The following is a 111,103-nucleotide window of genomic DNA, read 5'->3' on the forward strand; positions in this document are numbered from 1 at the left end:
TGATTCATAATGAAGAACAAATCAGCAGGTGTTAGTCACACTTTGGTATCTCAATTACATGAGACTATGCAGTGAAAAACAGCAAATTATTTCACCATGGAGGCCTAACTCTTGCAAGCATGTAATCCAAAGGCACACTTCAGTGAAGTTTAATCACAGGGCTAGAAAGTTAAGCGGTTTCTTTTCCTTTTTGCCCCAGACATGCTGAAGCCAAATGTAATCAGGCCTGCATGTCTCAACGCTGAGCGGAGAGTCAATTAGACAAGCTCCGCATTTAGCTGTATTTACAGCACAAATTCAACATTGAATTTAAACAACAAATTTTGTTTTGTTTCTGCATTTGACAAGATTGCCTAATAAGTAGCCAAAACACTGCTCTCCACTGTATGGAGGTCAATGATTCAACAAGATATGTTACGTGAACGTCAGTGACGCAGAAGAAGCCACGAAAGCAAAAAACATTATTCCACATGAAGAAATGTACACCCTAAGTAGCTTTAGCATAGTGCAATGCATGGATACAATTGTGGTGCTTAGCTACACAAAATTGGGAAGTGCCAAACTCAATTCTGTTGTTCTTTTCTATGATGCTCTACACTACGTTAACTGGTGTAAACTGGGGCAGCAAAGAAAGACAGCATAATTGTTCTCTATGATTTCCCCATTTTTAGAGACAAAGCTGGGAATCAATAACGTTGTGCATCTTAGTCTTTAACCAATAACACTTACAATAATCTGCGCATGTGGGCACAAGAATGTGAATATATTGACATTGGAAGGGGACATGAGCAAGGTCGAATTTAAAACCTTATATGATCAAATAAGTTGCTAGCAGTAACTGCCATAGCTCATATAAATCAGAATTAAACACTGCAAATTATAGCTTCTACCAGAAGCTGCAAGAGAACACAAGACTAGATCCTTGAACAAGCCACCACATTCAGAAGAAATGCAACTGAGGAGGAAAAATATAACATTGAATACTTGTCAGACTGTAAGGAGCCTTAGGATTTAATATATTGAAATCACCAACTACTTTATCATTCACTCTTTCATAATACTACATGAGATGAATAGACAATTACATTACAATAATTATTATTTGAAACCACTCCTATGTAAAATCTGTCCGACTTGTACACCAAGGAAGCACCAGAGATTTGCAACTTACACACAAAATAGAGGATTCATGATAACTTCAAAAATAGAATTTCATCACTAGTGGGGTAACCAGATAACTCTCAGCACCATTAATGTAATATTACAATAACCTGTTTTTATATAGTGCTTCCTACATTCAGAAAGATGTCTCATTTTATTTGACAATAAAGGAGCATAGTGAAAGAAATGAAGGTGGTGCAATGGGGAACTGGTAATGTGTGCACAGCGAAGAATTTTGCTCAGATTCTTGAAAGCAAGAAGGGTGGTGACAATGCAGAGAGAAATGGATAAATCATTTTAAAGGCCATTGTGCATTGCATTTAAACAATGCCTTGAAAAAATAATTAAAATAGTAAAGATAATATGTACAAATTACATTAGTGTACTGGCAGCAAAGTGTGATAGCACTGAGGCTTTCACCTTTCAATGCAGTCAATTCAGAACGTTAGTTCCATGCCAAATTATGTTGTGTGGAAATAGCATCTGTGGTACTGAACATTACAGGTGATGTTATTTAACAGGAGACTGACAGGAGTCTTTTTTTATATAGCAAATGTAAACAGCTTCAACTTCAGGGTGTAATGTGAAACTTTACAGTAGAAATGTAACTTTCTTTGACAGGTCTATTAATTATTTTGAACCAGCCAACTATCCGTTTTAAATATTGTTTTGAAACTTAAGTGTTAATAACAAATCTAACAGTAACAACCTTAACTGATACTGTGACATAACCATTCAAAAACACTTCAACTTTATAGCAATTCTCTTCAAAAATCAAGAGTTGTCAAATCTAGGTTTCTATCAATATTTCTTTCACCCAGTAGTTCCTCCACCAAAAAGTGGACTTTGGAGTCCCAACAGTTGACACAAGTTAAACTCAAAATATAGCCATTTTTGGCTGCTGGTTTTTAAAGTTAAATTTTGCTTTTACAAGCCTGAGCTACAAAAGATAAGTTAATATTTAATGTAACATTTTGTATTAGAACTATTGTTTAACATAGTGAAAAAATAAAACTGACTTTACAGCTTAGATTAGAACTTTCAAAAGAGAACAGAATTCATTCTAACTGGGATAGCAATTATCTCCAGAATTCTGCATCAGCTCTGCACTTTTTGAAACAAGTATCTCTTTTTCAGATTTACACTTACTAAATATTGATTTCAGGTTACTTTATATTAGAAAGCTGAAGATTTGGTTTAATGCCTTGTAATTTAAATGCTACAGTTAGAAACACCATAACTGAGCTTTCAGAACATACCGAAAAAAGCACAACCTTTCTGGTTCACGTTAAAATGTGTGCAACAATGCATTGCCCTTGCAGGGTACGTTTTAACCGTTACTAATCTGTAACGAAGACAAGATATCAGACTTTGCAAGATTATCCCTCATTTTGCAATATATAATGTTTGGTTCAGAATTGGGATCACCACTGACCATTTGCATTATGGTCCACTTGGACCTACAGAGGGAATGCGTATGCGAAAAAGACCTTGTTGTAACTGTAGCCTGAAAAGCTTGCAATTTGCAATACGCAAAGCTGCGCAGCCCGTTCGCCGGAGGTCTGAAGGGAGTAATGGCTTGGTATGATGCCAGGTTCCTGTGCTCCTGCGAAATTCTCTGACAAAGTCATACTGTGTGCCTAGAAGTAATGAAAAAGAATGTCAACTGCTGCTTTTACAGGCACCATTCAAGAGGGTTCATTGACTTCATGGTGAGGCAAACGTTCTCCAAAAATAACTACAGTCAAAATCTATTAAAGCAAAAACCGAAAGTCTTGCCACTTAAAACATCAGAGAGAACTTTTACGATGGAGGTTCTTTTGTGGTAAGAACCCAACAGATGGTCAGTCTTCATAAAGCGTACTACTGTACACATTCTTATTTTCCATGCTAATTACTTTAAAGTAACCTTTATTGACAGCCAATTTACATTTACATTAAAAGTATAAAACCTAAAATTTAATTTGTGGATGATTTAAATAAGCAATGGTACTTTTTAAGTGTGGCTATCAACTTCTTTCAAACCTTTCCCTGAGTTGCTGGGAGGTGAATAAAGTAACTGAAGTTTTCTTTATTCCTTTCCCCAGAAGGACTTACCTTCTGCATTGTGGTTCTCCAATAACTTAGTCAAATTTAGAATGCATGCTGTATACCACTAAATGTGAAAAGAATCCCAGTTTAGAAGTCACCACGCAATATCTTGTAATACAGGATGTTGCTGCAGCAAAGTACTATTCTGAATTTTGAAAAATAGGTTGAACCCTAACTTTCAATCGCCAGAAACTCACCTGTGTCCAAATCGCCAATAACATAAATGCTGGCACCAATGGGCACAGCACCATACACAAAAGAGGAGCTTGTTGGGATGCACAATGATTGATCATTCAAATATATCCATCTGTAAAACAAGACTAGAGTCACTAAAGGTGTGATTAGGGCTGCAAGAGGTTGTTTTGGTCAACTTAGTATGAAACATGATATTTGCAACATCTGACATTTTCTTTAGTGAAGCATTCATAGCTTGTTTTAGTGCAGAAATACAATAAAACAATAGATCAAATAATCAAGAAAGTTCCTTTTTGCAGGTTATGCAACGATTCAATTTGCAGCAACTAACTGATGTTGGATAAATTTATGAGGGTGTACGAAAACATAACAAGAAAGTGGAACAGGTGTAGGCCATTTGGCACTTTTAGTCTGTTCTGCCATTCAATAAAATTATGGCCCAACTGCAATTCCACCTTCCCTCACTATCTCCATATACCTTATTCTTGATTTGTACCATTACTTATAAAGAAACATACTTCTGCATTTTTCCAATGATTCCCATTAACAAAAGAAAATTAATGGTAAGAACACTTCTGCATTCCATTAGCATGACACTTCAGTACATTTTTACGATGGATTTTTAAGTTATTCCCTCCCTATCCACCTCCACACTGCCTGCCATATTTTAACTACTTACACAGCTAATTTAGCACTGGAGAATCGGAAGGCACAACATGTCAAATACTGCCATTGTAATAAATACCAGTCTGCATATTGTCAACTGCTCCATTCCTGTGGGAAATGTCAGTTTGAATGCTGTCTATCTACTTAAATCTAGTTATGACGAATAACATTTTAACCTCATTTGTTCAGAGATAACTTCAAAAAAGTTTGAAGCTACATACAAAAGACAAGTTTGTATACAAAAGACAAGTCAGAGGAAATGGTGAGGTCTTTGATGCTATAGTAGTACAAATGTACATATACAGCCAATGATAACATTTCAAGGATTTGTTTAAATGTGAATTGGTAGCACAGTAAAAGATTATTTGTTGTTTCTGGCATTTCAAAGAAATCATTATTGTTTGCAAGCACTCCGAATAAGTTGCTTGTTTATTTACCTGTTTGGTGTTTATTAAATTTACCCAGTGTTTATAACCACTGATATGGGTTGTCATGATTCCAGCTGATGTTACTACTGGACAAGTCAGATCCCAGAGCAAAATCTGGCTTGTTAAATCCTAACTTTGTTTCTTTAAACTGTGGAGGTCAGTTACTGAACACATTTACACGAGCTAGCCAATGTACTTTTAACACAAAGAACAAAATGTTTATTAAACAAGAAAAACATGCACTATACTAGACTAAGTGAAAGATTGGAAAGTATTTAAATTCATAGTTATCTTTTATGAGCGGGATAAGTTTCTTCTTATCTAGTCTATCAATTTGCTCACAATTTTGAAAATCTCTATCAAATCTCCACTCAGCCTCCTTCTTTCCAAGGACAGCAATCAAAGAACAAAGAAACTTACAGCCCAGGAACAGGCCCTTCGGCCCTTGTGCCAATCCAGATCCCCCATCTAAACCTGTTGCCTATTTCCTAAGGATCTGCAACCCTCTACTCCCTGTCCATTCATGTATCTGTCTCGATAAATCTTAAATGACACTATATTATGCCCGCCTCTGCCACCTCCACTGGCAACGCGTTCCAGGCACCCACCACCCTCTGAGTAAAGAACTTTCCACGCATATCTCCCTTAAACTTTTCCTCTCTCACCTTGAACTCGTGATCCCTAGTAATTGAGTCCTTCACTCTAGGGCAATAGCTTCTTGCTTTCCACTGTGTCCATACCTCTCATGATTTTGTAGGCCTCAATCAGGTAACCACCCCCCCCAAACCTGTGTCTTTCTAATGAAAATAATACTAATCTACTCAATCTCTCTACATAGCTAGTGCCCTCCATATCAGGCAACATCCTGATGAACCTCCTCGCACCCTCTCCAAAGCATCCACATCCTTTTGGTAATGTGGCGATCAGAACTGTACGCAGTATTCCAAATGTGGCCGAACCAAAGTCCTATACAAATGTAACATTACCTGCCAACTCTTGTACTCAATACCCTGTCCAATGAAGGAAAGCATGCCAAATGCCTTCTTGACCACTCTATCGCCCTGTATTGCCACCTTCAGGGCACAATGGACCTGAACACCCAGCTCTCTCTGTACATCAACCTTCCTCAGGATTTTTCCATTTACTATATAGTTTGCTCTTGAATTGGATCTTCCAAATGTATCACCTCACATCTGCCATTTCACTGCCCAACTCTCTAATCTGTTGATATTCTGCTGTATTCTCTGATTGTCTCCTTCAGTATCTGCTACTCTGTCAGTCTTGGTGTCAGTTGCAAACTTGCTAATCAGACCACCTATACCTTCCTCCAGATCATTTATGCAAATCACAAATAACAGTGATTCCAACATGAATCCCTCTGGAACACCACTGGTCACAGTTCTCCATTTTGAGAAACTCCCTTCCACTACCATCTGTCTCCTGCTGCCCAGCCAGTTGTCTATCCATCCAGCTAATACACGCTGCATCTTATGCTACTTCACTTTCCTTCACAGTCCTAACTTATTCAATCTATCCTCATAGCTGAAGATTTTCATTTCTGGAACCATTCTTATAAATTGCTTCTGCACTCCCTCCTATACATTCACATCTCTCTTGCAATGTGGCACCTACAACTGTACACAATACATAAACAGATGTCTAACAAGGATTTTGTATTCATCCTACTATTTTCAAATACTTGCCAGAATTCTGAAATTTATTATGTTTTTCTTACTTGTCTTTCCAAACCTTGCACTCCTCTGGGCTGAATTTAATTTTCTGTCCACTTAACCAGTTTGTTGATATCGCCTTGCAGTATATGTCCTTCCTGCTATCAATGACATGGCCAAATTCTATGCAAACTTAATCATGTCCCACATGCAAGAACAGACCATTCATGCATACAATGAACAGCAAGAAGCCACTGCAGAATTTCCTTGAAAAGAACCATGCAGTCATAAAACTACCTAGCAACTACAAACTTTTGCTTCCCACTACTGAGCTAATTTTGGATCCAGTTGAGCATTTTCCCTTGGATCCCAGAAGTTTTTAAACTTCCTGACTAGTCCATGGGACCCCAGTACTAACGCAGCTAATACATTTAAACAAACTATTCAGGAACGAGACAATGACTACTTAGCTAGTTCAAAACTGACCATAGTTCATGCAGGAATAAAAGACAAAAAAAATTTCCTCTATTATAATGAACCCATTCTCTCCAATTCACACTTTTATTTTACAACTTTTTCTTTTTCGCTACCATTAACAAATCCCTTTGTCTCTTGCACTGGGCCACTGTGCTAACTGCCGCCTCATTATGCCTCCACTTTGGGCAAAAGCATATTAAGAAAATGTTTTCTAACTCCTTTCAGCTCTGAAAAATCATCCCAATTCAAAATGTTAATTGCTTTCCCTCTCCACAGATGCTGCCAACCTTAGTTTCTCCAGCATTCAGAGTTTGTTCTCAACAACCTTCTCGCCCCTTAACAAATCTGTGATGCCTATCTCTGTTTAATCTGTTTCTGGATTAGTGGTGCTGGAAGAGCACAGCAGTTCAGGCAGCATCCGAGGAGCAGTAAAATCAACGTTTCGACTTCTCTTGAAAGATTCTGCGACAGTATCACAAATTCTTTCTCCATAATACACTCGTCACAATGTTAGGCAGACTGAACTGTAATGACTTGGGCCATCCTTTCTAAACAACATTAGCAGCCCTCTGGCACCAGACTTTTAGCCAGAGGGGAGTGGATTTGTGAAATTTGCAAAAAATGTTTTGAATATTAAACGAAAATGTTATGAGTGAAAAAAATAGGTGGAAAGGTAAATGGTTTAGATAGATACTGATAGGTTAAGTAAGTGGGCAACAAGTTGGCAAATGGAGTATAATGTAGGAAAACGTGAAGTTGTTCATTTTAGAAGGGAGAACAAAAGTACAGTATTATTTAAGTAGAGAAAAACTACAGAGAACTACAACACAAAGGGTGGTTCTTGTGCACAAAACACAGAAAACTAGCATACAGGTAGTAGGTAATCAGGAAGATAAACAGACTGTTCGCTCTCATTTCAAGGGAGTTGGAGTACAAAGTGCTAGTGAGACCTCATTTGAAGTATTGTGGGAAGTTTTGGTCCCCTTAGCTAAGGCATGGCAGCACTTCACTGGAGGCAGTTCAGAGAAGGCTCACTGGGATGATTCCTCGTGTGGAGAGATTATGTGGGGTGATTCCTCATGTGGAGAGAGGTTAAACAGGTTGGGGATTTTACTCACTGGAGTTAAGAAGAATGAAAAGTGGTCTCAGTAAACTTGTAGGAGCTTGATAAGGTAAATGCTAAGAGGATGTTTCCTTTCACGGGAGAGTCTAGAATCAGAAAGCATAGTCTCAGAATGAAGGGATGCTAATTTAAGTCAGAGATGAGGAGAAATTTTTTGTGTCAGAGGGTTGAGTGTCTTTGGAATATCTTCTCACAGGGACTCGTGGGGGCAGAATCATAAGGTATATTTTAGACAGATTCTTGACCAGCAGAGCATTCAATGGTTACAGAAAAAAGATAGGAAAGGGGACGTGAAGAACATTGCACCAGCCATGACCATATTAATTCCAGATCTTCTTAAAGGGAGAAATGGTCGATTCCCATTCCTATTTCTTACAGTCTTACAATTAGACAAGAAAGTAATATCTCCAATCTAAATTGCATTGCATATTTTTGTCCTACATGTAAATATTCTAATTATCACGCTGCTTTAGATAATGGCATGTGAATCTAAAAGTCAAATACATAATTTCACCATTACCACCAACTAACTACTTCAAAAGCTACAAAAAGCTACCAGTGTATAAAATGATCAAGAATTCATAATAGGCAAGACTTAATGATAGTTGACAAGCTGGAAAAGCACACTAGATCAGGCAGCATCGGAGCAGCAAAAGAATTGATGTTTCAGACATAAGCCCTTCATCAGGAATGAGCAGGGACAGGCTGAGAGATAAATAGGAGGGTGGGGGGTGGGGTTGAGGTAGCTGAGAAGGTAGATGCAAATGAGGTGTGTTGGTGATATGTCAGAGAGGAGAGTGGAGCAAATAGGTGGGAAGAAAAATGGACAGGTGGGACAGTTCAAAAGGGAGGTGCCGAGTTGGAGGATTGGTTCTTAATGAAGATTTCTTTCTACATACTCCCAAGCTTTCCTACAGTTTTGGGGGTAAGAATTTCACATTGAACTCAAAGTCGCATTATTCCAGGCATTTAATATCATTTGCAGGAATCAGAATGAGGGGAATTACAGAAGTAGCCAGTAAGAATAGAAAGAAATCCAAAGTGCTCCTTAACATGGCATACAACACACAAATTGGAAAATTCGCATCTGTTATCCAAGGCAAACCTCATACTGATTTATTAAATCTGGCTATAATCTTTCCAGAAGAATCAACCAGACGAATCAACAATTTCACTACAAACTTACAAACTGTTATGGCAAAAGTGTACTGACATTTTTATTATGTAAAATATTAAACGGAATCATTTTTAATGTACCAGATAATATTAACTGCATCCCATGCCTGCTGAGATCCATGAAGGAAGGGACAAAAGCTTCAGCAATTTACATTTTACTTATTTTGACAAAATTTATGCAATTTTACATTAATCTTTTTTTCAGTAATAAAGCCATGAGCCATTCAGATACGCACCGATTACATTGTAATACAACAAGCACATCATTATGTATCAATTGCCTGGAATGTCCTAACTAGACAAACAATTGTCCTTATTAATGGTAACCTTTAACAAGTCACAAGAAAATGCGATTACAGCATACAGAGGAATAAGAATTCATATTACTACTGTTCAATTAGAAAGGAACACTGGATGATATCTCAATATTTGACAAAGTCAAATAAATTAACCCTTATTGTCTGGATTTTGCATTGTTGACTCTACAAATATTTTGTCTATAATCAGGAAATTTATCAAGTTAGTTAACAGTTAAAGAAATCCTATGTTGTTTTGGTAATATCTTGAGTTCTTAATTGAACATTAACTACTGACATTAAATTGATTTTCATTTATAATTCTCACGTGGTCCAGTTTCTTTAACAATACAATTTTATTATTTTGTTTGCAAGGTCATGGCAAAGGGCTTGGAGTCCTTCAGAAATGAACAAGTGAACCAAACATCTTCCAAATGACATATCATCCTCAAAGTAACAGCAAATCCCTTTAAAATTTGGAACCAGAAATGCCCATTTTGGTTTATTTCATCAGAATCTTGGAGGGATAGGTAGTCGTGTTGAAGGCAAGTGGGAGTCCCAACACTGGGGAGTTTCTCAGGTGATCAGCACACTAGGGCAGGGGTTAGATCATCCCTCAGGATATTGCCAGGAGGAGAAAATCAAGAGCAAGCAGGTAGGGAAATGGCTGCTTATGGATGGCAAGTAAACATTCTACATGGCTGGCCCAATCAGACAACCAGCAGCTCTGCAGCACCAGTAAAATATGTGACAACTCCTGAAGTAGCAAGGGCAAAGTTAGCACTTCTCAAAACAATGCGGTTGACCCTAAACTGCCCTCTCAAACGGACTAAAAAAATTGCTCTTGTTCAAGGGCAATTAAGGATGGGCAACAAATGTTGGTTTTACCAGTGAGGCCCACATCTCATGAAAGAATAAAAACAAGTTCCTCTCAGCTGTCAGGTCATGATGATCAGACATAAATCCCCGTAGCAGCAGGCTGAGCATGTATTGATGTCCTTTGCTACTGCGGCACTCTGTAAATCATAGAAAATCCAGACATGTTGGCTGCCCCAAGGAACCTCAAAAAGGCTTCAAAACTTGCAACTAAAAGCCTCCCAACCTGCAGCATGCAGTTCTTCACTGACAAAATGATGATCCTGGGAAAATGCCCCTTGAATGGGCCTTCAATTGTTAAAACTCCAATGGTCACACTGCATCAGTTAATTGTCTCAATGTAGTTCCCCATCACTTTACTGTCTCCACACTCCTGTCTCCCAGATGCCTATAAAATGTCTAGTCAGTAACATTTTCCCCGAAAAATAGTATTAAAAACTATCAGAACCTAATTAACATAAAGTGGAGTAAACGCTGACTTTAATAAAGAGGCAAAAACTAATCCAAAGCATACTTTAGGTCAGAAACATTTTAGAAGGAACAGAATGGGTTGGATTTTCATTTTTATTATCTGACAAAAGTGGATTTGGCAATAGTAGTTTCACAGACCATCTGATTCTCATTTCTATTCTAGAAACAATAATCAAACAGGACATAAAACAGATGGCCACTTGTTACTATATGCCAGTAAAAGGAAAATTCACTTGAATGTACGTGTGCGTGTTTTGTGAACTGTTACAATGCCCTCCCCAAGGCAAAATGAAAAGAAACCAAACCAGAACTCTGTGTTGACCAAGGTTTCAGTGATTAAGGAACAATGCTGGTAAATCACCATTCTTTCTTCACGGTCGAAAATGTCATTGTCGTCTTCATTCAGCTGACTGGCCAAGCAGGTCACACACGCTAAAACACTCATTGTATTTAAATTATTCACTGAATTCTTGATTTTAGACCCTTTTTTTGAGGAAGCAGTATGTAATGTGCTTTGATAGAATATGTAGATTTTTTCAAAATCCATTATTTCTAAGCTTGAAATCTAAATGTAAAACGCCCATTAAACATCGACCTTGATGACTTGATAAAGAATGTTTTGATGCAGAGCAAAATTCCTAACAATCTAAAGAAATTATTTTTCAGCAATAAAACATGGATGTGATCATCAGGTGGCATATAAAATATGAGAAGGGTATCACAATGTTGAACACATCTATGAAAAGATCACAACTTATTATAGTGTTTACATAACTCGGAATTAATATCTAATTTTAACATCATTTCACCTTTTAGAAGCAACAAAATCACAAACTTTATAACTGAAAAGTAACAAAACGTGCATGGAAAATGTCAAAATTACATTTTTAAAATGAATAACGAAGTTCCACAAGTACTGTAAAATACCTAAAATATAAAAATACACAAAGAACTGCAGATGCTGGAAATCAGAAACAAATACAGGAATCGCTGAAAGAAGTCAGCAGCTCTGGAAGTACCTATGGAGAGAGAGCATTTCAGGTCCAGTGATCCTTCTTCAGAACTGATTTTAGCTGGATAAAAGGTTGGCATGAATGCTGAAGATGGGGAGTTGTAACAATGGATGGAGATAGAGCCCAGAGAGGAAAAACAGTTGGGTAGACAAAGGAATGGGTAAAGGTTAGCCTGAGAGAAATAATAACAGATGCTAATGGGGTCTATTGGTGGCAGCCCATGTGATGACAAGGCATGATGCATGGAGACTGAGAAAAGGACATGGGAAAAGGTGCACAGGCCATAAAATTATTGAACTTGACAGAATTGTGAAGGCTGCAGGATCCAAAGTGGAAAAGAAGGGTGGCATGGTGACATAGTGGTTAGCACTGCTGTTTCAAAGCACCAAGGACCCAGATTAGATTCCATCCTTGGGTGACTCTGCGTGCAATGTTTGCCTGTCCTTCCAATGACTACATGGGTCTCCTCTGGGTGTTCTAGTTTTCTCCAACAGTCTGGAGATGTGCATGTTAGGTGGATTGGCCAGGCTAAATTGCCTTGTAGTGTGTAGGGATGCGTATGGTGGACCTGGGCTTACAGAGATAAGATAGAGGGCAAGGTCTAGGTGGGATAGTGCAGAGTTGGTGGATCGAATGGCCACTTTCTGCACTGTAGGGATTCTATGATTTTTCAAGCTTGTGCTGAGCTTTGCTGGAGCACTGCAGCAAGCCCGAGATTGGGAAGTTGGGAACTTTGCAGTGTGTTTATGTGGCAGTCAAATCCGGACCATTTTTGTGGATAGAACTTAGGTGTTGTGCAAAGCAGTGACCCAGTCTGCGTTTTGTCTCCCCAAAGTAAACCAGACCTGTAATACTGTGAGCAGTGAATACAGTAGATCAGGTTGAGTGAAGTGCAGGTAAATGGCTGCTTTACCTGCAAAGTGTCTGGGGCCTTGGATAGTGAGGGAGGATTAAATAAATGGTCAGGTATTACAGTGTCTGTGATTGTTTGGGAAGGAGCCATGGGGTGTAGAAAAATGTTGGGAATGGAGGAGGAGTGGATCAGGATGTCCCAAAGGCAATGATCCCTGCAAAATGCTGACAAGGGAGGGGTGGAAAACATGTCTGGTGGTGGCATCCTGATGAAAGTGGCAGAAATGGCAGTTTATGATCCTTTGAATGTAGATGAGATCGTAAGTGAGGATTGGGGTACTCTGTCAGTGTCACGGGAGGGAAGAAAAGGAGTGAGGTCAAAGTGTGGGAGGTATGTTGGATCTGAGTGAGGGCCGATCAAGAGCAGTAATGGTGAATCCTCGGTTGAGCAAGAAGGTGGCATCATTGGAACTAATGCGACAGAGATAGAAGAACCCGGAGAATGGAACAAAGCATTTCCAGAAAGCAAAGTGATAGGAAACATACCATATATACTCATGTATAGGTTGACCTCATGAATAAGTTGAACTCTTATTTTGGCCAAAAAATCTTGTATTTTTCATGTACTGCGTGTATAAGTCAACACTAGTTTTTCAGGGCTCTCTTCCTGACCATATAGGTCATGATTTGCACATTTTTGATTCAAACGCAATACCGGTTTGATCACATTACAGCAGCAGCATTTAATTATGCAACGTGATTTTCAAATTGTTAAATTGAACATTGATAAATATATTTTATATATATATATATGTTATGTAGTAATTACCATACATGCTATGTAGTAATTACCATACATATATCTGACCTGTGCATGCAAATATATATACATTATGGCAGCCCTTGACCTTGTCTTCCTGCTGTGCGCCAATTTCTTAGAAGTGTCACGTACAGTTGTGCTCTGAACTTACTGTAAAACTCACCCAAATTTTTCAGACAAAATGCCATCACAAAGAAAATGTTTACAGCGCAGTTTAAACCAAAAGTTATTTAAGTTGCAGAGAATAACAACAATAGTGTAGCTGCGAGGGAGTTCGGTGTTTCTGAGAAACTTGTCCAAGATTGGAGGAAAACAGCCACATAGTTAAACGTCAACCTAATCCAAAACAGAAGTACGCCAGCTAAGGAAAGCTAAACAAGCGGCCACAACTAGAACAAAAGATTGCTGACTGGGTAATTCAGTGTCATCAGAATGGAACCATAGAGACTTAATGTATCAGAATATGCAGCAAAAACAAAGCGATAAAAGATGGATTCAGTGATTTCAAAGCCAGTGCTGGATAGTGCAGTAGGTTTATGAAAAGGTACAATTTAATGCTTAGACAGAAAACCAACATTGTCCAACATCTACCAGCAGAACTTAATGATAAGTTAATGGAGTTCCATCACTTTGTAATCAGAAGTCGGACGAAAAACTGGTACAGTCTGACATGCATCGGCAATATGGACAAAACCCCCATGAACATTGATATGCCAGGGAACAGAACTGTCGACCAGACAGGAGCAAAAACAGATTTGGTTATGACTACTGGCCATGAAAGGAGTCAATACAATGTGGTACTTGGTTGTATGGCAGATGGAACAAAGTTAAAGTCTATGGTGATATTTAAGCTGAAAATTCTGCACAAATGGAAATTTCCGAAAGGCATTGCTGTCCTCGTTCATGAAAAAAGATGGATGGATGAAGGTGGCTGCAAGACTTGGATTAGGGAGGTCTGGAATATGTGAGCAAGACTTAGAAAGGAAAAAAGCTTACTGGCTTGGGATATGTTCAGATCACACACAGAGTGAAAAGTGTTATCAGTGAACTTTGAGCTAATAATACTAATGTTGCAATGGTTCCTGGAGACCTTACAAGCATGGTGCAGTCACTGGATATTAGCATCAGTAAACCTTTTAAGGATTTAGTACTTGAATGCAAAAAGGGGAAAAAAAGCTTTATAAAGGGTGGTAACATGCATGTTCCATTACTTGCAACTGTATGTGAGTGGATTGTTGAGTCCTGGAAAGAGATGGAAACTGAAATGATTATGAAAGCCTTCAAAAAATGTGCAATTTCTAATGCTTTAGATGGTACGGAGGATGACTTTTTATGGTCAGATGAAAGTGATGATAAATCAATTGATGGTGCCCTCGAGAGTGCAGATCAAGATGATCCATACGACGATATGCTTGACCCAGACAACTAGAATAAATTATTCAGTGGTGTAAGTGATAAGGAAGTGAATTTGAAGGATTCTAATGGACTTTTGCAAGTAACTTTTGTTTTAAGCAGCTATCCCATAATATTTGTGATATATTTTGAGAAGAGGTTTTTGCTGTGAATATCAGTTTTTTTTAGGTGAAGTATTTACCATCTTTAACAGTTTCATATGGCATTTTCTGAATAAAATATCATCAGTCTTTTTTTGTTTTTCCTGCTCCTCTGTTTTTATTTCATGAATTGTGTTGTACAAATACCCCCAGTACATGTCCTGACCACCTGGTGGTATGCCTGTTAACGTTTGTACATATGTGTAGACCAACATGCGCTTCACGGTACTGCTATCTGGAATATGGTACGACAGTACTGAGGCCCATGTTTGTACCAATATGACCAAGGCTGAACAAAGTGAGTGCAGTTAAGGAAGAAGTTGTTCATAGGGGGGACGAGCTCAGTATGCTGGAGGCTGGTGCATGATGGGGATGGTTTAGGCCTTTTTTTCCAGGAAGACATTTTGCTGCCCTATCTACCGTAGCAGGCAGAATAGAGACCGTTATTTTGCCAATAAATATTCAATAATGGCCATAATTCTTTTTCCTTTTATTTTTTATTATTTGAGAGAGAGATTTGGCTCTCATTTGTCCATTTTATGACTCATACAAAGCATGAATGTCACCTCCTCCAAAACAATCTCATGTATTAGTCGACCCCTTAATTTCAGCTTTAAAAAAGTCTTCAAAATTCAATCTATACATGGGTATATACAGTAATCACGGTAACTGTGGGTGTCAATGGGCTTATAGTGGATATTGGCAGCGAGCCTAACCCAATAAATGGAAACAGAGATGTCGGGGAAGGGAAGGGAAGGGAAGAGTGGAGTAAGAAATGGACCAGGTGAATGAGAGACCATGGTGGAACTGGGAAGCAAAACAGATAAACCTTTCCAGTTCTGGATGAGAGAGGGAAGCAGCACTGATGAGAAAAAGCTGTGGGTGAGGGCCCAAGTAGGACTGGAACAAGGAATATTCCGCATATCCCACAAAGAGACAGATATAATGGAGGCCCATGCTGGTATCAATATGACCACCCCTGAACAAAGTGAGAGCAGTTAAGGAAGAAATTGTTCATAGCGAGGACGAGCTCAGCCAGGCAGAGCAGGCTAGTGCATGATGGGGATGGTTTAGGCCTTTTTTCCAGGAAGGCATCCTTGCTGCCCTATCATAATTGGGCAACAGAATATAGAAGGTGTCAATCACTTCCCCTTCTATGATAACTTCTCCAGCGATGGTGCTGGAGAAATGGAAGTCCATACAAGAATCAGCAGAGCAATATCAGTCTTCCAGTGACTACATGGTCTTGGTATCCTACACCATCCACTTGACCACACAATTTCCATTGTGCTACCAAGTACAATCTATACCAGTGAAACAGGCAAGAGAACCGCAAAGATGTAAGTTTCACATCTTGCATCAATGCTGCCTATGTAAGATACTGGTCTACACTTGGTGAGATGTTAGCCAATCACAATGTGCTTTGTTCAAAAAGGTTCCTCCAACAAATCATGACATAGATGATGGAGGCTAGTAGGATGTCTGTTGAGTTTCCTGGATGTATGCACTGCTAGTTCAATGGCAATTCAATGCACACCACCATATGAGAGGACAAGATGCCAGCAGGAGAAGACATTCTCAGTTGCCTTATTCTTAAAACTTGTACTTTTCTATGTTGTTGTCATTTTTTCTCATGCTGCTTCAAGGTTATGATCTGAGAAGTAATTCATGCTCCATTGATCCTATTCTCAATAAATGATGACAATAAAGGTTTCCTTTCTTTGCTCTCATGTAAACAGAGATTAACAATTGTTCTCTCATCAAGTAATGCATCCCCTTTCTGCCTTTTCATCTACTTCCATTTCTTCTTCAGCAAAATCGGTGAATGCGTCATCTTCCAAATCCATACCACCCATCTTTCCCAGAACTCAATTTCTGAGTCCCTCCAATCAGATTTCCATCTCAGCCACAGTACTGAAATAACTCTTAGCAAATGACAGTCTGTACAATTGTCAGTCAGGTGAACTAGACTTGTTCAATAGTCTCCAATGCACCTCCATTGTCACTAACTAGATGAGATGTGCTTCTCTGGTTCAGCTCTAATCCATCAAATCATAGTCTCAGAATTATCTGCTATGGCTTCTCTTCCTGCATCTTCACTGTTCCTCTGTTGACTCGCAAGGATTGATTTTTGGCCTTCTATTTCTCATCTGCATGTTGACCCTCAGCTAGATTATTCATTAACATGCATTCATTTTCACATGTATGAGATGATATCCAGTTGTATCTTCCTACCATCTTTCCCAAACTTGCTTTTTTTTTGTAGGCAGTCAGATTGCTTTCCTGATAGCTATCTAGATGAATAGAACACTGCTCCAACCACAAATATTAGAAAGAATTAAACTACTGTCTTTGGATCCCCTCTGAGAAAATCCATTCCCCTGCCACCTATTCCATTAATCTAGCTGGCACGTTTGAGGCTGAACCAGAGTATTCATGACCTAGATGCAAGGGAAGCTAGGCATATTATTGGTAATGGGTCGAAAAGTGTGGTGTGCTGGAAAAGCACAACAGATCAGACAGCATCTAAGGAGCAGGAGAATCGACATTGCAGGCATAAGACATTCATCAGGATTATTGGTAATAAGAAATTCAGTACATCATTTGTACAAGGTGCAGTTCTGACAGAAAATGCTATATGCTCATCTCCGTTGTGGAGGTATTACTCTACTTAAACCTTTACCTACATTTTCATTGGTTCACCTTCTCAACTTGGTTTCACTAAGAACGAGAAGGCATAATCTTAAATAGTGTTTAATTAGCAGGGCTTTTCTTGTCTCTCTGAGTACTGCATTTGGAAATTATACATCTGATCAGACACCTGATAAGTTGAAGGCCTGAAAGATAAAAAAAAACCCCAGCAACTTTTTAACAACTACTCGTATGTAGAATCCACAAGTTCATCATTAAGTAGTCTCAGGAAGCTAAGAGACCATTTAATATCTGAATCTGTGTTTGATTGATCGATTGACTGTACTGACAGTGAAAGGTTTTGTGTACAAGTAGAACAGGCAGGTCATAGTAAGCAAGAATGTACAGATCAAAAAGACAGAGGCACATAGGTGACATTACACAGGGTGGGCACTAGATGAGACCAACATTTGCAAGATCAACATTATTCGAGGCTACAGAGTACATTCATTAGTCTAATAATGGCCAGGAAGAAGTTGTTCCTGAACCTGTCAGTGCATGTGTTCAGGCATCTGTATCTTTTGCCTGATGGAAGAGGTTGTAGGAGATCATCACTAGGATGTGATGGGTCTTCGATGATGTTGGCAGCTTTTTCCGTGGCAATGTGCTGTATAAATGGAGCTCATGGATGGAAGGTTGGCTCTCGTGATGGTCTGAGCTATGCTCACAACCTTATGTAGTTCTTTTACGGTTCTGGGCAGCAGTTGTCATACTCGGTTGTTCCGCACCCAGACAGTTTGCTTTCAATGCTGTATCAGTAAAAGTTTGTGAGGGTCCTTATAGACATGCCAAATTTCCTGAGCTGCCCGAGGAAGAGGTGGTGGTTGTTGTGCCTTCTTGACCGTGGCATCTCTGCGGGATGTCCAGGACAGGTTGTAGGTTATCATCGAACGTAACACGCTCAACCTCAGCTCTGTTGATATAGATGGGGGCATGTTCTCCTCCTTTCTTTCTGAAGTCAATGATTAGTTCTTTAGTTTTGCCGATATTGACACAGAGAATGTTCTCACTGCACCACGTCACCAAGCCCTCTATCTCCCGTCTGTATTCTGAATTGTTGTTAGATATCCATCCTACTACGGTGGTGTTGTCAACAAACTTATAGATGGTTATATTTCGGAATTTGGCAATACAGTCGTTGGCGTGTACAGGTAGGGGGCTAAAGACACATCTTGGGCGGGGGGGGGGGGGGGGCTCCAGTGTCGTTGTGTGTTATTTTGGCAGTCGTGCAGTTACTTTCACTGATTGCAGTCTGTGGGTGAGGAAGCTGAAGATCCAGTTGCAGAGGTAGAGCCGAGACAAAGGTCACAGAGTTTTAAGATCAATCTGGAGGGTATAATGGTATTGATGGCAGAGCTGTAGTCAATGAGCAGGTGTCTGATGTAGGTGTACTTGTTGCCCAGATGTTCCATGGATGAGTGCGGGGTTCAGGATGGCTTCTGCTGTGGACCTGTTACATCAGCAGTCTAATTATAGGGGAGTGAGGCAGGCTGGGAGACTGGAGATGATGTGGACTACGACCAGCCTATCGAAGTATTTAAATGGCTGAGTTCAGAGCAACTGGATGGTTGTTATTAAGGGTATGGGGATGATGGTGGTCTTCTTGAAGCGGTCAGGGACTTGGGCTTTTGGTGTAGGGGGGGGAGGGGGAGAAGACGACGTAGAAGATGTTAGTGAATACCTCTGCCAGTCAGTCTGCACAGGATCTGAATGTTGGTTTAAGGCTTACAATTACTTATATTTCTACATCAAAAATAAATTTGATGAGCCTTACATGACAGAACTTTAATTTGTTGCCATTATCTTTCCAGAATATAACTTAGTGCTGAGAGAATAACAAGTTAAAAGAATATCATTTCCGCTGTCAAAAATTTGACAAATTTTTAGTTTTACAATTAAACCTGTCTTATGGCACCTTAGGAATGCTGTTGTTCTTTCAGGTAAACTAACATCGTAAGTGCCAAAAGAATAAGGATGCTGCCCAAAACCACTGTCTGCCAGTATATTACTTCCAAACCAGCTGAAAATTGCAAGACAACCCTAAATGGAAAATGATGAGAGGAAGAGAATCTCTGCAATAGACCTTCAAATTTACTAACCAATTTCAAAGTTTGCAATAAAACACTAGTGATAAAATGCTTTGCTGGAAAATGAAGTGAAGACGTCATGTAGGAGTTCCAATAGATTTTTCTCAGATATATTTAAAAGGCATGCTTGGCAATTAAGTTAAAGTGCTCCTTAGCAACCCCATTCCAAAGAGTTGGCTGATTATTCAATTTTCCATCTCCATCAGCTACATGGCTTTGTAACATTTCTGCACATGCTTCAGTGAATTAATGTACTTGTTTATTTCTGACAGAAAACTCTCAAAATATGGTTACCTATGTGCTTTGTGTAAGGCTCTAAAATTGCCTCGTCAATTCTATCCAATTATAAAAGGGTTCTTGCAATCCTACATTATCATATTAAATTGTAAGCCAGCAGGAGAGGCAAAGATTTAACCTTAACTGAATTTATGCATTGGCCTTTAAGCTGTATGTTTACAATTCTTGGAATCAAATAGTTTACATTGATATGAATAGGAAGGGTTTGGAGGGATATGGGCCGGGTGCTGGCAGATGGGACTAGATTGGATTAGGATATCTGGTCGGCATGGACAGGTTGGACCGAAGGGTCTGTTTCCCTAGCTGTACATCTCTATGACTAAGAGAATGAATGAACATTAAATATAGAATCTAGCCAAAACAAATTACATAGAATCCAGACAGTGTGGAAACAGGCCCTTCAGCCCAACAGCTCCACAATGAACCTCCGAAGAGTAATCCATCCAGACCCATTCCCCTACCCTTCTGCTTTATATTTTCTCCTGACTAATGCAACTATCCTACATATCCCTGAACACTATGGGCAATTTAGCATGGCCAATCCATCCTAACCTGCACCTCTTTAGGAAGGAAACTGGAGACTTGGAGGAAATTCACGCAGACACTGGGAGAATGTTTGTGTGGAGTTTGCACAGTTGCCTGAGGCTGGAATTGAACCCGGGTCCCTGGCGCTTTGAGGCAGCAGTGCTAACCACTGAGCCACTATCCCGCCCCAGCCACCGTGTGGTCTCAGTTAGCAATTCATGTATATTTGAAACACATTGACTTCTAAGAGGAAATCTGATCATTCGTTACTATATTATGAGTTTTTACAATTAAAATTAAGCTTCAAAAGACATTTTAATATAGAAGTGTAACTAACAAATTATTAATGATATGAAAGTGGTGCAAAACAAGTGCAAAAAGGTTAAGTAAAATAGATCTACTAGACAAAACAGCTGCCAACCAATGTTCTCTTTATCATGGTCAGAGCCTACCTTACAATTGCTATTGTTGATTCACAGCCACCTTTACAGAGCGATGTGTGCATATTCAGGTGGCAGCCATATTGGTGTTCACAGCATACATTCTGCACAACATTAAAGATCTCAACCCAAAATGCAGTAAAATACATTTAAAGTTAATACAATTTTAAAATAAATTGTATAAACTGCTCTTTAGCATAGGGAAGCAAAAGCTACTTTTTAACTGTCAGCCATTGTGCTCCAAGAAAGAAACTGCTGTTGGAGAAGAAAATTTTCAATCTTGTCACTCAATGCCAACATCATGTCGCCTCTGACCAAGTGAAGTCGACAAAACTACAAAACAAATGAATCTGTTCCAATCTTAAACTTCTAAACTAAACTTTATATGTGAAGCTAGAAGTTAATAATACAGCAATTTTGATAGAAATATGTATGATCAAACATCGTATTAAAAATAAGCTTTTTTCAAATCCAAAATATTTCTTTAGTTTCATTATGCAAACACTTATTGTGAAGTAAGCTGCTAGCGAGCAGATGATGTAGAAAGAATTCCCCTGTATTCTTGAATAACAGATTTGTGAAGCATTGATGTCGAGGAAAGTTTGCTTCCTGGTAAAAGCAATTTCTAAACTTGCCGACAATGTCTTGGAAAACTGAACGTTTTCTGTAGGGGAATTAGATTTGGTAATATGTACAAAGCATAACTGCTGACAGCTGGTTTTCATCAGGCTTTTTACTTAACTGATAACGTCTTTGCTTGCAAATGAAGTCATTACTTAATTTGAAAAAAAGGGTACTTCTTTCTTTGGGGACTTTGACTGCTGATGATGAATCCAAATGGAAGCAATCAAATAAAGTTTCCAGAAATTGCCAGTTGAAGTATGTAAAACCACTACACCAGCACAAATTTTTGCTTTTTGGGTTTCCATTTTAATGAAAACATCAAGTTTTCCCTGAAGAACAATTAGGGACTAAAGAAGGACATAGTTTAACTGCTTCATAACATTGAAGCATCAAGTGACAATAAGGTAGAGCTGTCTACACCTAAGGACACATTTCTTGTACATAAATGCTGGATTTACTTCTAGTTTAAAAAAAAGTCATCATGACAAAAGTTTCACATTATGTTGATTTCTTTTACCAAGATCAGCTGAAGAGAAATAGCGCATTTTCCTTTTAAAAAAAACAATTTTTGGTTTAACATTTGTACACATGAAGTGCAAGTTATGATGTGAAATGATAACTGAAGATTCCTCTGCTGTTAGTTTATCAATACCATATTCCTGTTTACTCTCTGTCCCTTGACGCCTTTAACATGCAATAAATCTTCCGGAATCTTCTCTCTTTTGAATATCACAACAGGCATATCAAAAATGAGGAGTCAGCCTGGTGAAGCTACCAAGCAGGACTACTTGTGTGCCAAACAGCATAGGCTGCAAGTAAGAGACAGAGCTAAGTGATCCCACAATCAACAAATCAGATTTAAGCTCTACCTCATTCAATCATGAATGGTTCTGGACAATTAAACACTCACTGGAGGAGGAAGTTCCACAAATATCCCCATCCTCAATGATGGAACAGCCCAACATATCAGTGCAAAAGATAAAGCTGCAGCAATTGCAGAAATCTTCAGTCAGTTGTACCAAGTGGATGCTCGATCTCGGCCTTTTCCAGAGATCCCCAATATTACAGATACCAGTCTTCAGCAAATTCGATTCACTCCAGGTGATATCAAGATGTAACTGGAGGTAAACCGACACGCAAAGGCTATGTGCCCTGATAATATTCTGGCAACATTACTGAAGACTTGTGCTCCAGAACTTGCTCCTCCCCTAGTTGAGTTCTTCTTGCATAGTTGCAACAGTGACATCAACTTGACATTGTGGAAAATTGCCCAGGTATATCCTGTACATAAAAAGCAGGACAAATCCAACCTGGCCAAATACCGCCTCATCAGTCCACATTCGATCATCAGCAAAGTGTGATGGAAGAGGTCAGTGCTGTCAAACAGCATCTGCTCAACAATAACCTGCTCAATGACATCCAGTTTTGTTTCCATCAGGAGGGCCACTCAACACCTGACCTTATTACAGTTGGTTCAAACATGGACAAAAGAGCTGAATTCCAGGAGGTGAGGAGAGAGTGATAGCCCCTGACATCACGGTTGCATTCGACCAAGTGTGGCATCAAGGAGCCTGAGGAATACTGGAATCAATGAGTATAGGAGGCAAACTCTCCACTGGTTGGAGTCATACCTGGCATACAGGAAGATGGTTGTGGTTGTTGGAGTTCAGTCAACTCAGCTCCAAAATTTCTCTGCAGGAGTTTCTCAGGATAGTGTCCCAGGTCTAACAATCTTCAGCTGCTTCATCAATGACCTTCCCTCCATCATAAGGACAGAAATGGGGATACTTGCCAATGATTGCAAAACATTCAGCACCAATTGTGACTTCTCAGATACAGAAGTAGTCCATGACCAAATGCAACAAGATCTGGACAAGTGGCAAATAACATGCATGCCACACAAATGCCAGGTCATAACCATCTCCAATAAGAGATTACCTAACCGGCACCCCATGACAGTCAATTTTGTTACCATCACTGCGTTCCCCCATTACCAACACCAGTGGTTATCATTGACCATAAATTCAACTGGACTCACCATATGAATACAGTGGCAGGTCAGAGGCTTAGAACACTGCAGCGAATAAGTCACCATCTTACTCCCCATATCTATCCATCATTTACAAGGCACGAGTCAGGAGTGTGATGGAGTACTTCACATTTGCCTGGATGGATGCAACTCCAACACTTAAGAATCTTGGCATTATTCAGGACAAAGCAGTCCACTTGATTGGGACCACATACACAATCATCCACTCCCTACACCACAGACACTTGGTAGCAACAGTGCGTACCATCTACAAATTGCACAGCAGAAATCCACCAAAGATTCTCAAACAGCATCTTCCCAAAACATGACCACTTCCATCTAGAAGGACAAGGGCAGCAGATACATGGGAACACCATCACCTGAGGTTCCCCTGCAAGCCATTCACTATCCTGACTTCAAATATATCACCATTCCTTCACTGTTGCTGGGTCAAAATCCTGGAATTCCCTCCCTAATAGCATTGTGGGTCAACTACAGCAGGGGGCTGCAGCGGTTCAAGAAGGCAGCTCATCACCACCTTGTCAAGAGGAGTTAGGGATGGCCAATATTTATTAGCCAGCCAATGACACCCACATCCCACAAGCAAATAAGAAAAATAAAAACTATGACTACATGTCATCAATCAACTGTCTTTTCTCTCCGTTGTACTCTCACACAAAGAGAAAGCAATGTGAAATACATTCTGAATTTACCTCCCTGGATTTTTTTCAAATAAGTTTGAAAAAACTGAGCAAAAACAGATCATAAACATAGATATTCCAGCAAACATAACTGACTAAATAACTGAAATAACATCAATGCACACTGATCTGTTACCACTAAACATGTTCATGTAATTCAAATTCAGCTCCCAAGGTCACAATTCTGCCCAACAAAGCTCTGGTACAGCAAAGCTTTTGGTAGAAATTGAAACCTGTCAATAATATATCTTCATAAAGACCTTCTATGATGCAAAAGATTAGTGGATAAATTTAACCATTTTCATAAAGTAAAATGTCATTTTCACCACTTCATTTGAATCAAGAAGATGGATATGGCTTTAGTGAGACAAAACGGTTTCAGACGACAGGAATCATAGAAAAAGAATCATACAAAAGCTGTTCACAAAAGTAAGTTGTGAATCTTTTAGAGTTGTTAATAAGAACTCATAACAGAATACGAAACAAGACGTCTAGATTGTAGAACCTGTATATTGTTGGTGCAATGGAGCTGAAACCTCATTCGAAGATTAATTTTCATCTGTAAAAAAGACAAATGTAGGTGACACAATGAATAAATCAGCTTCATTGAAAAAATCGTTGATTAATAGATCTCGCGCTTTTGACATTTAAAGCAATGTAATTTCTGCTTTCCAAAAGCAGAGCAGAATTGGGAGAGAGGAGTCACAGTCTGAAAAGGAATGTGAAGGGGCCGATTCAATTTGTAGCAGGATACACTGAGCACGCTAGCATGGAATGGGAGAATTCAGAAAATAAAAATTCCCTTTGGAAGGGAAGATTCAAGAGTACTGGATTGCTCAAAGGATCCAATTGCTTAGCAGTGAAGGGAAGTTTTTAAAGAGTTATTGTTTAAAAGAACACTGGGAATGAGATCCCAAGATATGGGAATCATGTAAATGGTATTATGGCATCTGGCAGTCGAGGGAGCGAAGGTCTTGGGATCTAAGACAAAGTGCCATGGAAATAATAGAAGTATATGATGGTATTTTAAGACTATAACTGACAATATAGTTTGATGTTTAGGACTCAGGGGGTCATTGCCTGACAGCAGTGACTGAAGCAATATCAGGGACTCTTGATATTCTCTCCCCACTTGCCGAGAGAGCCATAGAGCCTGAAAAACAGCAGAGTTCTGAACCATCAGCTGCAGTAAACTAAGATTGATTCTTTCAAAATCTGCAGTTATGCAGAGTGCTTTCCATCTTGGCAGCATGTACAGGAAGGGCTACGGTATGCTATCCATGATTGTCCATCAGGGAGAAAGTTTAAAAAGAGCACTGAACCTAGAAGGTTTCCACAACTTTGTGGCAGTTAAGTGGAAAATGAAAGAGTACAAAGAGTACAAAAACAAAAATGCATCACAAAGAAATGTGAAAGTCAAACAAAAAGACAAGTAAATCACAAATTACTTTGAAGGTCTGATGAGGAAAACAAGAGGGGTATAAAGTGACAGAGAGCAGGCAAACAAAGAATTGAAAACTGAGAGACAAATAGTCTGTCAGTGATAGGAAAGAGACAGCGTCCATTCCATCACCATTCCTCCCACTTTGCACCATGGTACGGAAATACACTAGATTACACAATACCAAACTTGCGGTTAAAACATAGAATGTCCAGTTATTATACAGCAGCAAATCATCTAACTCATTAAGACTCGCACCATGGAAAATATCATACAGCAAAAACACCTCAACCAACCCATGCCAGTGTTTTGCTCCACCTGAGCACAAGTGGACATTGCTGGAAAAACATAGAAGGTTTGGTACCATCTGTGGAAAGAAAGCAGATTTAATGTTTCAGGTCCAGTGGCCCTTCTTCAGAATGGATCACTTTATCCAAAACGATAACGTTAGTGAGTTCCACACTCTCACCAGTCTGAGTAAAATGCTTCTTCTGAATTTTCTATTGGATTTGTTGATGATTGCTTAGTTATGTAATTCCTCCCATGGGTGAACATTCTCTCCTTATCCAATTTTGATAATTTTTAAAACCCTCTAATCGGTCACACTTTCAATCTTTTTATTTCCAAGAAAGAGACTCAATCTGTTAAACCTCTTGATATCCATGCATTTATAGTGCCATACTTGTATATCCTCTCCATGCCTTCTCTAGTGCCGAGATATGTATTTTCTAATACTGTGATCAGAACTGCATGACGTCCTCTTAAGCTGATTTAACCCAGGTTCAATTAAGTGCAGCATAACTTCCCTACTTTCCCTTTAGAAAAAAAAGCATGCTTACCTATCGTATCTGTGTGGTTTGTAAACAGAGATCTCTTTGTTTGTTTACTCCACCTGGACTTTCACTACCCAAATAACATAGAACATAGAACATAGAAGGATACAGCGCAGTACAGGCCCTTCGGCCCTCGATGTTGCGCCGACCGAATCCTACCTAACCTATACTAGCCCAATAACTTCCAAATGCCTATCCAATGCCCGCTTAAATGACCATAAAGAAGGAGAGTTCACCACTGATACGGGCAGGGCATTCCATGAACTCACAACCCGCTGTGTGAAGAATCTACCCCTAACATCTGTCCTATACCTACCACCCCTTAATTTAAAGCTATGTCCCCTAGTAACACCTGACTCCATTAGCGGTAAAAGGTTCTTAGTATCTACCCTATCTAAACCCCTAATCATCTTATACACTTCTATCAGATCTCCCCTAAACCTTCTCTTCTCCAATGAGAACAGCCCCAAGTGCCTCAGCCTTTCCTCATAAGATTTTCCTACCATTCCAGGCAACATCCTGGTAAACCTCCTCTGCACTCGTTCTAAAGCTTCCACATCCTTCCTATAGTATGGCGACCAAAACTGCACACAATACTCCAGATGAGGCCTCACCAGAGTCTTATACAACTGCAACATGACCTCAGGACTCCGGAACTCAATTCCTCTGCCAATAAAGCCCAGTACACCATATGCCTTCCTCACAGCACTATTTACCTGGGTGGCAACTTTCAGAGATCTGTGTACATGGACACCAAGATCCCTCTGCTCATCCACACTACCAAGTAGCCTACCATTAGCCCAGTAATCCATCATCTTGTTATTCCTACCAAAGTGAACGACTTCGCACTTAGCTACATTGAATTCCATTTGCCACATTTCCGCCCAGCTCTGCAACTTATCTATATCCCGCTGTAACCTACCACTTCCTTCCTCACTATCCACAACTCCACCGACTTTTGTGTCATCCGCAAACTTGCTTACCCAGCTTTCAAGTCCTTCCTCTAGATCATTTATAAAGATAACAAAAAGCAATGGTCCCAAAACAGATCCTTGTGGTACACTGCTAGTAACTGCGCTCCAAGATGAACATAATCCATCAACTACTACCCTCTGTCTCCTTCCAGCCAGCCAATTCCTAATCCAAACCTCTAATGTATCCTCAATGCCATACCTCCGTAGTTTTAGCATTAGCCTACCATGGGGAACCTTATCGAACACCTTACTAAAATCCATATAACGAGTGACCTCCTAGTTCTAACAACCAAAATCTACCCTCACATTATTCAGTGCTACTCTTAGTTTGACAATTTACACCAGTTTATGAATGTAATCCTGTAACGTGGTTGGTCTGCCTCAGTTTTGACCGGCACTGCCTCACACCCTCCAAACTTTGATGTAATCTCCAAATTTACCCTTTTCAAAATCCAGATAAATTATGTTTGTTCCATTATAATTATCTACTTTTTTTATGCTCCATGATAATTTAGCTAGTTAGTTAAGAAAGACAGTCTCCTTTGAAATCCATGGATGTTTCTAGAGGATCTTCTGTTCTCTCTTTTACCAAGGAATGTTAAGCTAAATAGCCTATGCTCGTTGGTCATGTTCTACCCTCTACCATTACCTGTGGCATTTTGTCTTTCCATTTATCATCTTACTGCCATCTTACAGAACGTATTTTATCTTTGTTGGCCATTTAATTTTATAATGCCTTTAGGCCTTTCTATAGAGTCAGAGATGTACAGCACGGAAACAGAACCTTTGGTCCAACTTGTCCATGCAGACCAGATATCCCAACCTAATATAGTCCCACCTGCCAGCACCTGGGCCATATACCTCCAAACCCTTCTTATTCATATAATGATCCGTGTGCCTTTTAAATATTGCGATTGTACTAGACTCCAGCACTTCCTCTGGCAGCTCATTCCATACATGTAACACCCTCTGCGTGAAAAAGTTGCCCCGTAGGTCCCTTTCATATCTTTCCCCTCTCACCCTAAATCTATGCCCTCTAGTTCTGGACTCCTCACCCCAGGGAAGAGACTTTGTCTATTTATCCTATCCATGGCCCTCATGATTTTATAAACCTCTATAAGGTCACCCCTCAGCCTCTGATGCTCCCATTCTGTTCTTGTGTAAAGCTGTGGTATAAGAAAATTGCATAATAGCGGCACCATTAAACTAATGGGGCCGGAATCATAATTATAATCAATACATGCTTTAAAAGTTTGCATTTCAGAAACAGCATCCCCAATTTGTCATCACATTACAGTGAATTTGCATAAATGAAACGCACACTATAGCAGAACCTGTACTGTTTTGTGTGTTATCCAAACGAATTATATCTTACATAACTACATCAGGGTATCAGAACAGAATGCAGAATATAGTGTTACAGCTACAGAGGAGCCAACAGAGAAGGATCAACTTTATTATATGAGAGGTCTGTTCAAAATTCTGATAACAGTGGGGAAGAAGCTGTTCTTCAATCTGCTGGTACGTTTTCAAATTTTTGTAATTTGTGCCCGATCAAAGAGTGGTGAGTGGGGTCTTTGATGTTTGCTGCAAATTTAGAATTTTCTAAACCATAATAATGGAATCAGCAATTGTGGCGTTGTGAAATTCCTTTCCTCTGAGGTAACAATTGTGACAATGAAGAGCAGAGGCTCAGGTGGAACTGTCCTGTGAGTGGTATGTGGTATAACAAAATAACTTCTGAAGCTCAATTACTCCAATAGCATTGCAAACTTGTATAAGAATATGAGGGGCATGAACAGAGCAGATAAGGAGTAGCTGTTCACCTTAGTTGAAGGGTCAGTCACGAGGCGACACAGGCTCAAGGGCAGGAGATTTGGAGGGGAAATGAAGAAAAACGTTTTACTCAGAGGGTGCTGACATCCTGGAATGCACTGCCTGGTAGAGTGGTAGAGGCAAGCTGCCTCACATCCTTTTAAAAAGATACCTGGATGTGCACCTGGCATGTCATAAAATTCAAGGCAAAGGGCCAAAAGCCAGTCAATGGGATTAGGGTGAAGGTCAGATGTTTCTTATGTGTCGGTGTAGACTTGATGGGCCAAAGGGCCTCTTCTGCACTGATTCCATGAAAACATTATGTGAAAAACTTGACTATTCAACTCTATTTCCCACAGCTCCACACGAACTCCACTTTCAATGCAGTTTAAATGTTCCTATCATTGATACATCTCTCTGTCTGTCAACATTGTTGCCCCTTTTACTTCCCCAAATCCATTCTCGGCCTCTTAAAATCAGACCCTCTCTAATCTATTAATCTGGTTTTAAATCATACATGCGTGCCTCTCAATCATTTCAAAGTACAATATAATATGGTCATTTTTGCCCAGATGCTCCTTTAGTTTAATTGCTCTTAGCTGCTTTAGTTCATTCTCCATTACGAGAATTATAAGTATGACAGTCCGTACTAGGTAAAAACAATGACTGCAGATGCTGGAAACCAGATTCTGGATTAGTGGTGCTGGAAGAGCACAGCAGTTCAGGCAACATCTGCTCCTCGGATGCTGCCTGAACTGTTGTGCTCTTCCAGCACCACTTATCCAGAATGACAGTCCGTATTATCTATCAGGTGTGCATCATCTGTCAGCACGCATACACAAGATACTGACTGTAATTAAGCAAAATAAACAGATACGTGTAAATAAATTATAGTTCAACAGCATAAGGCAGATAAGGCTCATTTCTTTGTAATAAGAATCACCATTTAGAAATTCTGCCAGGATTTGTGCCTAAGCATGAAAATCACTACGCACATGCCACATGTAATGCTCTTGCTTAAACTGTACATGCTGAGTGGCTAAGTACATTCGCATAAGTTAGAAAGATCCTGCCAGTCCATAAAAAGAATACAAAAACAAAAGTGCAAACTACTGCAGTTTGCATTAACCTAAGGAATATCACACTGATTGAACTACAAGTTCAAGGCATCCCAGAACAAGAGACATAATTAGGGATACCAAGAAGGTCTTTTGTAGGTGCCTGTGGAAATCTGCAGAGCAGTATATAGGGAAGTACCATGATTTACAGACAAGTGGCTATAGTCAATACTATCGTTAGCCAAATTTCCTCAAAACATCACTTGCGTTTTACTTGAATGTGGAATAATGAACTTCCTTTAAAACATTTCAGCACTGACATTTCTTTTTGCAGCTGTACAAATAGCTCTTTTTTTATTGAACAGCTGCAAAAATCATTTGATACTTTCTAATGTCTGATTTACAAACTGGCTCTAGTGTGTATGCAGAAGTTCCCAAAAATTCTTGCCAACGTTTTTCAAACTGCAAATATAATGTTTTATTCCAATAAAAAATTACTACCATAATCTGCTACAAGCTCTCTTACATAGCATTATTCCTATACCTTGGGTGGCTTATCTTTCATTAACAAACCGTTCATCTTTTCACTCTTTTTTCCCACTGGTACAATTGCAACGCATTGGTGACTAGGCTGCAAAAATAACAAACAATTCTAGCTATCTGATAACCCATTTAAGAAGAAACAAACATTTCAATACAACTCTTAAATATGTAGTTTCTGTTACATCTTTAAACTATACCTCGCCACTAATTTTGATTTATGTACATCTCTCACCTCCATTCAAGGTTTCTGTTTCACCTGGCAAACACAAGACAGGAATGAGATCTTAAATTTCTAATGGCTTACAAACAGCTTCAGTGCAAATGACAGAGGTCAAAAACATGCATGAGTGACCTAATTGGTGGAGGAAGAAAAAAAATCAAACATTCAAAAGATCTGAGTTTTCTATTGATGAAACTTAAACACAGAGTTTTGAGATCAGGAGACACATATTACTAATGTGCTTGTGAGGCATTATTAATAAACAATAAAATAGGTGCCTCATTCTTTCTTTAATTGTTTCTCTGTACAACATTCAAGACAATTCTGCCAACAGCTGTGTGTTGGTTGTTCGTGAACTAATTTCAATCTTTAGTTTCTTCTCTGTACCTACCATTCAAGGCACTGACCTATATCTGTTCACTGCTTTATTTCTCTTCTGTTCTCAAGTTCTTTAACCTCAGTTTTAGTCTGTACAACTTTTACTTTGTGAACAAAAGCAAAATACCATGAATGCCGGAGATCTGAAATAACACTGAACTGCTGGAGAAATTCAGCAAGTCTGGTAGTATCTCTGAAGAGAAAAAGAGTTAACCTTTCTTTGAATTATTTCCACAGTAACATTCTCACCGGGGGCAGGGAGATGCAAATTTAAACCCCACTATACATTTCATCACACAACCTAAACTGATAGTATGGTAAGAGAAAGTGGTGCACTGTCAGAGACAATGTCATCTTTTGACTGGGAAATTAACAAAGATCACTTCTGCTTGTTCAAGTAGACATAGAGAGATCTTAAAGCATAGCCTACATAAGAGTAAATTTCGGGGTGAAATAATGAGCTTAACTCACATCCTAGCTATCATGCATCACTCAACGAGCATGATAAAAATGAGTTAACAATGTCATTTATCTCGGTCCTTTTTTTTTAAGAAGTTCACTTGTGGGACCTGGCCCTGTCATTTGCCCAGCACTTATTCCCTGTACCTAGCTGTCCTTAAGGCTGCTTCCTCATTATAGAGGCACTAATGGTAGCGGTTTAGCTTGTGGGTCACAAAGCCCCAGGCAAGGGTAGAGGTTGGGAAAGAGTGTCCCTCATGGTTACTTAGGCGGTGTGGGAATTGAATCAATGCTGTTGGCATCACTGCATGTTACAAAGCAGCCATCCAGCCAGCTGGGGCTCCCATGCCCTGACAAGGTGATGGTGGGTTGTCTTCTTGAATTGCTGCAGGCTATGTGCCACAGATAGATCCACAATGACTTGCAGGGGTTGAGTTGTTCCCAATTATCTACTGGCAGTGGTCATAGTTTTGAAACAAGCTGTCGAAGGATCTTCGGCAAATTTCTGTCTTACATCTTTTCGATAGTGATTACTGCTGCTACCGAGCATCAGTAGAGGACTGACTCAACATTTATGGATGTGGTGCCAATCAAGTAGGTCAATATCCTGGATAGCAGCTGAAGCGTCCCGAAACGTCGAATTTCCTGTTCCTTGGATGCTGCTTGACCTGCTGCGCTTTAACCAGCAACACATTTTCAGCAATATCCTGGATAGCATCAAGCTTCGAGTACTGTCGGAGCTGTACTCACTAGGCAAGTGAGGAGTATTCCAGCACACCGGTGACTTCTGCCTAGGAGATGGTGGACAGGCTTTGGGGAGTCAGGAGGTGAGTTATTCACTGCAATATTCCTAGCCTATGACCTGCTCTTGAGGCCAAAGTTCATATAGAGTCATAGAGATGTACAGCATGGAAACAGATCCTTCGATCCATCCCGTCCATGCTGACCAGATATCCCAACCCAATCTAGTCCCACCTGCCAGCACCTGGCCCATATCCCTCCAAAACTCTTCCTATTCATATACTGATCCAAATGCCTATTTAATGTTGAAATTGTACCAGCCTCCACCACTTCCTCTGGCAGCTCATTCCATACAGGTACTATCCTTTGCGTGAATAAGTTGCCCCTTAGGTGCCTTTTATACCTTTTCCCCCCTCACCCTAAACTTATGCCCTCTAGTTCTGGACTCCCCGACCCCAGGGAAAAGACTTTGTCTATTTATCATATCCATGCCCCTCATAATTTTGTAAACATCTCTAAGGTCACCCCTCAACCTCCGACATTCCAGGGAAAACAGCCCCAAAACTTTTCAGCCTCTCCCTATAGCTCAAAACCTCTAGCCCTGGCAACATCCTTGTAAATCTTTTCTGAACCCTTTCAATTTTCACAACATCTTTCCGATAGGAAGGAGACCAGAATTGCATGCAATATTCCAACAGTGGCCTAACCAAAGTCCTGTACAGCCGCAACATGACCTCCCAACTCCTGTACTCAATACTCTGACCCATAAAGGAAAGCATACCAAATTCCTTCTTCACTATTCTATCTACCTGCGACTCCATTTTCAAGGAGCTGTGAACTTGCACTCCAAGGTCTCTTTGTTCAGCAACACGCTGTAGGACCTTACCATTTAGTGTATAAATCCTGCTAAGATTCGCTTTCCCAAAATGCAGCACCTCGCATTTATCTGAATTAAACTCCATCTGCCACTTCTCGGCCCATTGGCCCATCTGATCAAGATCCTGTTGCAATCTAAGATAACCTTCTTCGCTGTCCACTACACCTCCAATTTTGGTGTAATTTGCAAACATACTAACTGTACCTCTTATGCTCACATCCAAATCATTTATGTAAATGACAAAAAGTAGAGGACCTAGTACCGATCGTTGTGGCACCCCACTGGTCACAGGCCTCCAGTCTGAAAAACAACCCTCCACCACAACCACAAAGTCTTCTAACTTTGAGCCAGTTCTGTATCCAAATGGCTAATTCTCCCTGTATTCCGTGAGATTGAACCTTGCTAACCAGTCTCCCATGGGGAACCTTGTTGAACGCCTTACTGAAGTTCATATAGATCGCATCTACTGCTCTGCCCTCATCAATCTTCTTTGTTATTTCTTCAAAAAACTCAATCAAGTTTGTGAGAGGTGATTTCCCATGCACAGCCAAGTTGACTATCCCTAATCAGTCCTTGTCTTTCCAAATACATGTACATCTTGTCCCTCAGTATTCCCTCCAACAACTTGCCCACCACTGACATCAGGCTCACTGGTCTATAGTTCCCTGGCTTGTCCTTACCAACCTTCTTAAACAGTGGCACCATGCTAGCAAACCTCCAGTCTTCTGGCACCTCAACTGTAGCTATCAATGATACAAATATCCCAGCAATCACTTCCCTAGCTTCCCACAGAGTTCTAGGGTACACCTGATCAGGTCCTGGGGATCTATCCACTTTCATGCGTTCCAAGACATCAGACAGTTCCTCCTCTGTAATATGGACATTTTTCAAGATGTTACCATCTATTTCTCTACATTCTATACCTTTTATGTCCTTTTCCTTTTTCATCTGCCCTGCCTTATTTCTCAAGTGTAGGTCAATTTTGCACTCTCTTTAATAGGTACATCCACATTCTGAATCAAAAAAATTTCTTGTACAAACTTAACAAATTCCTCTCCATCTAAACCTTTAACACTGTGGCAGTCCCACTCTATGTTTGGAAAGTTTAAACGCCTTACCATAACAACCCTATTATTCTTACAGATAACGGAGATCTCCTTACAAATTTGTTTCTCAATTTCCCTCTGACCATTAGGGGGTCTATAATACAGTCTTATTAAGGTGATCATCCCATTCTTATTTCTCAGTTCCACCCAAATAACTTCCCTGGATGTATTTCCAGGAATATCCTCCCTCAGCACAGCTGTAATGCTATCCCTTATCAAAAATGCCACTCCTCCTCCTCTCTTGCCTCCCTTTCTATCCTTCCTGTAGCATTTGTATACTGGAACATTAAGCTGCCAGTCCTGCCCATCCCTGAGCCATGTCTCTGTAATTGCTAATGATATCCCAGTCCCACGTTCCTAATCACGCCCGGAGTTAATCTGCCTTCACTGTTAGGCCTCTTGCATTGAAATAAATGCAGTTTAATTTACTAGTCCTACCTTGTCCCTGCGTGCCCTGACTGTTTGACTCACTTCTGTTCTCAGCTGTACCAGTCTCAGCTCCTCCCGAGCAGCTCTAGCAAATCTCCCTGCCAGTATATTAGTCTCCTTCCAATTTAGGTACAATCTGTCCTTCTTGTACAGGTCACTTTTAAACCAAAAGAGATTCCAATGATCCAAAAATGTGAATACTTCTCACATACACCAGCTCCTCAGCCATGCATTCACCTGCTCTGTCCTCCTATTCCTGCCCTGATAGCTCGTAGCACCGGGAGTAATCCAGATATTACTACTCTTGAGGACCTCCTTTTTAAATTCCTGCTTAACTCTCTGTAAACTCCCTTCATAATCTCAACCTTCTCCCTTCCTATGTCGTTGGTTCCAATGTGGACAATGACCTCTTGCCAGCCCCTCTCCCCCTTGAGAACATTCTGCACCCTACCCGAGACATCCTTGGTACTGGCATCAGGAAAGCAACACATCATTCTGATTTTTCGCTGCTGGCTACAGAAATGTCTGTCTGTACCTCGGATTAGAGAATCCTCTCACACAATTGATCTCTCGGAACTTGACGTACCCCTCATTGCATTCGAGCCAGACTCAATATAGAAATTTGGATTTTCGTGCCATGTTCCCCTGAGAATCCATCACCCCCCCTCCATTTTCTAAAACAGCATACTTGTTTGAAATGGGTATATCCACAGAAGGCTCCTGCACTAGCTGCCTACCTCTCTTACCTTTCCTGGAGTTACTCCTAAGTGACTGTATCTGAGACTTCCCCCTTCCTATAACTGCCATCCATCACATACTGTTACTGTTGCAAATTCCTCATTGCTTCTAATTGTCTTTCCAACCGATCCAGTCTATCTGATAAGATTCGCAACCAACAACATTTATTGCAGATATAATCCGCAGTAACCCTTAAACTCTCTTTAAACTCCCACATCTGACAAAAAGCACATATCACTCTGCTAAAGGCCGTTTTTGTTCCTTCACAATCTACAGACCCAGGAAATAACACCATAGTATTCCTCTATAAAACACTGCCCCAGGTTAAATTAATAGCTATGGCTTATATTTTAAGTTTAATCAAGAGACTTATCTCAAAAAACATATAATCAAGAAAGAACCCATTTTACTCACTACTGCAGACTTTCTGCAGGTCATACTTAAAAACAATACACTTATCTGCTTCTGTGCTGTGAACTTCACCCAAACAGTTCCTCCAAGATAAGTTGTGAATTTCACTCTTTGTTAATTTTCCCAGATGCACTCTGATGTCCAGCGATACATGAATTGAAACAGGAAAGGCAGTAACTGTGCAGGTTCACTGTGTCAGTTTCTTTCTCTCTCTCTCTCCTGCACTGACCTCACCATGTGCTTCCTTTGTCTGTTCTTCTCCCTTTTAAAACTGCTGTTGTTTTGACATTTTTTCCAAAGTTCCAAAACAATGCAACAGCTTATAAAACATTAATTGCTGCTCCTGGAATTCGAGGAAATCATTCCCAAAACCTAAAATACCTCAATAAAGGAGAAGATGTTACAGCCAGAAATTTTTCCCGTCCTCCGTGGTAAGTCCAATTATGTTTTAGATTAATGATAATCCCCAGGATGTTGATAGTAGGGGATTCAGTGATGGTAATAAAACTGAATGTGAAGGGATGGTGGTTAGATTATCTTTTATTGGAGATAGGCATTATCTTGCATTTGCATGTGAATAACACTTGCTTCTTTTCAAAGTTAAAAATCTCACAACACCAGGTTCTAGTCCAACAGGTTTAATTGGAAGCAGTAGCTTTCAGAGCACTGTTCCTTCATCAGGTGCTTGTGGAATTCACAATTGTAAGACACAGAATTTATAGCAAAAAGTTTCTGTGTCTTATAATTGTGTCCTCCACAAACACCTGATGAAGGAGCAACACTCCGAAAGCTAGTGTGCTTCCAATTAAAGCTGTTGGACTACAACCTGGTGTTGTGCGATTTTTAAACTTTGTACACCCCAGTGCAACACCGGCATCTCCAAACCATGCTTCTTTTCAGTCCAAGCTCAGACATTGTCCAGGTCTTGCTGCATTTAGGTATGGGCTGTTTCAGTATCTGACCAGTCACAAATGGTGACAAACATTGTGCAGCCATCAGTGAACACCCTAACTTCTGACTTATGATGTAGGGAAGGTCATTGATGAAGCAGCTGCAGATGGCTGGGCCTCGAACACTACCCCGAGAAACTCCCGCAGAAATTTCATGGAGCTGAGATGACTGACCTCCAACAACCATTACTATCTTCCAATGTGACAGGTATGGCTCCTACCACTGAGAGCCATGGGAAGGGTAGCCAATTGCATACAAAATTGGCTTGAAGGTTGGACAGCATCATTTTTCAGATTGAAGGCCTGTGACCAGTGGTGCATCTCAAGGATTGATGCTGGGTTCACTTTTTTTGTCATTTATATAAATGATTTGGATGTGAACATAAAAGGTATGGTTAGTAAGTTTGCAGTTGACATGGAAATAGATGGTGTAGAGGACAGTGAAGATTACCTTAAGAGTGCAAAGGGACCTTAATCAGATGGGCCAATGGATCAAGAAGTGCCAGATGGAGTTTAATTTAGATAAATGTGAGGTGCTGCATTTTGGCAAGGCAAATCATGGCAGCACTGACACAGCTAATGGTAAGGCCCTAGTGCATGTTGTCAAATAAAGAGACCTTGGGATACAGAGGCATAGCTCCTTCAAAGTGGAGTCCCAGGTCGACAGGATGGAAATGGCTTCTGGCACGCTTGCCTTCATTGGTCAGTGCACTGAGTATAGGAGATGTCCTGCTGTGGCTGTACAGGTGAGGTCACTATTAGTATACGATGTTCAATTCTGGCTTCTCTGCTATTAGAAAGAAACTATTAAAGTTGAAAGGGTTCAGATAAGATTTACAAGGATGTAACCAGGATTGGTGGCTTGAGTCATAGGGAGAGACTGAATGGGCTGGAGCTTTTTTTCCTGGAGCACGGAGCCCGAGTGGTGACTTTATAAAATCAGGAAGGGCATGGATAGAGTAGGGGAGGCCAAAACTAGATGGCATGAGTTTAAGGTAAGAGAGAAAAGATTAAATAGGGACCTGAGGGGCAACTTTTTCACACACAGGGTGGTGCATAAATGGCACGAGCTGCCAGAAGTGGAGGAGGAGGAGGTGGGCACAATTATAACATTTAACAAGCAAGTGGATGGGTACATGAATAGGAAATGTTTAGAGGGACATGGGTTAAATGCTGGTAAATAGCATCAGTTTACAATGTCTGGTCAGCACTGACGAGTTGGACTGAAGGGTGTGTTTCCATGCCGTATAACTATATGACCCTCAACTGTTTTAAATAATTTCATACAGAGCCATCAGTGTCACTCTACATATTTCACTCTAACATAAATCAATTTTTTTCTCTTTATTTTGCTGAAGGACAGGACATCCTCACCTTTCAAACATTTACAACTGGATTTCATTTCTCATGCTTGATGCACATTCTGCACCAAAACAGCAACTTTATAGAACATGTTTACCCACTTTGAGCTGTCTGCACATAACAAAGAAATGAATGTAAAGATCATAAAATATCTAAAGCAACACAAAGTACAAAACTTATCTAAATTGAACTTGGATCAATGTATTTAGGTTATAATGAAACTTAGAACTTACAGGCTAAATATATTGAGTTGGTTGAATTTGAAATGTAGTACTCGTTCCAAACGTCACGCATTCATCTGTAAAACATGATGGCTTGTGTGACAGGTGAAAGAATAGTAAAATTTCTGCAAGTTGAAAATCAAATGTAACAGCAATATAGCCCTGATTTAATGTAAAATATGGAGAAATCCGTCCTAATTAAAACAGTGACAATGTTCCAGTCAACATTTATCTCACTGAGACAATAATAAGATTTTCTTTGCTCATATTCAAAATGTGTTATTTGCTGACAAATAAAGGACTATATCTTAGGACTGACTCAATAGCTCTGCAAATCTCATACAGTTGAACACTAACAATACTGATGTAGCATTGCAGCAAACTTAAATGAGCTTTGATTGCAAACAGCATCACCCACACAATTAGGAAACCCTTAGGGTCAGGTGAATTGGCCATGCTAAATTGCCCATAGTGTTAGGTAAGGGGTAAATGTAGGGGTATGGGTGGGTTGCGCTTCGGCGGGTCGGTGTGGACTTGTTGGGCCGAAGGGCCTGTTTCCACACTGTAAGTCTAATCTAATCTAATCTTACTAAGTTCAAAGTTTTGTCAGAATGAGGATACATTTTGCAGGTCTTATGTTTATCCAATTTCTACCTAACACATCCCACTCTCCACTACTTCATAGTGAGTTCTGTTGCAGAGAATAATAGTCAATAATAAATGCAAACCTGAAACTAGCCCAGAAATTGATATCGCCTCAATGACTGAGTGCCACTCAAGCAATGACTACTTGCCACATAAACCCAAATTAATACAGTAGCATTCAAACAAAACTGTGATGGTCTGAAACAGCAGTCAAAATGAAGGGGAGTTCATTATTTGGCACCAGTTAGCATTGCTTGGAAAGGTTTATATGCAGGAATACTGACTGCAACATCATTACTGCAAACTGAATTCAGGAAGAATTTACATTTGCTTAGGAAATGGCAAAGGTTTTGGAAACCTTTAAGCTTGAACTTTTTCATGTCTATTTGTGTTGATGCTTATCTTATCTTCTCATCCATTATTATGGACGTTTGTTAACTTTATAGTACCAGAATAACCAAATGGCATGTTAAAATAAACAAAACAAAAACTGTCGTTTCAGAACACAGGAAATGATGTCACCACCGGAAATGACATTACCAACCCAAGAAACCCAAACACAAATAGAAAACAGGAATTATCAACAGTGCTTCGCCCGGAGACTCACTGAACATGTTATCTAGCAGGGTGGCGAAACATCTGGAAAGGAACCTTCCAGCTCAGTGAGCAAACCTACATCCAGAACCTCAACCTGAGCTACTAAATCTTCTCAAAACATCCAGAACACAAGGTACCATTAAAGAAATGATTCTCAAAGTGATTTGGCAACGTAATTGCAAAGAAACTAACTTACTTTCCCAAATAGGCATGGGAAAATTGTAATAAAAACTGAAATAAAAACAGCATATGCTGTAAATCAGAAATAAAAGCAGAAATTGCTGGAAAGTTTCAGACGGTCTGACAGCATCTGTGGACAGAAATCAGAATGAAGGTTTTGGTTTGAGTGACCCTTCCTCAGAACAGAGGACAACCCTCAACAGGATAGTTCTGAGGGAGGGTTACTTGGCCCAAACATTAATTCTACTTTCTCTCCATAGATACTGACAGATCTGCTGAATTTTTCCAGCAACTTCTGTTTTTGTTTCTGATGGGAAAATTATAGATAACCACTTCAACTAAAGAAGAAATGACCAAGATGTCACAACATTCATTTAATTACATCACCTGACTTGACTTGGCAAGCTATTTTATGCTTTAAGCTCAAAGTTGCAATAGCTAATATAACTTAATTCTGGTATTCTAACCAAACTTCTAAGCTAAGGTCTCATTCCAAACTTTATTTTCCAAGCATTTTAGACTCACAAAAGGTCAGAAACAGAGCAGGCTTTCACACAATCTTTCTAACATCATTATATATGGAAGGTGTACCCAGAGGACAAGATGACTGCTAATTCAAAACGTCTCTGGTCAGAAAGCAATAAACCAGGTATTTATATACCAGTGGCTAGCCTAGAATCAGTTGTGGTTAAGCTTCTTTTAAACTATAATGCAGGATAAATACACATATAGAAAGGTTTGCCTTGAATAAGAATGAATTTGTAAAAACTGTGTCAATCTGAAATTTAACAAAAGTTGTTTGAGGAAATAATGGAACATACAGATATTGTATAGATGGAGTGTTTGATAAGACATTGCATAGGAAGCCTGCTAATAATGTTTGCATAAGTATAAAATGGAATGTGGAAATCGGAATAAAAGTCTGTGAAAGCGCAGAAAACAGTCACAATTAATTAATATTAGTCAGAAGATTGGGAAGGCTACAAAAACAAACAGAGGATAACAGAGAGAGTAATAAGGAAGGAGAGGATCAAATATGAAGGTAGGCTAGCCAGTAATATTAGAAATGATAGTAAAAGTTTCTTTCAATACATAAGAAACAACAGACAGGCAAAAGTAGACATTGGGCCACTTCAAACTGATGCTGGAAGCCTAGTGATGGGAGATAAGGAAATAGCAGGAGAACTGAACAAGTACTTTGTGTCAGTTTTCACAGTGGAAGACATGAGTAATGTCCCAACAATTAAAGGGAGTCAGGGGGCTGAGTTGAGTATGGTTGCCGAAACAAAAGAAAAAGTGCTAGAAAAGCTAAAAGGTCTTAAAGTTGATAAATCTCCTGGCCCCGATGGGATACATCCTAGAGTTCTGAGAGAGGTGGCTGAGAAAATAGCGGAGACATTGGTTGAGATATTTGAAGAGTCACTGGAGTCAGGGTAAGTCCCGGATGATTGAAAGATCGCTGTTGTAACCCCCTTGTTCAAGGAAGGATAAAGACAAAAGATGGAAAATTATAGGCCAATTAGCCTAACCTCGGTTGTTGGTAAAATTCTAGAATCCATCATTAAGGATGAGGTTTCTAAATTCTTGGAAGAGCAGAGTCTGATCAGAACAAGTCAACATGGATTTAGTAAGGGAGGTCGTGCCTGACAAACCTGTTGGAATTCTTTGAAGAGGTGACAAGTAGGTTAGACCAGGGAAACCCAGTGGATGTGGTGCATCTAGACTTCCAAAAGGCCGTTGATAAGGTGCCACACAGGAGGCTGCTGAGAAAGGTGAGGGCCCATGGTGTTCAAGGTGAGCTACTGGTATGGATTGAGGATTGGCTGTCTGACAGAAAGCAGAGAGTTGGGATAAAAGGTTCTTTTTCGGAATGGCAGCTAGTGACGAGCGGTGTCCCACAGGGTTCAGTGTTGGGGCCGCAGCTGTTCACATTATATATTAATGATCTGGATGAAGGGACTGGGGGCATTCTAGCGAAGTTTGCTGATGATACGAAGTTAGGTGGACAGGCAGGTAGTACTGAGGAAATGGGGAGGCTGCAGAAGGATCTAGACAGTTTGGGAGAGTGGTCCAAGAAATGGCAGATGGAATTTAACGTGAGCAAGTGCGAGGTCTTGCACTTTGGCAAAAAGAATAAAAGCATAGACTACTTTCTAAACGGTGAGAAAATTCGTAAAGCCAAAAGTACAAAGGGATCTGGGAGTGCTAGTGGAGGATTCTCTAAAGGTAAACATGCAGATTGAGTCCGTGATTAAGAAAGCGAATGCAATGTCACTTATCTCAAGAGGATTGGAATATAAAAGCACCGTTGTGCTACTGAGACTTTGTAAAGCTCTGGTTAGGCCCCATTTGGAGTACTGTGTCCAGTTTTGGTCCCCACACCTCAGGAAGGACATACTGGCACTGGAACGTGTCCAGCAGAGATTCACACGGATGATCCCTGGAATGGTAGGTGCAACAAACAAGGAACGGCTGAGGATCCTGGGATTGTATTCATTGGAGTTTAGAAGATTAATGGGAGACTTAATAGAAACTTACAAGATAATACATGGCTTGGAAAAGGTGGACGCTAGGAAATTGTTTCCGTTAGGCAAGGAGACTCGAAACCGTGGACACAGCCTTAAAGTTAGAGGGGGTCAATTCAGAACAGAAATGCAGAGACATTTCTTCAGCCAGAGAGTGGTGAACCTGTGGAATTCATTGCCGTAGAGTGCAGTGGAGGCCGGGACACTAAATGTCTTCAAGGCAGAGATTGATAGATCCTTGATGTCTCGAGGAATTAAGGGCTACGGGGAGAATGCGGGTAAGTGGAGTCGAAATGCCCATCAGCCATGATTGAATGGCGGAGTGGACTCGATGGGCCGAATGGCCTTACTTCCACTCCTATGTCTTATGGCCTTAATATTCTTCAGACTGACACGGTATTGTTCTTCCACGGTTACAGCTGCCATTCCTAACTATTTACCTTAGAAAAGAAGCGGACTTGGATATAGAGGGCACAGAATTAAACTTTGTCAGAGTTTTATATTGTCTACAATGATAAACTGCAAAGAGGGGGCTGTAGGTTAGATGATGAGGCAAATTGATAAATTTTAATAGGGAGTAACGGGAGATGATCCATTTTGGCAAGATAAAGAGAAAACATATTCAGTAAATGGTGAAACATTTAAATCGTTTTAAAGCAGCAGTGACAGAGACAAGATTCAGATGTATAAAATTGTGTGAACAGGAGGATAAGTTGATGAAGCTATTTAAAAAAAACGGAATTCTTAGATATTATAAATGAATCATGAAGACCAAATGCCAAGTAAAGCTGGATAAAAAGAACACTGGTTAGGGCAAATACTCGGTGTAATGAAGGGAAGCTGGATTTAGAAAGAATGTCACAAGTTATGGGCGGCACGGTGGCACAGTGGTTAGCACTGCTGCCTCACAGCGCCTGAGACCCGGGTTCAGTTCCCGACTCAGGCGACTGACTGTGTGGAGTTTTCACGTTCTCCCCGTGTCTGCATGGGTTTCCTCCGGGTGCTCCGGTTTCCTCCCACAGTCCAAAGATGTGCGGGTCAGGTGAATTGGCCATGCTAAATTGCCCGTAGTGTTAGGTAAAGGGGTAAATGTAGGGATATGGGTGGGTTACGCTTCGGCGGGTCGGTGTGGACTTGTTGGCCGAAGGGCCTGTTTCCACGCTGTAAATAATCTAATCTAATCTAGTCACAGCCATACAGAGGACATAAGTGACATTTTACAAGAAGGAAAATCTGTATTAGATGGCTGCAATAAAGTTATTCCAATGTGGGAATTTGAAAATCTGTCCCAATACTTCTAAAAACTATTCTCCTTTCCACTGACATTCCCATGGTTTAAAGACAAAAAAAGTGGGAAAAAAGAGCAAGTGTGTTTCCAGTTTGTTTTATTGCAATCATGCTAAAAATGCAGAAGTTGACACTCACTTGTTTACAATACAATGGAAGATGTTGGTGCACACTGACAAATGCTAACCACTGGCTTCAGCATTTCATTTCCTTCTGACCTATGCCAGATTCCTGAACAAGGGCTCATGCCCGAAACGTCGATTCTCCTGCTCCTTGGATGCTGCCTGACCTGCTGCGCTTTTCCAGCAACACATTTTCAGCCCTATGGCAATACTTTGCTTTTAATTCAGTTGGAAGCACTTTCACCTCTCAAATTCCATTGCAGCACTGTAGCGCATAGACTATTTCAACACAATACTGAGGAAATAAATACTTGCAGTACCAATTGGTCTGCTATTTGGCTGAGTGTTAGGGATCCTGTGAGTTGACTTTAAAGAAAAGCCAGCTGTCCAAGCTTCCAGCATTCTTCCTTCAACCAATATGAATGTGATTCCATTATTTGATCATTCGTCCTATTGATGCTCGCAAAAACCAACTCCATTTGTCCACATAACAAGGAGTGCACTTCAAAAGTAATTCAAATCTATTTGGAGGGCTTTTGATCAACTGGAAACATGATGCAGCATCACATGAATGTGAATTCTTTCTTCACAGAAAATAAGTATGACAAACAGACTTGGTTTTAAAAATATTGGTGCAATATCACACTGTGCCATTACTGGTTATTTTTAAAATGATCATTTGTGGAACCAGCAGTTTCATGCAAGGAGGCAAAATATTCACCAGCAAGGCAAACAAAAAAAAAGTTTTAAAGGAGAATATGAAAATGGAAGTGCCCCAAAATTCAAGAAAATATTGCAGGCAATTCTCTCATATAGCTATACCTCTTAAATGACATCTTATTTCAGAGATACTTGCAAACACTTTGAAGTTACTCTAAGAAATCTGTTAAGTCTTTTTAACTTGTTATACATATTCTACGTACAACAGTTCTTGTTTTTTGTAAACTGGCATAATAACACATGCCTAATCCAAGCTTTAACTACTTTACTTAAAAAAGGATTAAGAGATAAAGAATAACTCATTCTATCTCAACAAACCTCATGAGTGTAAGACAATTCTGTACACTGATCCCAACTCAATAAACACCCATTTAAAATAAAACTGCTACTGCTGTGGATAATGACTGTTCAGTCTGCTTAAAAAGTATGTATAAGCAAATACAAACAACAAGATTTAGATGGTAACAAAATTAAACTGAATGCACATAGTAAGGGCTACTATAGCACAGATGCAATAAAAGAATACTTGTCAATTCTCAAAACTCTCAAAAAAACTTGGCTAAAATAGTTTTGTTATAGGTCAACTAATTGTTTCCAATCAAATAGGATGAGTTTTCAACTTTAACATAGCACTATTACAGGCTTAATATATCATTGCAAAATGATCAATATTTATTGAAATTCATAGAAGAATGAGAGGCATTTCCTTAGAATAGAATGTCATGGTCAGAGAACAAAAATGACTGATTATAATCAAAGCAAATAGGACGACAACTAAAAATCAATGGCACGTTCAAGCATTAGCAAGGTTCATTGGTAGCAATATTGCCACTGGGTCTGAAGATTGTAGTTTTCATTACAAGTCTGAAGCACATAATCTAAGCAGAGGCATCACTGCAGTGTTGGAGGGATGCTGCACTGCCCTTCAAATTAGATTATTCCTAGTTCCTGGGGATGCAAAAGATCCCTTACTCGAGTTGAAAGGAAACATGGAGTTCTCCTATTCTTCTGGTCAATATTCCTCTAAGCGTTCCCACTATCATTCAGCACAATGGGTCAGCTCTATTTGGTTCCATTCCTATTTGTCTGATGACAGTCAGGGGAACATTTATATTGGCTTTGCTTCCCTATCCATCCAGTTATTTCTAGCGTCCCCCAAGGAGATATCTTTGACCCCTTCACATTAATCATCTACACCATGTCTCACGGTGACATTTTCTAAAAACCCAACATTAATTTCCACATGCATATGGATGACAACTGCTCTATCTCACCAGCATCACACTCAACTCAACTACTGTCAAATTATCAGGCTGCTCATCCACCATTTAGCACTGGGTGACAGAATGTTCCGCCAATTAAGTTGGGAAGACCAAAGGCATTATTTTGGGTCTCTGCTCCAAACTGATTCGTTGGCAACCAAGATCATCCCTCTTCCTGACACAACCGGAGACCAGGTCAACCTGTTCACAGCTTTGGTAACATATTTGAAGCAGAAGTGAGCTTCTGACCTCATATGCACCCGATTCCTAAGACTACCATTGCACTATCTGACATTGCTAGAGTGTGTGAAAAGGCTTATAATATGCTATTTTTGTTTGAGAATTTGGATTCTAAAGTAGACATAAAACTGATTTTTGGTTTTAGTTCTGTGAGGAGGGATATTTTCTTAAAAAAAAAAGTAATTTTCAAGCAGGTAATTCAAAACACCCTAAGAAAGTAGGCAAAGTAAAATAAGAAGCAACGTGTGGGGCTAAGTGCTAAATTGTTTAGCAAATAAACTTTTATGATCTTCAGAGACAGATAGTCAAGGGCCACAACCAGCTAAGTTCAAAATAAAACATTGATACCTGGAAAAGGGAAGCTTAGAGAGAGTCATATCTGTTAACTCATGCACAAAGTCACAAAAAGTGAATGCTTTTGATCTCAGATAGGAGTATCAGATAGTAATCAGATGACTGGGATTAAGTGACTAGAAAGGATATCGCTGAGAAGTAGGGTTGAATCTCCCTTTGGTGTTTATGAAATTTTCAAATTTGTCATATGTGCATTCCTACACTTTTTCTTTTTGTGAGATAAACTTATGTTCTTTTATTAAAAGTACATGAGTAGACTTGTGTGAATATGTTCAGTGACTGACCACTACAGTAACCAAATTGCAAAAATAAAAAAACTTATAGTTTATCAAGCTAGGTTTCACTTGCCCAGAATTATCATTTCAGGATCATAACATGCAGCACTGCTGACAATAGTTTGCATCACCTCATTGCTGATTGAGAATAGACTGCTGGGGCAATAACTTGCCAGACTGGATGTGTCCCTTTTTTTTAGAATATTCCAGTCAATACCAGTGCTGTAGGTGGCATAGTGGCTCAGTGGTTAGCACTGCTGCCTCAACACCAGGGACTCAGGTTCAATTCCAGCCGTGGGTAATTGTGTGTGTGGAGTTTGCACATTCCCCCGGCGTCTGTGTGGGTTTCCTCCAGGTGCTTTGGTTTCCTCCCACAATCCAAAGATGTGCAGGTTAGGTGAACTCGCAATGCTAAATTGCCCATAGTGTTCAGGGATGTGTAGATTAGGTGTATTAATCAGGGTAAATGTAGAGAATGGGTCTGGGTGAGCTCGTTGGCCCAAAGGATTTTATTCTATGATTCTACTAGAATGGCTTGATGAGTTCTGGAGCACAAGTTTTCAGCACCATAACTGGAATGTTGCCAAGGCGTAAAGCTTTTCTGTATCCAATGTATTCCGTCATTTTTTGATGGCACAGGGTGAATCAAATTGGAAAAAAATTAGTATCAGAAATGGTGAGGCCCTCATGAGGAGACTGAAATGAATCATCGATTTGACACTTCTGAGTGAAGTTGACCGCAAATGTTTCAGTCTCCTATTTTTGACTCTCATGCTGGTTTCCTTTTTATTGAGGACAGGGATGTTTCTGGAGACTTTTTCTCCTGCTATTTGTTCATTCCTCTATTATTATTCAGGACTAAATGTAGCAAAAACTGCAAATCTTTGCCTGTGGGATTTCTTGGCTTGATGTTTCGTTTAGCATGCAAGTAAGCTGATGTTGGTTTACCAGGTTGGCACCTTATTTTCAGCTGTATTTGTTGTCCAGCTTATGTTCCAGGGTAGCAATAGACTGAGAAATATGCTTAGCCATATGAAATGTCAGTTTTCATATATTTACCTTGTACTATGAATTTTACTACTATTCTTGATAAATGTTTGTGGGCTTCTGTGATAAGTAATTAACTGTTGGGTTAGATTCAGTCATAGAGATCTATAGTACAGAAAAAGAAAGCCCTTTGGCCATTGCTGGTATTATAATATAACTATTATAATTAAATTTTTAAGTACTTTGCCCATAGCCTTATGACATTCCTGATGAACGGCTTATGCATGAAACGTTGATTCGTTTGCCCCTTGGATGCTGCCTGACCTGCTGTGCTTTTCCAGTGCCACACTTTTTGATATAACATGATGTGCCTTGTCATCCCAAATAACATTTAAGAAATATTTAAACGTATACGGAGGTTTCTGCCTCTACCAGCCAGCGAGGCAGAGAGTTCCAAATTCTCACCACCTTCTGGGTGAAAAAGCTTTTCCTCACATCCCCTCTAAACTCCCTGCCCCACTCATTGATCTCTCCACTAAAAGGGAAATGTTTTTTTCCCATTCATCATGTCTTTGCCCCTCAATTTTATACATGTCAATAATGTCCTCCACCAGTTTCCTTTGCTTCACGGAAAACAACCCCAGTCTATCCAATCTCTCTTCATAACTAAAACTCTCCAGCCCAGGGAACATGCTGGTAAATCTTCTCTGTACCCTCTCCAGTGCAATCACATTCCTCCTATAATGTGGATTCCAGGACTGCACACAGTACTTTAAGTGACATCTAATCAATGTTTTAGAAAGTTCCAGCATCACCTCTCTACTTTTAAATTCTATGTCTCTGCTAATAAAGACAAGTTTCCCATGTATATTCTTAACCACTTTATCTACCTGTCCTGCTGTGTTAAGAGACAGACTGATGCACACACTGATGCTTCTTAGGGTCCTGCCATTCACTATGTATTCCCATGCCATATTTGTCCTCCCAAGTGCATCATCTTACACTTATCCAGACTGACTTCCTTTTGCCACTGATTAGCTCATTTGACCAGCCCGTCTATATCCTCCTGTAATCTCAGGCTATCCTCCTCACTATTTACCATCCCACCAAATTTAGTATCATCTGCAGCAAGATACTTGTGGAACCCGACAGGGCATTAGTTTCCAGTTACAAAAACCCCTTGATCATCACCCGCTTCCTGCCCTTCTAATAGAAGATTGCTGCCAATACTGGTTTTGTAAATAAAAGGATGTCATACAATGATTAAGCATCACACATTGTCTCTGCAGGTGTCCAATTTCATACAAAGGTCAAGCGGTTAGAACAATTCATAATTATTACTTAGTAACTGGATCATTTAAAATGAGAAGATTATCTACGGATAGTATAGTTGAACAATGGAGACAGGAAAAGGGCAATTCAAAATAATTATGCTATCTGTATATTTCTGACTGAATTGCCACTTTCAGGTTGTAATTGGGTTAGAATGAACAACTGAGAATCTAAATTGTTTGTGTGTCCTAGACTTTATTAATTGCAGCTATCGGTTGTGCATTGGTGGTCTATTGACATAAATATGAATGGCGTGCTGATCATATTAATTGTATTATGCAAGGTACGAGTCAATTGTTTTTACCAAAGATGGTTTAAGAAACTCAGTGCTAGAGCGGGATAAATCCTATACAAAAGTTATACAGGTTAACACAAGATCAAAGTTAAACAGTACCAGAACAAATGGTGACTGGTGTCTGATCTGCTCCAGGCAGTAAAGGCTGTGTATAATTCAAACTATCATCTGATTTACAGAATTACATTATTTCTGAATAAATGCTCTTATTTTGGCATACCAAACCTAGTGACTTCCATATTTTTGTCATGTTAAGAACACAAATAAAGGTTCAAGACATTTACAGGAACTTAAAGCCATCAAGTTACAGACTGTGGGTAGACATAATTCTGTTGTTGCAAATAGTCCAGAACAACTCAGAGATGCTCAGTTTTAAGCTGCTGACTATGTTCTGATGTATCCTATTTAACATGGTGGTACGATCACACAACATTGTGAAGAATGTGCACTGTTTGAAAATGAGACTTTGGTCCACAAGGGCTGTATGGTGGTCATTCCCAATAATAGTGCCAGGGACTGATTGCATCTGAGACAGGTAGATAAGTATACACAATGGCATGTAGGTTTTTCCACTTACGTCGGTTCTCTCATTATCTTATGCAATTCCATTATGTCATTCCAGACAAATCCAGCTTGGTCAATAGTATGCAACCAAGCTACTCTTAATGGTGGACCTTGAAGTCCTCTATCCAGAGTACATCCTGTGTTTTTGATATCCTCTTCCAAGTGGTCTGAAACCTGAAGAACCACTGATTTATCTGCTCATGGAGAACAATGGGTGGTAATCAGCAGAAATTTTCGTTCTCTATGTTTGACTTGATACTATGGAATTTAAAGACATTCAGAATCAATGGTGAGTGTATCCTGAGTCAATGAGAAGTACACCTAGAACTACATCTCCTGATTGAGGATCTTTGCTGCTGGAAAAACTGGACTTAGTCAGGGATAGTGATTAGAATCTGCAACATGGGCTAAAAATATGTGATTTGGTGGGTATGATGAAGTTCAACTGCTGCTTGACCAGTCTATAGAACAGCTTTCTCAATCTTGGAAAATGTAACCAGGTATTAGTGAGTAGCATTTTACAGGGTTAAATAAGCTTGTTATTCTTTGGAGAAAGTGAGGACTGCAGATGCTGGAGATCAGAGTCCAGAGTGTAGAGCTGGAAAAGCGCAGTAGGTCAGGCAGCATCCAAGGAGCAGGAGAATCAACATTTCGGGCATAAGCTCTTCATCAGGAATGGTTATACTTTGGTCACATCTGGTGCTAAGGTCAAAGCCGGGTGTCTGCCTGGTTTTATAGCTTGAAGGAATGGAGTGATTTGCTAGGTCATTTAAGAATGCACAAGGAATCAGCCACATTGCTGTTAGTCTGGAGTCACTTGACAAGATCTTCAATAATCAGATGTCAATCTAATACTTTTATGGGCACAACTATTACTAGTTTCAGGTTTATTAACTGAATTTAAATATAGCAGTTCCAATAGTTCCAGATATATACACAGGTCTCTGGATTAGCAGTCCAATAATGTAACCTCAATATTACTGTATCCATGTATAATCATCAGAAAATGGAAGAATGAATTTTTAAAGACAACCTAATCACTATTGTTAGGTTACTTCATACCTCAATAGAGACCATCAATTATTTGAACTTGTTATTACATCTGTTGTATAAAAATTGATTTAACACACATCTCTCTCATTCAACTGAATGCAGTGACTCAAAGTAAACCATAATGATCACCAATACTTAGTTTGCAAGATGGAATCCAAAGTTTGCTTGGATTTTGGCAGCTAATAAGTTCATTATTAGTATTATTATTAATGATTTCTAACAATAAGCTTGCCTTGCTGAGGTTAGTGTAGCAAAGATTGCATCCTTGCTTTGGGTTACCTTTTGAATTGATCATGGTAAAATTCTGATCTGCAGGTGACCATTTCATTGCTTTCCGCATCATGACCTTCACGGCTGCGAACACCGCCAAAAACATATAATTCCAGGCCAACACCACATGCTACTGCACCAAACCTACAAAGTAAAGAAACTTACATTAAAAAGACTTACTTGCAAGTTTGATGCATCTAGTCAACATTTAAAATGTAAATATTAACAGTCAGTCAGTCATACATTAGGCTTCCTACATCATACGAAGTACAACAATTACAATTTATGGGGTTTAGGATGAATTCCTGAAGTGCATTTTTTTTCATTTAAGAGGCTCTATAAACATGTAGAGTTTTACTGTGGTTAAAAAAAAAGCAATATGTTGACAAACAGGCCTGAAATGTATTTATCTCAAGAGGGTTGGAATATAACAACACCGTTGTGCTACTGAGACTTTATAAAGCTCTGATTAGGCCCCATTTGGAGTACTGTATCCAGTTTTGGTCCCCACACCTCAGGAAGGACATACTGGCACTGGAACGTGTCCAGCGGAGATTCACACAGATGATCCCTCGAATGGTAGGTCTAACATACGAGGAACGGTTGAGGATCCTGGGATTGTATTCACTGGAGTTTAGAAGACTAAGGGGAGATTTAGTAGAAACTTACAAGATAATACATGGCTTGGAAAGGGTGGACGCAAGGAAATTGTTTCCATTAGGCGAGGAGACTAGGACCCATGGATACAGCCTTAGAATTAGAGGGGGTCAATTCAGAACAGAAATATGGAGAACATTTCTTCAGCCAGAGAGTGGTGGGCCTGTGGAATTCATTGCCGCAGAGTGCAGTGGAGGCCGGGACGATAAATGTCTTCAAGGCAGAGATTGATAAATTCTTGATGTCACGAGGAATTAAGGGCTACGGGGAGAATGCTGGTAAGTGGAGTTGAAATGCCCATCAGCCATGATTGAATGGCGGAGTGGACTCAATGAGCCGAATGGCCTTACTTCCACTCCTATGTCTTATGGTATTTCTCATTGTTGTCAAAGGATTATTTACTGTCTCCTCATCCCCTTTCTTTGATTCTCAATGAAGATAAACTTTGTAAGTTAAATATTATTAGAATCTAGATTTCACTGGTAGAAAACAATTTGCTTTTGTTACAAATACATCTCAGGTTATCATGGGTTCAAATGAGAAAACAAGAGAATAAAATTAAATTACTGTTTCGCAATGCTGACAAAAAGGCAGGAGTACAAAAAACATTTAGCAATTATTATGAATTCTGTTTAATGTCCTGTGGCACTGCATATTGCAAGTCAGAATATACTTTCTCTCACTCATGCCTCAACTCTAAATTGTGGGAGTGGTTGGGGTTATGATGACAGCATTCCTGCTTCTCCTGGCAGACCTGGTTCTGCTGGAAAGGCATTTAACTTTAGGATCCAGCAGTTTCCATTATTCTCTCGCTGTTGGGCTGACAACCCCATGGAAAGCATAGTGCACAAATGTTAAAATTTTAAAATCTGTTACAACTGGAGACTTGCAGACTCATTAGCATAATTAAATGAATAAATCATGCCTCTACAGCAAATTGATTCCCCAATCCTCAACTTACTTCCATAATATCTGAATGTTCACTTCAATCAATTTAACCTACATATGCCCATTGGGCTAAGTAAGGGTGGTACAGGGTGTGTTTGGGACATGGGGGGGAGCACATGGGGCAGGAGGGGGGGATAATGCATAGGATTAAAATCTACCATCTATTCAGCAATTATATTCAAGTTCACCACAACTCCTTGCTCTACTTTTTCACCCCCCATCCTTCACTTGCACAATACTTTTCAGGCAAAATCCTATTTTTTTCATTACCTGCCTAGTGTCTACTCCTTACATTCCTAAAGTCCACGGAGATGACATCTTTCTGCAAGATAGCAACCTTCTGGGAATGTAATATAATTATCTCTCACATCTAGTTTTCACAGTCTGAGAATGTTTTACATTAATATGATATCTCCTGCTACCAGAAATTGCTGAAATCAATGTGTGCCTGCATAGCCTGGTACAGGGATCCTAAGTGAGAACTGCAAATGCTAGAGATTAGAGTCAAGAGTGTGGTGCTGGAAACACACAGCAGGTCAGGCAGCATTCAAGGAACAGGAAAACATCAACATTTAGGGTAAAAGTCCATCATCAGGAATGAGGCTGGGAGCCTCAGGGGTGGAGGGATAAATGGGAGGGGGTGGGGCTAGGGGTAAAGAAGGTAGCTGAAAGTACAATAGGGATGGAAGTGGAGGTAAAGGTGATTAGTCAGAGGAGAGGGTGGAGCAGATAGGTGAGAAGGAAGATGGACAGATGGGAAGAGTCATGAGGACAGTGATGAGCTGGAAGGTTGAAGCTGGAGTAAGGTGAGGGGAGGGGAAATGAGGAAACTGGTGAAATCCACATCGATGCCATGGGGTTGGAGGGTCCTGAGGAGAAAGCTGAAGCGTTCTTCCTCCAGGTGTCAGGTGGTAAGGGAGTGGCGATCGAGGTGGCCCAGGACCTGAATGTCCTCAGCAGAGGGGAGAGGGAGTTGAAGTGTTCGGCCACGAGGCGGTGGGGTTGATTGGTGCAGGTGTCCAGGAGATGTTCTCTGAAGCACTCTGCGAGTAGGAGTCCTGTCTCCCCAATGTAGAGGAGACTGCATTAGGAGCAACGGATACAGTAAATGATGTGTGGAAGTGCAGGTGAAACTTTGATTGGTCATGCTCTTTCCATTCACACAGCTTAACTAATCACAACAGCTTCAATAAGAGAATAGAACAAATCATTGATTGCAACTGTCAATGGGTGAAATTTTGAATTTGGAAAAACTCCTGTCAATTTCACTGCAGGAAAGAGAAGTAAGAAAAGGTTTAATTCTCTGAATAATTTCAAAATCTGAATTTATATTCTAACTTTGGTATCCCAAATTGTTGGTAGAATTTTACAACTTGTCAAGTTGCTAATTGGTCGCTCTGTAGCGCCACACCCCTGCAATGCTCTAATCTTACATACAATTGCACATGGCGTTTCACTGAATGGTGGCAGTACCCTTAAACATGGCTTTACATATAATCACAACATGTGAGCAGTAACCTGTGTTACATGCAATAATATAGAAATTCTTGTCATTGGTTTGACTAACCTAGCATCCAATGTATAATTTTTGGAATTTTTTTTACACTTAAGTGCAGCATGGTGGCACAGTGGTTAGCACTGTTGCCTCACAGCACCAGAGACCCGGGTTCAATTCCCGCCTCAGGCGACTGTCTGTGTGGAGTTTGCACATTCTCCCCATGTCTGCGTGGGTTTCCTCTGGGTGCTCCGGTTTCCTCCCACAGTCCAAAAATGTGCAGGTTAGGTGAATTGGCCATACTAAATTGCCCATAGTGTTAGGTGAAGGGGTAAATGTAAGGGAATGGGTCTGGGTAGGTTGCTCTTCGGAGGATCAGGTGTGGACTTGTTGGGCCGAAGGGCCTGTTTCCACGCTGTAAGTAACATAATCTAATCACTTACTGACATGAACAAAATATCACTTTAATTTTTGCCTTGGAATTCTCAGTTTTAAAATAATTTGAAAGAACTCAAATTATAATTTGATTTAACTAGAATAACACAATTAAATTATAATGGCACATTAATTCAAATTGCTCTTTAATGAGTTAATCAAAATCACATTATTTTAGAAGAAGCAACTTTGAATTAAGTGGTTAAATGGATCAGATGGTTTGTAGTGCCAGAACTAAATTCAGGTGGTTGATTTAGTGACAAAATCAAGTTTTATTGAAACTGTTTAGAATTGATGGGCTAAATTAGCTGTTCATAGCCCACTCAATTTAATACTTCAATGAAACCATGCGGTCAATGTCACAGCTGCAGGACAGGAAAACAAAACTCAAGGAGCTCTTTAAGAACAGACTTCAACACAAACTTAAAAACAAATTTGCTGCAAATCACTTCTACATGTGTAATTCACAACCACGTTATTCCATAAAACAAAGCAATTTTAACATGACTGGGGCTAAAGCTATTACAGGCCATGATAAAAAAGTCTGATAACTGAAACATGCTCAATCTGTTTATGATAGTATAAACAAGAAAAAGATGTCAAATATTAATATTTAAAATAATAGCAAAATACTAACAATGCTGAATTCTAAGTAAAAACAAGAAAATGCTGGAGAAAGTCAGGTCTGGCAGCAGCTATACAAAGAGAAACAGTATTTTGAGCCCAGATGACTCTTCTTCAGAATTAATGTTTTAAAACAATTTTAACTTTTAAATGGCAAAAAATCACATTGTACTGATTCAACCGCACAGTATTAGTACTTAAATAAATATCGCTTAAAATATCTGTAATTTATATTTAAAACTGTGATAAACACATCACCTTGGAAAAGTTTTGATGAGAAACCTAGATGCTAACAAAAAAGAATTCTTATTATTTGTCAATTACAAGCTCTTCAGTAATGTTAATTTGGGTTACTTCTATTAAACTTATACTCCCCTCAGCCAGTCTGCTCCAATGAATGAGGTTTTAATAACTATTTAAAACAAATACCTACCGTTTTAAAAAACCAAAGAAAACAGATGGGACACTAAATATAATTCATAGCAACTTTGATATTTAAATACAAGGTGCTAATTGTGAAACTCCCTATTTGCAGAATGGCTGGATGCCAAGATGAAGTTTTCAGAAGACTCAGTTGTTGGCAATTCTCCCTGCAGCCAACTCTAAAAGAAAACACAAGAACTAGCGCCAAACTATACACTAGAGACACTAAAGCAGAATCCATAACACAGCACTGTTCAACTCTCTTCAATGTAATCTTCACTTTAATGTTATCAATTTTTGTTTTAAAATTCCAACAGAAGCAGCTAGCAAATGATTGTGCAATGGATTGTATCATTGTGCTCAGTTCTGTTCAATAATCGTTAATGGAAAGTTAACCCACTATTAATGCTTGTGGAAAAAGTCTAACCAAATAAAAGTCATTTGAGCAGATCATAGCATCAATACACAAACCCACACATGTTGATATGATAATTACCTTAACAAGAAAATGCTAATTGCACACTAACCTTTTTTCTTTTAATGGGCAGATCGCAGTCCACTGCTGTGTCTTGGGATCGTAGCACTCAACAGACTCAAACAATTTTCCATATGAGCCACCACCCATTGCATAGATCTTTTTCTTCATAGCTGCATAGCAGCCAATCTATTCAGAAAGAAAACATGGAAAATTTAACCTTTCACTCCCCCGTTCTCAATTTGTAAACAGATTTAGCCATTCTTTTGGATAAATCTCAGAACAAGCCCTAAAATGTTACAATTGATTTGTGAACTGGCTGAATTTCTCAATATTGGTGACATGTGAAGGATACTTCCATCTCCAAGTAGTAGGTATCAGAATAGGTAAATATTTCAATACACCCAACAGCTTTGTCTGCCTGCCTTCTTGTAGTTTTGATCCTTTCTCCCATATCCTGAAGGACACCACTTTTTTTTTCTTTCATGTCCAACACAATATGTCACCCAAATATAAGCCTGAACAATGAGTCTAGTAAATCATTCAAGCGATATTGGCCCAGATTTTGAAGTGGTAATGACAGTGAACCTATTAGCAGGTTGCACTGAAACAATTGGAACTTTCACACATGCATAATAAAACAGAAATTCCAAAAGTTGCTATCAGTGACTGTACATTTTGAGAAGATATGCTGGTTGGGGTTTGGCGTTTGGCGTTGCATCATCAATGGGAAATCAATTTAATCGATGACAATTTTCACTCAGAGGATCCGAAAACCCTCCGGAAGGCTCTGTGAGGGTGTCCTTTCTGAACAGATTCAAGTCTCATCTACTCCAGAAGTATGTAATAACATCTCTGAATAGATCGATTAAAAATAACTATAACTGATTTGGGTCTAAACTTAAAAACCCTTAGGAAATTTATATAAAAAAAAGTGCTGATGAAACCTGGAATATTAACTCTTTTTCCCACCACAGACGCCGCCTGATTTGGCGAGTATTTCAAGCATTTTCTACTTACATCTTATTCAACAAAGTGCAACTGGGGATTGTACTGTGTAATGACTGGCCCTGAGAAATTAATTTTACATTTATGGAAAGTTAGAATGTTCCAAAAGATGATTAAAAATGAAACAAAGGACCTTGGATAGTGGAGATCTAAAACAAAAATGAAAATTGCTGGAGAGAAACTTAGCTGGTCTGGCAGCATCTCTGGGGAGAAAACAGAATTAAAAAGACCCCACTGGACTTGAAACGCCTAATTCTGTTTTCACTTCACAGATGCTGCCAGACCTGCTGGGAATCTCCAGCGATTGGTTCTCGATTAAAAAATGACTTCGTCAAACCTACATTGATGCTTTCAAATACACACAGTGAATAGCGATAAGCAATGGGAATCCTTGACGATTTTCCCTCAATGACAAACTCGATTGTTATAAAAATTGACATTTTTACATTACCAATTTGTTGTTTTAAAATAAAATGTCGACAGAATTGGCTAAATTGCACTATCAAAAGCCTTTTCTATTAAAATAATGCCCACAGCATCAGAGAAGGACAAAATTCAGAAACAAGGGCAGTGTATTATTAAATTAAGCATAAAAATATCATTTAAACTAGACGAACGTCTACTGAACTTACTCAATTAAGATTGAAATAAACAAAAGTTTTTGAAAACAGACTTTTCCCTGTAACAGCGAACAGTATAATTCCTAAATCTGTATGTCTACATAAAAATAATAATATTAATCCACAATATTAAAAAAATCACTATGAGAACATACATGAAAAGTTGTTTTCACTGAGCTGTGGTTTGGGGAATTAAAGGCATGGGAGCGCTCATCACAACTGGTTCAAACAACTAGACAGTTGAAAACAACATTGAAAATTTCTTCCAAGAGGGAAGAATAATACAGAGATGCTGTGTTTTTAAATTAGTTAGACAGACAGAGACCTCTTTGTGCTTTCTGGATCTATGCTGCAAAAAGGTTTGTAGAAGTCAGTTTCACAATCCTCATTAAATTCACAAATATGAGTTTTTGATGCATGGTTAAATTTGAATATTTACAATTAATGACTTGTCAACAATAAATTGAGGTGCATTCTTGACATCACTGTCTTACTTGTTAAAAGTTTGAAAGTTGAGTACAGTTAAGAGCACAGATTGAAAATGAATTCCTAGGCCACTAAACTAACTTGGTCAACCTTAACTTGAAATTGATATCATTTAAGACAATAACTGGGTTGAGTTGGTGAGGACCCTTCTTTATTAATTATTCTTTATTAGCAACTCGACAACTTAGGGCAGGCAGCATTACAGATTTGGGTGACATATTTCCAGCAGACAGAAATCAGACTGCTGGCCCTGCAACGTGATCGGATTACAAATGAACCTCTGATTATGTTTGCTTTTATGCAATCACAAAGCAAATTAACTTGGAAATGCTGGTTACGTGTTAATGTTTGAAGAGAACTTATTCAAGTTTTGGCAATTTCTACATATCTTCCAATGCAACCCACAAAGCTTTATTGGTTTTTATTAATAAACGAAGACAATATCCAGTTGTGTCAAGTGATGTCAATAACCTTTAACTTAATTGCTTGACCAATACCCATACATGATTCAATGGATGAGCCTTTTGCATTTTACAAACTCATACAAAATTTCAACTACAATTGCATGCTGTAACAAAGATAGTGCCAATTCTTTCTAAATAGCGAATTTACGATTACCTCACCTTTCGAACCATAGTCATGTTGGGTTGTTTTGTCCATATCTTAGTGTGAATGTCATAGGCCTCCATAGATAGCAACTCATTTTCACCATCTTCACCTCCCAGTACATAAAGAACTCCATCTATTGCCACTATTCCAAAATTGTGCTTTGCCTGAAAATGCATATTTATGTTTAAAAAGGTCAGAATGAGAAAGTGATTTTAGAAACTGTACAGCAAAGGAAATGTGCTCAATATTATAAAATGACTTGTTTGTTATACACTGCTGTAATAAAAGTGCTATTTAAATGTAATTTGCTCTAGAACAAAAATCCAAACATTAAAACAATGCACATATGAAACATCAAGAGGTGAAGCACACCTACAGACTTGATTGCTGTACAGAGACGTCAAGGAAATAATGTCAGAGCTGCAATTGGCAGGGATGATTGATCAGTATGGGTTGATAGTTTTGTGAGTGAGTTTGAGAAAATGGTTTTTGTTCTTTCCAACTTTAAACTTAGCTCAGTATCTTCTAGAAATTCTCTTGTTGTTTATGGTCTAACATGATCTTTTTATGATAGTTTATTCAGTCACATTTGGGTCTAGCTTTCATGAGTACAAAGATGGCACTGTTGCCTTAGGGCAGAAATAGCTTACAGTTGGATTTCGAACAAGCATTGGAGATATGTGTTACGTACCTTTAAGAGAGAGTGAACACTTCCTACACTGAGAGCTTACAAGCACCTTTTATATCACTTGCTAGCAGTCTCAGAGTGCACTGAAAAATTGAAAGTATGTAACATTTGGCAGTGAAATGGATACCTGGGTTGGTTGCTGTTTTGACAACAATTCAAATTTAACCAGTTTAACCAATGCCCTAGGATGCTAAAAATCCAATTGAGTTTGAATTTATTGTTTTGCCAACCTCAAACCAATGAGATGATCTGATGTTGGGGGTACAAAAAAGGCAGGCATTTTGAAAGTCAGACAGGGTAAATGCCATTGAGACAGATACAAGACAATGAAACACTATCAAAGGTACCTTTTCATATGAAGCATATTTGCAGTAAAAGAAAGACGACCACCCAGGGAGATCAACAGCCGAAAGAAGGACACCAAAGACAACAGCCACTGCATAGCTTTGAAATTAAGTTGATGTAATTATAACAAGTGTTTCATTGGAACAGTATATTATTATAGAGTTGAAGGCAGATAATAAGCAGTTAAAAGAAACGGGGCTTTGAATTGTGAATAGTTGTTGTTTAAAAATGTTCACTTAGAGTTAAAGTATAAATTGCTATTAGTTTCTTAAAATAGTGGAATTTGGGAGTCCGCTGTCACTCATATTTTAACAGATTATTTGGCACAGTGAACTTTTCTGGGTGTTTGGTTTAATTAACAGAAGGGTTCACTGGTGTGTTATAATAGTTTGGGGGCTTGAGTCCAATTTGGACAGATCCAGTCAGAGATTTGAACAAATTTGAACAGATTTGAAGCACGAAAGATCCTAGCAGATTTAAACACTTGCCGATTATTGTCCTAGATCATAGAGTCATAGAGATGTACAGCACGGAAACAGACCTTTCTGTCCAAACCATCCATACCGAACAGATAGCTGAACCCAATCTAGTCCAACCTGCCAGCACCAGGCCCAGATCCCTCCAAACCCTTCCTATTCATATTCCTATCCAAATACCTTTTAGATGTTGCAATTGTACCAGCCTCTACCATTTCCTCTGGCAGCTCATTCCATACACGTCCCACCCTCTGCGTGAAAAAGTTCCCCTTAGGTCTCTTTTATATCTTTCCCCTCTCACCCTAAACCTATGCCCTCTAGTTCTGAATTCCCCCACCCCAATCCAAGCCCCTCATAATTTTGTAAACCTCTATAAGGTCACCTCTCAGGGAAATCTGGTCTCCTTCCTTTCAGAAGGACATTGTGAAATCTGAAAGAGTTCAGAAAAGATTTACAAGGATGTTGCCAGGGTTGGAGGATTTGAGCTCCAGGGAAAACAGCACCAGCCTATTCAGTCTCTCCCTGCAGCTCAAATCCTCCAACCCTGGCAACATCCTTGTAAATCTTTTCTGAACCCTTTCAAGTTTTGCAACATATTTCTGATAGGAAGGAGACCAGAATTGCATGCAATATTCCAACAGTGGTCTAACCAATGTCTGGTACAGCCACAACATGACCTCCCAACTCCTGTACTCAATACTCTGACCAATAAAGGAAAGCATACCAACACATTCTTCACTATCCTATCTGCCTGTGACTCCACTTTCAAGGAGCTATGAACCTGCACTCCAAGGTCTCTTTCTTCAGCAACCCTCCCGAGGACCTTACTATTCTGTGTATAGTTCCTGCTAAGATTTGCTTTCCCAAAATGCAGCACCTCGCATTTATCTGAATAAAACTCCATCTGCTACTTTTCAGCCCACTGGCCCATCTAATCAAGATCCTGTTGTAATCGGAGGTAACCTTCTTCGCTGTCCACTACACCTCCAATTTTGGTATCATCTGCAAACTTACTAACTATACTTCTTATGCTCGCATCCAAATCATTTATATAAAATGATGAAAAGCAGAGGACCCAGCACCAATCCTTGTCGCACTCCACTGCTCACTCCACTCGAACTCCAGTCTAAAAAGCAACCCTGTACCACCATCCTCTGTCTTCTATATTTGAGTCAGTTCTGTATCCAAGTGGATGGTTCTCCCTGTATTCAGTGAGATCTAACCTAGCTAACTTCTTCAAAAAACTGAATCAAGTTTGTGAGACACGATTGCCCACACACAAAGCCATGTTGACTATCCCTAATCAGTCCTTGTCTTTCCAAATACATGTACATCCTGTCCCTCAGAACTCCCTCCAACAACTTGCCCACCACCGATGTCAAGCTCACTAGTCTATAGTTCCCTGGCTTGTCCTTACCATCCTTCTTAAACAGTGGCACCACATTAGCCAACCTCCAGTTTTCTGGCACCTCACCTGTGGCTATCGATGATACAAATATCCCAGCAAGAGGCCCAGTAATCATTTCTCTAGCTTCCCACAGAGTTCTAAGGTACATATGATCAGGTCCTGGGGATCTATCCACTTTTATGCATTTCAAACATAAGGCACTTCCTCCTCTGTAATATGGACATTTTTCAAGATGTCACTATCTATTTCCCGACATTCTATATCTTCTATGTCCTTTTCCACAGTAAATACTGATGCAAGATACTCGCTTAGTATCTCCTCCATTTTCAGCAGCTCCACACAGAGGCCACCTTGCTGATCTTTGAGGGGCCCTATTTTCTCTCTAGTTACCCTTTTGTCCTTAATGTATTTATAAAATCACTTTGGATTCTCCCTAACCCTAGTTGCCAAAGCTATCTCATTTCCCCTTTTTTGCCCTTCTGATTTCCCTCTTAAGTATACTCCTACTGCCTTTATACTCTTCTAAGGATTCACTCGGTCTATCCTGTCTATACCTGACATATAGGTAAAAACAAGGACTGCAGATGCTGGAAACCAGAGTCTAGATTAGAGTAGTGCTGGAAAAGCACATCAGGTCAGGCAGCATCCGAGGATCAGGAAAATTTACGTTTCAGGCAAAAGCCCTTCCTTAAGCTGCTAGCCCTGCCCATCCCTGAGCCATGTCTCTGTAACTGCTATGATATTCCTGTCCCATGTTCCTAACCATGCCTGAATTCATCTGCATTCCCTGTTGGGCCCCTTGCATTGAAATAAATGCAGTTTAATTCTTTTAGTCCGACCTTGTCCATGCCTGCCCTGACTATTTGACTCGCTTTTGTTCTCAATTATACCAGTCTCAGCTCCTCCTGAGCAAATCCAGCAAATCTCCCAGCCGGTATATTAGTCTCCTTCCAATTTAGGTGCAATCCGTCCTTCTTGTACAGGTCACTTCTATCCCAAAAGAGATTCCAATGATCCAAAAGTGTGAATCCTTTTCCCATACACCAGCTCCTCAGCCATGCATTCATCCGCTCTATCCTCCTATTCCTGTCCTCTTTAAATAAAACGTAGATGAGACAATTTATTTAATTTTGGTTAGATTAAAAGTGAGAGAAATGGCTCTTAAGATTGCTAAAGAGGTTCCAGGATTTGCAAATGATTTCCACATTTGCCATGAAAGTTTAGAAAGACAAAGAAAGGCTATACTTTCAGACTTAGCAAATTGGGTCTAACCAGGGACAAAATGAAAGATGAACTTGTAATGGAGTTAGTCAAGTACTTAGGCATATCAGAGAAACAGACAAGTGCAGCAGAGTCAGAAAAACTTAAATTACAACTGAGGTAAATAGAGTTAGAAGATTAAGAAAGGAAAAGAATAGCCATGTGAGAAAAGAGTGATGAAAAAGAGAGGGAGGAAAAAGAGAGAGATAGAAGGTTCTTAGCTGAGCAAAAAGAGAGAAGAGAAAGGGGCAGAGAAGTTGAACTTCAGAAGTTGCAAATTAGTCAGGAAGGTCAAGTTAACAGGATGAAGATGAAGAGAGAAGGTAGTGACGTATACAAACATGTTAAAATATGATTTCAAGACACTGGTGTTGGACTTGGGTGTACAAGGTTAAAAATCACACAACAATTTATTTAATTTTGCTTCGATTAAAAGTGAGAGAAATGGCTCTTAAGATTGCTAAAGAGGTTCCAGGATTTGCAAATGATTTCCACATTTGCCAAGAATTAATCCAACAAGTTTACTTGGAGATACTAACTTTCGGAGCGCTGTTCCTTCATCAGGTGATTGAGGAGAATAATATTGTAAAAACCTTGATACCACACAAACTTGTCACGGTAGACGCTGCAAGACGTGTCAGAATGTCGACACGAATACCACTATTACACGTGGGGACACCTCCCAATATGTATGTGGCAGGTACTCACGTGATTCAGCCAACGCTGTCTATCTCATACGCTGCAGGCAAGGATTCCCTGCGGCATGGTACATTGGGGAGACCAAACAGAAACTACGGCAATGGATGAATGGACACCGCAGAACGATCAACAGACAGGAGTCTTCCTTCCCAGTTGGAGAACATTTCAGCGGTCCGGGACATTCGACCTTCAAGGTGACCATCCTCCAAGGCAGTTTTTGGAACAGACAACAACGAAAAGTGGCCAAGCAGAGGCTGAAGCCAAGCCATGGGGATGGCCTCAACCAGGACCTTGGGTTCATGTCACACTACAGGTGACCCCATTGCACTACACACACACACACACACACACACACACACACACACACAAACACAAACACCTACACACACTCAGACTCCCTTCTCGTACGCTCTCACACTCACCTTCTCACAGACTTAAACCCCTTTACACTCTCACACATACACACACCATCTCACAGACACTCATAACCACCACGCATCCCCCCCTCCCCCCCAAACACACACACAAACAAACACATACAAGTTTGTGGGGTGAATTTGTACTTGCAGAATTACATTTTACTTTGCTCAAAAACTGCATTAATCCATGTAAGGTTCTGTAAATCTGTTTTTTTAAGATTAAAATCAGTCTGACCATTGTGGCACAGACAGCCTCACAGGGAGCTAACACCTTCAATACACTGTCTGGGACGACATGACACCAATTATTAAAGTTCACTTGAGAATCTAACTTTTAAAAGAAGTTTTGCAATTTACATATGAAAGAACTGAAACCAACATAGTCATTTCTAAAAGATGGGAGACTTAACAAACAATCCAGGTCTTTTTCAATATATAATTTCAGTTACATCACACTGTAAACTTTTGCTTTAAATTGTGTCTTGCAATCTTATTCTCCACAACCACCTGATGAAGGAGCAGCGCTCTGAAACCCAGTGTTTCCAAATAAACCTGTTGGACTATAACCTGGTGTTGTGTGATTTATAACAATGTTAAAATAGTGCCACATTTTAATGAGAAAGATGTAGAAGCCATCGTGATTTTATTTGAAAAATTGGCTTGGCAGATGGAGTGGTCAGAGAACTTGGGCCTCATGCTAGTTCAGATGAAGTTGGTAGGCAGAGCTAGTGAGGTAGCTGCAGCGCTGTCACATGAGGGGTCAAGAGTTTATGCAGATGTCAAACAGGCTATTTTGACAGTTTATGTTTTGGTACCAGAAGTGGATAGACAGCGGTTCAGAAACAAAGAGCGAGCCAGGGGGTCAGACTTATGTTGAGCTCGAAAGAATTAAACATAGTAATTTCGATAAATGGGTGTGGGCCTTGAAAACAGATAAAACCTATGAGGCTCTAAGGGAGATTATTCTACTGGAGGAGTTTAAAAACTCACTTCCAGAGATGATAAGAATTCATGTGGATGAACAGAAAGTTCAAGAAGTGAGAAGAGCAGCACAGATAGCAGATGAAAATGCATTGATACATTAGACAAACATTAGCTTCTGGCAAGAATTTCAGCCTCTAAGGGATAGAAATTGAGAGAAGGGAGACCCTACACTATAAAACAAAAATTAGAGCACACTGGTAACAATTCACAACAGGTGAAAGAAGAAGCCCAAGAGGGTGAAAAGGAGGTGAAAGGCCTCAGGTGTTTCCACGGTGGTACAATGGGACACGTAAAGTCACTGTGCTGGTTGTTAAAGGAAGCACTGTGGGAAAGAATGTGGTAAAAGAGGCTAAATCAGTGGGATTAGTGAAGGTAGGAAAAGGAAATCCCAAGACAAGTCGAGGACAGGACAGTGCACAGCTAGGCAGGGGCTGAGTATTGAATTAATGCCTGATCTCTATAAAGACTTCACCTCTGTGGGTAGAGTTTACTCAGGAAGAATAGGGGAAGGAGGAAAAGAGGTTACAATTTTGAGAGATACAAGATCTAATCAGTCTCTAACAGTAAGAGTTGAACATATTTGCACTTTTTCTGACACATTACCAGAGAGAGTGGCAATTTGTGGAATAGATGGAAGGAAATTTTGTATTCCCCTATGTAAGATCAGGTTGGAGCAACTCAAGACTGGGGAAGTAACAATGCGGGTGATTGACAAAGTGTCAGTTCCAGGAATACAGTTTGTTCTTGGGAACGATTTAGCAGGATCCAAGGTGAGAGAGACACCCCTTGTTGTGGAGAAGCCAAAGGAAGACCAGAGAAATCTAGTAACAAGATCCCACAATCATAAATCTAAGCACAAAGCAAAAACTAAAGAGAAAAATGAAGGAGTTGAGATTAAGTTAGTAAACACCCTGTTTGATGTAATGGTGCAGGAAAGACCTGAACAGGAAAAGGGTCAGGCAGAAATGTTTAATGCTGAAAGGCTAATGGACTTGCAGCAGAAAAACGAGACAATAAATGATATATATACTGAGCATACTCAGAAAAGGAATCAGAATGTAACCCTGAGTGTTACTTTCTTAAAGACAGAATCCTAAGATGAAAATAGAGACCACAGCAGGCTAGTGCAGAGGAGAAACGGGCAGAAGTGCACCAGATTGTGTTGCCGGTAACATACAGACTGGAAGTGTTATGGGTAGCACATGTATTACCACCATCGTGCCTTTGCCAATATGATGGACAGCATGTTTTCTCAGAAGGTAGTGGTGAATCTATGAAATTCTTTACAACGGGGCTGTAGCAGCTAGATCATTAAGCATATTCAAAGCGGAGACAAATAGATTTTGAAATCAGAAAAGGGAGCTAACAGTTATGGGGAAAAGGCAGGAAAGTGGAGTTGAGGATCATCAGATCGGCCATGGTCTTGTTGATGGTGGAGTGGACTTGATGGACTGATTGGCATACTTTTACCATGTTTCATGCTCTTGCTGATAGATGTTGAGCTTTTACCACATTGGAGACTTAAGAGGCTACAAGAGTTGCCCCTGCAAATAACTTTCTAGACCATGGTTTACCTGAAATGCTGATATGATCAAAGCTAAAACTCTAGGATGGGAAGTTTTGCTAACGTAGACTAACTTCTAAATTTTATCCACCAGGACACTCAATGATACTTACCTACAATTAGTTTAAGTACAGAATGCAAATTTTTTTTATCATGTCCCCAAGACAACCATTGCATTTTTCCTTTATCCAACCAAACATTCTGCTCTTTGTCTCAATCACTGGTTAGAATGTGGGAGATGTTTTGCTACAAAAACTTTAAGACAGATACACAAAACAACTTTCCAACTGCTGATGCCATTTTGCCTGTGGCAGCACTGATTCCATCAATCCTTCATTCTGGGTAGTATATTGGGAGATGTGTGGACATACCAGCAAGTTGGGTTTCAGGAACAAATGGCTATGGCTGGGCAAAGATAGGCATATTATGGATTTGGACATTGGAAATTATTACACTGGAGAGGGTAGAAAGTTAAAGGTCCATCTGAAGAGTCCTACTCAACTGCAGTAAAGTAATAGAGCCTGTACTGAACTTTGGAGCTTGAGACTGTGCTGAACTCCACTTTTTGGGTCTTCTCAAACTTATCCCGCCTGTCAAGCAGACTGATTCACAGAGATAGTGCAATGGTTGAAACAGCTCGCGAAGAGATATAATCTGATGCCATCAGCAGATAGGTCAGAGTACCTCTTTGGCAACAGATGATGCTACCAAAGACCAGCATTTATATGGGAAAGAGAAAGGGCCATTTGGGACTCGAGGTGAGTGTTTAGGATGGAAAAAGATATTCTGGTTACACTGAGCGCACAACAATCCCCCTGATGTGTACATAGGAAATCTTTTGTAGGAGGATGACGTGGCTGATCACATCAATAGGTGACAAAAGCCAAGACTATAGACCTATTGAGGAGGTGTAACACACTATGATCACAGTCACACAGATGCTCTTCGTTAGTTCAAGTTTTGTCATCAATTGAACAATTGAAACATGTTGGCGGACAACAGTGACTGCTAGTTTTAGAATAAAGAAATGCAGATGTTTAACACTAAGGTACGTCAAATTTACTGTGGAGCTCCTTTTCTAAAAATCTGATTTGCAAAATCAGCACAGCTCAAATACATAACACTTAACTGAATTGAAATAAACCAATACTAAAGATATTTCAGTGAATAATGAACCTTGATAATTTTGAAGAATGTTCAGAATGCAGACACTTACCTCACTCATTGGAGGAATGGGAGTCCAACAGTTGGTATCGGAGTCATATTTCTCTCCTGAACTTAAAGTATTGTTGTCTAAACCCTGTCCACCCAGCACAAAGAGGAAGCCCTCTACAGAGAAGGAAAGAAACAGTATGTTTTTCTGAATGTGATCCTTTGTTTTTGGAAATAGCATTTTCATTGCATTGATTTCTTATTATCATAATTCTGTCAGTCAGAGACTTGGAATTGAACAGTTCAAGCCTTCATAATCTGCTTGAATAGTCCTTACACAAACTAGAAAGACTATCTTGAACTGCAAGAAAATTATATGGAAAACATCATAAAATCATAAAAAAAACGGAACAGCAGTAAGCCATTTGGCCTATTCATGCTCCACTGTTCAAATGTGTAATTTTTGATTGTGGCCTTACATCTCTTTTCCATCTCCATAATCCTTGCCTCAAATATCTATCCAACCGAGTCTTGAAAATATTCCATGACCTATTCACCACTGCTCTCTGGGGAAGAGAATTTTACAATGCAGCTGAGAGAAAATGTTACTCACCTTCATCTAAAATGGGAGCCTCCTGATTTTAAAACTAGTTCTAGACTCTCCCAGAAGGGCAAACACCTTGTCAAGTTCTCTCCGTATCTTATGTTCATTTCGATCACTTCTCATGTTTCTAAACTCAAATGTGTACAGGCCAAATCTTTCAACCCCTTAAAATCAGTAGAGTGATCCTTCTCTGAACTGCTTCAAATGCAATTACTAAGGAGACCAAAACTGCACATAGTATCCAGACACATCTTACCAAGACCTTGTACAACAGTAGCAAGACTTCACTTATTTTACACTTTATTCAATTTGTAATAGAGGCCAGCATTCCAGTTACCTTCTTAATTACTTGTTATAACTGCATGCTAGCTTTTGTGATTTATGTACCAAGACACCTAGATCTTTCTGTAACATACATTTTTGCAGTCACAATTTCAATAATAATTTGATTTTCCTTTTTACATGCCAAAGTAGGCAACCTACAATATACTTCATCTGGCATTTCCCCCATTTAACATATCTACATCCTTTCGCAAGTTCTCTTATATTCTCTTCAAAACTTGTTGTCCAACTTTTGTATCATCAGCATGTCCTTCATCCATACCAATAATACAGACTGTAAAGGATGGAGGCACCACTACAGATCCAAGTAACACTTCACTAATTACATAGTTTGCCGACATGTAAATGACTCATTGTTCATCTCCTGTTGGCTGGTCCAATTCTTTAAACATGCAAACCCAAAGCCTTTTTATCAAATGTCTTTGGAAATCCAAGCACACATACTGGTTGAAATGCAGGAAATGTAAACATTTTTCATACATTCTGTTTTCTACATCCTCAAAGAACCCAAAAACATTAATCAAACACTCTTTCCTTTTCAGAAAACCATGTTGGCACTGGTATATTACTTACCATTTTCTTTAAATCTTGCTGTTAAATTGTTGCTTCCTTTGGAACCACAAATTATATACAAGGTAGACAGGTAGACAAATGGTAAAACTGAATAGGAAAACTTTGCTTACAATACTCAACTCCACAGCTGGTTCTAGATTGGACCTAAGGTTTGGCAGCCCCCTCAAGGTCACCTGACCAGCTCTCAAAGGAGCAGCATATTGAACATGTAGTACACCCCTTACTCCTTTATTTTAAAATGCCCATTAACAAACATATATGCAACCATTATAACTGTAACACAAGCATTGGAGCTACCATGTATACATAGTCAGGAAAATACACCAAAAAAGGAAAAAACAAACTACCGTTCTGTATTCCACACTAAGGTGATCAGTCTCTCAGGGGGTGGAGACTCCGAGAAGACTGTCTCCCAATCTCGGGAAGCTTTTCTAGCGTACTCTCCTAGGCTTCAGGGAGCTTGAGTTGTTCCACACATATGTCCCTCTCTGACTGGCTGTTGTAGCCCTGTCTCACTGCCATTGTCATTCCGCTGTGTATGACCAACCCTGGTTTGGAGACCCCTTGTTCCATCTGGACTGGCTTCATATTCTGAAGGTCTTACCCTGCCGGTGAGGCGCAGTGACCAGATGGACCATATGTCTCCTCCATACCGTTTCATCCCTAGTCTATACCACATATCACAAAAAAATTCCTATTTGAGACACCAACACCGCCGGGGATCCATATTTTTCCCAGACATAGAATTCCAAGCCAACACCTTGAGTTTCCCACCCTTCCGGCCATCATGATTTCACTCTACCACCTCTGTGGCCTCTTTCAGTTGCAGCAAGTCAAACATGGTTCTCAGCTGGTGGTTGTACATTAAAGATACTGGCAAGCACTGGGTCACGCCAGTCCATGCTGAGGAACTTGTTGAGTGACTGCCCAAACAATCCTACCCCTTGTGAATCCTTTAAGGCCTACTTCAAGGTTTGTCCAAATCTCTCCACCTGGCCATTTGTTACAGGGCAAAATGGAGCCATCTCCGATTTTCCAGGCACCCTTCAAAAACTGTTGCGCCATAGCCATTGTCACTCATGACATTGTCACTCAGACCCTGACCTTGGCAAATATTTCATCCAGTTGCTCTATCATTGCTTCTCCTAATATTAATTTCATGACTGGCAACTTGGGCCATTTGGAGCAGGCATCCACGAACATTAATAGCATCTGTCCCTCTCCTGCTCCCAAAAAAAACTCAAGTGAATTTGATGCCTTGGTGTTAGAGGCCATGCACAGAGGTGAAGGAATGATAATGGTGGTGCCTTTCTTACTAATATGCAGGATTCACATTATCCCGCCTTCCTTCTTTCCCCCCCCCCCCCCCCCCACCCCCACCACCACCACCTCCAACCCCTTACCCAATCTGGAGGTTCACATTCAGCCTCCAAAAATGGGTCATGGCTATCTCCTTCATTCACACTATACTGGGATGCCCTTGTTCAGCATCTTCCCTGTTAATAGGAAAGGAATACAACTTTCATTCCCCACATTAAACACCATTCAATTCAGACAACTCCCAGCTCCTACAGTTAAGCACGTAATTCCAGATGATTTCCATGTCTGGTTTTTCCTCTCAGGCCTAAGTCCATCACTCGGCTCAAAACGGAGTCATTCTGAGTTGTGTTCCGCACCGGATTTCCTGACACTGGCATCTTGTCATCCTGGGAAAAGTGCATCATTTTCAGTTTCCAACTGGAAACATCTTCATTCCCTGGTGGTGGCAGTCTTGACGGGGCATCTGCATTATCATGCTTCTCTGCCTGTTGATATTTGATTGCGTGTGAATAGGCTGACAGTGCCAGTGCCCATCTCTGGAGGCATGCTGCTGCATTCTTGGTATCTCCATGTATGGGCCAAAAAAATGGAAGTTGGGGGCTTATAGTTGGTCAGTAGCATGAAATGCCTGCTATAAACAAACTTAAATGTGGGACATGGTGCTCAGTTCTTCCTTTTCGACTTGAGAATATATTTGTCCTTCATTTTTGTTAGTGACCTCAATGTAAACATGATGGGCCTTTCCAACTGATTCGGTAAGAGGTGCAAAAGTACATTGTTAACTGTACAAGGTGTGGCGTCACATGCTAACATGCCAGTGGCAAATTTGGGTCGAAATGTATTAACACTTCCTACCTTCCGGTAAGCCACCTCACGTGCCTGGGTCCATTTCCAGGGCCACCTTTTTGTCAACAACCAACGCAGGGGTTTTAGCAAAGTTGCCAGATCAAAAATGAACTTGCCACAGTAATTTACAGAAATTGAGGTTGAACTGAGGCATGGTTAATAGGCTGGCGGACTCGATCATGAGTTTGCAAGAAATCCTGGACGAGTACAAAGATGTCTTCAAAAGAACACTGGTGGAAATGAAAGTAGTCAAAATTGAATTACGGCTCAAGCCAGAGCCTTGTCCTAAGAATCTGAAGGCTTGTTCATCATTCGGTATTCGGTCTCATGGAGAGGCAGAACTGGAATGATTTGTGAATCTGGGAGTGTTGGAACCAGTAACCACCAGTGAATGGGCCACTCCCTAGTCACCCTTTTGTCCTTAATGTATTTGTAAAAACTCTTGGGGTTCTCATTAATTCTATTGCCCTCCTAATTTCCGTCTCAAGTATACTCCTACTGCTTTTATGCTCTTCCAAGGATTCACTCGATCTATCCTATCTATACCTTCTGCCCAGAAGCGCTGCCTCGTGCTCCCACAAGGAGGTTGAACAGTTCATCCACTTTACTAACACCTTCCACCCCGACCTCAAATTTACCTGGATCATCTCAGACTTCTCCCTCCCCTTCCTAGACCTCTCCATTTCTATCTCGGGCGACCGAATCAACACAGACATTTACTATAAACTGACTGACTCCCACAGCTACCTAGACTACACCTCCTCCCACCCTGCCCCTGTAAAAACGCCATCACATATTCCCAATTCCTTCATCTCCCGCATCTGCTCCCAGGGGGACCAGTTCCAATACTGAACAATCCATATGGTCTCTTTCTTCAAAGTCCGCAATTTCCCCCCAGATGTGGTCGACGATGCTCTCCACCGCATCTCCTCCACTTCCCGCTCCTCCGCCCTTGAGCCCCGCCCCTCCAATCGCCACCAGGACAACCCCACTGGTCCTCACCTACCACCCCACCAACCTCATATACATCGTATCATCCGTCGTCATTTCTGCCACCTCCAAACGTACCTCACCACCAGAGATATATATCCCTCCCCTCCCCTCCCCTATCAGCGTTCCAAAAAGACCACTCCCTCCGTAACTCTCTCGTCAGGTCCACACCCCCCACCAACCCAACCTCCACTCCTGGCACCTTCCCCTGCAACTGCAAGAAATGCAAAACTTGCCCCGACACCTCCCCCCTTACTTCCCTCCAAGGCCCCAAGGGATCTATCCATATCCGCCACAAATTCACATGCACCTCCACACACATCATTTACTGCATCTGCTGCACCCAATGTGGCCTCCTCTATAGTGGGGAGACAGGCCGCCTACTTGCGGAACGTTTCAGAGAACACCTCTGGGACACACGGACCAACTAACCCAACCATCCCGTGGCTCAACACTTCAACTCCCCCTCCCACTCCCACTCCACCAAGGACATGCAGGTCCTTGGACTTCTCCATCGCCAGACCGTAGTAACACGACGGCTGGAGGAAGAGCGCCTCATCTTCCGCCTAGGAACCCTCCAACCACAAGGGATGAACTCAGACTTCTCCAGTTTCCTCATTTCCCCTCCCTCCACCTTGTCTCAGTCCCAACCCTCGAACTCAGCACCACCTTCCTAACCTGCAATCTTCTTCCTGACCTCTCCGCCCCCACCCCCACTCCGGCCAATCACCCTCACCTTAACCTCCTTCCACCTATCGCATTTTCAATGCCCCTCCCCCAAGTCTCTCCTTCCTACCTTTTATCTTAGCCTGCTTGGCACACTTTCCTCACTCCTGAAGGAGGGGTCAGGCCCGAAATATCGATTCTCCTGCTCCTTGGATGCTGCCTGACCTGCTGCACTTTTCCAACAACACATTTTCAGCTGTGATCTCCAGCATCTGCAGTCCTCACTTTCTCCTATATCTTACATATGCTTCCTTCTTTTTAACGAAACCCTCAATTTCTTTAGTCATCCAGCATCCCCTACACCTACCAGCCTTTCCTTTCACCCTAACAGGAATATACTTTCTCTGGATTCTTGTTATCTCATTTCTGAAGGCTTCCCATTTTCCAGCCATCCCTTTACTTGCCAACATCTGCCCCCAATCAGCTTTTGAAAGTTCTTGCCTGATACCGTCAAAATTGGCCTTTCTCCAATTTAGAACTTCAACTTTTAGATCTGGTCTATCCTTTTCGATCATTATTTTAAATCTAATAGAATTATGGTCACTGGCCCCAAAGTGCTCTCCCACTGATACCTCAGTCACCTGCCCTGCCTATTTCCCAAGAGTAGGTCAAGTTTTGCACCTTCTCTAGTAGGTACATCCACATACTGAATCAGAAAATTGTCTTGTACACACTTAAATTCCTCTCCATCTAAGACCTTCACACTATGGCAGTCCCAGTTTATGTTTGGAAAGTTAAAATCCCCTATCATAACCACTCTATTATTCTTACAGATAGCGGAGATCTCCTTACAAGTTTGTTTCTCAATTTCCCTTTGACTATAATACAATCCCAATAAGGTTACCATCCCTTTCTTATTTCTCAGTTCTACCCAAATAACTTCCCTGGATGTATTTCTGGGAATATCCTTCTCAGCAAAGCTGTAATGCTATCCCTTATCAAAAATGCCACCCCGCTCCCCCCTCCTCCTTTCTTGCCTCTCTTTACTTTGGGAAGAATCCAGAAACAATCAGCTTCATCCCATATCGACAAGACGTTTAACCAAACCCTGCTGACTCTAGGCCTCCCACAGACCCAGCTAATTCCCTGCCTACTCTCTGGACAGCAGCATCCACTTCATGCCTCATTATAGGATTATTTCTTTCTGAATCCCCTTCTCTTGTTTAGGTTCTACCTGGCAATTTCGGGCAATATGACAAACTCACTTATACCTGTGTCACTGGGCATCTTGAGTCCTACTTCTCATGGCCATTCTAGCCACATTGTTGATACTGCACTTTACTGAATTTCCACTACTTAATGCACTCAGGCGTTGACAGCTGAGTTGCTTTGCTGGCAGTCAACTCCATCAAATAGCAATGTCAAAAGACAATCAATGTTGAAATCCAAGTCTCTCCTTGTTATTAGCTTCCATTGGATGACTTCACGTTGGAAGCCACAAACCAAACTGTCCTGCATGGCATCTTAGAGAAACCCACTCAATTTGCAACGTTCCGCTAATCTCTAATGTGGCCATGAATTGGGTGATGGACTCTCCCCCTCATGTTGAACCCATTTGTAAAAATGGAAATGTTCTGTGAATATCAGCAATTTGGGTACAAAGTAACTTTCTAACACTTCGCATAGTTCTTGGAATGTCTTCTATCCGGGTTTCTCTGGTTGCAACAGACTTCTTAGAATTGTGAACATCTTGCACCCAATGCTCCATTAAAAAAAAGTAACATGATGTCCTCAGCCATCTTGTTCACATTTACAAACAAATTAATGCTTCTATGAATGAAGTCCAATTTTCTGGTTCATCAAAGATTCCCCTTCCCCCAATTAGCCCGCCATTTTGTTTTCCTGCCATTCAATCTAGTAACCATTTTCAGTCCAAGTCCCTTAAGTGAACACTCCTGTATCAGCCGCTACCTCACTGGCTGTGCCAGCATACCATTCCTCCCTGATGCATACTCTCTTCTTTAGCGGTTGGCCCAATAGCCGCTCTCTGCCCCCTGCCAGTCTCCTAGCTTCTTTACTGAAGCTGATTGCAGTCGGAGTCCCCTTGTGACTGATTCCCTTGATGTTACTTCTTTGCCATTTCCAAAGTCCAGGCGATTTGACCTCTGGACACAAAAAGAACAATGCATGCACACAGTTTGTGTCCCAATCACACTCTTGTCACCAGTTGTTTTCTCAGTGCATCCTTTGGAACCAGGAATTATATACCAGGTGGACAAATGGCAAAGCTGAACAGGAATGCTTTATTTATGATGGCTGTGCCTCCACAGTCGGTTCCAGACTGGACCCAACCTCCACCCCTTCTGGGTCACCTGACCAGCTTTGTTAACAGAGCAGAACCCACAACTACACACATAACACTTGCTACAATCATATTAAGAATGGTTCCTAGCATTTTTTTTGATGGAAGATCTTACGCTAAATGATCTATAGTACTTCTGTCTTCTTTCTTGAACAGGTACGTTACTTGTACACTTTTTAAATCTATTTGGAACTTTCCAGCCTCTAGGGAACTTTGGTAGATGACAAAAAAATGCATCCATTATCAGGGGACCAGTGTACAAATCTTAGCTTAAAAGGTTCATTTTAAAAAGAAATTATTTAAACCTCTGTTGAAGATTTAGCAGGGATTGCTATTTATTTCACTTTCATTAATGTAAATTTCACATATTACATTTTTCAACTGAAAGGCCTAATGAAATCCCTGTCCAGAAATGAGGAAATTACTGGACCTGAAACCAGCCAAAACCACCTTTCCAGAGAGCACAAAAAAAAACGACATTATGTTGACTTACATGGTTCAACTATTGGCAAGACTACAACAGCAGTTTTGACAGCATGCAACAATGGTCCAGCCAAGTTTCAGACTATGCAGTAGTTGCTTAGAGCTACTAACAGTTTTATAAAGTGGTTTCAAGGAGTATTGATGGGTGTTCAAATCAACTGTTTCAAACCCTACACACTTGTCACACGTGTTAGATGATAATCTCTGAAAGTGCCTGAAGATGGAGTTTCTTTTGGCTCACAGCAAGGAAAAATCCGAATTTATTGTTGTAGCTTTAAGCAAGAGCTTACAGATAAATTGTGCTGCACTAAAATAATAGAAATCACACCTGATTTCACAGGAAATTCAGCAAGCTTATCAGCAGCAATCAGGATTGAATGTATATATTTTTGTTTATTGCTTAATCATCTACCTATTTAATTGCTTTCAAGCAAAATCAATAGATTGCAAACATTTTGCGCAGGCAGTACAATTTTGTAAGTACTTACTTCAAGAATTACACTGAAAATAATTATGGTGGCAGGCATATCACACAGTGAATATCTTAAAAAGTTTATTCATAAGTAAACACCTGCATATAGTGCACGCTATGCCAGATGAAATCCCATATTTGGCAATTTCCGATGGCAAACGGTAAGGGTACCACATTCTTACCTGCTGACAATATTCCATGGTTAATGCGTGGAATGCTCATTGGGGCCAATTCTATCCAAAGTTGTCTGTTACGGTCATATAATGGACACATGCACCGCATGACAGCCGTAGGCTTTCGTGTACTAACAAATAACAAAATACCAATCAATAGGTGTATATATTTTTACTGTCAGAATTTGTTTTAAACAAAGGCAATCCATGTTCTAACAAGCCTTGTCTGAAACAATGGTGAAAGCAGAATATGCAACACTATTAATAGAGAAGTAGATGAATATTTGAAAAATATTTTAAAAATTGAACAGTACAAGAAAGGGGATAAAACATACAATTCTTTCAGAGTAGTCATTCCATAATGAATCAATAGCCTATTTGGGAACTGTAAAATTCTATAATTCCTCAATTGCTTGAAATATGATATTCTTGGCTAACTGTTCTATGGTGCCCATTTTTAGTAAATAATTCAAAATATTGATTCTTGCTAATTTCCTCTTCTGACTTTGCTCTTTGTAATATACTAGGTCATTTTTTAAAAATGGTGGGTGTGTAATTATTCCCCTTATTTCTGTTTTGCTAAACAGTGCCCTCTGCTTTATCACACGGGACATAAAGTAGAGAGGTTGAACTTGTACATGACACTTGTTGAACCTCAGCTGCAGCATTGTGTATGGTTGCCAGCACTACATTAAAGGAAAGATGTGAACACACTGGAGAGAGGCTATTAAAATGGTTAACATGACTGGTTCCAGGGATGAGAAACTTCAGTGATGGTGAAGAAGGCATTTGACATCCTTGCTTTCTTCAATCAGAGCAGTGAATACCAGGCTTTGGGACATGATGACACAGGTGTACAAGGCATTGGTGAGGCAACCTTTGAACTACTGCTTAGCAATCTGGTCACCCTGCTATAGGAAGGAAGGTATTAAAGTGGAAAGGGTGCAGAAATTATTTACAAGGGTGTTACTAAGACTAAAAGGTTTAAGTTATAAGGAGAGGCTGAATGAGCTGGGACTCTTTTCCTTCAGCATAAGAAGCTCAGGGGCAACCTAGTCGAGGTTTATAAAATCATGAGGTGCATAGATAAGATGAATAGCCAAGATCTTTTCCCCAGCAAAGGGGAGTCCAAAATTAGAGGGCATAGGTTTAAGGTGATAGAAGGACATGAACACTTCGGGCTGAAGGGCCTGTTTCCAGACTGTATGACATTCTTCTGTGAGAGGGTGACTGCCAGAGGATATGGTCCAATATGGACATGGTCAACAACATAGGAAGGATGCGAGATGCGGGCTAGTTAGTAAGAATTTAGGAAGCTTGGCATAAAACTAACAAGCAGCACCTGAAAAGTTGCGATTTATGAATAAATCCTAATGACATATATAAATCAGTACATACATTGGAGGAAAAGGAAGAAGAATGGAGGAAAGGAAGCTCAAATGATGATGTGGGGGGTGCGGGGGGGGGGGGAAGAGAGGGCTTTGGGACTGTGGATTGGCTTTGGTGGGAGATTGCACATGAACAGAGCAAGTCCTTTGTGGGGTGTTTGCTCGTATTTGGGGGTGGCAGGGTGACTTTAATCCAACTTGGCAGGTATATGAGAACAAAGAGAACACATAAGGGAATACCACCAGGGTTGACAAAATACTAGGAGAGACAAGTAGGATTAGAGTAGAGAATAGTAGGCTAATAGGTGAACTTGCAGAAAGGAAGAAATGAATGCAGTTTAAATCAGGCTTACACAGTATATATGTGAATGCAGATTATAGGGAAAAAAAACACTTGCAGATTACTATCTGGAATTAGGATGTTGAGTTACAACAAAGACATGAGTCAAGGAAAGGTAAGACTGGTCTTGGTTATGTTATATGAATGTAATGGAATAGATAAGATAGGAATAGGGAAAAAAAGGGACAAAATTGATCAAGACGACATTGTCATCCTACAAAGCAAGGACGTCGTAGAAGTTTCAACGAAGATTTAAAGTGTTTTAGGAGAGCTAGAAGTTGGACAGAAGATGATCAAGAAGTGATCTCGTAGGGATTTTCAAAATCAGGTGGGGACTACTTTGCATAGTTAGGGAGAGACTGGCCCCTCTCATGAAAGGATCAAGAGCGCTATGACTTTATAAGAACGAGAGAGTTTAGGGTAATTTGTAAAAGCAGATGTGAAGTGAGAAAAAACTTTTCTCATACAGCAAGTAGTTAGAAACTGGAAAAGGGCATTCGGTGATTATTTATATGGAAACCATTTTCAGGGTTATAGGGAAAATCAAAAGAATAACCCAAGATCATAATGCTGGTTCAGAAAGCTGGTGCAGATATGATGATCCAAATCGCCACCTTCTGCAATGTAATAATTCTATGATGTTTAAAGTGCACCTTATACAACTTATTATTACATCATTACATTTAAATAAATAAATGTCTTTGGCAACTGCAAAACTGAGAGGAAGGGACGCAGGGTAACAAAAATGTTTGAAAATTACACAATAAGACACTTCACCTTTGCCACAACGTAGGCTGTTATTTTCAGCCGAACGGGCTGGACTCACCTCCTTTCTTCACCTCCCACTGTCACTATACATTCAGAATACCCTCTAGGTTTGAAGGTAGCTAGCTGAGCCTCTCCTTCTCTTTGGCTGAGAGGAATATTGGTACACTCCTTGACAATTTCTCGTACCACAGGTTCATTCAACATTTGCTCTCTCAGATAACTCGGATCCAGACCATTGACCCAAACCATAGACATCACATCCTTCATGTGAACCTAAAATAATTAGATATTTAATTACAAAAACATACAAGTTACTAATTGTCTGTAAATTCCCAATTTTTAACAAAGAAATTTTGCTCTTATTTCAGTAAAATTAAAACAAGGTCAATATTTAGTCATTAAGTTGTACTCAGCACCTTTCAAGTACAAAAAACAAGCATGGACTTGGGAACAACCAATGACTAGAACGATGTAACAAGAGAAAGAACTTGTCAGAATCTGGAAAAAAAAGCAAAGTAAACCAAGTGAAGATTTGGATGGAGGCTTGCTCGCTGAGCTGGAAAGTTTGTTTTCAGATGTTTCGTCAACATACTAGGTAACAGCATCAGTGAGCACTGGTGGTATGGCCCACTTTCTATTTATATGTTTTATTAAGTGAAGATATCCAAAATTCTTGGGAGGCAGCTGGGTGTCTAAAACACACTACATTTAAGTATCTCCAGTTCAAACTACCAATGCAAACCTCTGGGTTTCAATCTAACCAATATTCAGCGCACTCTATCTAGAGGGACACATGACACAATGTTCAGGTGCAGATAAGTAGACCAGCATTGCAGACTCCATCAGGGCAATGGTCTGCAGGATTACCTGGAGCTGGTTAAAAAGCCTCAAATGACAAGTTGAGGTTCTGTTAGTGATCTGTGCTGTTTATTTACCCTAACTACATTTACTGCTCATTGTAATGTAAATATATGGGCCTAAAAATGGATACAGACTGCTTTGCAGTTTAAATTGGAGACTAATAGTTAATGGAGAAAGATAACCCAATGTGTTCTGGGGTGTTCTAAGATTTGGGTTGATTTAGTTCCAATATATTCTTTGCTAGATCACCTTGATCCCAAAATGATGCTATCTATCTTGGTTTGAAGAGGTAATATTGGCTTTGGGACAGACGTAGAAAAAAACAGATACAGGTGGTAGGCAGAAATGGGGAATCATTTCACATCTCTAAAGCAACATTCCAACTACTTCTATAAACAATGTAGTTATTCACTTGTCTGCAATGACAAAATAATTCAGAAGCAAGAAAACCAGCTTAGAAATTAATGAACAATTTATTAATGTTATGCGTATGCATGTAGTTAGCAACCAAAAATAAAATCCTGCTCATCAATAATGTGCTGGTTAACATATAAAGAAAACCGCTTGAGAAAGGGAATAGGCAGCTTACAGCTATATCTTAGTATAAGTCGCCACCTTCTGTCCAGGACAGGGAATAGCTATGACTAGAGATACAAAAACAGTACAGCACAAACCAGACAATGTCTTTTAACATATTTTTGCTGAGATTATCTAAGGTTGGAAGTGAATTTTTGACTCAAATCAACACATAGAAGTAAAGTTAATTTTTCATAGTTACTGTGTAACTGTCCCTTTATCACAGAATCATCTTCATGGAGTCTGGACTCAATTAAAACAGATATTGCATATACCACATTCAAGTTTCAAATTAACTTGAATTTTAAATTAAAACCTACAAATACACGTCAGTTATTGTAAATTGCTAAAGCTGGATGTCACAAAATAGAATTAAGGAACTATATAGATCACCAACATTTTCATATTTGGAACAAGTACACTTCTACTCAGAGTACAAAATTCAAGTGTGATGTATTTTTGATATTTAGTATCATTTTGTAATATCATGCTAGCTAGGAAATGTATTGCTAACATAATTATTTGTAATACATTGCTGGTTACTTTAAGTAATCATGTGGATATATGTTAAACTGTCAGTATCACAGACCTAGCAAGAGCTTGTCTGGTGGTAACTAAACAGAAATAGTCAGTAAGTTCTTGTGCTACCAAGTACCATGAAGTTGATATCCCTTCACTATATCCCATCTCTGTACTAAATTCCTCATCCTGGTATGTGTGTGCATGCATGAATGTGGGAGTTTGAAATAATCAGCATGGGGACTGCTCACCAGCCTATTCAGTGCTCCAGTTGGGAAGGTTACAGAGTGATGCAGCTGGAAATAGCGCATAGCAGTCTTCATGATGGAAGAAAGGGAAAAGGGTTTAAAGACTGAAGCACATTTTATGCCAGACTTAATCAGCAATATTTAAACCCATCCAATTTTAAAGATAGCTCCTGTGAATGCCACAAAGCTGAATTTCTGTATTTTGTTTTTGAAATAATGCACAATATAAGAAAAGTTGTCATCACTGCTACTATTGGACAATATTGATTTGCTTACTTGAAATGATAATTTGAATACAACTAATGCCTGAACAAGCTTTGAAGAAATATTTGGTCATAGAGAGGGGTGGAATGTTGCTCTTCCCAAAACAAGTGAAGTACTATTTTGAGATTCTGAGGAAGGGCCATTCTACCCAAAATGTAAACTCTGATTTCTCTCCACAGATGCTGCCAAATCTGCTGAGGTTTTCCAGCAATTTGTGTTTTTCAGGTTTTTGAATAAATCTCCTCAACTAGGCTATCGCTCCAGTGCAGTCCTGAGGAAGCAATGCACTGTCAGAGGGGTTGTCTTTCAGTTGGGTAATTAAAGATCTGGTTGCATCAGTCTGCTGACTCAGACAGATGACTATTTCCCTGGTCTTCAAAAGAGTACCTTGGAGACTTTGACATCTAAGTCCTGGCCAATATTTATCCCTCAGTTACAAATAACAGATTACCTGGTCACTGTCACAGTGCTGTTCACAGGAGCTTGCTTTCTGCAAATGGGAGGCTGCCACATTTTCTATTTTACAACATTGCAAAAGTATTTCATTGGTCCATCTTGAGATTGTGAAAGGCATGATAAAAATGCAAGATTTCATCTTTGCCTATTCCTTATTAGAAACACAGAAAACAGGTGTGGAAGTAGGCTGTGCAGCCCATTGAACCAACCTTGCAGTTCAACATGCAGATGGCTGATCCTGTCATCAAATGCCACAATCCAGCTATCTCCCCATTTCTCTCCACACTTTTATCCTCGAGAAAAGATTTATCTCTTTCTTAAATAGATTAGGCACCTTGGCTTGACAGCCTACAGAAGTAGAAAATTCTGCAGGTTTACCAGTCTCTGAATGAACAGCTTTCTTCGCATTGCTGTCCAAAATGGCTTACCATATATCCTGAGAGTGTGACCTTTTGTTCTGGACCAGCCTCAATTCTTCTTACAATGAAGATCAACATGTCTTTTGTCTTTGTAATTGTTTGCTGCACCTGTATGCTAATTTGCAGTGACCGATGTAAAAGGACACACAGATCCTTTTGTACATCAACATTTCCTAATCCATCATTAAACAAACTCTGCTATAATGTTTTTCTTACCTACATTGACAACATCACACTTCTCCATGTTATACAGCCATACATGCGCCTACTCAACTTGCCTTGAAACCTCTTTATATTTCCATCACCTACAATTCCACCAACTTTTGGTGTCATCAGCAATCTTAGAAATATTACATTTGATTTCCCCCATCCACATTATTTGGTTTCCTTAAAGCCCTCAGGTTTAAATAAACTCAATGACTGAATGTGCACTGCATCGACAACCACTCTCTGCCTTCTGTCAGCCAATCAATTCTGAATCCACACAGCCAAATCTCCCTGTATCCCATACCTTCTGACTTTATGAATGAGTCTACCACAGGGAACCTTATCAAATGCCTTGCTGAAGTCCACATACACCACATCCACTGCTCGACCTTCATCAACCTGTCTTGTCACCTCAAAGAACTCAATAAGATTTGTAAGGCATGACCTGCCCCTCACAAAGCAATGCAGAGTGCCTTTAATCATGCTATGCTTTTCCAAATAGTCATAAATCTTATCCTTCAGAATCCTTTCCAAAACCTTGCTGACCACAGATGTAAGACTGACGTGTCTATAATTGCGAAGGATTTCTCTATTATCTTTCTTGAAAAGAGGAAAAACATTCGCATCCCTCCAAACCTCTAGTATGACTCCAGTGGAGAGTGAGGAACCAAAGATCTTCGCCAGCAGCTTAGCAATCGACTTTCTCACTTCCCAGAGCAGCCTAGGATAAATCTGGTCTAACCCTGAGGATTTACGAATCTTATATTTGCCAAAATTACCAGCACATCACTTCATCAATCGTGATCTGTACAAGCCTATTTCCCAGCTCCTCAAAGTCCTCATTCACAACAGGATCCCTTTCCTTAGTGAAAACCGAAGCAAAAAAATTCATTTAGGGCATCCCCTGTCCGCTCAGACACCAGGCACGAGTTCCCCTTTGCTATCACTGACCAGCCCTACCTTCTCCCTGATCATTCTCTTAATCCTCGTGTAGAAGTAAAATTCCTTTGGGTTCTCCCTAATATTTCCTGCCAAGTCTTTGTCATGCCCCCTTCTGCCTCTCCTCAGTCCATTTTTGAGCTCCTTTCTAGCAAGCCTGTAATTGTCTAAAGCCTTGCTTCCTCCACCTTACGTAAGCTGCCTTCTTCCTTTCGACAAGAAGCTCCTCTGTTCTCATCATCCAAGGCTCCTTAATCTTACGCCTTCTTGTCTGTCTCAGAGGAACAAATTTATGCATCACTCGCAACAACTGCTCCTTAAACACAGTCTCCACATGCCTGTTGTGCCCTTTCTGTGGAATTGCTCCAAATCTGTACTTCCCAACTCCCATCTGATCGCATCATTATTTCCTTTTCCCCAAAGTCCCCCATTTTGCGTTGCATTTCATCTTATCTAATGCCTTATGCTACATCCTCTTGCTTTCTTTATCTATTTATTAGTTAAAGCTACAAAATGCTCAAGTACATTTGACAAAAAGGATTTCCTTTATAAAGCATGATTAGTCAGAGTCAACATGATTTTATGATTTGCCTTGTTACCATGTCCTCAAAAGTGGATTGTAGCTGTATTTTCTGGCTGTCATCCCCTCGGCCTTTGTTCTTTTTTGAATAGTGATGTTAAATTTAATCTACTGTGAGGGATGGAGAATTTAACAAATTTTGGAAGATCACAACCAATATAGTGGACTAGCTCTGCAGTTAATTCAATCCAAAGGGTCTGTCAGCTTTCAGTTCCATTAATTTGGTCTTGTTTGAAGAAGTTAAATTCCTTATTTTCATTTGACCCTTGGCAGCCAATACGTTTACTAACTTTGTTGTTTCTTTAACGTAAAGTCAGATGAAGTACTCATTTAATATTGCTACGATTTTCTTATTCTTCATTTTAATTTCAAGCCTCAACTTCCAGGAAATTCACATTTACTTTTGCTATTCTCTTCTTTTTTACGTAACTACAGATCCTCTCTTTACTAGCTTAATTCCTCTTTGTCACTGTAGCTTTCTATTATTTGTCCTCACTAAGTAGGGAATGTTGGCATGCAGGATTCTTAGCAATTCTGAAGTTCTGTGAAGGTGGTAGTGGGTCTTGTTGAACTAAACAGTCCTTCTGGGCACAGTGAACTTACTATGCAGACATGATAAAGGACTTAAGCTAAAGCTAAAACAGAAAGAGACTTGGTGAGAGTCTACGAGATGCTGGTGTGGCTTTGATGATGCTATATTTGAATTTCTTGGTATTACAAGTTCCAGGATAGAAATAAGCTGTTAATGTAAATACATAGCACATCCTGTAGATAGTATTACTGCAGCTCTAATTTATTTCTGGGAGTCCTTGGCCAGCAGAGGTATTTTTCCACAAATTGATTGTCTGCCATGTAAATCGTATTTTAAGGAGCTGAAGAAATGCCTAAGGTATTCTTTGGATAGTGGCAACTGTCTGCAATTCTCTGGTTTTGCTACAAATGGTCTTCCAACTAACTCTACTTCCATACCAATTTCAAGTATTCAAAAGCTCTGTGTGTTTTAGGGTTCGATCCAACTTACATCCACCGTTGGGTTCAGAAATCATAAACTTAAGTATATCTGGCCTTTAAATGTATAATGCTAAAGGTGAGTTTCCAGCTTCAATAATGAAGTGTTCCTGCTGTTTTAAAGCAAAGCACAATACAGGAACGTACTAGATTTACATTTTTATATTAATGGTGATTTACATGAGTAATTCACTTTTCACAGAACTACAATAAAATTGTTCCTCCAGACCTACCACGTGCCTGAAAATCAAATTGGACTGCTTGGGGCATACAAATATAAACATAATAATCATGCATCCCAAAGGATTCCCTTCTTTTGAATGAGGGACAGAACTTTACATTCTGGCAGAAGGTCAGAAAGAAGGCAAGTAGCCTTCTTTCATTGTTACTGGGTTGGAGGGTCCTTGTCTCCACAAAAGAACATTAAATGGTCGATTAATAACTTCTCAATGATCATTTCAAATTCCCTTCTTGCCTCATCTACAATTCTCCTAGCTGCAGTCCAGCCTGTCAATGTGTTGCCTATGCTACTGTTTGAACCACACACCACGACCCTCACTGCCCCTCCCATCCACCACCCCCGCTCCCTCTACTCTTGATCCTGACCCTCATGGTCTCCCTCTGCCTATGAGACTAACCCAGAAGACCCCCTCCATCCTGGATGAGCTCCTCAATCCTGGGACTCCGGGGTGTCCTGTTAATGCAGCAGTCACAGTCTCTTCAGGGTTCTGGTATCCCAGAATCCTCAGCAGACAAGACACCCGCCAAACTTAGAACAATCTGTCCCATTTCTTGTCTTTCACACAGACCACTCAAATTATGATAACCTACTGAAAGAAATGCAAAAAAAAAGCCCACAGACATAGTTTGAATTCATCACTGCAAACTGAAGAGAATGACTTAAACAAATCACATTGATAAGTTAAAATGGAACCCTTCTACACCTCCCCTTATTAGGCAGTGGCACCAAAATGTAGGTTATTCTATCTAATAATGTCATAAAAACAAGCTATGTTATCTGTTAGCATCATGATGGAAAGAAAAACATCCAGTAATAATGATGATGAGAAGTGTTTAGTGGAACTTCAATGTGGATAGCTACTGCGATACTACATTTTGTCACTTTGAACCACTTGCTAACTTTAACACAGTTGGGTGTTAAATTAATAATGACCAAGGCTTATTGTTATGTCATTCATGTTATCTTTTTTCCAATACAAAAGATAATTCCAATGATTTCCTGCATATTTTGCATATATATTTACTAATGCAAATAAAAACTACCTTTAAGCTTCTAGCATGTAATCATCCTTCGCAATATAATGATTCTTCGCAACTAAATAATAGATTAAACATTCCCTGTGGTAGGATGTAAGATATTGAACAATATATTTGAATAATATGCCCACAATGGTTCATTTTCTTTTCTAACTGTCCTGCACAGAGGGAAGAAAGAACAAAGAACTTGCATTTATGTCAAGAAATTCACAACCTCAGGAAATTGTTGAATTCTACAAATGTCAAAACATTGAAAATAGGAGTGGAAGTAAGCCACTGGCCCTTCGAGCATCCTCTGTCATTATGATCATGGCTGATCATCGGCTCAAAAGTACACTTCCACTTTTCCCTGATACCTTAAGCCCAGAGTGCAAAATCCAACTCCATCTTGAAATCACGTGATGTTTTGGCTTTGACTGTTTTCTGTAGAAGTAAATTGCATAGGCTCACCACTGAAGAAATTTCTCCTAAATGGCTTACCCTACATCCTTAGACTTTGCCTACTTATTCAGGACTCCCTTGCAATCGTTAACATCTTTCTTGCACCCCCTATTGTGTAGCCCTGCATTTCCCACCTAATCCACTTAACCTACACATCTTTAGACTGTGCAAAGAAATTGGAGCACCCAGGGGAAACCACGGGGAGAACGTGCAAACTCCACACAGACAGTCACCCTAGGGTAAAATCGAACCGGGTCCCTGACCCGAAGAGGCAGCAGTGCTAACCGCTGAGCCACCATGCCGTCCTATGGATTGAATGTAGCAAAGGTTTACCGGACTGATTCCTGTGGTGGTGGGCGTGACCAATAAGGATAGGTTAAAACTGTTAGATTCGTTGGAGTTCAGAGTAATAAGGGTGAAATCTTAGAAGCCTCTCAAATGCTAACAGGACTGAACAGGATGGATGCAAGAAGGATGTTTCCAATTGCAAGGGTGCACTTCAGAGGGGTGATATGGACTTGATGGGCTGAATAGCCTGTTCGCACACTAAGAATTCTAAGATTCTTTGACCAATAGCAGAAATATCATCCCACAGATGAAAAGATACCAAAACTGCACACAATATTCCAGATGTGGTCTCACAAAGGTACTACATAATTGCAGCAAGATATTCCTGCATCTGTGTTCAAATCCTCCAGCTAGGATCAGGGATTCCTCCTGTGAAGTATTGCTAAATTGATTTGCCCAACTTATATGCAGATTAAAATCACCCAGAATTACAGATGTTCCTTTATTGCAGGTGTCTCTAATTTCCTGTTTAATGTCATTCTTGACATCACCCGAACAGTTTGGGAATCCATATACAACCTCCACAAATGTTTTTTTGCACCTTGGTGTTTCTCAGTTCTACCCATACAGGTTTCACGTCGTCATCATTGCATTTACTTTTTTAAAAAAACGTGTTTGCTACTGTAATATACATAACATGGCAGCCAATTTGGATACACAAACTCCCACTAACAGTCTGATGAGAAAAAAATGCATGCTAAAATAGAGGGATCATAAAATGACTTTGGTAGGTGGTGTTTTGCACAAATCTGCAAAGACGACAAGACAGGTAAATAAAGAGGTTGATAAAATATTTGATTCCTGGTTTTTAATTATAGAAATACAGTGCAAAACTTGAACACTAATTCAGATGTAGTCAATTTATTGCAACATAATGACTAATTCAGACCTAGCCAATACATTGGGTCCAATTCTGGGCACCATACTTCACCATACAGGGAATGCAGCAGGAATTTACCAGACGGATTCCTGGGATAGTGATAGACTTTCTGTGGGGGGCAACTGAGGAGACTGGGCTTGTACTCCCTGGAATTTAGAAGAACAAGAGGAGATTTCATAGAGGGATAGAAAGAATGGGATTTGCTGGTTGTGGGGTCTAGAACCAGGAAACAGTATCAAAATAAATGGCAAGTCATTAAAGACTGAGCTGGACAGGAATTGCTTCATTCAGAGGGTAGTGAATCATTGTAACTCTATCCCAGAGGGCTGTGGAACCTCAGTCACTAAATAAATTCAAGACAGAGATTGATAGGATTTTAGTTACTAATGACATCAAAGGATATAGGGATAGTGCGGGAATAGCGTATTAAATTTGATGTTCAACTATCATCTGAAAAAGCAGAGCAGGTTCGAAAGCTTTGAAGTGTTTGCTCTTATTCCTATATTTCAATGTTCTATAAAGTCAAGAGGCAGGAACATGAAGAGGGAGTGTGGGACAGGATTTAAAATAAGATCTCTCTGTCTTCAGCTAACTTTTCACAATCAAAATACTCCCCTCCACCCTGCCCGAGCATTACTTCTGGATGTGTCATGCACATTTGAATCTGCTGACATTCACAGTTTTTGATCAGTAGTCATGGCAAAACACCGACATAATTAAATTTCCTTTCAACCACCTTGTACTATGCAATGCTTAAAGAAAATTCAGTTAAATGAGTAATGAAAAATGCAGTAATTTACAAAGTTAGCACAATCATCAATAGAAAGTAAGAGAAGTATTAGTTTTTCTTTACCTTTCGAACCACAGGATCTTGACAAATCCATTTTACCACTGCTTCAAAGATATACCTTTCATTTCCAACATTCAACTTTTCCAAAGAGATAACTTCTTTCACTTTTTCATGGCTTAGTTCCAAGAACTCCTCTGTGTGGGAGACATCACGGAAGTGTGTTTCCAGATACTCAGTAGCAATGTAGTATACATGTTGCAAAGAGTAGTGCAAAGCAAAATCACGTATACCAATACAATTCTCAGGAGCAATGCAACTTTCTAAAAATTCACAACACAGAGCTTTTAAATCAGTAAGGAGGAGAAGATCTGCAGCCTGCACAATATCCTGAATAGTGTCTTCACTCAGCTTAATCTGAAAAGAAAAAAAAAGTTGAATAGCGCAAACTCAAGAAGCACATCAAGTAAATTTTCATTTCATATTCCTCAAATTTAGTTTATTAACTTACTAGCCAGAGTCATAAGTTTCTACCTACAATCATTCTTCACTTGAATGCTGAGAACTCCTCCCGTCAGAGGTTATTTAAAGTTAACAACCTGCATTCATTTATACAGTGCCTTTAACACAATAAAATGGCCCACAGTGCTTCACAAAACATCAACCAAAATTTAATATTAAGCCTCAGAAGGAAATGTCAGGATAGATGATGTATAGTTTGGTCAAAAAAACAACTTTGAATGACTATCCTAAAAGGACAGTAAAACACATACATGGAGGGAATTCCAGATTTTAGGACAGAGGCAATTTAAAGAGCACTGTCACCAATCTTAGGCAGATTATAATCAGGAACATGCAAAATAAATGAAGTGGATGAGTAGAGGTAATTCAAAAGCTTTTGGGGCTGGATAGGGTTAAAGAATGGAACCATGGAGGGATTTGCAAAAGAGGATGACAATGTTCAAGCTGAGGTGTTGCTAGATTGGTAGTCAATGCAGCTCAGCAAACATAGATGACAGATGAATGGCACTTGATATGAATCAAGATACGGGCAGTAAAAATTTGGTTCAGCACAAGATTATGCAGGGTGGAAGGTGGGAGGTGGGCTCGGAAAACTCATGCATTAACGATGTTTTTCAATACGGTCTTCTTTTAAAAAGACTTTATCATTCCATTTTATATTGGATTGTAAAGAGGTTCTATTCAAATTGTGTTACTTAGTTACCAAAGGGACAGACATCCCTGGTCAAATATTATTGAATTTCATACAGTAGATTTAACCACAGAAAACAAAGAACAGAGCATATGGCTTTGCCATCGATCAACTTGTAGACTCTAAGACAGCTGTTCTTGGTTTGTGCAGTCTGATTATAAACACTGAATATGGACAAAAGGACAGAGAAAAAGAAACCACAACATTGTGACTACAAGGAACAGAAAGAATATTGTTCTGCTTTACCGGGCAGAATGCTAGGGAAGCTTGTTCTCTTGGAAAGAATCTGCAGAAAGTTAAGGTCACAGAAAGATTAGTACTGAGGAGCCAGAAAGAACAAATTGCTAATGAGTGCTGCAGAACATAGGTTTGAGAATTCTCAGCAAACCAAAGTAAAAGATTTTCACCAAGGCAGCCAGATGTTAAGACTCAGCGAAACGGGGAGAAATGATCCTATTAAAAGCTGGAAGTGACTTTTCCAGTAAAGATCAATTCTGTGGTGAGTATGCTACAATAAACAAAATATGACATGGTTAATCAGGCACAGGGGTTATATTTTCTGTAGTTCAGCCTATTAGTTGCTTAGTCAAGTTTGATTTTAGTTTGTTTCCAACAAAGTCTTAAAATTTGAAATCTTGTTAATGATTCCTTGAAGTTTACCACTAGCAACCACATTTTTTAAAGTTCCTACAAGGATCATTAAACAAGTTGAGTGGGCGGCACGGTGGCACAGTGATTAGCACTGCTGCCTCACAGCGCCAGAGACCCGGGCGACCGACTGTGTGGAGTTTGCACATTCTCCCAGTATCTGTGGTTTTCCTCCGGGTGCTCTGGTTTCCTCCCGCAGTCCAAAAGTGTGCAGGTTAGATGAATTGGCCATGTTAAATTGCCCTAGTGTTAGGGGCATGGGGTAAATGTAGGGGAACGGGTCTGGGTGGGTTGCGCTTTGGCGGGTCGGTGTGGACTTGTTGGGCCAAAGGGCCTGTTTCCACACTATAAGTAATCTAAACATGGATGAGGATTTCAGCTGCACTTATGCTGAAATTGGTCAGTTGGATGATGCTAGAGGTAGAAATAGCAAGCTTGGCAACGGAACAGCTGTGTGTCAGAAGTTCACATTAGAGGAGAAATAAATCATTTCTTGGTATTAAATCAATACATGCTCAGCCTCCCTTTTTGAAAATAAAAACATTTTCTAAAATGTGCCATTTAAGAAACTGCAGTTTCTTCACACAACCACCACTCGTTATATATTGCTGCAAAATTTAGCAGGGACAGCTATAAGATTAACACTGGTTTTTTGTGTTTTTTTGCCACTTGATGAAGCCTTTTTCATGACTCACTTAGTTTTGGTTCTACTCCATCTCAGGACTGCCTCATCACAAGTAGCAGCAAAGCACTGAACTAGATTGTGTTTTTTTTTACTTTAGCAACATAGGAACCTTGTTAAATAACCACAGAGTAAGAAAGCAAAGGAAGAACATCGCATATTACTGACTTTACATATTAGCTCTAGTCATTGATACATTATTTTCGTTCCTTAAATTAATTATGCTCAGTACAAAATTGAAATATTTACATCTCTACTGCTATAATTTTGACTTTTTAAAACCAGTCTTATTTCTTTTTCATTAACTGAAGAATTTTCAAATCTTATTCAATACAGGCTTCAGTCCTACAATCATAGCTCAATAATGTCAAATCCAATAATTATTTGGGAATATAGCAGGCTGCTGTGTCCCCCAAAACAAGGGGTACGCAGAATTTGAATGTCAATCTGTCAAATGTAGAAAAATTGCAATAAGATACTAACAAGTCATGTAGCATTTGTATTAGACTTGAGTGACTTAGCTCATCTCTGAAACACTGTTCAGTGAATGATTAAACTCCCATGCAGCATGATATTGAATTGAAGTGGGTATGATTTCTGAGTGAAGCTGACATTTATATTAATTTTAGTTTATAATACATTATAAAGTAAAACATTGATCATAAAAATAAAGTGCAAAATGATTGCCCCAAAATACTGCCACAAGATTGACCTATTCAATCTTTATTTATACTTCTCAAAATGATTACTATTTTGATAGAACATATTTCAACGGTTGAATTGTGCAATCAAAAGAGTTACTATTTCGTCTTATCGAAGTGTGAAAAAATTAAGAACAGACTGGATAAACTTCATTTATCTATGTTTGGAGTTGTCAACATCTTATTAAAAGATCATTAGTGGCACAAAAATCAAATTTGCCTGAATATAATGCACTCTTTTAATTAACGGGAAAAAAAATCCTAAAATTCTTCAACCAACCTTCAAAATCAGAGTATTCAGTGGCATTTTGCCTTTACTGAAGTAAACATTAGACCAAAAAGGGTCCATAATACAGCACACACAAGATATATCAAGTCAATATAGAAACAAAAGTTCTGTACCTGGCCACTAAACATATAATCCAATAATTCATGCATAACAGCGACAGAAATGCCATCTAGGATAATTTTATACACTGAACCATCATCTGCTGGAGCTGTATAATTCAATTTGGTCCTGAAATGCAAACATCAGATTGCAATGAATATACAAAATGGTTACACTTTGCAATATTATAAACACACAGCATTCACAATTTAGTAGGTTTGAAGCTGAAAATAAAAGCACTAATCAAAACTATTGCTCTTTTTTAGCTTAATTTTTAGCTGGAGTATTACAGAGTGTTTGTTGTGAAACAATATAAATAGGAACAACAGAAATAACAAATCACTGATGTAAAATTACAATTCATATTCTACAAAACTTGCAGTCAGTATGATATAAAAATCAAATCAGGAAGTTTTCTTAATGCAGGTATCAGTCAAATTTATTCCAACATGAAATTTATTTTCTATTAGTTTTTTTCCATTATTTTTGATAGCAAATTAGTGAAGAAATGTAGGAATGAAATGTACAATACAACACAGGAACAGGCCATTCTGTCCACCAAGCCTGCATCAATTCCTAATCCTTATTTAAACCTGTTATTTATTGTCCATGTGTGATTTATCTCTCTATTTGTCTCTTGTTCACATGTCCATCAAAACATACCTTAAATGTTGCTAATGTACCTGCTTCCACCACCTCCACTGTCAATGCAAGCATCCACCACCTTCTGTGAAAAACTTTCCACACACTTCCCTAGACACCTTCTTGTCCCTAACATATGGATAAAATGCCTTGGGATTTTCCTTATACCTGCTGGCCAAGGACATTTCATAGCCCCCTTTTAGTCCTCCTAATGTCCTGTTTTGAGCTTCTTTCTATTTTCTGTATTGTTCAAGGACTTTGTCTGTTTTAGTTGCCTAGACCTTAGGTATGCTTCGTTTTCCTTGGCTGACTAAGCCAATAATTTCCCCTGTAATTCAAGGGTCCCAAATCCTGCCATTCCTGACCTTCATTTTCACAGGAAAATGCCTGTCCTGCACTCTAAATAACTGGTCCTTCGAAGAATCTCACATGTAAGATGTGGATTTACCATCAAACAGCCGCTTCCAATCCATGTCACCGAATCTTTGCTTGATTTGGTTATAGATAGCCTTCTTCCAATTCAACTTCTTCATCCGAGGTCCACTTTTGTGCCTATCATAAGTATCCGAAAACTTGTGAAATCATGCTCACTCTTCCCAAAATGCTCTGCCCCATTGAAACAGTGATCACCTGGCCAGGATCATTTCCCAATACCAGGTCCAGTATGGTCCCCTTCCTGTTGGACAGTCCACATACGGTTTCAAAAAGCTCTCCTAAACACACCACAAATTGCTCCCCATCCCAAGCCCTAGCACTAATGGAGTCACAGTCAAAATGGGGGATGTTAAAATCATCAACCACAACGACACTATTATTTTCACATCTTTCCAGAATCTGACTACATATCTTTTCCTTTATCCCCTGCTGGCAGCTGGAAGGTCTGCAGTACAATCTCAGCATTGTGATTGCGCCCTTCCTATTCCTGAGCTCTACCCATAATGCATTTCTACAAGATCTCTCCATGGTGTCCGCCCTCAACACACACATTTAGCAACAATATTAGCGTTGAATAAAGCTGACTACTTAAACTGATCGGACTGTAAATTAGTATATAATTGTAGTGATCGGAACCAGGTGGATCTTATTGACTATGAGATCCTGGATTGGGGTTGTTATTCTGGGCCGATCAGGGACCTCTGGCTGACTAATACAAACAGAGGATTTTTGGAAAAAAGAACAGGAGATTCAGAATCTTCTCACTTCAGGGACCGACTCCAAGCTGGCTGGCCACAGCCAGTGTACTGGACAAATGTAAATAACGGGTGACTCGGTGACAGGATACTGGCCTCTGAGCAGTTATTTCAGTAATTATCTATCACATCACATTACCTGTTGAAGTTCTAACCTGGCAAATCAAATTTAAGAACAGAATATTTCTGAGTATAACTTCCAGCAAGCACAAATATAATTTGATTAAATTGCTTTATAACCAAAATCTTGCTAAACAATTCACCATTTTATTCACAAGAATGATGATCCATTACACTATTTATTGTTACATCTTGGTTTTTATTTTATCATCTCGTAACTTCTTTTATAATTTCAAATACGCATTTAGAGCCATAGAGATCTACCACACAGATAAAAGGTCTTTCAGCCCATCATCGGTCAAAAACAACCACCAGACTATTCTAATCTCATTAAAGTGAACACCTAAATACTTCCTAAATATTATGAGGGTTTCTTCCTCTACCACCTTTACAGGCAGCAAGTTCCATCTTTACCACACGTTCTCTAAACCTTTGCCACCTTTCCTTAAATCTATGTCTTGTGATTACTGATCCCCCCCAAGGAGGGAAAAATTTTCTTCCTATCTAACCAACCTGCATCACTCAATTTTGTACATCTCAATCTGCTCTGACCCAAGGAAAATAAACTCAGTCTGTCCAATCTCTGCTCATTACAAACTCTCCAGCCCAGGCAACATCCCAGTGCATGTCCTCTGCACCATCTCCAGTGTTGTCATATCCCTCCTATGGTGTGGATTCCAGAACTGCATGCAATACTCTAGCTATGGCTTAACCAACAATTTGTGTAATTCCAGCACAACCTCCCTGCTCTTAAACTCTATGCTTGATTAATAAAGATAAGTACCATCGGTCTTCTAACTATACCTGCTCTGATGCCTTGAGGGACCAGTGTACACACAGTCCAAGGTCACCCTGATGTTTGGTGCTTCCCAGGATCCTACCATTCATAAATTACTTCCTTGCCTTGTAAATTCTTATCTGAAATTGCAAAGTGTAGCTACGGGTGCCAACTGGTACTTGGTCACAGGAAAGGGGACAAAATTGCGCCCACTCCTGCCAATCGAAACAATTATTTTCTTCACAGAGCTCTTAAAATCTGAAGATTAGACATCGTATCACAAAATTAGTGCAAGTTTCAGTGGCTAGCAGAGCACCTTGGAATAAATGACTTGCTTGCTCTGCAAGCCAGGACATAATGTTTGATGCCGAGAGTTTCAAAGAGCATTTAAAAAAAACGCTAGGTGGCAGATTACATTATGTAATTGAAAAGAATCAGTTCTAATCCCATCGAGAAAATAAGCACTACTACACAGATGTAATGCTGACTGTTACAAATTCCGGGTGTGCAACAGATTGGGGCAGATTGGGGCAGCACCGTGCTAAGCACCGCTGCCTCACAGTGCCAGGGACCCAGGTTCGATTCCAGCCTCAGGCGACTGTCTGTGTGAAATTTGCACATTCTCCCAGTTTCCTCCCGATGCTCTGGTTTCCTCGCACAATCCAAAGATGTGCAGGTTAGGTGGATTGGCCGTGCTAAATTGCCTGTAGTGTTCAGGGATGTGCAGGTTTGGTGCATGAGTCAAGAGTAAATGTAGGGGTACGGGTCTGGATGGTCCCCTCTTCAGAGGGTCAGTGTGGACTTGTTGAGCCAAAGGGCTTTTGTTTCTACGCAGTAGGGTTTCTAATTCCAAAAGAAATCTTGTTTTATCAGTTTCATCTATCTATCCCCTCATCAGATTCCAACAACTCTATGAAGAGGGAATTACCCTTACTGCTCAATATGTGGATACACAATCATGACCTATGAATCAAAATATTGAAAACTACTGGATGCACTGGACACAGTAATCTCAGATGTCCTCCAAGTGTTTTTCTTCCCAGCCCTGTAGACTAATGAATACGTTGTTTTTGAAAGAGATGGGATTGCAAGCCAAAAGCTATACAGTTTTACTTGTAATATATGAGCTTTGAAATTTTTCCAGCTAATTTGATAGCAATGCTGCAACACCCCTTTCAATGAAGTTAATAAAACGTTTAACTGCATTAATTACAAGATAAATATAATTAGGATGAAGAAATACATGCAACTATTCAATCACAACCTTACACAGACAGAATTTTCTGCCTGTTTGTTTCCTCTCCACATTTCTGCAGATTGTTTTCGAACCCCAACTAAGACAAAGTGACTGGATACTTTTCCCTGGAGGCTCTACAGGTCTATCAGCTGAAGTGAAAACTAAATGTGAACTTCCCTAATAGGTCCCCACAGGTTTGCCATTCACACTTCCATTCCAAATGAAATACATTTAAATTTACTTCATATGTTTGGATGTGAACACAGGAGTGTAGTTCATAAGTTTGGAAGTGACACAAAAATTGGTGGTGTAGCAGATAGCGGAGGAGGTTACCTCAGTGTACAACCGAGTGCTGATCAGATGGGCCAATGAGTGGCAGATGGAGTTTAACTTCGATAAATGTGAGGTGCTGCATTTTGAAAGGCAAATCCTCATTGTGAAAAATACCAAGCTGTTAATCTGCTTCTTCCACAGACCTGAACACTATTTAGGTTTTCCAAATGAAAATGTTCATTTCTCTTTTCAATAAACACCAACTACCCTTATTTGTATTCTCCAAAAGGCACTGTGATGTGCTTCACACGCGAACTGGCTGTAGAAACAGGGTTGAGAATAAGGAGAACTTTTTTTTAAAAGTTAAAAATCACACAACACTAGATTTTTTAAAAATGCAACTTGTTTGTAATTCTCAATGTAATGAGTGGCAGCAGATTTAATAGCAACGTTCAAAGGGGATTTGGATATATGCTCAAGAAGAAATATTTGAAAAAAGCTGTGGGGAAATAGTAGGGATGTGGAACTGATTAATTAGACCTTACAAAGTTCCAGAATGTGCAACATGGCCTTCTTTGCTGCCATGTGATCCTATGAAAAGATAACAGGAAAGTTACATTGCAGTAGCAATGTATCATTAATCACAAATAAAGGATTTTTGAATTTCCTCAATTTAACATGAGCAACATTGAAAACTAAGCTAGGCAAGACCTAGACCATTTTCTGTTGTATGTGCAGGTCACTTTATATACAAGAAATGTCAATGTTCAAATTGGAAATATAGAAACACAAACATTAATCATCGTATTGAACTGATGGGACAAATTGGACATCAGGATTGCAAGGCTCTTCACAGCAACGATTTAAGTAAGACTCACACACCAGCTAATCACGTGAAGTGGAAAAATACAGTTCCACCAAGGATGACTAATGTAATTTAGTATACAGAACTCTGGTATTGGTTGAATTGTAGAACGGTTACCTCACCAGAGATACAGTTCTGCAAAATTAGGCACAGGGAGAATGAGTAATAACAGGGCAGTATTTAGCTATGAAATTCAAGGATTCAGAACCCAGAATCATTTGTGCAAAAGAATTTAATGCTTCAAAGCACTAACAGGAGGATCATCAACAACGAAAATCAACTTGTGTTGTACATTTGCAGTAATAGCTTATGGTCTGTATTTACAACTCTTAGGCATATCTGGTATTTATGATTTTCCAGAATATGTAAACCACCTTCCATTCAAATCCAACAATCAATACAAGATGTTCTGTACCGACAGCCTCTCATTTGTGCACGTTTATCTTTCTTCGCGTTTGTCTTTTATATTTGTTGAGGAACATGTATGTAGTCAATTCACTAAGCCATGGAAACATAAACATAATATAATTATATTAGAAGATTTCTACTACTCCCATCTTAGTTGTGATAATCATAGCAGAAAAGAGTTCAGAGGGGGCAGATGTCTTGAAATGTAATCATTATGCCCACGCTTAGATGGTCCTACAAGGGACGGTGCACTGCTGGGCCTAACTCTGGGGATGAAGCCAGACAGGTGCTCGAGGTAACAGTGGGGGTGCATTTTAGTGACGGTGACCACAACACTACGGTTTAAATTTATTCTGGAAAAGGAGAATGATGGTCGACAAAATAAGTTTTAGACTGGCATAAGTTCAAGTTTATTAAAGTAAAGCAGGATCTCACAAAAATAGACTGGGAAAGCTACTCAGAGGTAATTCTAAAATAGAACAGTGGGAGGAACTGAAAAAGGTGTGGTGGGGGAAACATTTCAGTATGCGTGGGTTATTTTCTCCATAGCACCAGAATTCTTAGGGAGGACTTGATATAGAGATATATAAGATTATGAGGGGCATGGACAGGGTGAATAGAAAGCAATTGTTCCATTTAGTTGAAGAGTTAATAACAAGGAGGCATAATTTTACAGTGAAAGGCAGGAGATTTATAGGGAATTTGAGGAAAATTCTTTTCATCCAGAGGGTTGTGTGGATCTGGGATGCACAGCCTGGGAGAGTGTTTGAGGCAGAACAACCTCACAACCTTGAAAAAAGAGCACTTGAAATGTCATAACAAGGCTATCAGCCTAGTGTGGGCAAGTGGGACTAGTGTAGATAGTAGCGTAATTGACAGTGCAGACTCAATGGGCTGAAGGGCTTCTTCTGTACTGTATGATTCTATAAAACAATGATCTTTCTATAATCCTTTTGTTTCTCTCATTTCTAGTTCTGCAATTTTGCTTGGTGTTTGAAGAAAGTATACAGTTTTACAGAAATCATCAGTCTCCAGTAGTTGATTAAAAAGACCTTCCTTCAAATAACTTCATTCTGTGAATCTGGATGATAAGGAATCAGCATTATATTAATCCCAGAGATATTGGTACCAAGATGGAGCAGAAGGTATTCACCATCATTACCCATTAGGAGTGTGCCCAATGTATGATTCTCCATCTTACACTAATTCACCGAGTAAAGCAAAATGCATTTCCTTCCAACACTGTCAACTAGAATCTTAATCTGCAGCATCAGCACCTTTCTCCTGCAGTATTCCACCCCCATTCTATTGCATAAATGCTGCTCCCTGCACACATCAAGTCAGCTCTAATGAAGTCATCCAGACTTGAAACAGTAGCTTGGTCTCTCTCCCCAGATGCTGCCTGACCCACTGCGATTCCAGCATTTTTTGCTTTCTGTAAATTCCACCATCTGTAGCAACTTACTTCTCAATGAGAATACAGTAACTTAGACCTGTGTTAAACCTGAATGCTCAATGTCACATCACACCCTGTTTATACTCAATATGCTGAGATTGAGGATTTGAGAAGAAAAACCTGACCTGTGAGGAGTATAAAACTTTTAGAATAATCATGCTTTAAAATGAAAAACTAAATTCAGCTGAGAATCATCTCAGCCAACTTGACTGAGTCACATAAAGCAATTACCTAACCAGACAATGAATGTATGGGTGGAGAGTGTGCTGCAACAAAATTGATGAATCTGTAACTGAATGAAATCACCTTGACAATGGCGAAATTCCTGAACATCTCTGAAGTATGAGAGAAAATGTATTCAAGGAGGTTTGAAAAGGTAGGGTGTGAGCTCCACTTGCCCTCCCTGATTGATTTTAACAGCCGAGGATGCATGTCACCCAGACCTAGTAACTTATTAATTGGAACAGGGATAGGCCATGAAATCCGTCAAGCCCACTCCACTGTTTGATACATTCATGGCTGATTGAACACCTTTTTATCCACAGCATCTCTCTAACCCTGTACACTATTGGTAACCAGAAATCTATTCATCTCTACTTTAAACATGCACGAAGACTCAGCTTCCACAACCTCTGTGATAGAGAATTCCACAGGGGTAAATAAAAATTCTGATATTTGTCCATTGTTGGCATCCTCCGTATTTTTAACATCTTCCTTGCATCTACCCTGTATATTCTTTTAAGTTTCCTTGAGATGACCTCTCATGCTTCAAAACTTGAGGGGATACAAGCCCAGTATCTCTCAATTTTTCTTCTCACTTTTTTCTGGGTAAATTCATTTTCCACAGTTCCAATAATTGCTCCATATTCTTGTCTCATACGTCTACATTCTGACTTCCACCATCTCTAGAAATTGATGTGAAATATTGAATAGACATGCCACAGTTAAACTTCCTTGATCCGAAAGGTCTTGCGCTCTTTTACACAATTTTTAACTTCACCCTTCTAAAAGCCTTGACTAGTTCAATTTCATATTACACATTTACCTTTTATATTTTCTTTGAATGATCCAACCTCTACTCTTTGATATTTCCCATGATTCTTGTTTTGCATTATTAATACTAAATTTGTTATACACCCCCTTTTTAAGGTTCAGTTGAAGTTTAGTTTTTATTTACTCACAAAACTCTACATTTTAACACATTCCAGTTTTGGCCTGTAGGAACAGATGGATAGTTATGATGCCGGATAAGGTAAAGATCTTGCTGACTGGCTTGAAGAGCCAAGGAGACTAGCAGACTCCCAATAATGTCTTCATCAAAATCTTCAAAGAGTTCATTTTAATGGAGTGGAGGAAATCAGGAAAGAAGTGAAGACAGACATCATCTCGTGTCGTGAGGAAACCATTGCCCACACGACCAGGAAACATCAAGACTGGTTCAACAAGAATGAGCACACCACTCAAGAAGATTGACAAGGAGAAAGCTTGCTGTACTTGACAAAACAACAATCAGCAATGAGTCAAACAGGAGAACTCCACAAACAGCAAAGATTAGGTTACAAACGAGAATGAGGAAAATCAAGACCCAATCATGGACTGAGAATGTTAAGAAGCTGCAAATTCTTGGTGACTAGCAGGACATCAGAGATTTCTTCAGTGTCACCTAGGCAACATACAGACTGAACACTCTAAGCCTCAAACCAGTGCAGTGAATGGCAACCTTTGAAAGGTAGAGAAACCATTAGCCTCTGATGGAAACAAAACGTCAGATAACTCCTAAACCATGAAATAGTCATCATTGAGAATGTGTTTCTGGTAACGCCCCAAGTCCCAAAGATGATCTTGGACTCCCACCTAGTGTGGCAGAAGTTGAATCCTCCATTAAACCATGAAGAATGGAAAATCTGCAGTGGACAGGATTCCAATGGAGATTTTCAAGTAAAGAAACAGAGCTTACCCATCAGCTCCATCAACTATTCCTGAAAATCTGGACAAAGATGACATCTTTACCAATGTCAAGAACGCTGTCATTGCCACCATCACCAACACAAAAGACAAATTGGATTCTGGGAGCAACAGATGAATCTCTCTGTTCTCCATCACCAGGAAGATCAGTGCTCATAGCATCTCTAGGAACCTTCCTCCAGTCCATGAAGAAATCCTTCTGGAAAGTCAACTTCCAATCAAACTGTGGAATACAGACATTTTTTTCCCAGTGCTTGGCAACTAGATGAAAACGCCAGGAACAACATCATCCACTTGACATGGCCTTCATCTTTTTGACCAAGGTTTTGACTCAATCAATGGAGAAGGGCTATGGAAGACCTGGTCAAAGGCAGCTGTCATGTCAAGTTCAACAACATTCTCCATGCCACGATGAAGGTGACAGTCCTCACTGATGATAATATAACAAATTCCTTTGAGATCAAGCAGGGATGCATCATTGTCCCCACCGTTTTCTCCATCTTCATCACTACCATTCTTCATCTTGTCAAGAACAAGCTTTCCTGTGGCATGGACAATCTCAATCTCAAGAAAACTCAAATCTTTTACCACCCATTCCAGGTCAAGATCAGGTCTATCCTCCATTAAGATCAATGGAGAACTTCTTCCAAACATGGAATATTTCCCCTAACTGAGAAGCTCTCTCTCATCTAAGGCTGACATCAATATGGAGATTCAGCACTGCATCCAATCTGTAAGCATTGACTTCGGATGCCCAAGGTCAACGTGACATCCGTGCCAATACCAAGATCTTTGTAGAAAAGGCAATCATCCTTCCTTCTCTTCTATTTGGCTCTGAAACTTGGACTATGTAAAGTTGCCATCTCAAGAACTTTGAGACAAATGACACCAGCTGGGAGATCAGCATCATCATCCCTGAAGTAGCCAACAGTGCCAGCAATGAGGTCAAAATCATCCAAAACCATATCCAGTGGACCAGATGCTTAGGACCAGAGTTCATAATGCCAAAGCATATCATCTTGGACGAGTTCTAGGAAAGCATTTGAAGGAGAGGACAGATTAAGCATTTCAAAGACTCCCTAAAGAATTGCAACATCAATGTCAACACATGACAGACCCTCATTCAGAAGCAACTGACTTGAAGGAAGCTCCTACATAAAGGAACACAAGTCGTTGAGAACACATAGCAGCAAAAGGAAATATGGCAAAGGAACTGGAGAAAGACATGCCAATAATCTCAAGGCTAAAGAACAATTCAACCTCGCAGAATCATCTGCCCAATGTGTGGTGAGAGATGCAGCTCTAGGATTGCGCTCATCAGCCACACAAGGAGTATGGAACCCTTGACCAGTGACATGGTATTTTCCTTCATACTCTTCAATCATATTTGTTCGCAAATGATTGCTGACAATGATGATGCTAGACTAGGAATGGGCAATAAATGCAGGTCAGCCAGCGATGTTTCTATCCCTCGAGTGAATAACAACAAAAAAAAATCACAGAAGGCATGGACCAAACCCTATCCTTGAATTCCATATTTCTGTAAATTTGTGGCAAGTGCTTTAAAATGCCCACTTTAAAAAGCAGTTTGAAAACTCGACAGCCTGGTTCAGTGGCTACGTCGCACTGTCTTAGATCTTGTCTATATGTCGTGTAGCATCACACAATATTGTCAATAAGGAATGGGCAATAAATTCATGCCACAGTGCTACTCATGCCCCAAGAACACATTTTAAAGGATATAATTTGTACTCTTTGCACTTTAATTCTGTAAAAAGACTGCCAAGTGCAATTTAATTATACAAAGCTCAACCAGTGGTGTTAAATCACTTGATTGGCTTGATCTCTTCAGTCTCAAAAATTGAATTTAGCAAAATGAATAAGCAAATATCTACGTTTATCAATTAGAAAGAACAAAGTTCAGTTTAAATTCCAATCACTTCACCTAGCTAAATTTAAGAAGTTTATCTTGATGATCCTTAAATGATGTTCATCATTGACCCTGTATGACAAAAATGAAAAGACTTGATGGACTTCCTTTTTGGAACAGGCATTGAATTAACTCAATCTAAGCACAAGTCGAGATGTTAAAACACTAGTAATAGTCCATCCTATAAAGCATTTCATCAGATCAACTTCAAATCCTAATGAGCATCAGCTGTCCAAAAATAAATAAAGGGTTATAAAGTTCATTCGTTTGGCTCTATATGATAGGAAAGTCAAATCACAAGCTCATACAACAGTACTGAAGAAAAGAATGATGAAGGAAAAATGTAGTAGATACAAGCATGGCACTGCAGAATCCTGTATACTTCAATTCCTTCTCTCCCTGGTTTAATTTGGTCATAAGTTTGGATATGCTTGCTTAATAGCACACGATTTCTCAAACTTTCAGCTTAGAAAAATTGCGATGACCCTGTATATCACCCATGCCAGATGGAATTAAGAAAGAAACACATGCAAAACAGCTTATGATAAGCCCTCAATTTAGGGTCAAATTAAAAAAAGAACAACTTAAGCCTTTCTGCAAAAGAAACCAAAAGGAAAACAATTTATTTACCAGATGGCACCAATCAGAACTCGTGGTATTTTTAGACTGCTGCCAGATTGTGTGAAATGCTCAAAGCTCTTAAAGAAAAGCTCTGACTCAAAACCTCACACTCCCCCAAGAATGAATGGAAAATGTGAGCATTTATCACTTCATACACTTTATTATAACACAGATTCCTAAATTGCTTTTGCTTAGTGCCCACTTTGGAAATACATATTACACGTGCACATCCAATCTTTCGGAAGGCGAAAAATCATTTCATTTCCTCAGCTAACACAGAGTACAACAGAGTGAGTAACATTTAGACCATAGCATTAGCACTGGACTATTCAATAAACCTGAACATGACAGAATGTATAATAACTCACTTTTAACTAAGTAAATGAGTTAGCCTGCTTGTTGTAAGCGCATTATATTTGGAATCTTAGTTTTATTTCAGAGGTTCAACTGTAAACAAGTCTCTACATTTAAGCAACTCCTGTCCTTATTTTGGCTGGAAGTGTGGCAATATGTAATGAGAAGTGCAAAAGTATTTTAAACAACTCTTCAGGGAATTCTTTTTCAGTTGAAACTCACAGCATATCAACAGACACTAAGTTAACTCCTCAAAGCAGAGTCAACAGTGCTCATGTCTTTTTGTCTTGCACCCTTTTACACCAACCCTTTTGAAAATGGAAAACAAACGCAAACAAAATCAGCAATTCATTTATCACTTCTTAGGGCAAGAAAAAAATTTGATAAATTGCATGTAAAACTGAGACAAATGCTATAAAATTGCTTCTTCAACATAAAGGAATAACATCTCAGTTCACAATGTTAAAAAATAATATTGAGGTGCATTAATCCAGTTATTATTAGATTATGACATATGCTTCGCATTCATCATTTCTAATTTGGAGAAGTTTTAGGAATGTGTGTGAAAAGGAGAAAGGCCATGCATTCTAATTGATGACCACTTGCTGGATGGAATGGGCAGATCTCAAAAATAATGGAATGTAGCCACAAATCCCTCCAATGACACTCATTATATGTAAAGAAATTGATGGATTTGCGCTAATTACGCAAATTGATCTGGCCACAGTCAATGGCAATTCATGTCATATAGGTACTGTTAATCATGTGATTTATGGTCCTTACATGCCTCTCATCTCTGAATGTCCAAATAGCAAGATTTAAGCCATGTAGTCCCATTCGTGCAAGTACTATTAATAAATTGATCCCAGAGGTTGGAGTGTCCTAGAACCTTACATGAGTATTGAATTTTTGAAGGGTTGCAATTTGTGTAGGACAGGGTTTTGTGAGCAAAGCATTTGAGAATTCAAATACTGACAATCTATTCTCCCTACTTGACATGATAAAACTTTCATTTAGGGCAATTTTGTCCTGTGAATATTCAAATTCACCTTATGATCATAACTGGTTTGACTGTTAGAATCATCAAATAGAAGTTAAGGTTGGACCTAAATACACACCACAAATTAACAAAGCACAGTAGTCTAACAAATTCTGGTATTTCACAATAATGGTTTAGGACAGCTGTTTCAGATTAATTAATTAATTAATCTATAAATTTTGCACAATAATTTGTATTTTTTGTTATTCCTAAAGGGAGCCAAAATACTCCTAAAAGGAGCCAGAGTACAAAAGAAAGACTTCCAAAAAATGAAACTTGACGAATCCAAGACACTTCCACAGATTAAGCAAAATTCACAAACCAGGAGCTCCCCTCAGACCCATAGTCTCACTACCTGGAACACCAATGTACAGATTAGCCAAGGAGGTACACCAAAGACTAAAATGCTTAGTAGAAGACTCACAGCATTCCCTACAAAAATTCCTGAACAGCAAAGACACCAATGTAGAAGAGGATGCAATAATGATCTCTTTTGACGTAACCGTCCTGTTCATATCCATCAACATCAACCTGGCCAAAGAAACACTGACTATACTATTAGAAAAACAGGTACCCAATGAACACAGTCCACAGATTTCTCAGCAAAAAACCCAAACAAGCAGACAAAACGCAATCAGAAATCCTAACCACTCTCCCCTATATCAAAGAAATCTCAGAAATGACTGCCAGACTACTCAGACCCCTTGGTATCATGGTAGGCCACAATCCCACCAACACACTAAACCAACAGCAAATGAACTTGAAAGGCCCCATACAGACTACAAGCAAAACTAATGTCAATTACAAAATTCCTTGCAAGAACCCTAACAAACAATCCATTGGACAAACAGGCAGAAAACTAGCCACCAGGATACATGAACTTCAACTAGCCACAAAAAGACATGACCCACTATCACTAGTATCCTTACATACAGATGAGGAAGTCACTACTTTGACTGGGACAATACATCAATCCCAGGGCAAGCCAAACAGAGAAACGCATGAGAATTCCTAGAAGCCTGGCATGCCAAACTGAACTGTATCAACAAACATAAACATGGACCCTATTTACCACCCTCTGAGGGGGAATGGGGAAGGGGGAGGGGAATGGGGGGGGGGGAGGGGAATGGGGGGGGAGGGGGGGAGGTGAACGGGGAGGGGGAAGGCGAACGGGGGGGGGAGGGGGGAAGGCGAACGGGGGGGGGAGGGGGGAAGGCGAACGGGGGGGGAGGGGAAGGTGAACCGGGGGGGGTGAACGGGGGGGGGGGGGGGGGGAAGGGAAGGTGAACGGGGGGGAAAGGTGAACGGGGGGGGAAGGGGGTGGTGAATGTGGGGGAAGGGGGAAGAGAATGGGGGGGAAGGGGGAGGTGATCGGGGGGGAAGGGGGAGGTGAACGGGGGGGGAAGGGGGAGGTGAACGGGGGGGAAGGGGGAGGTGAACGGGGGGGGAAGGGGGAGGTGAACGGGGGGGAAGGGGGAGGTGAACGGGGGGGGAAGGGGGAGGTGAACGGGGGGGGGGAAGGGGGAGGTGAACGGGGGGGGGAAGGGGGAGGTGAACGGGGGGGGGAAGGGGGAGGTGAACGGGGGGGGAAGGGGGAGGTGAACGGGGGGGGAAGGGGGAGGTGAAGGGGGAGGTGAACGGGGGGGAAGGGGGAGGTGAAGGGAGAGGTGAACGGGGGGGAAGGGGGAGGTGAACGGGGGGGGAAGGGGCAGGTGAATGGTGGGGGAAGGGGCAGGTGAATGGGGGGGAAGGTGAAGGGGGGGGGAAGGTGAACGGGGGGGAAGGTGAACGGGGGGGGAAGGGGCAGGTGAACGGGGGGGAAGGGGCAGGTGAACGGGGGGGGAAGGTGAACGGGGGGGGAAAGGTGAACTGGGGGGGGAAAGGTGAACTGGGGGGGGGAAAGGTGAACTGGGGGGGGGAAAGGTGAACTGGGGGGGGAAGGTGAACGGGGGGGGGAGGGGGGAGGTGAACGGGGGGGGGAAGTTGATCGGGGGGGGGAAGGGAAGGTGAACGGGGGGGGGGGAAGGGAAGGTGAACGGTGGGGGGAAGGGAAGGTGAACCGGGGGGGGGGGGGGGGAGAAAGGTGAATGTGGGGGGGGAACGGGGGTGGTGAATGTGGGGGGGAAGGGGGGTGGTGAATGTGGGGGGGAAGGGGGGTGGTGAATGTGGGGGGAGGCGAATGGGGGGGGAGGTGAATGGGGGGGGGAGGTGGGGTGGTGAATGGGGGGGAAGGGGGGTGGTGAATGTGGGGGGGTAGGGGGGTGGTGAATGTGGGGGGGAAGGGGGGTGATGAATGGGGGGGAGGCGAATGGGGGGGGAGGTGAATGGGGGGGGAGGTGAATGGGGGGGAGGTTAATGGGGGGGGGAGGTGAATGGGGGGGAGGTGAATGGGGGGGGAGTTGGGGTGGTGAATGGGGGGGAAGGGGGGTGGTGAATGTGGGGGGGGAGGTGAATGGGGGGGTGAAGGTGAATGGGGGGGTGAAGGTGAATGTTGGGGGGGAAGATGAGTGGTGAATGTGGGGGGGAAGGGGGGTGGTGAATGTGGGGGGGAGGTGAATGGGGGGGAGGTGAATGGGGGGGGAGGTGAATGGGGGGGGAGGTGAATGGGGGGGGAGGTGAATGGGGGGGGGAGGTGAATGGGGGGGGAGGTGAATGGGGGGGAGAGGTGAATGGGGGGGGAGAGGTGAATGGGGGGGAGAGGTGAATGGGGGGGAGAGGTGAATGGGGGGAGAGGTGAATGGGGGGGAGGTGAATGGGGGGGAGGTGAATGGGGGGGAGGTGAATGGGGGGGAGGTGAATGGGGGGGAGGTGAATGGGGGGGAGGTGAATGGGGGGGAGGTGAATGTGGGGGTGAAGGTGAATGTTGGGGGGGAAGAGGGGTGGTGAATGTTGGGGGGGAAGAGGGGTGGTGAATGTGGGGGGGAAGGGGGGTGGTGAATGTGGGAGGGGGAAGGTGAACGGAGGGGGAAGGTGAACGGGGGGGGGGGAAGGTGAACGGGGGGAGGGGAAGGTGAACGGGGGGAGGGGAAGGTGAACGGGGGGGAAGGGGGGAGGCGAATGGGGGGGAAGGGGGGAGGCGAATGGGGGGGAAGGGGGGAGGCGAATGGGGGGGAAGGGGGGAGGCGAATGGGGGGGAAGCGAATTGGGGGGAAGGGGGGAGGCGAATGGGGGGGAAGGGGGAGGCGAATGGGGGGGGAAGGGGGGAGGCGAATGGGGGGGAAGGGGGAGGGGGGAGGGGGGTGGGGGGAAGCGAATGGGGGGGTGGGGGGAAGCGAATTGGGGGGTGGGGGGAAGCTAATGGGGGGGAAGGGGGGAGGCGAATGGGGGGAAGGGGAGGCGAGGGGGGAAGTGAATGGGGGAGGAGGGGGGAGGAGGAGGGAGGAGGGGGGAGGAAGGGGGGAGGAGGGGGGGAGGAGGGGGGAGGAAGGGGGGAGGAGGGGGGGAGGAGGGGGGGAGGAGGGGGGGAGGAGGGGGGGAGGAGGGGGGGAGGAGGAAGGGGGGAGGAGGGGGGTGGGGGGGAAGGGGGGAGGAGGGGGGGGGGGGGGGAAGGGGGGAGGAGGGGGGAAGGGGGGGGAGGGGGGGGGAAGGGGGGAAGGGGGGAAGGGGGGAGGAGGGGGGGTGGGGGGAATGGGGAGGAGGGGGGAATGGGGGGGAGGAGGGGGGAATGGGGGGGATGTGATGGGGGGGTGGGGACGGGGACGGGGACGGGGTGGGAGGGGGTGTGTGGGGGGGATGGGGGGAGGGGAGGTGGACGGGGAATGGACGGGGGGGAGAGGGTGAGGCGGGGGGAGGGGGTGAGGGGGGAGAGGGAGGAGGGGGAGGTGTGGTGTGATTCTGTTGGTTCGGTGTGGGGTTGTTATGGCAGTGCTGCGTTGGGTGTGTTGTGGGAGGAGTAGGTGTTTGGGATGCTGTGGGAATCCTTACCTGACCCCCCGGGGTGGTGTTCCCCTCCCCCGGGGTGTTGTTGTTGCCCCCCCCCCGGGGTGTTGTTGTTGCCCCCCCCCGGGGGTGTTGTTGTTGCCCCCCCCCGGGGGTGTTGTTGTTGCCCCCCCCCCGGGGTGTTGTTGTTGCCCCCCCCCCCGGGGTGTTGTTGTTGCCCCCCCCCCCCCGGGGTGTTGTTGTTGCCCCCCCCCCCCCCGGGGTGTTGTTGTTGCCCCCCCCCCCCCGGGGTGTTGTTGTTGCCCCCCCCCCCGGGGGTGTTGTTGTTGCCCCCCCTCCCCGGGGTGTTGTTGTTGCCCCCCCTCCCCGGGGTGTTGTTGTTGCCCCCCCCCCCCCGGGGTGTTGTTGTTGCCCCCCCTCCCCGGGGTGTTGTTGTTGCCCCCCCCCCCGGGGTGTTGTTGTTGCCCCCCCTCCCCGGGGTGTTGTTGTTGCCCCCCCTCCCCGGGGTGTTGTTGTTGCCCCCCCTCCCCGGGGTGTTGTTGTTGCCCCCCCTCCCCGGGGTGTTGTTGTTGCCCCCACTCCCCTCCAGGGTCCTGTTACTCCCTGTCCCCCGGGAACTTGTGACTCATTGTCACCTTGGGTCCTGTTGCCCCCTGTCCCTCTCTCCACCCCCCCCCCCCCCGGGTCTTGTTTCCCTGCGGTCCTGTTCCCCCCCCCCCCCGGGTGTGTCTCCCCCCGGGTCCCGGGTCCCGGGCTGACCTGACGTACGGGCTGGCCGCCGCCAGCAGGTTCTTCTGCACCGGGATCTCGTGTCCCTCGACCACCAGCACCGCGTCACAGAACAGCGGCTCGTTCCGGAAGGAGCTCAGGCTCTTCAGCAGCTTGTTGGAGTGCTGCGGGTCCCACACCGTGGACTCGGAGCCGCCCGGCCGCTCCGCCGCCATCCTGGCCGTGTGCCCGGCCCCCTGTGCCCGTGCCTCTGTCTCGGTGTGAGGGCCCGGTCGCTGTCCTCCTCCCTCATCAAGCTGCGCCTCAGCCGGCTCTACGGCTCCCTCCGACAGCCACGCCGCCCGAAAGGCGTTTCTCTCACAATCCTGCTGCTTTCAATCTCCACCCTCATCCCTCTAACTCAGACATCATCCCTTCCCCAAACCCTACCAGAGTCATATGTCCCCACCCTGCTTGTTTTAATCTTTAATTCATTCATTGGATGTAGCTGTAAGCCACAGTGAGTGAGCAGTCCTCCCCTTTCCCAACTGTCCTTCAGTGTCACTG

The 111,103-nt window shown here is 40.8% G+C and overlaps 1 protein-coding gene across 1 annotated transcript; it reads right to left on the reverse strand.

The window, feature by feature from the left end:
- Positions 1-1,002: 1,002 nt before the first annotated feature.
- On the reverse strand, positions 1,003-110,834 carry gan (gigaxonin). Its single transcript, XM_060837616.1, has 11 exons — positions 110,588-110,834; positions 93,086-93,200; positions 89,506-89,856; positions 79,687-79,901; positions 77,142-77,263; positions 68,366-68,478; positions 59,321-59,470; positions 56,636-56,772; positions 51,536-51,670; positions 3,450-3,559; positions 1,003-2,801 (listed from the first exon to the last, which is right to left on the reverse strand). The coding sequence occupies exons 1-11, from the start codon at positions 110,770-110,772 to the stop codon at positions 2,605-2,607; spliced, it is 1,830 nt and encodes a 609-aa protein (XP_060693599.1). The 5' UTR covers positions 110,773-110,834; the 3' UTR covers positions 1,003-2,604.
- Between the last annotated feature and the right edge of the window lie 269 nt (positions 110,835-111,103).

The sequence above is a fragment of the Hemiscyllium ocellatum genome, chromosome 17, assembly GCF_020745735.1.
Source record: "Hemiscyllium ocellatum isolate sHemOce1 chromosome 17, sHemOce1.pat.X.cur, whole genome shotgun sequence".
Classification (NCBI taxonomy): Eukaryota; Metazoa; Chordata; class Chondrichthyes; order Orectolobiformes; family Hemiscylliidae; genus Hemiscyllium; species Hemiscyllium ocellatum.

What these genes read in the sequence shown, in the direction of transcription:
- gan (XM_060837616.1), bottom strand. Translation starts at nt 110,772, where the DNA reads ATGGCGGCGGAGCGGCCGGGCGGCTCCGAGTCCACGGTGTGGGACCCG. An exon ending in ACATGACTATGGTTCGAAAG is followed by an intron (nt 56,773 to 59,320) that starts GTGAGGTAATCG and finishes CTTTCTGAATAG; the next exon opens with ATTGGCTGCTATGCAGCTAT. An exon ending in TATTGGCGATTTGGACACAG is followed by an intron (nt 2,802 to 3,449) that starts GTGAGTTTCTGG and finishes CATTACTTCTAG; the next exon opens with GCACACAGTATGACTTTGTC.